At 38.2% G+C, this 144,179-nt stretch overlaps 1 protein-coding gene across 1 annotated transcript; it reads right to left on the bottom strand.

Moving 5' to 3' along the window:
- Nucleotides 1-35,041: 35,041 nt before the first annotated feature.
- Nucleotides 35,042-113,705, bottom strand: DEUP1 (deuterosome assembly protein 1). The gene is made up of 14 exons (XM_045817854.1): nt 113,677-113,705; nt 94,990-95,161; nt 93,558-93,653; nt 86,445-86,579; nt 80,848-80,961; nt 78,602-78,847; nt 71,061-71,206; nt 67,806-67,911; nt 61,930-62,127; nt 60,239-60,325; nt 52,660-52,683; nt 49,645-49,796; nt 41,082-41,196; nt 35,042-35,218 (listed from the first exon to the last, which is right to left on the bottom strand). The coding sequence occupies exons 1-14, from the start codon at nt 113,703-113,705 to the stop codon at nt 35,042-35,044; spliced, it is 1,797 nt and encodes a 598-aa protein (XP_045673810.1).
- Between the last annotated feature and the right edge of the window lie 30,474 nt (nt 113,706-144,179).

Genomic DNA, 144,179 nt, shown 5'->3' with positions numbered 1-144,179 from the left:
TGAACTCCTTTAACTTGACCTTATCTGAGAAGAACTTCATCTGCTTTTCCATTCTAGATGAAAGCTTTGCTGGATAAAGCAATCTTGGATGTAGGTCCTTGCCTCTCGACTTGAAATACTTCTTTCCAACCCCTTCTGGCCTGCAAGGTTTTGTTTGTTTGTTTGTTTGTTTGTTTTGATAAATCAGCTGACAGTCTTATGGGAAGTCCTTTGTAGGTAACTGTTTCCTTTTCTCTTGCTGCTTTTAAGATTCTCTCCTTATCTTTAGTCTTAGATAATGTAATTATGATGTGCCTTGGTGTGTGCTTCCTTGGGTCCAACTTCTTTGGGCCTCTCTGAGCTTCCTGGACTTTCTGGAATTCTGTTTCCTTTGCCAGATTGGGGAAGTTTTCCTTCATTATTTGCTCAAATCAGTTTTCAATTTCTTGCTCCTCCTCCTCTTCTTCTGGTACCCCTATGATTCAGATGTTGGAACATTTAAAGATGTCCTGGAGGTTCCTGAGCCTCTCCTCCTTTTTTTGAATTCTTGTTTCTTCATTCTGTTCTGGTTGAATGTTTCTTTCTTCTTTCTGGTCCACACGATTGATTTGAGTCCCAGTTTCCTTCCTGTCACTGTTGGTTCCCTGTGCATTTTCTTTACTTCACTTAACATAGCCTTCAATTTTTCATCTAATTTGTGACCATATCAACCATTTCTGTGAGCATCCTGATCTGAACTGTGTTTTGAACTGTGCATCTGATAGGTTGGCTATCTCTTCGTCACTTAGTTGTATTTTTTCTGGAGCTTTGATCTGTTCTTTCATTTAAGCCATTGTTTTCTTTTGTCTCAGCATGCCTGTTATGTAGTGAGAGGCAGAGCCTTAGGGGTTCACCAGGGCGGGGCAACCCAGTCGCTGGGTTGTGACACTGTATGTGGGAGAGGGGTCTGAGAGGGAAACAATGGCACTTGCTCCACTCTCTTGGTTTTCAGTCACTTCCCCTGCTTCCCAGAAGCAAATTGGGCCCTTCTGGTGCAGATTCCTGGGTGGGTGGGCTTGTGTACATTCTAGGACCCTGTGGGTCTCTCCAGTGAGCCTTCCTGTGAGGCTTGGAGTTTCTTCCTCTGCCACCTCAATCCCCACAGGTGTTTTCAATCAGAGGTTTCAGGCTTTATTTCCCTGCACTGGGGCCCTGGGTTGAGCGGTCTGTCTCACTCCCCAGTTGTTCCTCCCAGTTTATCTGCCCTCAAATGAGGGACTGCCCAGTCTGAAATCTGCTGCCTTACTGGGTCACCAGCTGCTGCCTTGCCACGAGTCCTTTCCACCTGGATGCCCAACTCCACCTCTCCTACGGGTCTGGATGAATGTTTCATCTTTAACTCCTTTGTTGTCATACTTCTATACAGTTAGATTTTCTGTCGGTTCTGGTTATTTTCTGTTTTTAAATTGTTGTCCTTTTGGTTGTGTGAGGAGGCACAGTGTGTCTACCTACACCTCCATCTTGTCCCAGGAATCTTTTATTTAATGGCAAGTTTCAGCCTAAAAAATCTGGATAACAAAAGTAAAGAGAAAGAAAAAGAGTGACATCAAAAATAACTATTTAAATAGTTGTCATCACAACTACTACATAGGTTCAAGAACTGAAAATAATACAAAAACAAAAATCTGTTCACAGTGCTGAGTATTATCACCAAGGTCTTTGGAAATAATGGCAAGTTTCTGCCTCAAAGCCTATTCCTTCTAAGGCACCCAGAGAAAAACTGCCCTGGCAAGTGGCTCAGTGGATTAAGCACCAGCCTTCGAATTGAAAGATTGCCAGTTCGATTCCCAGTGAGGGCACATTCCTGTGTTGCAGGCCAGGGCCCCCATATGGGGGCAAATGAAAGGCAACTGATTGACTTATCTCTTGCATATAGAGATTTCTCTCCCTTTTTCTCCCTCCCTTCCCCCTCTCTAAAAAGAAAGAAAATCTTAAAAATAAAAAAGAAAGAAAAGAAAAATCACCATGTCACCCTCTACCAGCTCAATTCAAGGTTGTTTCAGGGACCTCTTTTCCCACCCAGAAGTACTATAAATGTAGGTAGCTTAGCTGGTCTCTAGTCACTGTCCATTTTCAGGAGTCTGTCGGTGTCCGTGCCCTAGTCCTTGGCTCACAGGCCTGCACTGGTCACTGCTGGGGGAGGGGAAGGAGCCACATGCCTTTTAGCTTTCTGGGGTGTTCTGTTTCAAAAGTCCTCTCCCAGAATCCCCTGCATGCTGACAGCAGTGGGAGTGTCCAGCCTTCCAACCAATGTGTCAGCCACATTTGCCCTTGCCCCTCTTCTGGCAGCCATGTTTAGCAAGTGGGCAAAGTCTCCAGTCACACACATGCAGTTCAAACTCCTCCCCCGTTTCCAGGGGTGTGTTTTCTCCCACCGCTCCCCCCATTACAATTTGTCTTTATTTTCCTGCACCATATCCAACCCATACTCCTTCACTGTGTTTAGAAAACACTCCACCTACTATGGAAGTTGGAAGGCTGCGCTGTGGTCATCCTGGGCCTTGGCTTGGCTGGTCAGATGTACGGTGGATGGGGGTAAGGGAGGCTGATCAGATGCATTTGTGAGCTGGTGATGCAGAAAAGCCAGGGCGTGGGAGAATTCATCCTGCAGCTGGGGCAGTGGCCTCAGGCCCTCAGCTCCAGTGGCCCTTATCCAGGTGTTGGTACAACCTGGGCGTCCTGTGGCCTGGGGTGTGAGTTGGGCTCTGGTCTTGCTCATTTCCTGAGTCTGGTCCTTTGGCTTTTCTGGGGATCCTGTGACACGCCAGAGGCCTTTGAGAAAGCAACTCAATTTAAATCAGCCAAAGCATACTTCTGTTGATTTTATTATTTTTAACTTTTAATTTTTAAGAGACATTTAAAATCTTTATTACATTGTGTTTTGCCATTTTTAAAAACACATAATCTTCATTTTTTCCCCTCCCCAGGCTACAGAATTTACAACAACCCTGGGTTGAGAATCCTAGGTTGCGGGGGTGGCAGGACCACAGGCCTAGTCTTCTCCATTCATTGTGTGACCCGTATTCCACTGCTTGCTGCCCATCATGTACCCCTAGACTGGGTTTGTGAGGATACAGCCAGGCCTTGCACCTCTTCCTCAGCTCCTCCTGTAGTGCCCCGCACACAGTCGGTGTTCAGGAAGGTTGGCATGAAACCAAAGAAAAAAGTTGGCACCTGTGGGCCCTCTTCAGTCCCAGTGAGGCTGCCCCGGGCTGCGGTCAGGCATGCGGTAGGAGGTTGGTTAACCATGTGCCTGGAATCTACAGGCTGTCTGTGGTCGGGTAGTGGAGATTGAATGGGAGATTGTGGATTTAGAACAGCACAGTAAGTAGTTAGAGCCTTGGAAGGGAGAACTGTGCCCCCTTTCCTTGTGTGGAGGAACTGAAGTTAGTGCTGTTCTAGTCCTTTCATGTCAGGGCACACGCAGAAAGGGCTTATGTTTATATGGAACTCAGGGCCTTGCCCAGCTGCCACAGAGCTGAGAGGCTCTGTCTCAGCACGCCGATGACCCGCTCACAGGGCGCCTGTGCATGCTGCTGGGACACGCTGATGGAGGTGTTACCCTGGGGTATCCCCAGCCACCCACCACTCAGCAGGGCTGACCTCTGCTGTTCTTAATCCCTTATAAGTTGCAGATATTTTTCCTAGTTTAGCCTTTAACTTTACAGTTTCTTTTTCCTTTCACCCCATTCCTTCTTATTTTTCTCTTTACAGGAGGTTCTGCACCTTGACCAGAGGAGTGTGGCCCTTCCCTGAAAACCCTCTCTGGACACGCCCTCCCAGCATCCCCCAGGAAAGATGCGGCAGCTCAAAGGGAAGCCCAAGAAGGAGACGTCTAAGGACAAGAAGGAGCGGAAGCAGGCCATGCAGGAGGCCCGGCAGCAGATCACCACGGTGGTGCTGCCCACGCTGGCCGTGGTTGTGCTCCTGATCGTGGTGTTCGTGTACATGGCCACACGCCCCACCATCACTGAGTGAGAGCCGAAGGAGGGTGAAGACAGAAGAAAAATGTCTTTTGTTGTCAGAGATTTTCCTGATACTGAGCTCTAAGCAGGAGCACCTGTCTTCTCTGGTCTTTGACTTGATTAAAATTTTCCACTTTTCTTGGGAGGGAATAAGGGAGCGTTTTATCACTGAATGTGCCATACACTTCATGTGCCTTTCAAACTTCAAAGCCGTGTGTGTTTCTTTTTCTCTCCTAAAATCGATGTGTAGCTCTGCCTGGTGAGAGGAGGGGTCTCTGGGTCATGAATGCGCTGGAATCCGTGCTCACCCCATCCCCATTGTTTTGAACATGAATCTTTTCCTACATGTGTTCACAATTTCCAAAGGGACTGTATTTCTTCTCTGTGCTTAATGTGATTTTAAATATGTGAACTCAAAAGTGAAATATTTATTTTTTGAATAAAGGAGATAATAGCCTTAACTGCTACATGTTTATCTTGTTTTGCCAACAGGCAGCCTTGCTCTCCAGCATGGGAGGTGCTGTCTGTCCAGGGGGCTCCCTCTCAGGGTGGGGTCCCTCTCCCCTCCCCGCCTCCTGCAGGCTTTCTCCACCCCTTCACTTCCTGCTGTGAATCGCTTCCAGGAAGTCATGCTTTTTGACTGGATCGTTTTAAGATTGAGAGAATCTTGAGAGGGACAGCAAGGGTGTGTTAATTGGTCTGTCTAAGCAATATAAGAGTTCTAATTGGAATATGACTACAAGTGCTTTTTACACCACTTAGCAAACAGCAGCAAAGAAGTGGTCTTGGAGGGAAAGGTCAGGGTCCATTCTGCTCCTGCTGAAAGGATGCAAATTATTGGCTGCCCATCCGGGTTTCTGATGCAAATTGGCCTTTCTAGCAGGCTCCATTCAGTGTATTCTAAAGACGTTGTTAGCCCTGTCCTGGTTCCTGATGGAGCAGCCCCTTTTTGGAAGTCAGACTCCTGACTGTTCTGAGTGTCTGTTCTCCTGTCAGTGCAGATTATGGAGATCTGTGGGGGTGTGGGGTAGAGGAGGAAGAGGGCAGGGGAGAAGAACTGTTCTAATCTTTGAGGCCTTGTGATTTGCTCACGGATGACCAGGGTGATACCGAGGACTTGGGGCCTCTTGGAAAGTCAGGGAGACAAAGCAGTCTAGGAAGGAAGGACCCCAGCTGATGCTCGGAGATCCTGGGGCTGGCAGGGCCCTAGGGCTGTGTGGGCCTCTCCACAAGGGCTGGTGTCAGTGGGAGACACCGTGCCACCTTACTCAAGTCTCCGCAGCCCTGGAAAGAGATTTAGTAAAATATTTACCAAATGCAGAAGCTGTTCACATAAAGTACCTCTTAGGTTTCTAGTTTCCCCGCCCCTTTGTTTGGTTCTCTTAGGAGCCTCAGTGCTTGTTGGTCTCATTCAGGAATACCCACAGAAACAGAATAGTACAGTATACCGCATGTACTCACTGACCAGCTTCAGCAAAGCCCCCCGGGACACTCCTGTTCATCTCTACAGCCTCCCACACCCAGACACTCCTGTGCATGCCACATTGGATTACCTCATAGCAAAATGGGAGGTGGGATTTAAACCCAGGTAGTCTGGCTTCAGAGTTCACGCTCTTAATCCTGATCTCCATTTCACTCTCCCAGTCTCTAGAAACCTTGCCTTCCCAGATGTGACTGTGTAACCGGAAAAGACACTGAAGTTTGGGCTGCCTGTCACTAGCAAATCCAATAAGCAATGACAGCGATTGAATCTTTTATGGGAGTTTTATTCAGATGGTGGGCGATCCGAGAAGATGGCGGGTTCATACCCTAACAAACCATCTTCCTTTCTCTTTCCTGGCCAGATCTTTTATAAGGAGGTGGGGGAGGACAAAAACAAGGTGTGGTGAGGGCTTTGAGATTCAGAAGCTGCAACATTCCTGTCCTGGGCAGTTAGCTGTTCCCAAGGGGGTGGTGGTGATCAGAACACAAAAGGCCCAGATGCCTCCAACTTGTCCCCAGGCTGTAATCTGTAGCCAGTGCCCCAGGAGGCCAGCTGTTTTCCCAAGAGCCAGGATGGGCGTTATCTGTATTTTCTGAAACAAAAGCTTTAACATACACATTACTTGCTAGATTTACAGCTTTTTACCTTAAGCTAAAATTTTCCAAGTCTTGAGTTGCCTATTTACTGGATAGTCCTCTCTTGGTAACAGTTGATACAAACAACCTTAGATACCATCTTCAGACAAACAGGCGTGACTTCAGCTTTGCCCACTGGGTTATCTGATCCTGCTCAGTCCCACATCCATTGCTCAGTGGGAGAGGAGCCATACCCCCACAGCCATCAAGGAACAGTAGATAACATTTAGATATTCTTGCTTGGGGTATTTCGGGTATGATGTGAGAAGAGCATAAGCTTTGGGAAAGGTGAGTCCTAACTCAGCCACTTTCTAGCCAGGTGACCTCAGTCAGGCTCCAGACCCTGAGCAGCAGTTGCCCCACGTCTCTCAAGTCAGGTTCATTTTACTCTGTAGAGGACGTGGGGAGGGCGAACTGGAGTAGGAACAGCACACGACATCATGCCTAGTAATTTCAGGTGCTCGATAAAGGACCCTTCCCTTCCTGTCAGTGTGCTCACCTCACAGAGCGGCCTGCAGGCCCACCTCCAGGGCTTCACTTGCCAGCTGACCCCTCACCATGCACTGGACACTAGATCCTTTAGGAGCCTCCGGGGGGTTACTTTCCCCACTGTTTTCCTCTTCTGTCTGTCAGGGGGCCTAGTAGATTGTACTGGGTTTTCAGGAGAAGGCAGTTACTAGATGGGTTTGGTGAAAGAAGGCTGAAAGTGGACTTTTATAAGTGAATACACCTTGGATGTGAGCCACCTCCTGGCAGGGACGAAATCCCAATTTACTATGGACTTGCTGGGTGGAGCTTAACAATTCCCAGGGTAAATAGTACTCCCATGTGGGTGCCCTGGGTAATTTTTTTGAGACATCAGCTTCCAAATTATTCCCCTTTCTTCAGTAGCTTCAAGGCAAAACTGAATAATTAATTAGCAGTTTCACAGAAAATCATGCTGGGGCTCTGCAGTAGGACATGGGGCTCTGGCTTTCAGAGTCCTCATTACCGAGCCTAACAGTTCTTGAAGAGCAAATTCCAAGAGGACTTAGGTTAGAAACAGGAATAGAAACCATTGTCATTTGTTGCAAAGCTGTCACTTGATGTATTTTTAAAAAGTCATGATAACAGGATGTGTCTGTGTAACTGCTGGTTCTGAAGTCACCAGCCTAATTCCTTTCCTGTCAGTGCAGCAACAGAGCCGCTCACACCGGTCCTTCTGCATCCTCTGTGAGGCGATAGGGAGGACACCTGCAGCCAGACTCACCTGGACAGATGCTAACACCTGCCACAATTGTCCCTCCCTTTCCCCCAAAAGGACCTCATGTAATTATTTACTCACTAGAGGTAGAAAAAGAAGGAAATCTCTTCAAATTGTGACTTTTAGATGTTTTTGTGGAAGTCTGCCATTGTGTGTGTGTGTGTGTGTATCTACCTTTTATAGCTCTGTATTGAAAATGTCCCACTTGGTCTGCCACCCAAGGATGCCTGCCTTATTCTGAATGCAGTTTCATTTTCAGGAACCATGTCTACTTCCGTTCTCTACAATATTTACCACAGACTGCATAAGGGTTAAAAATGAGATACAGAATCTTCAGGTCAGGGAAATATGAGGAGCGTCCTCTCAGTCCTTCCAGAACATATGCACTAGACCTGAATAAGGTTTGCACACCGTCCAGATTCCTGTCCTCCTCTTCCCCACGCTTTAGAGGTCAGGAAGAGCAGTTGTGTGCAGACGTTTCCCCTCACCCACTCCACCAGGCCTCATTTTTTCTTATGGGTCTTTTTGTACTCCAGTAGCCAGTCTGTACTCCTCTATTTTCTCATTATTCTACAAGCTTGTGTCTCTGACTTTAGTGTATTTCAGTTGGGTCATATGTATTATCTTTCTGCCTGCCAGTTCTGTGGAAAGGAGCCAGTCTGTTCAAAAAGCTTTTAATCTCTTGAGCTGTTGGGTAATAACTTAAGGAATGGAGACCAGAGTGAGCATTTGGATGCTCAGTAATGCTGTGGTTAAGCATCTCTCTCCTTCCTTTGTTGTTCACTTCCGCGTTGTCACAGGAAGGTTGTCTGTCTTTGAACTCTCCTAGGACTGAAACTTTCCTCCAGCCTGGGACTATTCCTTTTCCATTTGATACAAGGCACAGCTGGCCACACGCTATTACCTCAGCTCTTTCAGAAAGCACATTAGGCCTTTTGGGATTAAGCCTAACTTCCAAGGCATAACTCGTTGGGATTGGAATAAATTAAAGCCCATTACAAACTTCTTTTGCAAGCCGCTTCGCCTTGAAATACCTCTCCCTGCAGCTGCATTACTGGCTCAGTGCAAGGTCGGCCAGTCTATTTCAGTCCAGATTCTCCAGAGACATTGACATTCCCTGCCTCCCATGGTCCTCATGGGTTGGGTTTTAAAAGATGTAGCAATATCTATAAAAAATATATTTAAAGTAAAAGTGTACTAAATGTTGAAAATGGAAAAGATGGAAAAGAGTATGTCAGGCAAATTGAATAAAAGCCATAGTAATTTTAACCTTAGCAAAACAATCATAAGTTGAACATGCCATCAGGGGCACAGGATGACAGGTGCTAGTAACATAATATCGAAATATTTGATTGTGTATATGTATGTTGCTAACAATATAGCCTCCAAATATACAAAACAGATGATTATGGACAGAGTAGAAAATGATCAACCGTGTTAGTTGGAGATTTTAAGATACACCTTTCACAGATGGATAGATCAAATAACCAACAAGAGCAAAGGTGTAGAAGATTTGAGTGATAAAATTAATTAACTTGATCTGGAAAATAAAAATTAGTATATTTACTCAACAGAGAATAAACTTTTTTTTTTAGGAATACGCATGGAACATTAGTAAAAATCAGCTTACAATTTTAAAAATTTGATTAAAAATATAAACCCTCAGATTCAAGGAGTTCAACAATTCCAAGCAAGATAAATGGAGCCCTGGCTGGTGTGGCTCAGTTGGGTGGGTACTGTCCCACAAACTAGAAGGTTGCAGGTTCGATTCCTGCTCAGGGCACATGCTGGGGTTGTGGGTTTGGTCTCCAGGTAGGGTATGTGTGAGAGGCAACTGATTGATGTTTTTCTCTCACATGGATGTTTCTCTCCCTCCCTTTCTCCTTTACTTCCCCTCTCTCTGGAATCAATAAAAGAAAAAAAAAATGTAAAGAGATAAATGGAAACCTACAGCAAAAGAATTTGCTGGAGGATAATGACAGGGTGAACGGTGGAAATTATGGTTTCAAAAATGCTTTAACATTGGAAGTTGGGAGTAAGAGGAGAAGGTGAGAGGTGACATAAGTGTTCTGATTTCTTACTCTTCTATTATTAGGAGTAAAAATTAGTTAAAGTTGCTATTAGGTTTTATAAGAGTAAGTACTGAAAGAATAAATAAAAATAATATAATGAGCTAATTTAGTGGAGGAGAGTATGAAGAAGTAAATGTGTACTATTATTTTGTCATTACTTAAATATGGTGCCTGTAGATAGAAGCTAAAGTACCACATTTAAAGAAAAATGCTCAAACTGGATTACGAAGGAAAACCCAAATACACACTATATAAAAGAGATACATCTTAAGTGATTCCAAACAGCTTCAAGTGAAAGGATGGAAAAAGTATACCAGTGACACATGGAGGAAATAACAATAGCACTAACGGAGTGCTGAGAGGAAAATTCATAGCTCTCATCAGTCAGTGCAAAAAATGAAATTGTTAGGGAAACATAAAGGAAGCAGTGCTCCTGGCCCTGCTATTAAAGCTGACGGGGAGCAAAAAGCATAAAAGACAGAAAGGACATCTGATGATGACAAGGTATATAATTCATGATGAAGATCTAAAAGGAGTGAATATGTACAAAATGATCAAATTTTAACAGAAATGATAGGAACTGCAAGGAGTGACACAAATGTGTTAGTAAGTAGAGACTTCAATTCACCATTTTCAGCCATGACAGAGCAAGTAGACAAAACATAAATGTTGAGAAGACCCAAAAATCTGACTCACATACATCAAATTAAGTCCCTAAAAACAGAGGCTGTGTTTTTTCAAGTTCCAGAAACACTCACAAAAAATTATGTTATATGTTTACTTATTTAATGTTTGTCTGCTTCCTCTGAATCATGAGCTTTATGAGATGGGAAGGGACCTAGTCTGTCTTGTTAACCCTATTTCCCCAAAACTAACAGAGGTGACCAATAAATATTTTTGAGTAAGTGGAGAACACATTCATAAAGGAAAAATACAAAGGGCCAGTAAGTACATGGGGAAAAAAAACAAAGCTTTATAAACCAAGGTTTTCTGCTCAGACAGTAGTACAATGCCATTTTACCTATCAACTTGGCAAAACTTAAAGTAACAAGCTCTAAATCCTTGGTTTATACATATAAATGCAAACCTAGGTATAGTGTCAACTCTGCAAAATGTCAAGCAGTACAGATAATACAAATAGCTCTTCCCAATTTGTGATCCCTTCATGCAAACATCCAAAGTGAGCCAGGACCTTCCAGAAATGTGCTGCCTGTGCGTGTGACAGCCTGACATTCTCTTTATTTCAGTGGGTGCATGGCTCCAGGCAGGATGGCATATCATCCCAGTGACTCACGGCAGGAGATGACTCATTCCTAAACAGCCCGCAGGAACTCTCTGTTAGCTGCTCTTGCCCTTCACTGAGAGTCTGCCCAACTCTGCAGCTCTCAGTAGAATATCTCCCCCCGCCTGGCAGCTAGCTTATTGCTGATATGAAAATTTGCTACCTGGGACGCAATGTACATTTTCACATAGCAATAAAAGTGTATGTTTTAAGGTAAGATTTCCAGACTATCCCACAATTTTAGAACATTGGACTCAGTCTATTGAGTTACTGGTTCAATTTCCTACCTTTCCTGGAGCACTGTGATAGATTCTGATTAACTGTCTAGGATTAGGAGAGCCTACAATTGCCGAAGATGAACCATAAATGCTGTTAGTAACAAAACAAAACAAAACAAAAAGCAGAAGATTTCACATCCAAATAGGGATATCTTACTATAATTCATCCTTCAAGTTAGGCTTGGGATTTGGCCCCCTGTCCTCTACTCTAAGGACCTGCATTAGTGGTAAGAACTAGTGTCAGCTACATCCAGAATGATAATTTGAGTCCCTGTGCATGAAGTAACCAGGGCTCAGGGGGATTTGCCATCTCAGCTCTTCACTGGATAAGAATGATGACAAACCCAGATGTCATGCTAAACCCTTGACATCAGTTGCTAATGTGTTGGCTCAGACTATGATTATTTGAATAAAAACCTCTGATTAATGATGGCAAAATGAACACGTGCTCCCCTTTGGTGATAAAACAATAGTAAAGGAAAAGGGCCTAAATTCCTAGGAAAAAGAGGAAGTGAGCATAGAAAAGAGCAATGGAAAAGGAGGAAAACAAATGGGTGAGTGGTAACTCACTGTATAAATACACTATACATACACTATACCTGAGTGTACCTGAGAATGCTGAAGTATAAGCTAGCAATGCAGCACCTAAAAATCAGCCCAAAACTTTAGTTGCAAATCCTCATAATGCTCTGGAATTGATACAACCATGTTCTCCTGGAAGTAATTGTGAAGATGGACTAGAAAAAGGGAAGGTTGAAAGTTAGTCTGTAAACAGAACCCAGGCTTTCTCCTCAACCCTGGCAGAAGGCAGTGATTCTTGGGAGAAGGTGTCTCGGCTGAGAGCACCAGGTATAGTTGGAGGAAGATGGTTTGTACTTAAAAATATGGGGCTTTGGTGATAGACACATACAATACTGAGATCCCAACCTTCCACACCCAGACCCTGATGGATTTTACCCTTCAGACAGAAAATAAAGCATCTTCTCCTGGTAATCTAATAGGCCCAGGAGAAAAGACCTAAGGATGCTAACACTGTGGGCTACCCAAAGAATGATCTATTTGGATGAGCCTTCAGGAAAGACCTGGGAGAGTAAAACTCCACCAGGCCTCACACATGGACACAGAGCGATCAATGCCCTGCTCATATTTCCATACAATCAGCAAAGGATCACAACACTGTTTATAAAAGAGGCCACAATGAAGAAACAGTTAAGAAGCAGTGCAAAAGAAACAAACTATACTGAATGACTGAATAATGATTATTGTACTGGATTGACATACATTTTCTAATATGAATGTGTTTTAAATAGGTGTTTTAACTATGGTTTAAAATAATTGTATGTGCTGCACAATGGACAAAACTGAAATTATAAAGGGAAATACTGAGAACGTTAAAACCAATCTATACAATTCACACAGAAACCCTGTTCAAGAAACAATCATGTTTACGTGGCCCACAACAAAGTTGATTAAAACAAATCCTGACTTCCAGGATGAGAACCCAGGATGTAGGAAATTAAGAGCAGCACACAGCTGGAGAAGATGAGTTCACAATGCTGACATGAAAGCAACAAGAGATAGAGGACTATGAAGATTCCAGATGTAGAGAGGTTACATCCTCATTGCTCTTACCGCTTCACATTAGGATTGGGAATAGACACATACCTCTAGAAAGCCACTGCAGTAATGATAAGAACTGTGACTGAAAACACATTTTAAGACCTCTGATTGTATTTAGATCTTGTAAATTTTTAGCTTCTAAAACACCATTGGATAAGCTTACAGTGTTTCTTGGTGTTTGCGTTAGACTATACAACTACTGCAGCCTGTGGGGCACATGCAGCCTGCCACCTGTTTTTGAACAGGTAGAGAGCTAAGAAAAGTTATTGCTTAAACTTTTTATTTTGAGATAACAGCATGTTCAGATGCAGTTGTAAGAAGTCCTAGAGAGCGATCCTGTGATCGCCTCCCTAGTTCCCCCAACATTAAGTTTCTCAGCCCTGTAGTACAGTAGCCTAGTGCACCCAGGAGATTGGCAAGGGCACAGTTGAGGGACAGAACAGACCGTGGGAACACCCCTATTTCCCCTTCACAGGCACACCCCCTTCCCTCTTGTTCCCGCTCTCTCATTGCCCATGGCAACCACTAACCTCGTCTCTATTCCTATAATTTTGTCATTTTAAGAATGTTATATGATGAAGTGTAATTGTTGAGCTTAACTTTGTTCACTCAGCGTACTTCTTTGGAGAGTCCTCTAAGTTTTGTATGAATTAATTGGTTTCTTTATTGCTGTATAATATTCCATCACATGATGTGCCACACTCTTTTTTTAACTGTTCACCTGTTGAGGGGGCGTATGTTTTGTTTCCAGTTTAAGGCTATTGTTTATAGGGAACTCTTCTGAGTGGCATGAGAATATAGCCCAGCCCCCACTCGGAAAGGCCAGTGGGGAGCAAGTCAGCACATGGGAGCCACACCCATGGATAGGTTCTCCCATGAGGAATCAGGCCTCCATTGTATCAAGCTACGAGACTTGCTTTTGCTAAAACTCCCTCACCCTGAATTGAGGCAGCAAGTGCTTACTGCAACTTCCTAAAATCTGAGCTAAACCTCCCAAGTATGGAGTGTAACCAGTTCAACCACTTTTCCCCTTGATCTGTAATATCCTTCTCTTTGAAGTAACTAGCAACATTCTTTCCTTTGTTATCTGTAAAAGGTAATCACCTACAGGGAACCTGTGCATAGTAAATGAGGACCATCCTCAGATGTAATGCACCCAGAAAAGCAACAAAAGCTTGTCCAGGCAGGGGCTGGGGCTTTCTCTCTCTCTCACTCAGAGAGTGGCCATGCCATCCCTTTTCTCCACAGTACTTTTGTAGTCCATGTGAATTTGTCTTTTGCAGCCACAGTGTATGGATCCTGCCGGCCAGGATCCACATCAATTGTTCATAAAGCCGCTATGAACATGCATGTGTATATTTGTGGGTGCCTGAACATGTCCTCACTTCTCTGGGATGAATGCTAATGAGTACAATTTCTAGGTCATATGGTAGCTGTCAGATTTTTGCAGAGCACTAGTGCCACTTTACATGCCTACCAGTAATGTCATCCAGTTTCTCGTGTTCTTGCCAGCAGTTTGTGTTGTCACTGTTTTTAATCTTTAGCTACTCAGGTATATGCATTGTGATATCTGTGGTTGTTTTAATTTGCATTTCCCTAATGGCTAATAATGTTGGACATACTTTTAAGTGCTTATTTGCAACCTGTATACTCTCTTCAGTGAAATGTGTTTGCATTTCTTTTATCTGTATTCTAATTGGATTATTTATTTTTTGCTGTTGTGTTTTGGGAGATTTCTGTACATTCTAGAGACTAGTTTCTTTTTGGATATGTAGTTCGCAAATGTTTTCATCCAGTATCTTTCATCATTTTGTTAATAGGGCTTTTAGCAGAATAAAAGTTTTTAATTTTGATGACTTCCAATTTACTAGATTTTTCTTTTACAAATTATGGTTTTCCTTTATGTCTAAGAACTCTTTGTCTTGCTTGCGGTTCCATAGCTTTTCTCCTATGTTTTTGTCCTAAAAAATGTATAGTTTTGCATTTAAGTGCATGATCCATTCTTGTATAATTGATTTTATAATTTGTTAATTACCAAAAAAAGTTAATTTTTATACAAAGTGTGTGTTTCATGAAGAGGCCACATATGCAGAGCAGTCCCCGAACAGTAAAGGAGCAGAGAGGTCAAAGAACAAAGCAGGCATGTCCAGCTCATTGGTTTAAGGAGATTTAATAGGAAGCTTACTTGGGCGAGCGAAGGATAAAAAGGATACTTGCACCATTCACACCCCCCACCTGAGACCACCTGTTTTATATCCCTCTAATAAATGGACCTGCCTACTCCTAAAGGAATGGAGGGGTGGTTGAGGGGAGCAAGATACTGGGGGTTTGCACTGAGGTGAGTTTAAACACAACAATGAAGGTGCCTTTCCCCCAGAGAAAGAACTAAAGGTGCAGGAAAGATTAATGGTGGTAGTTTGGATTAACTTCAAGTCTCTGTACACATTCTAGAGTCTACCTGTGGAAAATGGGAGGGCATCAAAGATTCAGGTGGATTAGTTTTAAAATGGAGTCAGCTTTTGATTATAGAGTCGGTCTGTCTGTACAGTATGATAGTTACCTGTCTTATGTCTTGCTTGCTTTCCCTCTATATTGGGTTGGCCAAAAATTTTGTTTGTTTTTTTTCCTTAAGATGGCTCTAGTAGTGCTTAGTTGTCTTTAACTTCATTAGAAATAATTTATTAGATTGTATTTTGACAGCTGTCATACCAGTGTGAGTTTTTAAAAAAACCATCAAAATTGGTAAATTTTCGTGTAGTCACTTTAATATTGAAGATGGAAGAAAATAAGCGACATTTTCCGCATATTATGCTTTATTAGTTCAAGAAAGGTAAAAATGCAACTGAAATGCAAAAAAAAGAGATTTGTGCAGTATAGGTGAAGGTGCTGTGACTGATCAAACAAGTCAAAAGTGGTTTGCGAAGTTTTGTGCTGGAGATATTTTGCTGGACAATCCTTCACAGTCGAGTAGACCAGTTGAAGTTGACAGCGACCAAATGGAGACATGAATTGAGAACAATCAATGCTATGCCATGTGAGAGATAGCTGACATACTCAAAATATCCAAATCAGTAAAGTGTTATTGGTGAAAATGAAAAATGTCTTTTAGTTGGCAGGAAAAAAACACACAAACTTTTTGGCCAACCCAATATTAAGTCTTAAAACTGGGTAGATTGAATCTTCTTTATTCCTTTTCGACATTGTTTTAGCTATTATAGTTCTTTTGCCTTTCCATATGAACTTTAGAATAATCTTGTTTATGCCTACCAAGAAACCTTGGTGAAATGTCTATAGGAATTGTGTTAAACCTATGAGGTCTGTCCAGAAAGTATCTAGCCATATAATATATTTAAAATAGAGATATTTACTGAGGAAGATACAAGATACAAGAAACATTATACATGGAATAGTGATACCTCAGTCCCCTTCAAAATTATGACCTTTTTGAGGAAATCCAGTTCACTGGTAGCAGTTTGAACAGCGTAATTAGTAACTGCAGCATGATGTTCCTTCTGCTCTGGTAGCAGAAGCCACAGAATGAATTTTTTCATGAGATGTTTCATGCCAAGATCCTGCATCAAAATCTCAGACACAGTAGTTTTGGAATCACCGATCAGCTTCTAGTTCTCTCACTGTGAGTCGCTGATCTTTGTTAATTGCAGCCTATACATGTTCAACATTCTCAGGTGTTCTGCTTGTTGCAGGTCTTCCAGAATGTGGATCATTTTCAACAGATTCTTGACCGTCCTCAAAGAATTTGTGCCATGCTTTTATTTGCACTCTACTCATTGCCTCATTCCTGAAATCCTTCTGAACCATCTAAATAATTTTCATGGAGGAATGTTCAAGCTTAATGCAAAATTTGATGCAGATTTGTTGCTCTAACTGGTCATTCATTTTGAATGTAATGGCCACACAGTATACATGCTCACTCAACTGTGTCTACCACCCCATTGACTGGTACAGTGAAGTCATCATTGTTCACACATATGCATTCCAGTCCACACTCTTTGGCTGCCAGGTTACACTGATGTCATGTGAATCATTCTTGTTATATTAACAGTGGTTGGACTTTTTCTGAATAGACCTTGTATATTGAGTTTGGAAGGACTGAGATCTATGCTATGTTGAGTCTTCCAATCCACGGTAATATCTTTATTTATTTAAATCTTCTTTGATTTCTTTTATCAGTGTTTTAACATAGAACTCTGTATGTGTTTTGTTAGATTTACATGCAGGTATTTGGTTTATTTGAATAATTGTAAATGGTATTGTTTTAACTTCAATGTTCATGTGTTCATCGCTGGTATGTATCAATAGAAATGCAAGTGATTTTTTCTTTTTTAAGTATATTTTATTGATTGTGCTATTACACTTGTCCCATTTTTTTCCTACCATTTATCCCCTTCCACCCTGCATTCCTCCACCCCCCAGCATTCCTCCTCCCTTAGTTCATGTCCCTGGGTCCTACATATAAGTTCTTCGACTTCTCCATTTCCTATACTATTCTTAACCTCCCCCTGTCTATTTTGTACTGACCATTTATGCTTCTGATTCCCTGTACCTTTCCCCAATTCTCCACCCTCCCTCTCCCCACTGATAACCCTCCTTGCGATTTTCATTTCTGTGATTCTGTTGCTGTCCTAGTTGTTTGCTTGGTTTGTTTTTGTTTTTTAAGTTCAGTTGTTGATAGTTATAAGTTTGTTGTCATTTTACTGTTCATAGTTTTGATCTTCTTAAATAAGTCCCTTTGACATTTCATATAATAAGGGCTTGGTGATGAACTCCTTTAACTTGACCTTATCAGGGAAGCACTTTCTGCCCTTCCATTCTAAATGAAATCTTTGCTGGATAGAACAATCTTGGAATAGGTCCTTGCCTTTCATGACTTGAAATACTTCTTTCCAGCCCCTTCATGTTTGTAAGATTTCTTTTGAGAAATCAGCTGAGTCTTATAGGCACTCCTTTGCAGGTAACTGTCTCTTTTTGTCTTGCTGCTTTTAAGATTCTCTCCTTATCTTTCATCTTGGATAATGTAATTATGATGTGTCTTGGTGTGTTCCTCCTTGGATCCAACTTCTTTGAGACTCTCTGAGCTTACTGGACTTCCTGGAATTCTGTTTCCTTTGCCAGATTGGGGAAGTTTTCCTTTACTATTTGTTCAAATAGGTTTTCAATTTCTTGCTCTTCCTCTTCTCCTTCTGGAACCCTTATGATGTCAGTGTTGGTACATTCAAAGTTATTCCAGAGGTTCCTAAGCCTCTCTTCATTTTTTTTTTTGAATTCATGTTTCTTCATTCTTTTCTGGTTGAATATTTATTTCTTCCTTCTCCAAATTGTTGATTTGAGTCCCAGCTTCCTTCCCTTCACTGTTGGTTCCCTGTACATTTTTATTTATTTCACTTTGCATAGCCTTCACTTCTTCCTCTATTTTGCATCCATATTCAACCAGTTCTGTGAGCATCCTGATTACCAGTGTTTTGAACTCTGCATCTGTTAGGTTGGCTATCTCCTCATTGCTTAGTTCTTTGTCTGGACCTCCCTGTTCTGATCTGTTCTTTCATTTGGGTCATATAGCTTTTCATCTCAGCTCACCTGTTACATTGTAAGGGGTGGAGCCTTAGGTATTCAGCAGGGTGGGGCAACCCACTTAATGCATTTGTTAATATTTTGTTAAGGATTTTTACATCTATATTCATGAGAGATATTGTTCTGCTTTTTGGTATTATCTTAGCCTAGTTTTGGTATCACGGTAATTTTGCTTTATGAAATGGATTGGGAAGTCTTTTGTTTTTTAGAAGACTGTAGAGAATTAATATGCTAATTCTTATTTAAACTTCTGTTAAAATTTTCTGGTAAAACCACCTGGGCCTGGAGATTTCTTTATTTTGGTAGTTTTTAATTTATGAGTTCAATTTCTCAAGGATTTTAGGGCTGATCAAGTGATCTATTTGATATTGAGTGGATTGTGGTAATTTGTGTTTTTCAAGGACTTGGTACATTTCAACTATTTTGTCAAATAAATATTTGTGTTCATAGTACTCATAATAGCGTTGTTCATAGAATTCCCCTATTATTATTTTGATTTTCTGATTTCTGCATGGTCTGCAGTAATTTCCCCCATTTCATTTCTGATATTGGTAATATGTATTTTCTTTTCTTTCTTTGTCAGTCTTGCTAGAGATTTGTCAATGTGATTAATTTTTTTTCAAAGAATCAGCTCTTTGTTTTATTTCCTTATTGTTTTTCTGCTTTCAATCTCATTGATTTATGTCTTTTAAACTTCTTTTTCTTACTTTGTAGTTATTTTGCTCTTGACTAGATTTTTGAGAGAGGAGCTTAGATTATTGACTTGAGACTTTTTCCCATTTTTAGTGAATGCATTTAGTGCCATAAAGTTCCCTCTTGTCATTGCTTTAGCTGTTTCATACAAACTTTTTCTTTTTTATTCTTTACCTGAGGATATGTTAAAAAAAATTTTTATCCTCACCCAAGGACATTTTACTTTGCTTTTTTAGAGATACAGAGGAAGGGGCAAAGAGAAACATCCATGAGAGAGAAGCATCAATTGATTGCCTTGGTTCACACTCAGACTGGAGATCATACGTGTCTGGAGCAGGGATGAACCCACACAACCTATGGAGAGAATACATTTTACTGATTTTAGAGAGTGAGAAAGGGAGGGATGAGGAGGACTGGGGTGGGGGGGGGGAGAGAGAGAGAGAGAGAGAGAGAGAGAGAGAGAGAGAGAGAGAGAGAGAGAGAGAGAGACATTAATGTTGGTCAGTTGCCTCCTGTACGTGCCCCAACTGGGGATCAAACACATAACCTAGGCATGTGCTCTGACTGGGAATTGAATCTGCAACCTTTTGGTGTATAGGACGAGGCTCCAAACAGCTGAGCCACCTGGCCAGGCCTCACAAACTTTTATGCTATATTTTTATTATCATTCAGTTTAGTATATTTTTAATTTTCCCTTGAGACTTCCTCTTCGACCCATTGATTATTTAGAATGTTGTTTAGTTTCCAAGTGTTTGGAGATTTTTCTGTTTTTGATTTCCAGTTCTTTCTTTTCCTATTTTTGATTTTCTAGTTTCTGTTATTATCTAGTTTGATTCCATTGTAGTGATAGAATTCACTCTATATTTTTTCACTTCTTTGACATTTTTTGAAGTTTGTTTGAATACCTAGGGATATATTTTGGCATATATTCTGAGGGCACTTGAAGAAAATGTATATACTGCTGTTGTTGAGTGGAGTAATCTATATGTGTTGATTAAATTTTGTTTGTTGGTGGTATTATTGAGTTTTTCTATATTCTTGCTGATTTCTTTCAAGTTCAATCAATTAATGAAAAAGGGTGTTGAAATCTTCCATTGTAATTGTGAATTTGTCTATTTTTAACTTTTTCCTGTTTGCTTTATATATTCTGCAGTTCTGTTTTTCAGTGTATACACATGTAGGATTGCTTTTTCTTGGTAGATTGACCCTTTTATTGTTATATAATGTTCTCCTGTTTCTGGTAATTTTCTTTGCTCTGAGTCTACTTTATGTGATATTAACATAGCCCTGCTGCTCTCCTTTGGTTAGTGCTTACACAGTATAACCTTCCTACCCTTTTACTTTCAACCTGCCTACATTATTATATTTGAAATGAGTTTTTTTGTAGACAGCATATAGTTGGGTGATGTTTTTTAATCCACTCTGCTCTGGCATCTGTTTTTTTAACTGATACATTTAAACTAATTTTTTAAATTTTATTTTAATCATTGTTCAAGTACAGTTTTCTCCCTTTTATTCCCAATCCAGCCCCCCCTCCCAACCCTCCGCACTTCCCTCCCATTACCACCCTCCCCCTAGTGTCTGTCCATGTGTCCTTTAAATTTGTTCCCGTGAACCCTTCCCATTGTTCCCTGAAATTCCCTCTTCTCTCCCCTGTGGTCACTGTCAGCCTGTCCTCTATTTCAGTGTCTTTGGTTATATTTTGCTTGTTTCTTTGTTTTGTTGTTTAGGTTCCTGTTAAAAGTGAGATCATATGGTATTTATCTTTCACTGCCTGGCTTATTTCGCTTAGCATAATGCTTTCCAGCTCCATCCATGCTGTTGCAAAGGGTAGGAGCTCCTTCTTTCTTTCTGCTGCATAGAATTCCATTGTGTAAATGGACCAGTTTTTTGATCCATTCATTTACTGATGGGCATCTTGGTTGCTTCCAGCATCTAGCTATTGTAAATTGTGCTGCTATGAACATTGGGATGCATAGGTTCTTTTGGATTGGTGTTTTACTGTTCTTAGGATATAATCCCAGCAGTGGAATTGCTGGGTCAAAAGGCAGATCCATTTTTAGTTTTTTGAGGAAGTTCCATACTGCTTTCCATAGCGGTTGTACCAGTCTGCAGTCCCACCAACAGTGCACTAGGGTCTCCTTTTCTCCACAACCTATCCAACACTTGTTGTTTGTTCCTTTGTTTATGATGGCCATTCTGACTGGTGTGAAGTGGTATCTCATTGTGGTTTTAATCTGCATCTCTCTAATAGCTAGAGATATTGAACATCGTTTCTTGTGTCTTTGGATTTTCTGTATGTCCTCCTTGGAGAAGTGTCTGTTCAAGTCCTTTGCCTATTTTTTAATTGGGTTGCTTGTCTTCTTAGAGTGGAGTCCTGTAAGTTCTTTATATATTTTGGTGGTTAAACCCTTGTCTGAGGTATCATTGACAAATATGTTTTGTCATACAGTTGGTTCTCTTTTTATTTTGTTACTGTTTTCTTTAGCTGCACAGCAGCTTTTATGTTTTATGTATGACAAATATGTTTTGTCATACAGTTGGTTCTCTTTTTATTTTGTTACTGTTTTCTTTAGCTGCACAGCAGCTTTTTATTTTGATGAGGTCCCATTTGTTTATTCTTTCCTTTATGTCCCTTGCTCTAGGGGACATGTCAGTAAAAAAGTTTCTGCATGAAATATCTGAGATTTTCCTACCTACGTTCTCCTCTAGGACTTTAATGATGTCATGTTTTATATTTAAGTCTTTTATCCGTCTTGAATTTATTTTTGTATAAGGTGTAAGTTGGTGCTCGAGTTTCATTTTTTTGCACGTAGCTGACCAGTTCTCCCTACACCATTTGTTGAAGAGGCTATTTTTACTCCATTTTATGTTGCTGCCTCCTTTGTTAAATATTAATTGACCATAGAAACTTGGGTTTATTTCTGGGCTCTTTGTTCTGTTCCATTGGTCCATGTGCCTGTTTTTATGCTAGTACCAGGCTGTTTTGATTACAGTGGCCTTGTAGTATAGTTTAGTCTCAGGTATTGTGATCCCTCCTATTTTACTCTTCTTTCTCAAAATTGCAGCAGCTTTTCAGGGTCGTTTAAAACTATTTTTATTTAATATATCAAGGCTTAAGTCTGACATTTTATTTATTTTTATTTTTATTCTGTATTTTTCTGTTTATTTTTTCCTAACTTCCTCTTGGTTACTTGGACATTTATGAAGAATTCAATTTGATTTATCTATAACATTTTTAAATTATTTTTTAATATATTTTATTGATTATGCTATTACAGTTGTCTCATTTCCTCTCCACCTTGCACACCCTCTCCCACCCACATTCCCCCACTTTAGTTCATGTCCATGGGTCATAAGTTCTTTACCTTCCACATTTCCCATACTATTCTTGCCCTCCCCCTGTCTATTTTCTACCTACCATCTATGCTACTTATTCTCCATACCTTTTCCCCCCTCTCCTCCTCCCACTCCCCTGTTGCTAAGCCTCCATGTGATCTGCATTTCCGTGTTTCTGTTTCTGTTCTAGTTGTTTGCTTAGTTTGTTTTTGTTTTTGTGTTAGTTGTGGTTGTTAATAATTGTGAGTTTGCTGTCATTTTACTATACATGTTTTTTATCTTCTCTTTCTTAGATAAGTCCCTTTAACATTTCATGTAATAAGGGCTTGGTGATGATAAACTCCTTTAACTTGACCTTATCTGAGAAGCACTTTATCTGCCCTTCCATTCTAAATGAAATCTTTGCGGGATAGAGCAATCTTGAGTGTAGGTCCTTGCCTTACATGACTTGGAATACTTCTTTCTGGCCACTTCTTGCCTACAAAATTTCCTTTGAGAAATCAGTGGAGTTTTATGGGCACTCCTTTGGAGGTGACTATCCCCTTATCTCTTGCTGCTTCTAGGATTCTCTCCTTCATTTTTATCTTGACTAAAGTAATTATGATGTGCCTTGGTGTGTTCCTCCTTGGGTCCAACTTCTTTGGGACTCTCTGAGCTTCCTGGACTTTTTGGAAGTCTATTTCCTTTGCCAGATTGGGGAAGTTCTTCTTTATTATTTGTTCAAATAAGTTTTCCACTTGTTGCTCTTCCTCTTCCCCTTCTGGTACCCCTATAATTCGGATGTTGGAACATTTAAAGATATCCTGGAGGTTCCTAAGCCTCTCCTCATATTTTTTGAATTCTTATTTCTTCACTCTTTTCTGTTTGATTGTTTCTTTCTTCCTTCTGGTCCACTCCATTGATATGAGTCCCACTTTTGTTCCCATCACTATTGGTTCCCTGTGCATTTTCCTTCATTTCACTTATCATAGCCTTCATTTTTTCATCTAATTTGCAACCAAATTCAACCAATTCTGTGAGCACCCTGATCACCAGTGCTTTGAACTGTGCATCTGATAGGTTGCCTATCTCTTGGTCGCTTAGTTGTATTCACTGTGGGGCTTTGATCTGTTCTTCCATTTGGGCCATTTTTTTTGGTCTCGTCTTGCCTATTACATATGAGGGGTGGAGCCTTAGGTGTTCACCAGGGCAGGGCAACCTATGCTGCTTGGTTGTGATGCTGTATGTGGAGGTGGGGTCCAAGAGGGAACAATGGTGCTTGCTCCACTCTCTGTTGGACTTCAGTCTCTTCAGCTGCTTCCCCCAAGCAAACTGGGCCCTTCTGGTGCTGCTTCCCAGGTGGGTGGGCTTGTGTACATTTTAGGACCCTGTGGGTCTTTCCAGCGAACTCTCCTGTAAGGCTCGGAGTCTCCCCCTGCACCTCAATCCCCATGGGTGTTTTCAATTGGTGCCTTGAGGCTCTATTTCCTGGCTCTGGGGCCCTGGGTTGCATGGTCTGTCTTGCTCCCCATTTTCACCTGGCTTATCTGCGTGCAAATGTGGGACCACCCAGTCAGTCAGCCGCCTACCATGCAGTGCCTTGCTTCACAACTGCTGCCTTCCTTGTTGGGTCTGCCTGTTGCCACCCCACGCCCAGGGTCCACCTGCTTCCGTCTTGCACGCCCAGTGCCACTGCTTTTTGTGCCTCGACCCCGCTCTGCCCGGCCACCCAACTCCGCCCTGCCTACCATTCTGGATGAATGTGTCTATTTTAACTCCTTGGTTGTCGGACTTCCATACAGTTCAATTTTTTATCAGCTTTGGTTGTTATTTTGTTTCTAAATTATTGTTGTCCTTACTTTGGCTGTGCAAGGAGGCACAGTGTGTCTACCTACACCTCCATCTTGGCAGGAAGTCTCTATAACATTTTTGACTGTATCTTTTTGTATAGTTTTTTTTTATTGGTTGTTCTAGGTTACATTTTATATACAGTGACTTACCACAATCTTCTAGTGTTATTTTGCCAGTTCTAATGAGGTGCAATAACCTTATCTCCTTCTGTCCCTTCAACCCTGCCCTGTTTATAACAATTATATATTAAAATTATAACATAATTATAAATTAAACATTAATTCTGCATACAAACATCAAACATAACTTTGAAAACAAGAGGAGAAAAACAGTTTACTGTATTTAACCATATTTTTACTCTTTCTTGTGTTTTTTATCTCTCCCGATATTCCAAGATTCCTACTTCTATTTATTTTATTTTTATTTTTATTTTTATTTTTTTTAGAGAACTTTAATAATTCCTTTAGGGTAAATGTAGTGATGGTAAATTCTCTTAATCTTCCTTCATCTGAGAATGTCTTGCCTTCTTCTTCATCCCTGACGGATATTTTCACTGTGTGTAAAGTCTGGATTGTGGCCCTTTTCTTTCAGCACTTGACCATATTGTGCCATATACTTCCAGCCTCTGTGGTTTCTGATAACAAATCTGCTTAAAAATAATTGTTGTCTCTGTATAGGTAAGGTATTGTTTCTCTCTTGCCATTTCCAAGATTTTTTAAAGTTTTTGGAAGTTTGACTGTAATATATCATATGTGAATTTCCTTAGGGTTAGACTGTTTTGAATTTGCTTAGCTTTTTGGAATTTTCAGGCCTTATTTCTTTGAGTACTGTTTAAAAAATATTTTATTCATTTATATTTACAGAGGGGTAGGGAGGGAAAGAAACATCAATGTGTGGTTGACTATTGTGTGCCCCCAACCGGGGACCTGGCCTGCCACCCAGGCATGTGACCTGCCTGGGAATCAAACCAGCAACCTTTCATTTGGCAGGCCGATGTCCAATTCACAGAGCCACACCAGCCAGGGCTCTTTGAATTCGATTTTACCTCTGCCCTTTCTTTCCTCTTCTTCCAAGACTCCAATGGCACAGTTTTTAGATCCTTTGTTATAGTTTTGTGCTTTCCTGAGATTCTGTTGATTTTTTTACATTCTATTGTCTCTTGGTTGTTCAGATTGGGCAGTTTCTGTTATTCACTGATCATTTTCTCTGTCCCCTTCAGCCAATTGTTGAGCCTATCCACTGAATATTTATTTGGTACTATAGCTTTTAGTCTGAGATTTCCATTTGGCTTTGTGTCTTCTATTACTTTGCTGAAACTTTTCTGTATTTTCACGTTTTCAGGCGTGTTTTGCTCATTGCTTGCTGAATCATTTTATGATGGCTACTTTTAATCTTTGTTAGATAATTCTAACATTGGTGTCATCTTACTGTTGTCCTCTGTTGATTTTCTTCCTCATTCAACCAGAGATCTTCTATGCTCCTGGCATGACATGTGAGTTTTGATTGAAGCCTGGATATTTTGGGCATTGTATTATGAGATGCTGGATCTTATTTAAATTTTGTGTTTTTACAGGCTTGGTCTGACAAAGTCCAAGCAGGGAAATGGGGTGCAGCATCATGATTACTAGATGGTAGTGGCAGCCCGTGTTCTGGACTCAGCTCCTGTTGAGACCTGAGCAGAGGGGCTTCTCATCACTGCTGGGTTGGGGTGGCAGCTCCAGCTGCCTGGCAGACTTTTGTTGATATCACGCTGGCTGGGAGGTCAGGGGTGTCTCATAACTGCTTCCTACATGGACTCCAGTTTCACTGTGACAAGAATGGGGACCTCATTTCCACTGTGGTGAATGTGCTGACTCTCTGCTAGGCCTCCACTAACACCACCCTAGTGGGGAGGGCGAGGGTTGACTTGATGTTGCCTTGTGAGGACTCCACACATAGTTTCCACCAATAGTGTGAGGGTGATGCCTCATTACCTGCTGGCAGGGATGCAGGTTCTGCTGCTCTGCTCAGCCTTCTCTGACACCACTTTGGTGGGGAGTTTGGGATGAGGGTGGAAATCCAGGCTGCTGTGGGTGGGGGCCACATTTGGATGAATTAGAGTGGTTATGGTCTAAAAGTTTTCTGCCTTTCTATGCTGCCTCCTTCCTTGTCTTTCATCTAAAGACAATAGCCTTTGTTGGGGGTCTTTCGGTTTGCACACACTGCCATTTCAAGTTGTCCCCCTTTTTTAGTCTGGAATATATGAGTGTATTCGTTCACTAGGGCTTCCATAAAAAAAAAAAACATTACAAACTGCTTGGCTTAAATGGCAGACCCAAAACTTGGGGGGTCTTACACATCTAGCATAGTCTCTTCAATGAAATAAATGCATTCCTCCAAAATGAAGCTGTATGTTTGGTCATGAAATCCTTTATTTTCTTAAGTGCATGTATTTTAATATTAAAAGTAGTGACTGAACTATGTGTTTATTTCCCAAGCTCTGAGAATGCTCTTGACTCATTTGTTTTTTTTAAACCACAGTATTATAATACGATTGACGTACAAAATGTGGTACATATTTATGTATACAGCTTGATAAATTTGGAGGCAAATATACATTCATGAAATTAGCACCATGATCTATGCCATAAATGTATCTATTACCTCCAAAAGTTTTCTTCCTCCCTCTTTATTGTTTTATTGATTGTTTCTAAGCTTCATGTGTGTATATATGTATATGTATGTGTGTATGTATACACACATATATGTGTACGTATATTTATTCTCTCAAATTCTTGGGTGCAACTCTTGTTAATAAAACTCTTTGGTTATAAACTGAGCTTTGTAGCAGACTTTATGTTTGAGGCTAAAGAGGTATTTTAGTTTGTTTACTCATAATTTTATCTATCAAAATCATTTGAGAATGACTCATCAAATAATTTATCTCAGCCAAGAGATGTGTTTGGAATTGAAAATCGTTTTAGCTCAAACAGTACCTACTTTTGGAAGATTTTCCTCAAGCTGATGAAAATGAGAAATTTCAAAGTTGCAATATTCTTGTCTTCAGAAACAGAAAAACAAAAGAAATTATACCAAATGGGAAGAATGTTAGCTTCTTTTCTGTTTTGTCATTTGTATGCAAGAAATTTTCTGATGAAGGGAGCTCTGGTGTTCACACCACAGGTACAGCAGGAAGTGCAGTTAGTGTGGGCCCTTTGGCCTCATCTCATGTAATAACTTTTTTAAAGCAGTTCTTTATACCTGATAATAGACATATTGACCAAATAAATTAAACGCCCAATTCTTTATTTTGTGGGAACACACATAAACCCAAATAAATTTTACCTCTGATGGGTTCTTCCTGCTTGGGGAGCAACCTTATCATTTCTGTGTAAGTCAGGTCCTCCTTATCCAGCAGAGGTCGGGATAGCCAGTTGTCTGCTGTCCACGTCAAAGCAAGTGTGGTTAGTGTGGTTCATCCCAACTGCATAGGTCCTTGGGCATTTTGTTTTTCTCCTCCTTGGCAGGCAAGGGAGCAAAAGGGTGTCTAAAGTGCAGCCTCTGTCATTAGGTGCCTTCCCTAGAGGGTTTATCTGTGAGCACCACACAGAGTGTTAAGGCAGAGATTCTTAATGGGGCTGTAAAGGAAGCAGAACCCTGGTTTGTGGGCAGCATCAGGCTTTCAAGGAAAAAAAAACTTGGATGGACTTGGATGTACAAAGGAGGACTGTGTTTAGTGGTGACTCTTGGAGAATGGGGGAGGGTCACTGTAAAAAGCCCTGTGTCTGTTTAGAGGCAATGTGGCCTAATGGAAGGAGCATGGACTTTGGAGCCCCACAGACTGGCCATTTTCCACATATCTGACCTTGAGATAGATCACTCAGTCTTTTAGGTCTCAAAATTAATTGGGTCTAATTCTTACTTCGAGGAGTTATTATAAATATTGAATTGAATTTGAAAGTCACAAATCATTGAAACTGACTAAAGAAGAAATAGAAAATCTGAATAGGCCTATAGCAAGGAGAGTTTTCCATGAAGAAAAGTCTAGGCCCAGGTAGTTTCACTGGTGAATTCCACCAGACATTTGAAGAAATAATGCTAGTTCTTTATAAACTCTCAGAAAATGGAGGAGTAGGGGAAAGTTTCTGGTTCATTCCATGAGGTGAGAATTAACCTTGAGATCAAAGCCAGACAAAAGCATGACAAGAAAATTACAGACCACTATCCCCCATGAATATAGACACAAAGACCTTCGACGAAATAATAGTAAACCTATTGCGTCAGTTGGGTACTAGCCTATCAGGGGTGATCACTTCATAAATTATGTAAATGTTTAACTACTGTGCTGTACAGCCAAAACTAATATAATATTGTATGTCAACTGTAACTGAAAAGAAACAAACTAATAAAAAATAAAAAATTCAGTGCATCTTTTATAAACTGCAAAAAAAAAAAAAAGAAAAAGAAAGTAGTGACCAAATCGAGCAACATATAAAAAGGAATATACATCATGATCAAGTAGGATTTATCCCAAGAATATAAAGTCAGTTTATACTAAAAAATAGATTAATGTACTATATATTAATACAGGACAAAAAACCCCCATGATCATCTTAGTAGATGCACAAAAAGCATTAGACAAAATCTAATATCCAATCATGAAAACTCTCAATGAACTAAGCAAAGCAGATGGGAACTTCCTCAATCTGATGAATAGCATCCACAAAAACCTACAGCTAAAATCTTACTCAGTGGTGAGAGACTGAAATCTTTCCCTTATGACCAGAAACATGCTTGCTGTCACTTCTTCAATTTAACATGGTATTAGAGTTAACTAGTGCAATCAGGAAAGAAAAAGAAATAAAATAAACTCAGAATGGAAAGGAAGAAGCAAAAGCTGTTTTTACTGAAAGACAGTATGATCCTATATGTAAACAATTTTTAAAAATAACCCTGGCTGGTGTAGCTCAGTGGATTGACTGTCAGCCTGTGAACCAAAGGATCACTGGTTCAATTTCTTGTCAGTCCACATGCCTGGGTTGTGGGCTGGGTCCCCAGTTGGGGGCATGGGAGAGGCAACCATATATCATTGTTTCTCTCCCTCTCATGCTCCCTAAAAATAAATAAATAAAATTTTTAAAAAAATTTGAGAAAGACACACAACTTATTAGAATAAATGAGCTCAACAAGGTCACAGAATACAGGAACAATATACAAACATCAATTAAATTTCTATTTATTAGCAATGAATAATATAATAATGAAATTAGGAAAACAATTTCATTCATAATAGTATCAGATAAAATAAAACCTAGGAATAAATTTATTAAAAGAACTGTAAGACTTACACATTGAAAACTGTACAGCATTTCTAAGAGAAACTTAAAAATATCCAAATAAATAGATATTTCATGTTCATTGATTAATTAGAAGACTCTGTATTATTAAGTGGTAATTTACTCTACTTTTGGGGAGAATTACCATTTTAATTCCTGTTGAATCCTAGCAGGTTTTTTGTTTGTTTGTCTGTTTGTTTTTTTTTTTGCAAAAATTGAGATGCTGACAAGCTAATCCTAAAACTTATATGGAAATACAAAGGGCCCAAAATAGCCAAAATGCTTTGAGGATTTACACTGTCCAGTATCAAAATTTCACTGTCCAGTAAACTGGAGGATTTACACTGTCCAGTATCAAAATTTCCTTCAAAGCTGCCGTGATTAAGACCCTGAGGTACTGGTACAAGGACAGACATACAAGTCAATGGAACAGAATTAAGAGTCCAGAAATAAACCCTTGCATCTGTGGTCAATTGACATTTTTTAACAAAAGCACCAAGACAATTCAATGGGGAAAGAATAGTCTTTTCAAGAAATGATTCTGTGACAATGAACTATCCACATGTAAAAAGATGAATCTAGGCTCGTATACCATACAAAAAGCTTAACTCAAAATCGGTTATTAACATGGTGTAAAACCTAAAATCATAAAACTTTCAGAAGAAAATTCAGGAGATAATATTTGTGACCTTGAGTCAGGAAAAAATTTCTTACATATTATGCCAAAAGTACCATCCATAAAAGAAAAAGATGATGAATTGTACTACAGCAAAATTAAAAATGTATGGCTTCAAAATGGACCATTTAGAAAATGAAAAGATAAGCCACAGACTGGGAGAAAATATATGCAGATCATATAACTGATAGAGGCCTTATTTCAAAATGTATAAAGAATCCTTATAACTCAATAAAGAAAATTATTATAAAATGCGCTAAAGATTTGAATAGACATTTCACTAAAAAAGATATGTGAACAGTCAAAAAGCAGATAAGAAGATGCACAACATGGTCAGTCATTAGGTAAATGCAAATTAAAACCAGGATGGAATACCACTCCACACACACTGAAAGGTTATTGTTGAAAGGGTAGACAATAATAAAAATGGGAGAGGATATGGAGAAATTAGAACCCTTATACATTGCCGGTGGGAATGTAAATGGTGCAGCTACTTAGGAACACAGTTTGACAGTTTCTTTTAAAAGTTAAACATACATTTACTATGTAACTCAGAAATTCTACTCCTAGAAGTCTACTAACAGAAACAAAAACATCCACATGCAGACTTGAATGTAAATGTTTGTAACAACTTTATTCATAATAGCTTCCAAACTAGAAACAAATGTCCATTAGCTGGTGAAATGTATAAATAAAATGTCATTTATTCATACAGCAGAATACTATTCAGCAATAAAAAGAACAAAATATTTATACATGCTACAATGTGAACCACAAAAACATACTAAATGAAAGAAGCCAGGTGCTAAACCCCATATATTATAGGGATCCATTTATGTGAAACATCCAGGTATATCATAGAGACAGAAAGTAGTTTAGCAGCTGCCTGGGGCTGAGTGTGGGAACAGGGAGTGACTGCAAATGGGGTCTTTCTGGGTGATGGAAACGTTCTAAAATTGAGGTGTGGCAGTGGTTGCACAGTGTTGTAAATTTGTTAAAAGTTATGGAATTATCCCCTTGAATGAGTGAATTTTATGGTGCATAAATATTTCTTAATAAAGTGTTAATGATTAAACAAGTTTAATTTATATTATAGTGGCTGGCACATGGTACTCGATAAGTGGTAGTATTATTTATTGAGGACTTATTTCATCTGAGCTCGGACCTGATGCCTCAGAGGCAAGGACAGTAAGGAGTGCTAATAGCCAGCACTTACTCTTCGCTAACCACTCTGTACACTTTACCACCTTTAGTCCTCCAAAGTCCTCTGACGCAGGCAGTATTATTATGCCTGTTCTGCAGATAAGGAGGTGGAAGCTTTGTTAAGGTCACAGGGCCAAGGCATGGAGAACCCCTTGCCTCCAACTGATTTAACTTGTTCTAATGTATTTTGAGCCTTTAAGACCTAAGAATTTCTCGTCAGGTCATGGGGCCTGCCAGGTGGCTATGAGCATCTCTTTGTTCTATGCTTGGCCCTGATGAATCTTTCCCTGTTTGAAATCTTGATACAAGAATTAGAGGTCATCTGGCAGTTCAGCTGTGTGATGAGACTGTTAGTTGCCATAACAGTAATTATCTGCCTGCTTGAGACTCATGTTCATCCTTGTTATAAGACTGTGACCTGTCTTGCCCCATGGTGGAGGGTGGTGACGTGAGCCACTTCTGAACATTGCCTGATTGGCTCCTGTGACTGGGACCAGAGTTTCCACCTTACTCCTGCCCTGGGAGGTCCCTGGAGGTCAGGAAAATTTTCCCCAGGGGTTTCCCTCAGCCAGAACTCAGTAGGCCCATGGTCTGTTCATTATTTTCCTTGGGCCACAGTGCAGCCTCGCTGTAGGACGAAAGAGTTTGGAATGTTTTATCTGCTTAGGATTTAGCTCCCAGCGATGCTGTGTTCTGTGGGGCTGAAGGTTTGGGCAGAGTTTCAGTTGCTAGATGGGCTTTAAGTCCTTGGGCCCAAATCTTGATTACACTTTTACCACCTTGCTTTAGTCCTAGAATTCTTATGGTTTCATTGGCTCTAACCATTAAACACATGGCTAATGTTCTGTACTAGATTCCTATTAGATATTAGCTGAGGTCAGGTGTGAGTGAAAAATCTCCCCCATACCCACAAGCATTCAGACAAATTCACAGTTTGTGTATTTTCTGCAGTTGACCATTTGATATATTTAGTATTTTGTCATTATTCCCTAAACTACCTTAAATTTCTCCTACTCTTTGTCTTTGCTAAAGGCATCCCCCATGTCTGGATTCAATCCACTCACTGATCACTAATCAATTAGCCCCCATGGCCAGGCCCTGGGCGAGGTGCACAGGGGAGGCAATGAAGCCTAAGAATACTCCTTTCCTCTAGGAGATTTTAGACTGGTTGGAGAGACAGGAAGCACACACAGAAAGAGGAAGTTCACATTAATTGAGTAAATGGAATGGGGAGGGAATAATTCCACATCTTTAAACTGCAATTGAGTCTAGATTACCTGGGTCAGATTAATCATGGGTGAGGTTTAGCAGGGACCTAGACAAACACATCTCCAGGGCAGGCCTCTCTAAGCCGATGCTGCACAGCTCTGATTGCTCTCCCAGAGTGGGAGCAGACAGTCAGGGGCCGGGTTGGGCTGAGTCTCAGAGCAGTTCTGTTGACAGATTCTCAAGACTTATCTCTCATTTTGTTTTAACTGAAATTTGGGGGTTATCTGTGATTTTTCAGCAGCTCTCCATCCCCCAAATTGCCTTAATTCCCACTCCAGTTCATATGCTCCTGGATCATTGAGAAGTGAACATATATATCTAAGCCTTTATGAGGCAAAAGTTAACTCAAAGCTCACTCCCTTTTGCACTGACTTCCAGTGTTCAAAGGTCTGGGCTTTCTCCTGCTTCCCTCCTTATACTCTTTCCATCACGTTTTAGCTAAATTATGTGCTAAACTGGCCTTTGTAGTATGGAGGTCAGAGCCATTGACATGGTTTCTGCAGGAAAATGTATTCTGTCCTAATAACAGAGCAACTCTGATTCTCCTTCCGTTCCTCCCATGACGACGTTGGGGCAACTGCTCTGTGGAATGAATCCCTTTGGTCTGTGGAGGGGAGGGAGGGGAGTGGAGTGTGGGTGGACAGAGAGTGGGCCTTACTCCTCCTCCCCTTCCAGCATTCAACCAGAGCTGCATCATTTTTGTCTTGCTTATTTGTTGGCCTTCAGCATATGAATTCTTCTGAACACCAAATCCTGTTGTTAAGCACAAAATTATTGAAAACCACTCTTATAAGGAAGCTGGTATTAAGTCATATCTAGTAATTTAAAGAGAAGTGTGCTTATGAACTTGAAATAACAATCCAGAGAGGCAAGTTTATTGTTAGTCCTGGACATCCCTGTGTGTGTGTGCCCTCTCTGCTGTAAGTTCTGAGAACACTGTAGTCTAGAGCTTTATTTCACCACCCGACTTTCAACCCTGTCTTAATCCTGAAGAGAATCAAGTGGTATTCAGATTTAGGGGATTAGAAAGTTATGTATCTTTAAACTTTTGTACAAAGGTTTTAAACTTTTTGAATTTTCCCTAAATGTACTTTTTCTTCCTATCTTCTTAAAGTAACACTGAAAATTATTTTATTTTCTTTGCATCCAGGTGAGAAATTATTAAATAATTTTAAAGGATTGTGGTTTCTATAATTTTTCTCTTGTGGGGCTTTTTTTGGGCACTAAAGGCAATGAACTACGCTAATGTTTTTGTCATGAAACACATTCTGTAGATCCAGCCCGGTTCACCATCTGGTTGCTTCTCATAGCTGGAGCCAGGAATCAGAAGCCAGGCCATTCTGCCTCCCTTGCTCACCATGATTCCAGGAAGTTTCTCAACAGCTTGATCTCCAGGAGTAAGAACATGAGCCTGGCTGGCTCCACAGGCTTGTTCTGAAGTGAAATGAATTACAATGCCATGTGAAGGCGTTTTGCAGACGGTAAGAGCTACACAAATCTACATGGTCAAGTCTCCCAAAGGGAGTCGGTTTCTGTGTTTTTCACGTGACAAGGACACTTGTTATTTAAAGACACCTTGACTTACTCTTTAGTAATTTGAGGTTGAATTTCTTTCAAGAGAAAAAGAAATGATAAAGACCGTGGGACTTACCTTGAGTAACTACATAGGGATTTTTTCACAATTTATTTATATAAACGTCATTTTAAGAGAAAGAATAATGGTCTATCATGTGTGTATATTTGTAACTTGATTTTATTATTTTCTCCCATGCTACTACTATTCCATACAGATTTGGCACTTAAGTTTTAAGTCCATAGAATTTTGCATTCTTTTATTAAAAACAGAGGTATCACAAAGGAGAAGGTAGCAACAGTGATGCTTTACATTTTACTTCTCTTGTTCATGTGCATGAAGTAGTTGGTCTTAACAGGAGAACATTCATATTTTGCACATATATTTTAAGTGTATAAACAGCACAGTCCATTGTATTAAAACAGAGAGACATTACAATAATGAATGCAGAAACAGTAAGGCTAGATTTTTTTTTTCCTAAAAGAGGTTGTAGAATGTTTACATAGCTCAAAATACTGAATATTTTTCATTTTTAAAAATCCTTGAGTTTTCAAATAGTACAACTGAACTGCACTTGATTCATTAATATTTGGAGTACAGTGCTTCCCTTCCCTCATTTTGTGTTGTGATAGAGGAAATGGGTTTCAGTATACATGATTCAAGTGAAAAAAAACCTGCATATTTAATTCCAAAATATTCACAGACTGAGAAAAAGCTCTTTTGGAGTAGTGATGTTTATTTTATAGTAATTCTATAGCCAAACAATTTATTATGTTAATGCAGATATATAAACAGCTTTTTCAAATAAAATACTTACTATTTTCTAGCTGCCTTACAGAAATTATTTACTCAAGAAAACAGAACAAATTTCTCAGTGTCATTAATCAGCTTTGTAAATATTTTGCCAGAACTTTTTTTTTCTTGGGATGGGGGAAACAAATAAAAAAAGTTTAAAAGTTCATATGTGCCTATTTTGTTTTAGCTTGGTGTATTTATTAAGAGTAAATTCTGTATGTCTTTGCAGTTCATCAATATGCGTGTTTAGAAGTTTCTCAAGTTCTTTTGCGCGCCTCTCTTCCTCCAGAAGGAAATGCTGTGCAGCCAAGGACGCTGGGAAGGACATATCTGGGGGAGACTGAGGAAAGAAAGAGAAGTTAGATGAGGAACAAAAAGCTTTTTAAAATCTTCATGTTCCCAGGCATTCCTCATCCCTGACATATGGTCAAGTACTGCAACCCGTAAGCAAAGAATATACCTCAAGCTGAATTCCCTCCACTAGTGCGATGCAGCCTCTGATGAAATTCTCAAGGAACTGAAGCAGCACAGCCCCGTTACATTAAAACGCTCTAGAACTGACTATTACAGTGGCCAACCTCATACGCAGGGACAACACAATTACCATGAAAGCTACCTAAAACATACTCCGCCAATTTGCAGAGCCAATGATTTTCACCTGAAAATAGGCAACTCTGAAATGCTAAAGTGAAGATTATAATAGAATAGGGCAAAGAATGTTTATATAGGAAAAATCAAGACTGGCTGCAAAAGGGGGCTAATTGCTGCTTGGAGTTAGTCAGGTGAGGAGGGCTGGTGGTATGATCTATCTCAGGGGGAAGAGTGGTTTCTAAGTGGGGGGCCCATATGCTGGGAGGGATCTTGTTTGTCCAGTTATCGCTGAGAGAGCCTCAGTGATGAGTGCCCAGTTCAACCCTTCACGTGATGAGGAAGGGCTCATTTAACTGACCTACTTTTCAGTGCTTACTTTTACACACACACACACACACACACACACACACACACACACACACACACACACAAAATCTGTGGCTGAGGAATAATGGGTAATATTAGATAATTTTATAGCACTTTATTCAAAATTATTTTTAAGTTAATTTAAAAATGTAAGTTGGGGAAAATTGTACTTAAATCTCCTAGTTCTGTGGTCCCTAGACCCTTCTTCAACTTTTGCTTTTTTTAGGAAGAATGGGACTTTATAAAGGGTTTGAAGAGTCAACAATTTGTATGCAGGTGAACTTTGTTACAGGGGGTCTAGTTCACAAGTCTGGCCTCTGCCAAAAGTATATGGATCGTGGCAGATGATGGCGAAGTGCTGCACACTTCCTGAAGCAGTAGCCCCAGCTGTCGCTGTGGTGCCAGGTACAGCACCTTTACTAAAGTGGAATATCACAGCTGTGGGTACATGGGATGCTGCTGTTGATCTGGCAAAGGTGCTTTTTTTAATACTGAGTAAGGAGTAGGGCCAGAAGCCTTTAGCATTCTCATGGGCAGACAAGAGTACGTGCCCATGTTTTTTGCCCCACATTGTGTTATGTTACTGATGCTGTCACAATAAATTCTGAAGGAGCCTGGGTCATCTGGATATGCCAAGGACTCCAGACTGTAAAACATCACATCATATATTAACATTAACATAACACTAAGACTTGATGAACAAGAAGTGGCAAGACTCCAGGGAGTCTTGTTCCAGGGAGTGAAAGACAACCCATCAACGATTCAGGGGCTTGACAAAGTGTGTTCAGGTGTCCAGTGATGTGGACCATGTCAACATTATCTCCTCTTAAACACAAATTAATGCATCTTGCATTTCTTATCACTATGAAAGAAGCATAAAGCTTGATAGGTCTCTTTAGGCTTCAGGTTTTGGAGGTAGCATGTTCTACTTTTGGGTGGAATAATCTGACTCATTTATCGGGGGACACAAACTGCTCTTTTTGTTGTTGTTGTTGTCATTATTTGTTTGTTTTTTAGCAGGGCCCAGAGAAAGAAAGGGCTCTGCCGTAGGTTGGGAAAGGCATACAAGCAGTCCTGCTACCCGGGCCAAATGACTTACTAGAATAATCTTTTGCAGAGAAAGATGTCACGTGGAGCTTCTAGCAAGTCTCATTTGGAAAGTGGCATTGCAGACCCTTAAACTTCTAGAGCAAGACCACACCATCTATGGCAGAAAACTGTATCCTGTTTGCAAAACAGTTCCTGTCATGTGACTGAGCCCCAGTTGGGACAGAGCATCTCAGAAAGTGGACAGGGTGACTTGATCTAGCCTCTGTCCTTGGCCACGTCAGCGGACATTATGCATGGGCCCAACAGGCAGTCTCCCTTTCACCAAAGTTACTCTAGCTACTATTGCCATTGAATGTCTGATCTGCTTGTGCTAAAGGCCAAGGCCATTCCTCAAGGAGACCCGCCAGTCTCATCTTTTGGTGGTAATTAGATTACATCAGGTCCCTTCCATCTTGGAAAGGGCAATGTTTTATCCCTATCAGAAGTGACATGTATTCTGCCTTTCCTGCCTTGGCCAACAGCACTATTGCTCTCTGAGTGACTGATATACTGACATGAGATATTAACTGATACTAAAGGAACCTACTTTCCAGCACAGGAGTAGGGGCATGACCATGGTATCCACGGGTCATACCACATACAGCACCATCCAGAGGATGCTATCCTGATAGGCTTCCTGAAAGCACAGCTGAGGCATCAGCTTGGAAATTATGTCCTGTGAGGAGAGGGTGCCATCCTTAAGGATGTGGTAGAGACTGTACACCAATTGCTGCTATTTGCCACTGTGTTTCTTATATGTGTAATAAATGGATTGTGGAATACATGGATCTGGGAACACAAGGGTGGATGGAGGAATGGCTCTACTCTCTACCACTTGTATTGACCAACTTAGAGAATTTGTGCCTTCTGTCTCTGTACTTTTGTGCTTTGTTAGTCTACAGGTCAAGGGTCTAGAGGGAGAATGCTTCCACCAGGAACCTATAAGAGTCTCAGTGAACTTAAAGCTCAGCCTGGCACCCAGTTGCTTTGGGCTTCTCATGCCGATAGATCAGAGGCACAGAAATGAGGTTCTATACTGGCAGAGGTCATCAACCATAATCATTCCTAAAAGGTGAGACTAATACTACATAATGGAGACAGTGAGAGATATGTTTGGTACTTATTTACTTACTTACTCAGGTAACCCACTGAGGTGGCCTTTTGTTACTCTCATGCCTAGTTTTAACTGTAAATGGCAAACCACATCCTGATAAGGGCATGGGAACAAAGGGCTCACCCCACAAGGCAAGCCACCTGGACCAACAGAAGTGCCAGCTGAGGGGGAAGGGAATCTAGAACAGGTGAAGAGATGGTGAATATCAGTTAAGCCCTTGAGACCAACTGCAGCATCAAGGGATGTGCCACTAACCCTCCTCTTATAAGTATTCCCAGAAATTGTGACCAGCCAGAATCTTGGAGAAGCTATGCCTGAAAGGAATGAACAAGATGAAAAGAATATAGATTTGAGTGATTCAAAAGGGGGACTGTAGTGGATGCTGCTGGATCCCCTTCACTGGGCTGGTGTGTCTATCCTGCAGCAGCTGTGTCAACTGCTAATAGCTCACAGCTGGCCACTTCTTTGGAGACCTGCCCTCGGCTGAACAGAACCTCCTGTTGCATCTGAGAAGTTGCAACCCCTCCTTCAGCCTGTTTCCTCTCAGAGGCAAGACTGACTGACACAGGGACACAAAACACCAGGCTTCTTGCCCCTCAGGGAACCAACTATATTGTGCAATCCATGCTCCAAGCTCCTGATGAGACCAGGCTGAACTAATCTCTAGCTCAGACCTCATCCTTATTCAGCTTTCCTTCCCTCCTCTCACCTACTTCCCTCACTCTTCTGCTGAGAATACCACCTCAATAAATCCTCTCATAAGAGTCTCCATCTCAGATCCTAGGGAACCTGATTGACCTCAGACAGATTCTGGCTTGAGTAACTGGGTGACATCAAGACCATTTATTGAGAAATAAAAACAGTAAAAGGAGCCCGGTAAGGGTAAGGTCTTATTTATTTTTGATTCCTTCCAGTTCTAGAACAGATTCTGAATATTTAATTAATTTGTGAACAAAAAATGCATTAGATTTTGGATAAAGCTGAGCTAGAGGTGACTTGGGACTCAGATTGTTAAGTAGAGAGTGGGATATGTCAGTCCAGAATTCAGAAGATAGATCTGGATCAGAGATACACATTTGGAAATTATAATGAGTAAAGCCATAAGTACCACTGAAAACATCCAAGATATGCAAATAAAAGAAGTTAAAAAATAGAATCCTGGGGGACATTTCATTTTAGGCACTCACTCCCATGGTCGTGTTCTTAACATTGTTGTCAATGATAACTGCATTGTTTACTAATCAATATTTTAAGCAAACTACCTGTTATCCTTCCGGCTTAGTTTAGTCTACAGCAAATGTCATACACAATGGTGAAATATTGGACACTGTCCTTTTGCAATTAAGAGAAGGATGATGGCAATACCAGTGTTACTGCTCAGCATTTACTGTAGGGTCTTTCTTGGTCAGTACAACAATGCAAGAATAAAAAAGGTAGAAAGATTTGAAAGTACAAATTGCCATTATTTTGATTCTGAATACAGAAAAATTCAAAAGAATCTTCAGGACTGGAACATATGTGCAAGTTCAAGTGAGTATTTCGATGGGGACAAGGATTGAGAATCCTACCTTGTACCATACATGAAAATTAATTCCAGATGTAGATCTAAATATGAAAAGTAAATAGCCAAAGCCATCAGAGGAAAACATAGGATAATATTTCTATAATTTTGGGATAGGTAAAAGTTTAAGTAGGGCACCTGAAATATTAACCATAAAGGAAAAGATTCATAAGTTTGAATATATTAAATTGAGAACTGTGGTCATCAAACGATATCATTAAGTGAAGAGGCAAGTGAGAGTGGAGGAAGGTATCTGCAACACATATAATCAACAACAGGTTTATATCCCAAATATATAAAGAACTTGTACAAATTAATAAGAATAAAGACAATCTGATAGAAACTTAGGCAAGAAAATTGAACAGACACTTTACAGTAGAGAATACTAAAGTAGCTGATAAACATATGAAAAGGTACTAAACCTTAGACACCAGAGAAATAAGAATTAAAACTGTAATTAAGATGTAACTAATCACTGACCATAAAAGTTAAAATTATAAGACCAATCACTACTAAGTGTTGAAAAATATATAGAACAAAGAAAACACACATTTCCTGTTGGGGTGTTAATTTTTTCAAATAGTTAGGAAAGCAGCTTGGCAGAGCCTCCTAATGTGGACTTTATGCATATCCTATTACAAAGCAAATCCACTCTTAGGTGTATACCTAATGGAAATTATACACATGTGCACCAAGAGAAACATACAGTGTTTTTAGCAATGTTATTCGTAACAGCCCCAAACAGGATATGAATGTCTGTCAACAGTAGAATGGTTAACTTGTAGTATCATTCCATGTAGTACTTTTATACCATGGAACACTATGGAGAAACAAAAATGGATAAACAAAAGCTGTGTGAAACAACATGGATGCATCTCATTGGCAGTTTTGAGCAAATGCAGCTGAAACAAAAGAACACAGAGAGTATAATACTATTTATACAAAATTTACAAATGGCCACAACTCATTTATGATGTTACAAGTCAGGATAGTGGTTACCTTGGGAGCCAGTTGAAGGAGTGATGGGAAGGGGATGTGAGGGGAGTTCTGGAGTGCTGCAGCTGTTCTATGTGTTACCTGGGTGATAGTTGCATTCACTTGTCCCTTCATGGCAATTCATCAAACTGCTGAGTTCTGATTTGTGTGCAAGGACTTGTATGCATGTCAGAGCAATAGAAAAGGTAGAAAACATCACCTATGGCTCTTTAAAATACAGAGATCCTTGAGGGCTTTCGGAATGTCCAGGAGAGAGTCCCAAGCACATGCACTTTTAAAAAGTCACTGGAATTCTGGCCTGCACTAGAGGTAAATAATATTGATTGCAAAACTTCGTGACACATTATGGATCTCTTTTCCTTCTGTAGATAGGCGTGGCCAAATGACTCAAGCACCAACATTTTTCTTTAACAGCTATGTATATATCAGTATATTGGTATCAATGTAAGAGAAATCACCTCTAAAGAAAAAAATCCAGCAACTCACCAGTGGGAATACTTCTTCATCACTAACCAGAGGGCTTGTCATTTCTTTCATTTGAAGTGACAAAGGTGGCAATGGAGATGTTGCGCTCCCACTTGGCTCACAGTCTTGGCTGAGTCTAAAAGACAAGGAGTTGTTGTCACTGTTGCTACCCAGGACATCTGTTTATGTGGCTAATTATTTTAATTTCTCTGATGTCTAACTGGGGAAAACACACCAAATGTTTGGGTTTCTTATCTAGATATCTCTTTGATAAAAAGGTGAAGGGATTAAGTAAAACAAAAAACAAACAAAAAAACCCCATCTCATAGATGCAGACAACATTATGGTGATTATCAGAGGGAAACAGGTTGGGGAGGAGTAGGAGAGGGTATAGGTGGGCATAAATGGTGACAGAAGGAGACTTGACTTGGTGTGGTGAACACACAATACAATATACAGATGATGTATTGCAGAATTGTACACCTGAAATCTGTATGATTTTATGAACCAATGTCACTCCAATAAATTAAAAAAACAACAACAACAAACCCCCAACCTGAAGGAGACAGGGGCAATGGGAGACATACAGGGCTACAGAAGGTGTGTGGAACTGGAGGGAGGGGAGATGGAGGTCGGGAGACAGACAGCAAGTGACAGCAGATGGGAGGAAAGGGGCTGCCACGATAGGGGGCCCAGTACAAATAAACAAGCAATTAAGGGCAATAAAAAAATAAAAAGAAATAAAAAGGTATTTGTTTAAGAATAATTTCTACTTTACTTAAAAGACTTAGAATGATTAACAATAAAGCAGAAAACTTTGTGCTATAATTGTTAAAAATGTTCTGCTATCCTTATGACTTACGTTGCTCTCCTCTCTTTTACTTTTGTATCTCTGCCACTTAAATAAATAACGTGAAACCAGTTTGAGAAAAATCTCAAAACAGTGAACAATGCTGCCTTCACAGTTCTGAATAGATACTTGTTTTCTCTTTTTCTATTTCACCTACCTCACTGTCTTTCTTAACAGCATTATACTTTTAAAAAATTCTAGAATAAGTCTTTGTATAATAATAATTCTCATTCCTATAGGAATTAATAATTTATAAGGTTTTCAATTTCTATTATATCTTAAGCTCCTCCACACTGTCTGTTGACCTTGAGCAGGTGACTTTATCTTTCTGTCACTCAAGTGTTTTCATGTGTAAAGAAGGCTGTGTGAGAATTGAACTCCACAACTCATATGAAAGGCATGGTGCAGAATTTGCTGTTTGCAATAAATATAGGGTAGAAATGAGACTGAATAAAATGCCAGTGAGGTTTTTAATTTTGGCATACTGACTAAACAAATGAGTGATAAAACCAAGAAACAAACCAATTTACCCTAAAATTTTACCCAGAAAGTCCCAACAGGATGGGCCATGTGGGTCTAAATATGTTTTTTAGCATTAAACCATGAAAGTGGTGTTTAAATTTAATAAAAATCATCAAAGACCACACAGAAACATAAAAATCTCTTTAATTTAAAATTATTTGTTTTTACTTCTCATTCAAACTCTGTGGGTATTGATTAACCATTTTCAAAGTCTTCATATTTTAATCTCACACAATTCAAAAACACTTACATTATTTCTCTATTTTTATCCAAAGACTATCTGCATATACTTGTTTCTCATTATGCAAAGATTTTCAAAGCTATGCATACAAACAGCAATAAAAGTTAAGTGAGGCATCTGTAAATTAGTTTGTAAAAACAAATGTGATATGTGTTCCATTTTTACTTATCTTGAAATATATCTTCTTTTGAATTCATTCTCCCAAACCATAATTACCATGGAAACAAAACAACAAATTAAGCTGAAATAACATGGTTTGTGATGTGCACAATCAGATGAAATATCCTTCAATCAAACAGAATTATAACAATTGCATAGTAAGTACATACATCTGCGTAGAATCTTCTGTTGAACCTTTTGAGTGAGCCTACCATCTATACTTCAAAGCACAGTGGCAAAAGTAAGATAATTATAGAAGTGATTCAAGAAATATATATATCTTTTTGTAATCTCAAGTATACAGAGATTTCGGGAAAAGTATTTTTTTTCTAAATTATCTAAATAATTATCTCAATTACCCATTTTCCTTTGGATGTAGAGATATTTTATGGTGTTATTTACTAAAATTTATATAAGAACATTCTTTTTATGGTAAGATCAATAAAATGTAGAGACTGAAAGGAAAGACTGCATTATGAAGTAAAGTACTTTTGCTTTAAATCATCTTTATATCTGACACATCCTTCTTCTAGGATACAGCTATTCACATACTTCATAAAACCACCTTGCATAAAATGCTAAGTATATCAATTTAAAAGCCACCTCAAAAATTATTTCAGAAGGCTTTTAATATCCTCTCATTAGCTAGTCTGTTCAGTTATCTTTTCCATGGGCACTATTCCAAGGCCTCTGTCTATTTTTGCCAGCAGGGCAGGATCTGATCACTCTGTTGGGAAGAACTGTACCCACTTCAGATCTGAGTCAACTCTTGGCACAGTTTTCAGAGTTGTCTGACTGTCCATCCGGCCCTGGTGCTCCATTAATTTTCCCCACATTGCAGGACAATGTCCTCAGCAAAGAACAGGATCCCTTCCCAACTATGCTAATTTACTTGCTTCTGGCCTCACCTTCTAGCACTCCACATAATGCTCCCAGTTCTATAGACTCCTTATTATCTCCCAGCCTAAGATTGTTCAGCCTGTTGTTTTGCTCCTCATGAGTAACACCATGGTACAAATTTTTTCAACTTACTTCACTTCTTAGTTGACTTCTTGATAAGGGATCCCATGAGAGTGATTATGACAAACTTTCTGACTTTGTGTTTTTTTAATATTTAAACTTTTATTAACTAGACTTGAAGCAATTTTAATGATAAATTTTGTGATTGCTAAAATTGTTCTAGTACATCATATAACTTTTAAAACCATAAATTCACTTTTAAGTATGTATCTTAAATAGAGACAAAACTTCATTTATTATAACGGATTTGTCATTAAAATTGGTTATATATTACTAGCTGTAGATACCATTACTCCAAATTAGTTTGTAAATTATCCTAAACTTCGAAACTCTTAACTATTAAAAACATTAAAAATATTCAATGCATCCTTATCCAATTCAATTACATTTCATTCATATTTTTGTTAAAATGCCAAATTACTGTGTTATTGGTAAACAAATCCTTTGGAATATCCTTAAATGCTTCACATTTTAAGTCAATGGGCATTAAAAAATTACTTCTAACAGGAGGAAAAACAACAAAAACTGAGTTGCATCTGAGAAAATCAAAGATTATTTTAATAATGTATTATACAAATCATGTTTATTTGTTTTTTGAATGCTTGATGCCTTCTTTTACTTTTTTAAATTACATTTTATTGATTATGCTATTACAGTTGCCCCAATTTTTCCCCTTTTGCCCCCCTCCACCTAGCATCCCCCACTCCCTCTGGCAATGCCCACACCATTGTTCATGTCCATGGATCATGCATAGGTTCTTTGGCTACTGCGTTCCCTGTACTGTACTTTACATCCCCATGGCTATTCTGTAACTACCTATTTGGACTTCTAAACCCCCTCACTTCTTCACCCATTTCCCCCACACCCCCTCCCTCCCATCTGGCAACCATCAAAACACTCTCCATATCCATGATTCTGTCTCTGTTCTTCTTGTTTGCTCAGTTTGTGGGTTTTTTTAGATTCAGTTGTTGATAGATATGTATTTATTGCTATTTTATTATTCCTACTATTGACCTTCCTCTTTTTCTTAAATAAGTCCTTTTAAAATTTCACATAATAATGATTTGGTGATGGTGAGCTCTTTTAGTTTTTTCTTGTCTGAGAAGCTCTTTATCTGCCCTTTGGTTCTAAATGATATCTTTGCTGTGTAGAGCAATCTTGGCTGTAGGCCCTCAATTTTCATGACCTCAAATATTTCTTGCCAGTCCCTTTTAGCCTGCAAAGTTTATTTTGAGAAATCAGCTGACAGTCTTATGGGAATTCCCCTGTAGGTAACTAACTCCTTTTTTCTTGTTGCTTTTAAGGTTCTTTATCTTTAACCTTTAAAATCTTTGGCATGTTAATTATTATGTGTCTTGGGGTGGGCCTCTTTGCATCCATCTTGTTTGGGACTCTCTGTGCTTCCTGGACTTGCATGACTATGTCCTTCACCAAATTAGGGAAAATTTCTTTCATTATTTTTTCAAATAGATTTCCAATTTCTTGCTCTTTCTCTTTTCCTTCTGGTAACCCTATTGTATGAATGTTGAACTTCTTGAAGTTGTCCCAGAGGCTGCTTATACTATCCTGTTTTTGAATTCTTTTTTCTTCTTGTTCTGGTTGGTTGTTTTTTGCTTCCTTATGTGCTAAATCATTTATTTGATTCTCAGCTTCAACCACTCAGCTATTTTTTTCCCTGTGAATTGTTCTTTATTTTAATTAGTGTATCCTTTGTTTCTGATTGGATCTTCTTTATGCTGTTGAGGTCCTCGCTACATTGAGCATCCTTATAACCAGTGTTTTGAACTCTGCATCTGACAGATTGCTTATCTCCATTTTGTTTAGCTCTTTTTCTGGAGTTTTTATCAGTTCTTTCATTGTCTCCTTGTTTTGGCAACCTCCCTGTGTTTATTTCTATGTAATAGGTAGAGCTGCTTTGACTCTGTGTCTTGGTAGTGTGGCCTAATGTAGTAGGTGTCCTGTAGGTTCCAGTGGCACATCCTCCCCTATCACCCAAGCTGGGTACTCAATGGGAGGGATTTACTCAGACCAGTCAGTTGCAAGGACTGGCTGTGACCACTGACCACCAACCTCTGTGCTCCATGGAGGATCAGCTGTGCAGGGGCAGGGTGATGGTGGTGCTCTGATGTGGTCTGTAGCTGTCCACTGGGTGCACAGGCTCTGGGGTTTCCTGGGTGGTACAAGCTATGTTCAGCCCCTGTGTGTTGCTTGGGGCCACCCTGAATGAGCTACAAAGCAATCTCCAGATGGCTGCTACCTGTGCTGGGCTTGTAGGTTCCCAGGTGAAGCCAAACTGTTATCCAAAGCTGGCTGCTGGAACCACTTAGCCAGATGAGCCAAGATCAGCCATTCATGTGGAAAAGCCACTGTTAACAGCTGAGTGGCAGTTAAGTTGGGTGGGGCAGAGCCTCAGGGGATCTCAAGAGCAGAACAAATAGTATTAGCCAGAGTGATGGAGTCTTAGATGTGGCACCCACCCGCCAGCCTGAAACTCTGTGAGGGGAGGGCTCAGAAAAAGTACAATGGCCTTTGCCCTCATTTCTGTCTGGTAGAAAGCTATCTCCCCGTGCTGCATTGATGCCAGAAACTTCAGTTCTTCCTTGTATGCCATTGGTAACTTTCAAGCTGCTATCCTGGTGCTAGAGCTCAGTGGGAATAAGTCTGAGTATATATACATGCGGGTTCTTTAGGAGGAACTGCTTGGGACACTAGAAGTTTCTTCCACTGACTCAATCCCCACCATTTTTTTTTTCAGCCAGAAGTTATGGGGACTTATCTTCCTAACTTGAAATCCTGGGCTCGGGGGCCTGGTGTGGTGCTGGGACTCTTCACTCCCAAGGTTTTCCTCCCAAATTTTTATCCACCACATGTGGTTGTGGGACCAGCCCATTCTGCATCTCCACATCTCCGCCCCTCCTACCAGTCTGGGTGGATGTGGTCTCTTTAATTTCTGTAGTTGCCATATTTCCATTCAACTTAATTTCTGATGGTTCTGAATGATGGTTGTTCTATAGTTTAGTTGTAATTTTGAAGTGGTTGTGTGAGGAGGCAAGCTTTGTTTATCTACACCTCCATCCTGACCAGAAGAGATACAAACTGTGTTTAATTAAAAGACATGGCTAAAGATTAGATTACAGGCTTTAACATTTTGTGGCATTTTATTTTCCTGTATTTTTACCTAAAATCTTTTTCCTTTCTCAAATAGTTTAATAAGACCTTTTTGTATTAGCCACTGATATGTAAATATAACATGCATTTTTGGATTTTTTTATGTCTAACAAATACATATGTAGCTTTCACTATTTGACTTTGCTGAGCTGTGCTGTGAGAAAAAAAGAATATTTTATTTTTCACTTGCTCAATTTAATGGCTATGTACTTTACAGTTCTCTGTGGTGAGTTCACAGTGCCCTTGCATCTCAACAACTCTTTCCCCATGGTGGCTTTTACACAGCAATAATTTATTCAGAGCACTTGAAATGCTGTTTCTCTTAAAAACCAGGTCACAGGAGAACAGTGAAATCAGACAAAGCATTAAAACAAATTTAATGAAACTTCCAACAAATGAGAGTGGCAGGACACAGGCTTTGCAGCAGGAGTACTAGTCCACACCGCTTGTTAAGCTGATCTCCTGCTAAGCGTTTTCCCTCTTATGCTGCTTTCTGTGTCCCTGGCTACCTTGTTTTTGTCAGGCACTTTTAACACATTCTTTACTTCTTGAAAAATGGAAAAAAGGGGGCAATCTGAACAATAAAATTCTTTTAAAAAAAGGCAGAATAACTGTTTTTTTGCTTAAATAACAATACCTGGTTGTCTTCATCTAAGGCTTTCAAAGTTATTTCCAACAAGCAGGGACAGAAAACAAGGTTCTGCACCTAATGGGTGCTCTGTACAGGCTGAAGACTAACTAACATTCCTAGGAAGACCCTTTGTAATATCTTTAGGGGCCTTCCTTTCTCTTACAATGAAAATACTATAGCCATGGGGTCATGATTTGACCCATGCAGAAATGAAATTACAGAGTAGGGAATCACTTTGTAAAGGGTTTATTCTATATTAGAAAATATATTCTTCCATCTAAATCAAGATTAGACCCCTTTAGACAGCTTTTCAGTTACAGTGGCCAGTTAACATGGGCACATTCACCAGAGAACTGGCCCATGGCTTTCTCAGTGATCTCTCCCATCCTCCCACACTGCTTCCTCCCACGCCCAGCCCACCACAGCACCCCACAATCAGGGGTTTCTGGGGGTAGCAACTAGTCTTCCCTCATCTCCTTCTTTAACCACTTGAAGAGGGATAATTAATTTAGCATTTTTGGGTGGTTGCCATTTCTTGCATCAAATTAAAGTATATCCTAATACATACAGGGCTGAAGTGGTGAAAATAGGAGAGCTATAACTACATCCACAAGAATGCTGAAAAGGCATATTTTTTTAAGTGTGTCCCTTGGATTTTTGGATTTACGTACCTGAAAACTGGGCATGCTTAGTTACAAGGATGAGCTTGGCATGGCCCCTCATCCTTGTCCTCACAGGACATCCTCACAGGACTATTGTTGAGGAAATGTCAGATTCAGCCATTTATATATCCACCAAAACATACTTTCTAGGTATGTGAGTTGTGGTGGAAGTATTAATACTATAACAAACACTAACGATTTTGTTAGTAATAATAATAATAATAATGGCTAAAAGCTATGGAACTGCTATAGTTGTTTCACATGAAACTATATTTTCTCCTATAATCCTTACAAAACCCATATAAGTATTATCCCTATGTGTCATATGGGAAACAGATTTACAAAGGTTAGGTGAATTTCCTAAGAATGTAAATATTATTTTGTACGAAAACAGCATTTTCATTCTAAGTATGCTAAACTTCTGAGCAAAAGTTGTATTGAAGTTGGGCCTGGACCTATTAATTCACCATTCCTCAGCACCATGGAATGTGAATAAAGCTGATATCAAATAAGTTTGGGAAATGTTACATACCATCCCCCTTCTTGAAAACTCACAATGTACATCAGCAAAGTAATGACAGAGAGATCCTGTAGAAAAGAAACTTGTTTATTTTACTGAGCATTTTCCAAGTTTAGCAAAACACTGAAAGCCTCTAGAGAAGGTTTTGACTCCTTAAGTGTTTTATTAAAGTTGAATAAATTAGTCTAATTTCATGGTTATGTTTACTTAAATTTTGAACTAAGACATTTTTAAAGAGCATGGGGATAATATAGATAGCAGATGATGATTTTCCATATGCTTCTCTTCACTCAGAGAAAACCTTTCTTAGAATCCATTCTTTCCCTATGAATAACCAGCGGTGTTCTACTAATGCCGGTGTCAATATAAAGTGTACTGCAGTTAAGTCAGAAGTGAGCATGGAGTTCCTATATTTTCTATTTTGTTTGAATAATATATGTAACACTAAAATCTAGTTTTTCTACTCCAATGACATAAAAAGTAATATTATATATTTGTATACTTTGTACACCATGTTAGCTACTAAGAAGAGTCTGAAGTGATTAAAATTTACTGTAACACTCTACCCATTTCACTAGTATATTTTGAAAGCTATTAACAGCACAGAATTTCATAGAAAACCATGTATCTATACTATTATATTGCCACTATAAAATAAAATTTAAACTGAAGAGAAAATGTGTAAAGTTATCATTTGAATTGTTTAAAAATTAATTTCAATTAAATGTTTATACATTTATATCCTTATATAATGTAGTCAACATACCTATGTTCATTTTTTTCCATTTTTATTTTGTTTTGATAGGCATACTGTCCCGGTTCCTCGTAGGTCTTGTGATTATCCCATGCTGATTTCCCATTGGCATGAAGTTTTGCAAGATCATTTCGGAGCCTTTCATTTTCATACTCCAATTTGTTAACAGATGTGTGCCTTGAGTGTTCCCTGTTAGTGCAGTCCATACTCTGCAGAATAAAATACACCATCACTGAAAATTTGTTCCTCGTGATGCATATTTTCTGTGACTTTGGACCCCTGTCTTAGAAGGCCCTTTCATTTGCATCAACTGATGTGGCTCTATCTTTGTGTACCTTCTAAATGCCATTTCACACCCTCACTTCCTTGGGACACCAATACTTGGTGACTGATACTTCAGCTGCCACTGAACACACTGCAGTACAAGCAATGCATACACTGTTGTTCATGTTCCAGTACAGAAAAAGGCTCATGCATACCCAGCATTCTCTGTGTAACCAACTTCTAGAGTTTATATTTAAGAGTTTTGGGGTTTATAGGGCATGCCTTCTAGAGTTGATTAATAATGGAACCAGAATTAACATAGGTTTCAATTTGAAATATTCTTTTCTGATTGAAATAATACGTGTCATTATGGAAAATCCTATATTGATTCTCCAGTCTTGGTGATGTGACAAATACCGAACCCATACATTCTGGACCATTCTAAAACAATGATCTAACAGCTGAGGTTGTGCTAGTACCACACAGTTTTCAGCAACATAGCATCATGATAAAATTTTACTAACTGGTATGTGCCACCCAATTTTAACATGTCTTCAGAAGAGAATAAGAAACACATTTAAAGCATAAAATGAGAGGTATAGAGCAAGAATGAAAGATTTCTGGTGCTTTTTGAGTTTAATGTTATAAGAAGTTTCCTAGGGAAAGTTTAAACTTCTCTTCTCACAAAGTTTTAAAAAACATATATTCTCACATGAAAATGCTTTAAGTGACTCCACATAGTCCTTTGTAGTCCTATGATTTGAATACATATGAATTGTGTAGTTGCTGAGGGAACAATAGTTCTCTACTGTCAGAAGGATAATACACGTAGTTTAGCACAAAAAAGCATACTGTGTATGAAATATCTTTTTTGAAGATCCAAATTTCTATGGTTAAAAGCCTGTAAGACCATAGATGAGTATGGCCTAGAACTTCCATTGTGAAGTTTCTAAATTTAAGGCTTTCAGTGTCATTTCAGGGCATTACATCTTAGGTGTTAAAATTCAATACACATTAGGTATTAAAAACACTTACTTATTTGTTTTACTTTTTGTTTCAAAGGATAACTCTTCATACTGCATTGTTTGTTCACTGCCCAATGTATTACAGAAGTTTATAAATCTTTAGAAGGATCTCACTTTTGAATGAAAGGAAAGAGTCCAGGAGGGCAAACTTCCTCAAAATAACACAGTAAGGGTTATATGCTTGTATGTCTCTTGACTACAGTGCCCTTTGGAAAAGGACCGTGGAAGGTATTTCTCCACTTGTTAAGTCCCTGGCTGCGTGCACTATGTCTCAACAGTTGCTCGTCCGAGATACACCAGTGTGGATAAGAGTAATCTGAGTCTGCTTTAAGAGAAAAAGGATCATTTATTCTAAAATTAGATTTGTGATATGTATAAAGGTGGCAGAGTCTTATAAAATTCTGCCCTTTTAGGAAAATACTCATATGGGCAGATCTGGTTGGAAAAGGTCATGGATTCAGAATTGTACTCTCCCAAAGATACCTACTATTCAAAATGTATAATTTCTTGATAGTTTGCTGTTCAATTATATTTCACTCAAGCTTTTTCTTAGATTTTATCTGTGACTCTTTTTGGCCCAGTGTTAAAGTAATTAAGAATAATAGTAATGATTTATTTAAAAGCCTACACTTTTCTAAATGTACCATAATAAAATAAGTGTTGTGAGCATGACCTGGAAGCATTACACAGCTAATGCACTTACATGATTTATATTTATAAGCATATTCCATTTTCCTCGACAACAATGTTTTTTGAGCTCTCTCATTTCATGTTTTTTAAAATACTTCTCAAGCAAAATCAGGAATATATATCCTCTGCTAGATAGTTATCATGTTGAAAATAGACATTGATTAAATTTTTCCTCTGTATTTTTGGTGGGTTATTTTATAGGCCTATTAGCTCATTTTTTTTTCTTTAAGATTTTAAGGTTCCATAGTTTTAATCCATTTTTTTGTTCTTGAAATGGCAAAACCTCTGGTGCCTATTTACCTGAACACACTAGCATTAGACCAGTTGAATTAATGAAGTGTCTGAATAATAGTATTTTGTATATGCACTTACTCTTTTAAATTCATGTATATTCAAACATAACATTTGGGCTAAGAAAGTATTTCTACAGGACTGGCTTTAATCATGCCTTATGGTTAGTATGCTGATTTTCAGGGTGTAAATGGATGTTTTAGATACTTGTGAGGACACTAATTTTTATGCTATTACTTTATTTAGCAAACTTTATGGATAGTAAAAGGCAAATTAGTCTTTAAAATCACCATAAATTCTGAGATCCAATTAAATCTCATTTTATGACACTTTCTTTCTATGAAAGAAAATTTAGTAAATATAAATACAGTTCAGAGTAAATATGAAATTACACAAATTATCATGATAGACTGGATTCTTTGTGAGCTCCCCAGGAGCAGAATAAAGATAAACCCCTCACTTTTCTCCATGCAGTTAAATTTTTGCACAAATCCAAGGAAAACATATTTTTTCAGAGCCAAGAACCTCTTTCTAGAACTATTACTAGTGTAAGACTCTCACTGAGACGTGAGGAACTCACATACAAGGCAGTCAGTCCCATCAGTGTGTGCCCTTTGGAGGACAATGGGAGCTGCCCCAGCGCCCCACACTGCATCACTGGATAATGCTGCGTGCAAGGCTGCTGTGGCTGCCACTGGCAGGTGCGTTTTAACACTGCTTTCCCTAGGTATCAGTCAGCAGGGGGCCTCAGTCAGGCAAGCAGAAAAGTTCTCAAAGCTTTAACTATTTAGAAATAACTTACCTTAATATCAGTGACTTCACTTATCTAGAAAGGAAAAAAACTATTATTTTAATGTTATATGAATACCACATATTTTAGAAGACTTAACAATAATGATGTTAATATTTTGTTTCTCCTTCTCTGAGGCACAATTTTAGCACCAGTGACTTAATTCCATATTTGCTCATCCAAATTCTTCAGAAGGAAGTAAGTAATTATCTAGCTATGTAATTAATTTAACACATAACAGATATGAGTTTTCTTCATAAAATCTTTAAACTGAGTCCTAAATAAGTGACATAATAGATTGTAAACTCTCAAAGAGCAAAGAATTATACTGAAGTCTTTTTAAATTTAATAGACGTGAGATTTTTCTCTCATATTTGGGGAGTGCTTTGACTGTTTCAATTATCAAAGTCAATTCTAAATCTTCATACAAAAAATAGAGCAGTTATAAACTTCAAATATGAATTATAATCATACATAAAATATATATAACTAAATCGTATTTCAGTAAGTATCACACTGAAGGCCATATCTCAATGGTATTCCATTTTATGATATCCAATTATCCAATCTCTAAACAAATGTACATTATATGTATATGTTTTAAGTGCTACAGAGGTAATCAAATATGAAAAATAGATTTTCCCTTCATGATAATACAATAAAAAATTGAGCAAATTAGAGCTTCTGATCAAGATGGAAGCATAGGTAGATATATATTGCTTCCTCACACAACAAAAAGAATGACAACAACCAATTTAAAAACAGACAAAAACCAGAACTGCCAGAAAATCAAACTGTTTGGAAGTCCAACAGCAAAGGAGTTAAAGAAAAAAACACTTATCCAGACTAGTAGGAAAGGTGGAGACAGGCAGCCAGGGCAGAGAGGATGTGTGGCAAGTCAGTGGCTGGTGGACCAGGAGGTCCCACATTCACATGCAAATAAACTGGAAGGCAACAACGGGAGCAGGGGGGGGGGGGGGGGGGGGGGGGGGGGGGGGGGGGGTTGGGGGGGGGGGGGTGGGTGAGACAGACCATGCAACCCAGGGCTCCAGTGTGAGGAAATAAAGCCTCAAAACCTTGTGGTGGTTGAAGTGGTGAGGGAAACTCTCAGCTTCACAGGAAAGTCTGTTGGAAGGACACATAGGATCCTAGAATGTACACAAGCCCACCCACCTAGGAATCTACACCAGAAGGGCCCAATTTGCTTATGGATAGTGGAGGAAGTGACTGAAAGTCAGCCAACAGCCAAGCAAGCAGCATTGTTCCCTCTCTGTCCCCTCCATCTCATACAGTGCCACAACCCAGTGAAGTGGGTTACACTGTCTGTCAGACACCTAGGGCTCTGCCCCTTACAATGTAACAGGTGCACCAAGACAAAGAAAATATGGCCCAAATGAAAGAACAGAACAAATTCCAGAAAAAGAACTAAGTGATGAGGAGATAGCCAGGCTATCAGATACAGAGAGTTCAAAACACTGTAAATCAGGATGCTCACAGAAATGATTGAGTAGAGATGCAAAATAGAGGAAGAAGTGAAGGCTATACAGAGTGAAATTAAAATATACAGGGAACCAACAGTGAAGGGAAGGAAACTGGGACTCAAATGAATGATTTATAACAGAAGGAAGAAATAAACATTCAACTAGAACAGAATAAAGAAATAAGAATTCAAAAAAATGAAGAGAGGCTTAAGAACCTCTGGGACAATTTTAAATGTACCAACATCTGAGCTAGAAGGGGAAGAGGAGGAACATGAAAATGAAAACTTTTTGAACAAATAATGAAGGAGAACTTCCTCAATCTGGCAAAGGAAATAGACTTCCAGGAAGTCCAGGAAGCTCAGAGAGTCCCAAAGAAGTTGGACCCAAGGAGGAACACACCAAGGCACATCATAATTACATTACCCAAGATTAAAGATAAGGAGAGAATCTTGAAATCAGCAAGAGAAAAGGAGACAGTTACCTACAAAGGACTTCCATAAGACTCTCAACTGATTTCTCAAAAAAAAAATCTTGCAGGCAAGAAGGGGCTGGAAAGAAGTATTCCAAGTCATGAAAGGAAAGGACCTACACCCAAGATTGCTCTATCCAGCAAAGCTTTCATTTAGAATGGAAGGGCAGATAAAGTGCTTCCCAGGTAAGATAAAATTGAAGGAGTTCATCATCACCAAGCCCTTATTATATGAAATGTTAAAGGGACATATCTAAGAATAAAAAGAAGATCAAAACTATGAACAGTAAAATGACAACAAACTCACAACTATCAACTACCAAACCTAAAAAAAAAAACAAAAAATAAGCAAACAACTAGAATGGGAACAGAACCACAGAAGTAGAGATCGCATGGAGGGTTATCAGTGGGGAGGGGGAGGCAGGAGACTGGGGGAAAGGTACAGGGAATAGGGAGCATAAATAGTAAGTACAAAATAGACAGGGGGAAGTTAAGAATAGTATAGGAAATGTAGAAGCCAAAGAACTTATATGTAGAACATATGGGCATGAACTAAGGGGTGTGGGGAATGCTGGAGGGAGCAGGGTACAGGGCAGAAGAGAATAAAGGGGAAGAAAAAAATGAGACAACTGTAATAGCATAAATCAATAAAATATACTTAAAAATATACCTACAATTGAGTTGATTAAACTAACATATATGAAAAAAATCTTGAATAATATAAAATGTAATTGTATGTTAAATTATGCTGCACCAAGTAGGAATTCTAATGATTTTTAATCAGTGAATAACAACAGCATTTGGACTGAGATCATGCAGGAAGTGAGATAAAATAGGCTTTGCTGATCTCTTTCATGATATTAGCAATGGTTTCCATGGTAATTTATTCATGTCTCTTAGACTACAGGTGAGATTCATAGATTCACAAGTATTTATTGAGCTGTACTCTATACCAAACCCTGCATGAAGAAAAAGTATGAAATATAATCATTTCTTTTCTATGGAATTTTATGACTGATGAGATAAAAATACATATACTTACATAAAAGTTAAAAAAAGAAGACAATTCAAAAGTTAGTGCTAAATTTTTATAACTAAGAGGGCTAAATAAAGTCAAAGAAAGGAGAAATAAATGGAGATGACTTCATGGAGGAAATAAAATTTAATCTAGGTTTATAAATCCAAAAGCCAGTACTTGCAAATACTATAAAATAAATAATCCCCTTGTAGGTCAGACTTAAAAAAAGGAGAGTGAGAACTAAATTGTACAAGTTTGGGATTGAGAGGAACATAAACACAGAATATAGAAGAGATGAAAAGAATTATAGGATATTACTACCTTTGATAATAAGGAAACAAATTGTTATCGGTAAAGATTTCCTAGAAAAATACAAATTACAAAAAAAACACACAAAACAACCTAAGAAGGGAAATTTGAATATGCTGAGGTAATGAAAAGGTAATTGAGATTTACTTTATTAAAACTTCAATGTCCAGATGGTTTGATAGCTAAGTTCTTTCTAACCTTTAAAGGACTGATATTTTCCATATTATTTAAACACTTTTAGCCCACTCATAAAGATAGAAAGCTCCCAGTTTATAGTCTAAAGCCAGCATAATGTTAAAACAAGTAGAAAAAAGAGAATTATATGCAAATCTCATTTATACATACAGGTATTAATTTCTAAATAAAATATTATCACATAGAATTCAGTAATATACCAAACTTGTTAGAGTATGGCTGTTAGGAGTTGACACCTTTGGACTCCTAACTTCCAGAACTGCACAGTAAGTTTCTGTTGTTTGAAGCCACCCACTTTGTGGTAGTTTGTTAGCCCTAGGTACTGAATGCAATGACCAAGAAGAATTATGCCAGGAATTCAAAGGTAGATCAATAGTAGAAAATATCTGCCAACCATAGTCTATTACATAGCAACAAATTAAAGAACAAAAACCACATGATGTCATATACACTAAAAAGACATTGACTAAAAACCAGCAGCACATCTTAACTCTAAGTAAATTAGGGATATAGAGATATAAGAGGGGTGGGAGAAGGGGACCACAGAAAAGAAAGTAAAGGGATTAGATAAAGAACATGTATGCATGACTCATGGACACAGACCACACACCATGGTGATGGCCTGAGGGAAGGCGAATGGTGCCTGGAATGGTGGCAAAGGAGAAAATGGAGACATTAATAATAGTGTCAACAATAAAAATAAGAAAGAAAGCTATAATAGAGACCATAAATCAAGAACAAAATATTATCCTAAACAGTAAAACACTCAAACAATTTCATCTAAAATCATGAATTAGACAGATTTGTCAGTAATCACTATTATTTAATATTTGGTTGGGCAATATTATTATTTAATATTCTCTTGCAATATGACAAAAATACCTGATATGAACAATAGAAAAGAGATAAAGCTTTTTGTTGATAAACAATTATATATCTCAAAAAACTTAAGGATCTCAAGTAAAATGCCTACTAAAACTAATAGATAATTTGGCTTTTTTCTATATTAGCAGTAAATTCTTACATATGAAAAAAAGAAAACATTCCACTTACAAAAAGGATAAAATTATAAAATACTTGGAATACATTAAAAATAAAGGTACAGAATCTATACAAAGAAAATAGCAAGATCTCATTGAAGAGCATAAAAAAGAAATGAAGAAATGGAAAGCCATGTCATGTTTTTGGATGGAAAGGCATATTAGCATAAAAATAACAGTTCTTTCAACTGTTATCTTTCAAAATTAATATATAAACTTAATTCCAAACAGAATCAACAGGAAATTACCAGGAGGAACTAGATAAATTGAACTTCACATTGATATAAAAATTTAAATTGGGTTCCTGTTTTCTATCACATGCAATATTACAATTCAAATGGATTAAAGACTTAGATGAAAAATGTAGAAATCTTAGAAGAAACACTAAACATTATATATACAGTGTAGGCACTGGAAAACCTTGTTATTCAAGGAAGGAAATCCAGAAGCTATAAACAAAAAGATATACATGTTTGACAAATACAAGTTGAAAACTTTTTATATGGCAAAATAATTTATAAATAAAATTACAAACAATAAATTTAGAAAAGTGCTAGTATAAATTGACAAGAAAAAGACAGCCCAACAGAAGAATGAGCAAAGAATACAACTAATTCATAGTACATTGCTAAATAAATATTAAAAAATGTACACAGTATAGTCACAGAAATGCATATTAAAGCACTATTGAGAAATCACTTTATACCCATCAGAATGACAAAAATTCCAAAGAGCTATAACATATACTGCTGGTAAGGATGAAAGAGAAAGGTAGAATTATAATTTGAAAACAAATGTTTTAAAATTGAAATGTAGATAGATATCCTTTGAATCAGCAGTTTCATTATTATGGTTATATGTGTAAGTACATTTTTTGACAATATTGTTTATTTGTGCAAACACCTGGAAACAAAATTGAATTAATTCTGAGTAAATTAATTCTGAAAAATAGTTAAATAAATTTTGATATGTTCACATCATGGGATATTACTAAGCCATTATACAGAAGGACATAGACCTAAACCAGCTGACTTTTAAGGATTTGCAAAGGATTTTGTTGAGTGAACAAAAACAGGACACAGAAAAGTGTGTTTGTATAATGTGATCCATTTTTTCAAAAAAGTTAAAACCCCTAGTTATATATGACCACATACATACGTATATATGTATGTATACATACGTATATATGTATGTATACATATGTATATATGTATGTATGTATATTCACATACACATATGAATTCATAAAAATGAAAAATTACAAATTGATACATACTGTATAATTAACATGTTATCTGGTAGATGTGGTGTGAGGTGGCAAAGAGAAATAGAAGAAAGGAGAAAGGGAGAAGCAAGAAAAGACCACTAAAATCACAAGTATGTAAGTTATGATTTACTTTATTAAAAATTATATATATTTTACATAAGGATGTATCTTTTCCTAAGAAATTCAAAGAAAATCAGATGTTTTTCTACTGACTTGTAGAGATATTTATGATATATAGTCAAAAGGCGGTTAATGTATAGTGTACATTTATTTCTGTAAAAGAACATTCGACTCATCCCCTGCATATGTGTGTGAGCAAAGAAAATATTCTAGAATGCTACACTGGGTATCTCAGGAATCCAAACTAGAACTGGGGATAGAAATAAAGATAATTAGTATTTTTTTACACATCTTTATTTGTTTTATTTCTTGAAAAAACAAATAAATGAGCAAAGCTAAATGCCTACATAGTGAAGCCAGAGTGAAGCAAGCTCAGTGGGGGCTGTGAAGATGCACAATACACCTAAAAATATTTTAAAAAGTAACAGAAAACCATTTTGTGAAAGAAAAAAAAAGACACTCATGAGGGCAGGATCCAATTTAACTCTTTGTGTTTCCAGTGTTCAGAAATGAAAGTCCTAGGTGTCATGAAGATTTTAAGTAACAGATGGGAAAACCACATATACTTTACTTCTTATCTGCCTCAAGTACTCCGATCATAGGACCCATGACAAGGCCCAGAGAAGAGGCTGAAATGCTTCCAGAATACCTCTACTCTTTGGTGCTAGAATGTGGACTACTATGAGAACAATGACATACTATTACAGAAATACAGGGAGGAGAGGAGGTAGGGTAGAGGTAGAACAGGGTATCGGGGGATAAATGGTGATGGAAAAAATAAAATTAAGTAAAAAAGAAATACAGTATTATGGCTTAAGAAGGGACCATGGAGAATGCCTAATTCAACTTCCTCATTTCACAGCTGAGGAAACTGAAGCCAGGTTAAGCAATGACCATACTCATCTTTTACCTTCTCCATTCCCCAAATAGTAGAAAGATTATTTTTCTTCAGAATTTTCTTTCAGAGCAAATAAATGGTAAACAAATAACAAGCCTATTTCATTAGTTCGATGAATAAGCATTATCCCATTTGCATATAAAAACCAGCCCTTAACTGTTACATTAAACAGTTGAGATGATAGGCACAGAACCAGTTTAAGATGCCTTGTGTAAACCTGAAGAGTCACTGGTTAAAGCCACAAGGCAAGTTCTCACTCCTTTATTTACTCCTCCTATCTTTTCAACCAACATTCACTAAACATTTATTACACCCCTGATGCAGTGAGGTGCTGGGGATGCAAACATCTATTAATGTTGCAGCACCTCACTGCAACAGGAGTTCACCATTCAGTGGGGAAGTGTGAAGCTGTGAAATAAATCAGGCCAAAATACAAACCAAGTGTGGATGGAACGATTCGTTCTGACTGGAGTTTCAGGGGTGGTTTCTTCAAGGGAAATGTGACACTTGAGTCAGGCCATGCAGGATGTAGGATTTCAGAGGCAACGGCAAGAGCAAAAGCAAGGAAGTAGCATGTTTGAGGAAATGATCAGAATTGAGCCCAACCCAAGAAAAAAACAAGGTAGAAAACCAAAATTCAAATCAAGTGTTTTAGCCTGAAGATAAAAGTAAATTCAATCCATGTGCAAGATATTTTGCCACCCCATAGGAAGTTCTCAGTAAATAATGTCTGGCTAAATCCTGACCAACTAAGTAATCTCTGTGTAATTTACTGAATAATTTCAGCATATTACCATGTACCGTCCAGGGTCTAAATCTCCCATCATTCCTTTTAGGTGTGCATTTTCAGCTCTGACAGCTTTATATCTTATATCTGAGACCTGAAAGGAGATGAGTAGGTGAAAATGAATATAAAATTCATAATAAAAGCTCATAATTCTTTTCTAATTAATTTTATTTTGTTAGTATAAATATTTTCTAAGGGTAGTGAAAGGAAATACTTCTTGGGCATGATTATCATAAATTATGTATTCTCATTAGGTTCTATTTTTGGTGGGCCCCACTTTACCCTCCTTTTCTGATCAGTGCTAAGATAAAAATAGTCAACCGAAGTAATGATTCATTTACATTTTTCTTCCCAATTCCTAAGTTCCTTTTCTCAGTTCCATTTTCTAGTGTATGCAAATTACCATCAGAAAAATCACAACTTTAAAAGGACATTTGAATAACACTATCCATTAAATTTCTCTATTACCTGATTAATTTTGACAATATGCAAATAGGACTTTCATGTTTAATTTTGTTCTTTCTGATTTTTCTGCCAAGTTTCCTTTTTTTAGTGACTATTTCATTTTTGTCTTCTAATTTATTTTCCCCTGATTTCCTCTACTTGACAGTACTTAGAGAACACGATATCTACCCTTTAATTTATCTAGGGCTCATTTCTACATAAAACACTTCCCTCAAAAACATTTACTTTTGTAAATTACAAAATATATTCATTCTCCTTGACAAAAACCTAAAAACACATAAGAATATAATGGTGAAAATAAAAATTCATAATTCAACTATCCAGATCACTGTTAATGTGTAAAATAACCTTTCCTATATAGGTGTACCCAATGCTACTGTCCCATTTATGCTGTTTTCCTGGGTATTGTACTAATTAATCAGTTTAAGGCTTATAATTGGGCAAAGGCTGAATCTTTTCTGTTTTTATAATACATAGATTTAAATGGCTGTGTTATTTCTGAAGTGACTCAAGTGCCTTTAAAGTTATTGAATGGTGCTTTCAAATCCCCTAGATTTGGATTAAAAAAGCAGATAAATCCTATGTCTCGTAGCAGGCCACCAGTTTGATGGTGGATAAGGGATTGAGGGAATTTCAAAATAAATAGGATGGAAAGGAGGGAGTTAGGAAGAAGAGAAGGAGGACTCAGGATTTCCTTGCAGTATTTTATCAGTAGAATGTTATAACTGCTGTTTTTCCCGCATGAGCCATGCTGTGCATTGAGTCAATGTTTAGTAAATATGAACTAATTTTCATGTTTCAATGTCCATTCTTTAAAACCTGAAAATAAACATATAAAATGGGGGTGGGAAGTATATAGGAAAGACTGGAATAGAGGCTTTTTAGAAAGATAAAAATATTCATGGAAGGAAACTATAGAAAACAAGTTCAGGAAGAAATCTTTGACTATGGTGTGCTGTGGGAGGTGATCAAAATGTATGGGTCACAAGAAAATTTTCAGATGAGAGTTAATGAAATTATCTTGCACTGTCACTTATTTCCCTGGCCCTTCTTTGGATGACACTTTGCATGATCTGACAAAGGTTTTATGTGACTCCACAAGACATTTCTGTTATGCTAGTCTCAGAGATGATACTGAAAAATGCAATGCTTGTATTAGTCAGTACCAAAGGCTACAGTCTGCATTGAGCAAGACAGTGACCTGGGCAGGTGCGGACCTGCCTGCTTCCATACCTGATGTTTTGCTAACATTTTTTCTTTTATTTCTAACTCCATTTTTAACTGTCTCTCCAAAAGGGCAGCTCTCCTCATGATTGTTGCTATAGTGATCTCCTTCTGATGAAGCTCCTCTGTGAGGTCAGAGATTTCATTCCTCATTCTTTCCTGTGCAGAGCTGTGGTCCTCTTCCTCCTCACAGAGGTGGCTTCTTATCTGCAGCAGATATGTTCCAGAAAATATTAACAAATCCTTTTATTTATAAAGCAACTTAAAGCTTTTATTGGCCATATTCAGTCTTCTTATCCTATCTTAAAACTTAGGCAGGCCCAATCTACCCCCCTTTTGTGATTAATGCTAAATTAAAAACAGATACTTACAATAATGATTCATTTACTTTTTCCTGCTGCAAAGATTTTATTTTAAATGTTTATTTTTATTGTAAATAATAATACAGATGTCCCCAATTTCCTCCCAATTTGCTTACCTCAGGCCCCACCCTCCTCTCCCTCTGGCCCAATTAATTTACTTTGTCCCCTCCAATTTCAAATTTTCATTTCTCACTTCTATAGTATTTTCTTTTTTTTTTAAAGATTTTATTTATTTATTTTTAGAGAGGGAAGGAAGGGAGACAGAGAGAGAGAGAGAAACATCAATGTGTGGTTGCTGGGGGTCATGGCCTGCAACCTAGGCATGTACCCTGACTGGGAATCAAACCTGCGACACGTTGGTTCACAGCCCGAGCTCAATCCACTGAGCTACGCCAGCCAGGGCTTGTATTTTCTACTGTACATAAATCATCACCTACTGCTGACACTACTTTAATTACTTTGACAGAAAGGTGAAAAAAAAAACTATTGTAACAGGGTGCAGAGTGTATTCCCCACAACTCTTGATGGGGGAAGTAGATGATACATTGCATAACAGTAGCAGGTTAATAGCCACGCCTTCCTGAAGGAAAGAGGGCTGCTCCCCAGGGCAAATTGTGCATGTGACTGGAAACGTTCAGGGCCTGGTGACACAGAGGTAGGGGGAGCTCATACAGCACACATAGCACTCATATAGCACCTGCACAACACACAGGGGGCAGATGCCCACCCTGGATATCCATGTGTCATTGGGAACTTTTGCCCTGACTAAAAATGGCAGCCAAAAAAGGTAAAAGATATGGGGGAACTGGTAAAAATGGTGGACACTAACACATTATAAGAGGGATCAGATATGAGGTCAATAGAAAGTTCCAGGCTGAGCATTTAAATGAGGGTGGGCTGAAAGAGGAAAAAACCAAAACCAAAACCCAGGAAGTCTGGAGTAAGAGAGAGAAACCACGTGTTCTGGAATGAGAGAGAAGAGATCTAAAAGCTGGAAATCCAGTGAGTTACCAGAGCTGGCAGCGAGATGGGGGACCTGCCCACCCACCCAGATTCGAGTCTGCCTGGAGAAGGCAGCAGCAGGGCTGATGGAGCTGCCGGGGCCCTGCCTAGCCACCACGATTCATGAGAGATGCTTGGAGATGAACTGTGACTGATCTGCAGACTTCTGCTTTTCTGAAAGATGGTATCTCTGACTGGCATATCCTGAAACTGGCCTGGTTTAGCAAAGTGAGACAGGACTTTGTGTTTTGGGGTGTTTTTAAAGGGAGGAGGGCTTAACAGCAGAAATCTGCCATTACTCTAAATCTTAAAACCTTTATACACAACCCTTGTCCTTTTTCACCAAACTCTTGCATCAGGAGTCACGCTTCTTGGCAGCGGGCCATTGAACCCCACAGCTGTTCAAGAACAGCAATGGCGGGGTCTGTAACAGTAACATCAAAGATTTTCCTCCAGCTTTATGGACGTATGTGTATAATTGGTATACAAAAAAACTGCACATAATTCATGTACACAGTTTTGTGAGTTTAGACCTACACCTGTGCTACTATCACCACAATCAAGATGATAATCATATCCATTACCTCCAAAAGCTTCCTTGTATCCCTTTGCTATTTAATGTATGTGTGTGTGTGTTTGTGGTTAGAACATTTAACATGAGATCTACCCTCTTAAATTTTTAAGTGTACATCCCCTTTCTGTTAATTATAGGCACTGCATTGTGCAGAAGATTCTGGAACTTACTCATGTTGCTTAACTTGATTCTATATCCATTGAATAAGCACCCTAGAGTGGTGTGGTAGAAGAACACTGAACCCACAACCCAGAGCAAGACTTTTTTAGGAGAGGGTAAGTGACTTACTCAGGTTCATAAAGCTACTAACTGTCAGAGCTAGGACTAGATCCTAGGACTCTCAGCTTTAAATTCAGTGCTTTTTTTTCTTTGACTAAATTGTGCTGTACTTTTTGTGCCTAAATGCTATGTTTTTCAGAATCATGTTATAATAAATTTCAAGCTTAATGTGTCCATGAAAACGTATAACCTCCTCTCCGTAGCCTGTGGAGTCTCATCTTCCTAACCTTCGCCCAGCCTTCCGTGTTAGGGACCTCTGGAGCAGCTCGGACCCCTCCCAGCCCTCATCCTCCCAAATCCAGTTAAGCAGCCAATTCTGTCTCTTCTGTTTCAATCTCCCTTAAATCTTACTCCTACTCTCTATTCCTACCACCACTATCTTAGTCCAGCCTCTTAACATCTTTTTAAGAATCATTTACTGTCCCTAATTTTTGAGGTTTGGAGGTAAAGTACACAATCACTGATCTAAAAAGAAAATCATAGTTCATTGGGGGAAACAGAAAATTAACAGTTATATGACAGTGTAGCAATCAGTGTCAGCATTATGCAGTGGAGGAGGTACCAAACCCAGCCTGAGGATTCAGGATAGGATTCCCAGAGGAGAGGACATCAGACCAAATATTGAGGAATAAATGGAAGCTGCATGGAAAATAGAGGGGAGAAGGGCTCCTAGGCAAATAATGCAGCCGAGGCACAGGGGTGAATGCACACTCAGTGAACCGAAGGGAGTATGGAGTGGCTGGGACTTAGCATGTTGTGAGAAATAGGGCTGGAGAGTTACTTAGGCGCCATCCACAAGAGACGTGTATGAATGTACCCAGGGCACTTACTTTGAAAATAGATTTGTTTTTCAGGATATATGTCTGAAAGAATAAGGGTATCTGCTTTCTTTCTTTTTTGAACATAGCCAGAATATTATATCATTATAGTGTCTTCAAAGTATTAACACCAATTCCTCACTGTCATCAAATATCCAGGAAGTATTCATATTTAAAATTGTATCAGAATGAAATTTTTAAAGTTTATTTGAATGGAGATCTAAATATGAGCCACGCATTGTGACTAGGTTGTATCTTTTTAAAGTCTCTCTTTTTGTATGTGATTGTGTGTGTTGTAAGTACTCTACATGTATCATCTCATTTAACCCCCATACATCGCTCCATTTTGCAGATGAGAAATTTGAGGTCACATAACTGCTCATAGTCACATTCCTGGTGACAGGCAGTCTGATTCCAGGACCTTACACATTGTGCTGTATAACCTCTGTGAGCAGAGCCCTAGAAGGTGAGTCACATGTTGGGATCACCTGACATGGAAATTATGCACATCCAGCAGGCAAACTCGATCCATCCCCAGGCGTTATACTACCTCATCTGATTATATTCTTATTACTAACACTTTCATAATTGCAGAGTTGGACATGACCTTACAAATCACATGGTCTAACCCCATCATTTAACAGAAAAAATAAAGACTCAGAGCAGAGAACTGACTGAGTTTAAGCTATCCATCTCCTACTAGCAAAAGAGGAGACTAGGAAAGTGAAGTACAACATCCTCACCCCGAGGACAATATTTTAAGTCCCTTTTCACTTCCAATCTTCTTCCAGTTTTTTTCTTATAATTTGATGAAACTACTGGGTTGTTCTCTAGCTGGTGCCAGTTTGAGTTTTGCTGTTTGCATCCCTGAGGTACAGTTTACATGTTTTTTGAAAGTGGAACTTATCTAATGCTAGAAAATGAATATGCTGTTGTGAAAATGGAGTAAACTCTTTTTGTTATTTTCACAACATTTACTTATTAAATTGGCATGCTATACACTGCAAAACTTCCTTCTAAATGAGATTAATTTGCCTAGCTGCAAATGACTTTTGGCTTTATTAAAAATGTCAATTTATAACAAACAAATGACTAAAAATAGTTCGATGTTGAAAAAATAAGATATATAATACATGGCTCTTGTTGCTTTTATTACAAGAGAATGAAAATGCTCTCCACAAATGCATCCTGGAAGCTATCACTGTTAGTGCACAATTCATTTGTTACCTTTTCCTGCACAGCAATACATTATCTAGAGGTCTCCAAGAGCCTATAAAGAGATTTGTGCCTTGTATTCTCTCCTTTCATGTCAAAACTGTGCAGAATCAGTATATTCCTGGTATTACTCAAAGGTTTATTATTCTTTGTAAGTCTCTGAGATTAAGAACAGTATAACTATACTTTAGGTGGCTTTAGTCAACATTTTATCATAATATATATATATATTCACTAGGGACACCAGTAAAGAACAGTGTTTTAAAGTTATATTTTTAACTATCAGTAAAATCAGTTTTATGGGATTATGTGAAAAATATAAGAAAAACAGTCATTAATTTACATCACCTCTTCTACACTTAATAGTTGCCTGACAGTGAACTCTGGGAGTCAGGATTTATCTTTCACATAATCATATTTCCTGCAGAAATAAGCAGAATAGCCAATAGTTCTACTAGATCCTCAATAAATGTTTGTTGAATTTCTACAAACAATAACTGAAGTTATGATCCTATATAATTATGGGGGACTTTGGCCTTAATATGAATTAATTCTCTAAATATTTACTTTCACTTATCATATGTCAAGCATTGTGCCAGGCACTAGATGGTAATTCAAAGTCATACCCTCCCATAGATTTTTCCTGCTTTTAACAGTTGTTCAGATTATATAGCACTGTATATTCTGTGAGATCATCAAACCTGAAGGACCAGAGAAGGGCATAGTAGACTGACAAACTCATGGAAAATAATACTGGATTTCCTAAAAAGAGAAGAGAATATACTTTTTGTTGGAGTTGAGAACCACAGTGACCAGGTCTTATTCTTCCTTGTATTTCTAGCTCCTGGAAGAGCACTTGGCACATGTTAGGTGCTCAGTGACAAAATGTGGATGTGACCAACAACAATAGCAGTCAATGTTGTAGGAGCTCCCTCTGAGCTGGGGAGGCCCTATTCTAAGCACTTCACATGCACTATTTTATGGATTTTAACTTATGGGAAGAGTATGACCTTTGGAGCCAGATTGCTTAGATTCAAATACAGCTTCTGCCAGATTAAATTTATAATACTGGAAAAAATTACCTAAATTTTCCATGCCTTAATTTCCTCAAATAATTAAAAGAGGATGATATTAGTACCTACCTTATGAGATGGTTGTGAGGAATAAATAAATTAGGATTTGTTAAGCCTTTAGAACAGCTCCTTGGCACATGGTAAGTGCTATTTGAGTAGCAGCTATTTACTTCTCATTAAACCCTCATCACAACTTTGTGAGGCAGATACTAATTATCACAGCCCCATCCTGGAAACAGGGACCCTGAGCAACTTGTATACACAACTTCCCCAAGCTTGTGCACCTAACATATGGTCGAGCCCAAGTCTGTGCTCTCATGTTTCTTACTCTAAGCTACCTTTCATGGAGCCACGGCCCTCCACCTTTCACACACTCTCCTCATAACAGAGCAATATCCTAAAGCTTGTGGTTTTTATAGCATCACGCAGAAGAATGTCAATTTTAGCAGCTTGGAGAAAATATAGAAGGAAAAAGAAGTGAGTGAGAAGAAAGATACTTTCCCCCTTTGTATTTAAAGACTTCAGATCTGCCTGGAAGAATGGAGCCTGTTATTTTCCATACCTTATTCAATTCTTTTTCATGATTTGGTTGATCTGGGGTCACTGAAAACAGCTCTTGCTTTTTCCTTTCTGGTTCTTTAACACAAGGCGAATAAGATGATTCAAATCTACAAATTCGAATGAGTAAAAATCAAGCTTAATTTGATAAATTGTTAGGATTATATTGTTAATTTGGACCATTGTAGAGAACAGAGATAGATTATTAGCGTGTTGGAAACATTTCTAGGTACAGAAATTGCAAGTTATAATACATTCGGATCCCTTAACTAATTACCTATTTAACTGAGTGCAAATGGCTTTAGAAAAAAAAAAACCCAGGTAGTAATTAATATGGAATTTTTATTATACATTAAAAATTGGCAGAATACTGGGTTTGCATATGAAGATAAGATTTTTTTAAAGAAGAGGAGACTGTCTCCTATAATAAAATAACTTGGGAACCCATTCGAAAAAGGAAACAGACCTGAGTTGCATCCACATCATGGAAAGAAACTACATCAGGAGAAGTCTGAGGAAGGAGAAACCACTCCATAAAAGTGTCCCAAACACAAGTGATTCTGAGAGTCTACCTGAGAGAGCTCAACTATACCTATTCTTTGACTGTTCAATTTATAAAATGGAATGGCAACCACATATAGATACTAAAGGGGAAAAACAGAGAATTAATATAAAAAGCATAGTTTCCATAGGAAGTGTGGAGAAGTATAAGCAGGTACTGTTTACACCAGGGAAGTTGGTAAAATAAAAATTAAAACAGAAGAAATAAGATAACTAGGCAAGGAAAGCAGCATGCTTCCTATTGCCTGACTAATAGGTAGAGTCCAGAGTTTTGATGAAGGTGCCCACTTGTAACTAAGTACAATTTTAGATTTCTGAAGAACTTTTTAAAAGGTTCCTTAAATCAAAATCTTAAATTATATAGACAAACAACCCCCCCATCTGAATAACAATAGAAAAATAACTAATGAAGAGATTAAAAATAAGGGGATCTTTTAAAAGGTGTACATTAATAGTGATATTAATATTAGTATTTGTTAACAAATATATTTGTTGTCAAATATATGTTAAGTGTAGAAAACAGAGTATATAAGAATATATACTCCTATAATGTCCTCCAAGGAAAATATTGTCAGCATTTTTGTGTATATTGTCTTTTTTCCCTATGCGTGTTTATAAATGCATACACATTTCTCATACAATTAGAATGTACTTACATACTATTTTTCAGTCTTTTTTTGTTTTCCACTCAGTAACACATTGTGAACATTTTACCCATTATTCTCCTAAAACATTTCAAGACCAACCTTGAAATGTTCTTATTTGCTATGATTTGGAAGAGGTGAAAATGAAATTTCCTGTTTTTAATTTTTCCTAAGCAACTTCAGGGAATGGAATGCTGAACTAAATGGTTAAGAACCTCAAGATGATCTTGTAAATTTAAGTTAGCGAACAGAAGGAATATTAAACTTCAATGTGGACAAGTTCATAGAAGAGAACAATAGTCATGCTAATGTAAGAGGGTAATATAAAATATCAGGAAACTATCATTTGTCATGTAGGAAAGGAGTGTTGGAATTATTTTTAATAACTCAGAACATATCATTCCAAGGAGCTGCTATAACTGGAAAAAAAAAAAAAAAAGCCTAGCATTATTGAGAAAAGTTCTGATAATGAATAAAAGCATTACAATGCTACTTCTATAAAACTATTGTATGTCAACATCCAGTAGTCTGGGTTGCTTCACCTTAACACAATTAGAAAGAGGACACAAAATCCAAACAAAAGAAACCAAAACAATATAAAGGGCAGAACCACATTCACATAAAAACAAATTAGGATTAGAAACTTGCAATGGGAAAGAGGAAGGTTGAGAAGACTATGCCCAGCATCTAAAATACAATGGAAGCTGTGAAAAGTAAAATACCTGCTCAACAAATCTCAGAATACTAGAACTAAGTAATACCCTTCAATTGAGAAAGATGTAGTCTGGAGACCAAAATAAACACCAACTTAAATAGAGGATGGCAACTAGGCATAACAAAAGAGTTGCATTGGCTGGATATGTGAATAATTATAAGACTTTAAGTTAAATCATGTATCAAAGGACAATTGGTAATGTTTGGAATTCAGCATTAGCCTTGTGAAATAGCTCCACAGAAAGCACCTACAACACTCTTCACAAAAATACAAAGAGATGTAGTTGAATGGTTGGCTCTTCTAGGAAATTTATGCTTTTAGGCATATACATTCTTTCTGTGAGGACATTTCTCAGCAACTCTCTACGCTGGAACAGTGCCTTGCACATAATATATTTCCAATAGGTTTATTAATGATTGGTGATGATGGTATATAGCTTGTATCCAGAGCTTTCATTAATGCTGACTGTCTCCTAGGCATTCTACCACCCTTGGTGAGACATACAATAGGTCATTTTTTCCAAAAAAATTCTTTTGTAATTGAGGCTTAATAATTTTTAAGAAACTTAATTTGCCACTTTTTGTAAAGGGTAAACCTCAAGGAAATGCTAGCAAATGCCACAACTTTGAAGAAATAATTATTACCTTTAAAACAATGTAATTGTCTTTCAATAAAATATCCCTCACAATTTGGCTATTCAATTTTAGAAACCCTGTCATTGGTCTGTCACTGGCCTTCAGATTTGAGAAGGATTCAAATTCTAATGAGAACTAGAAAACATCAGTGAATGGTTGGAATAGTCACACCATTCATTCACAAGCATAAACATTTAATAATGTTTATGTGGTTATGGAATATGTAATACCTATCTAATTTTAAAAGAGGAAAAAATATGTTCTAATGAAACCCTTAATGGAAACGACAAGGTGGTAAGTGGGGAGATCAAAATGAGTACAACATTTATAGGTGAAAAAGTTAACAGGTTTACAAGCAATCAAAATAAAAGCATTTAAAAAATATGGAATACATCTTATTTAATTAAATATCAGCTCTATAATATTATTTTAGCAATATCCTAAAGAATAAAAGTTCTAAGAAAAGTTCTGACTCAGTATAACACAGAAGTGTCCATAGATCAGAACAAGATATAATTTTCTAGGTAAGTGAAGGTATTAATTTTTCAAATGAAATAATCATAAATTTCATTTTAATATCTAATATCTAACAACAGCATATAAATATAAAACAAAAAGACTTTTAATTTTAGTTTCAAATATAAAACACTCAAAAGTCATGTTTTGAGCAGTTTCTCTCAAGCTGCTGAATATAAAGAATATACCTTTTTTTATTTTCTTGAGCATTTTGGTATTCTCCTATTTTTAATAATTCTCTGTGCAACTGCAATCGTTCCATTTCTATAATTCTCAAGAGATCATCACGTGACTGTAACTCACTTTTCACCTCTGAGAGTCCTGCTTCCATGGCCTAAATAAAAAAAAATTTCAGTGCTCATATTTGGGTATCATGATGTATAATAATACATTTAAAAATGTTTAACATCTATGAACCAGCCTAATTCAAATGAACCAATAGCCCTTTGCTGGCTCTGTCTTATAGAATTTCATTTCTTCATTAATTTATTCAACAAATATTTACTAAGCTCTTATTATATACTCAACACCAAGGACAGACATAGAATCTGTCCTCAATGAGCTGACAGTCTAGTGATAACAACAAAGAGTAATCAAATAATCATACAAAGATGGCCACATCATATGCAATTTTGAAGGAGGGAAATATCAAAGTATGACTAAAATATCAATGCATAAAATTTGGATTAATGCAAATAATTCCCAAATTAAACCTGATAATAGCCAAGAAAAATCTAATTTTAAAGCTGGCCAACAATGTAAATGATAAATCATGGTTCCACTATTGTCCGATAGCAGCCCAGCACTTCAGCTGATAACTAGGAACACCGGCAATCCTGTGAGTTTAGTGTTTTACTTTGTTAGTAGGAGAGACTTGGGCAAGTTTAATAGCTGTTAGGAGAGAGAAAGGGTAACATTGATGGTGTCAGGATCCTGAGAAGGTGGACGAGTGGGTCCCAAAGCACATGCTTTGGGAAGCATCGCCTAAAGCAAAAGGGAGGCCCTCCTCTTTTGCAACAGGAAAGAAGGGAGAAAGATGGAACCTAGCCAAGTTCATGCTTGTGGACATGGGTGATAAGACAGTGGCTACCAGCTGGTTTCTAGTTTCCTTGTGAACAAAAAGGCAGTGTCAGGTGTTGATGGTGGAAGGGAGGTGGAGGTGGGGTTTGGGAGTCATTTTGGAGTGAAAAGGGTTTGAAATGACCTGCACTGGGAATGGGAGAGTTAGCTGATTGGAGCAGCAAGGGATTCCTGGAAGAGATGAGCTGTCACTCGAGGTTTGTGACCATGATCTATTGAGTGATTTCCTCCAGCAGTACTTGACTGTTTTCTGGAAGAAAGGAAGGGCAGAGTCCTTCCATCTCACCAGGTCTCTGACACTCAATTACACAGGGAAACTAGCATTTAGTAAGTGTACCCCACCCTGTTCATTAAATCCAAAGCCATTTTTATAGATGAGGAAGTTGAGGGCCAGACTTGGTCTAAAGTTACAAGCTCAAAAGTGGCAGACTTTGGAATAGAAATCTAGGTCTTTTGCCTAGTAGTCCAGCTGGAACATTCAAGATGCAAAGGAACTTGTTTCATGCTAAGTAAGTGCAGTAGACCTGTAATTGGGAAAGACAGAGTGGGGTGCTCAGAGGGCAGGAGGTTTCTCTACTAATGAAGGCTTTAGAAAACCTTATAGATATTTTTAAAAGTCATTTGTTCAAGAATCTTAATATATATTCAATAACAGATTTATTCAAATATAATCTATGTATTTAAAATTAATCAATTTAAAGCATACAAATCAGTGAATTTTAGTATATTCACAAATTTGTGATTTATCACTACTATCTAATTCCACCACATTTTTATCATTCTCCAAATAAACCTAATACCCATTAGCAGTCACTCCACATTTTCCCTCCTCTGAGCCCCTGGCAACCACTAAGGTATGTTTTATCTCTGTGGTGCATATTCTGGACATTTCATTCAAATTAAGTCATACACTATGTGGCCCTTTACGACTTCTTTCACTAAGTATAATGTTTTCAAGTTTTATTTATATTGTAGCATGCACCAGTACTTCATTTCTTTTTATTTATTTATTTATTTATTTATAATTTTTTAATCCTCACCTGAAGACATGTTTATCAATTTTTAGAGAAAGAGAAGTGAGGGTAGGCTGGGAGAGAGAGAGAGAGAGAGAGAGAGAGAGAGAGAGAGAGAGAGAGAGAGACATCAATCAGTTGCCTCCGATATGTATCCTGACCAGGGATCAAGCCTGCAACCTAGGTATGCATCCTGACCAAGAGTTGAACCTGCAGACTTTTGGTGCACAGGACAATGCTCCAACCAACTGTGCCATGCGACCAGGGCCATTTCCTTTTATTGATAAATAATATTGATTTGTATGGATATACTAAATTTTTGCATTTATTAACCAGTTAATGGACATTTGGATGTATCTTGTTTTTAACTATTATGAAATAATACTGCTTTGAAAATACATATACAAGCTTATATATGTGGATATATGTTTCCTTATTCATTAATTCTTTCCCCAAATTCATGAAGCTTCAAAATTTAATGATGTAGACAATACAGAACATATGATTTCCCAGATAAACTTTTTTTTATGAAAGCCTTAAAATATACATTATTTTCCAGGAGACTTAGAGACCTGGGCTCATTGAAGGATCTAGTTGCAATATTTTAGCCCCAGAAGTTCCTGGCTGACTTGGAGATAACTCTAAGAGTATTTTCAAATAGGTGATTTAATAGATAAACATTCGTTTGGGTAAAGTGCCTGTTTTAAAGAGTGGGATTTTTTAGATGAGGTTAAAATTTCAAAATAAACAAAAGAAATATGAAACAATAGATTAGCAAGTACTAACACAAATTAATTTGATGTGAATGTCATCTGTTATTTTGGCCAATTAAAGAAGGCAGTATCAGGGTTCCTTGTTTGCAAATTCACCACCAGGGAGCCATCTACTGTGAAGCCACATGTAGAAGAGTGGTCCTGCCTTCACTCAGGGGAGTGGGGCTGAACAGACTCGAACTCCAGGCCAAAGAAATGTAGTGTCACTGTGGGCTAGTGCAAACTGAAACTCTGTAAACTGTAGTGATAATGGGGTCTTTTTGTTTACTGTTAGTGAAAATAATACCTATAAGAGTGACACCCCCATCATTAAGGGAAAAAAAACTTATTTGTGATCTAGTTATACAAGTAGGAGGATTTATCTTGAAATTGAAAATCTTCATAATACAAATCAATAGTAATGATTTGATACATTTTCTAACATGACTAGATATGCAAAGTTTTAATTATGACAGCAGTATATAAATAGAATATAAAAGAGGCTGTGTTGATATCAATAAAGTGAAAGTTGTTAATAATATTGAGTTGATCTAAAAATTGGCAAATTTAAGTTAGATGTAGTTTTAAAACTGGCATGCTTTTGCACAAAAGTTAAATCAATTATTTTCAATGTGGATGCAAATATTCAGGAAAATGATTCTTCAGTATGTATTTTAGCTACTGGGACACTTTCAGATTTATTTGAAACAACTTGGGTATGTAAATCTACTTTTTTCACTGTAAATTATATGAACTCTAAGCACAGATGAAGTGTTTCTGATGAATAGTTAGCATTTAAATTGAGATCTGTTTTAAGTGTAAAATACACACCAGATTTTGAAGATTTAGTATGAAATGTAAAATATCTGAATAATTTTTAAATGAACATGTTGAAATGATAATACTTTAGTTAGATGTTGTGTTGAACAAAATATATTACTACTATATATTGATTTCACCCATTTTTATTAATTTTTAACGTGGCCAATAGAAAAATTTAAATTATATTTGTGGTCTGCATTATATCTCTACTGCAGAGTGTTGCTTTAGTATTTAATGACATGTTGACAAACAAACAAAAAAAGGTCAAGATTTTTTTGAGCATAGATATTTGAAAAAATTCAGAGCAATTTATTTGTCATTAATCTCCAATGGGAAACACCACATATTTTATACATGTGAGTGTAGTGCAGCATAGTCATTAAATACATGCAACGAAATTTATGTGTATATTGACACATTTCAAAGTTATAAAAGGACGGGTGAGAAGATGTGACTCATGAAAATTCAGATGCATATGTCATTAAAGTGTGTTGTAAACTAAAGAGAATTTTATATACAATAACTGACAGTAATTTAGATGGAAATGGTTGCCCTTTTAAATTCATGTGCAACACTGTCACATGACAGTTTTGCAAAAAGAAAAGAGAAACTTCTTTCTAAATATACACACTGTTTATAGTGATTTTTACCTCTAATTATTCCCATTGTGTAAAATATAAATTTTATAAAACAAGTTTAGGAACCATCTGTTTAGTTACAAATTTGCCTAATGGTTTGAGAGAAGCTGTGATTTTAAACCGTCAAATCATCTACCAAATAGTAAATAGTTGATATCTTATCACTTAATATTTATTCTAAAGCAAAAGGATGAAGCACAAGTACAATTTGGAAATGAAACAGAGATGTCTAAATGAAAGCAGTATTTTTAGCATTTCTTCTAAATGCATCAAAAATAGTGCTTTTCTGGGAATTGAGACCTTATATTGAATTTTTTGAACCAAATTACTTCTCAAAAATCTTTTCATTAGAATTAAATCATGTGTGTGTGTGTGACATACTCCAGAATAATTTAATTTATTTTTTAACACATGCAGTTCTTCTGTAAAATATAAAATGAAAATTCTTAGTTTAATGTTCATAATGTTCCTAGATCCCAGGTTAACTAAATTCTTTTTGAAATGAACAAATATTTGTAAAAGGAACTTTGGTAACTTTCCCTTAGAAATTGGAGGACAATAGATCAGTAACAGTTACATTTATCTCTAAGTTTATCACTAACTATGGAAAACATCAAAAAGTAAAGTTAGAAAATTACTGGTGAAGAACATGAGAAAAGGAACATTTAAATATTTAAAGCAGAGTTTCTCAACCTAGCAGTATGTACATTTCAGTCTGGATCATTCTTTGCTAAGGGTTGTCTTGTGCATTGTAGGATGTGACACCCGGCCTCTACCCACTAGATGACATTCATACCACTTTCCCTTGTAGTAATAACCAAAAATTATCCAGGTGTTGCCAAATGAAACCTGGGAGCAAAATCACCCCAGCAGAGAACCACTGATTTAAAAGAAAATTATAGCAATTAGACAAGTAGTAGTTATTTTATAACCTTTAGTATAAATATCAATAAATATATACTTCATAATTATATTGACTTCTATAAATAGCTGGGTTTTTATTTTGTTAGAATATATTCAGGGGCATTTAATAAATTATTAAATTAATTAATATACATATGTATACATAAGGAAAAGTCAAAGTATGTAACATGGACTTTCCTCAGCCCAGACAACCCACAGAGCCTTCTCAGGTGTATGTGTAAGGCTCTGGAAGTTTGCATAAATCTTGGGTTGAGGGGTGAGTTATGTTTTTTGATCCTGGGTGAGGAGGGTAAGTCACCTACTTGGAGGATATTGCTAAAGGACAGGGTGGCCTTGGCCACACGGAGGTTTGAGTTCTGTAACTTCCTGCTACCTGTTAAGACTTTCAGGTTGCACTTTCTCTCTTCTTGGCAATAAAGGGATGTCAATGTGATAAGTGTGAGCAGCACAGGTTTAAGATATTTACTTGGAGACAGGGTAGAATTTATAATCTGAAGTGGGAATGTTAATTTATTAATGTTTCCAATGTACACTCTTCCTGTTTGTAACATTCTTTCTTTTAAAAAATTCTCCAAATTACTTCCTGGAGAAATAGAAATGATCCTGTTCTGAGAGTAAAAGTCAGTCATGCTTTCCAAAAAGGGCAACAGAGGCTCTTTCTAGAATATGGGGTAAGAGCAGAGATTTCTATTCTACATGTCAGCCAAGGCCCAAGAGCTGAAGCTCAGGCTATAGAAGAGAATATTCTTGGATGTTGTAACAGGTCCAAATGGAATTCTTTTAGGGGTGTTTAAGAGGAACTAAGTTATTGAAGAAGCTGAACCTCACTGAAGGGTAGAACCAGACTTATGAAATATGTTTCAGGCAAACTAAAGATTTCTAGGGGCCAGAGCCCAAAAATCTTTAAGAAGAGACACAGAGAACTCTTCTGTGTGTGCAGGATAACCTGAAACCTGGAGGAGAATATTCAGAAAGTACCCAGAAAAGTAATCTCTTTATTTATTGACTCTGATCCCACTGCAGGCTCCAGCAATACAAAGACAGCTGCATAATGAAAATTTAAGTTGTCTTTAAATCAGGGCCAGAGGCACGGCCGGCTGCCCCAGACCCAGGGAGAGGAATGGGAAGCAGCCTCTGAGCAGAAGAGAATCCTGTCAGGACACCAGCAATCATGAAAACCCGGCTTCCACAGGACTGGGTAGGCTGACTGGTGAGCTGAACAGTAGAAGCCACCTAGACAACTTGGAGAGCAGGAGTAAGAGCTAATCTCATTTGCGAGATTATCATAGAGAAGCCAGGGAAACATCATCAATACCTTTTCTATGTCTAGAAAATTTATGGCTTCCTCAGTGTTTAATATTTGTGGTTTAGTTTTGTTTGTTTACATCTAATTTGTATTAGAATAAAAGCCTTTCCCCAACAGAGCTGGAATTTGGGATGGGGGAGATGTACTTCTCTTAGAAATATCATGGAATAGTCTCAAGAGGCTGGGAACCTTGTGATCTGCCCCCTTGCAAACTTGGGGAAGGGGAATACAGAAGAGTAGATGGCGGTGGGGAGAGAATTTAAAAGGACAAATCCCCTTCTGTAATCCATGTCATGTAGCAGGATGGGGGGATGAGGAGTTGGCCCAAGACTAACGAAGGACCCTGGGAGTTTAAGTGGCAGAAGATCCTGTGGTGGAATATCTTAGAGAAGTGAGTGAAATTCTGCTCAGACAGTGAATGAAATGGGCCAATGGAGGAAAGAAGCTAAATGTTTGTAGGTGGGAGATGAGACCTAGAATGGGAAATAAAACCATAGAATGTCACGAGCAACTGGGATATCCATGAATAAGAAATACATATTTAGTAAAGAAATTATAATGAGCAATTTTGATGAATGCTATGTATCTTTAGAGGTTGCAAGTAGTAGAAAGAAAAGAGATGACATTTTCAAGTTAATAAATTAGTGCTTGGAACAACTATCAATCCCATCTACTAATGTGAAAGTTAACAAAACACTAGCAAAGCAACAAACAAAAACTCAAAGCTACTGTTTGGTAAGTGATTATGGTAAGGCTAACAGTGCCAAATCACAGGGAGTGCCCCTCACACTTCTCACTGAGGCCATTAGAGTGTTGAACCCTTAGTAATTTCATGGATCTCCAACCCAGGATTCCTGCAAGTCAAAGAGGCACAGGGTCAGAGAATGAACAGTAAGGACAGAGCGGAGTGTGTGGTTAAAGGGCCATGGTTTTTAGGTCTAAGGTCCTAAGTGACCTCTGTGATACTCCATGGGGAATACATTATTATCATGCCACTGTAGAGCCGCAGTGCACTTGAGTGGGTGAAGTACCTATGGGTTTAATATATGTACTCATCAAGTGAGAATTAGTCATTAAGAGGAAATATGAGCTGAATTTACACATGTAATATGAAATTAGCTTTCAAATCCATATAACTGTTATCATTTATACAAATTATGGGCAATATCAGTTGAAAAATAAATGTATATTTACCTGGCACTGTCTTTGGTACATTTTCAGTTCCTGTAAGAGCTTCTGATTTTCATCTTGTAACTTATTCCGGCTTAATGCCATTTCACTCACAGCTGATTTTAGTTTTTCAATAATGAACTCATCTCTCTCACTGGTTTCACAACTAGGATCTAATTCACATATCAGCTGAGGAATGGCAGAGCTGCTGTCTTCTTCCATGCACTGTTTTCTACCAATTAGCTGAGTTTGGTAATTCTGTGCCTGTTTCTGAGAAATATGAAAATTGTGTCAATTAAATGGAGAATATAATGTTTAAGCTTACATAAAGTTCAAGAATAATGGAAAACAATTAGAAAAACACCTTTAAATACATTATTAGGTAATGAAGCATTACCCTTTATTATTCAGCCTTGTGTTTATTCTAAAACCTTAATTTCTGATGGCATAAAAAGAAAGTATATTTGCATAACCTGAGAGCAAAGATGTAGAGTAGGGCAAAGCTCTTGGGGTAGGGAATTCTTATCCACAAGAAAGAAAATCTTGAATATATAAAAAAAGTAAAACTATAGATTTGATTACACAATAGTTGAAAATGCCTCCATAACCAAAAATAAACAAAATGACACAAAGCAATTGGATTGTAGAAAAAAGTTGTCAACACATAGAACAAGGGTTAATAATTCCTCTGTACAGAAACTACTACACATCCATATGAAAAAGATAAACAACAAGAAAGAAAAATGGGCAAAGTTATGAATAGGCAATTCACAGAAGAGGAAATGAAAAAGGCCAGGGAGAATACAGAAAGATGCTCAGTCTTATAAGCAGTAAGAATACAAAGCAAATCAAGCCAATATTACCATTAATCCATCAGTTGGTAGAAAAGACTGGTGATATTCCGTGCTGGGGAAGGTATGGGTAATTCCCACCACCCACTCATGAATTGTAAATTACTGTAACCTTTGAAGTAGTAATCTGCTGGTATATATTAAAACTTTGAATGGACATATCCTATGGCTCAAAATTCATTCTTATTTCTAGAGTTTTTATCTAACAATAAAAAGTACTGGTATTTAAATGTGCACATACAATGATATTTGTTATAATGTTGCAATAGCATAAAAATAGAAACAACCTGAATATACATCAACAAGGAAATGATTAAAAGAATTACAGTATATATACTACATACTATAGTACATCTGGTGTATCTACTATATACTATGAAATACTATGCAGAATTAAGTAGAATTTTATGTAGTACCTCAAAAAGATATCCATGGCTTATTATTAAGTAAAAACTTTTTTAAGAGAAAAAGTATGCAACTTCCACACAAATACATATTTTTGCATGTTTGTACAAATAAAAGAAAAGGTAGTAAAGAAAAACACCTGACTGTTAACAGTGTTTATATTAAATGGGTAAAAATGGAGTAAAGGGATAAGGCTATTAATTTTACATTAAATTATTTTATGTTGTTGAATTTAAGGAACAAGTATGACATATAACTCAAGTGACTTAAAGAGAGAATAAAAAGTGTATCAACCAAACAATAGTTTCTTAATGGCTTTAATAAAAATTCAAAATTCTTTAGCCCAAGTGTTAAAAGCTTATTATAATTTATATCCAATTCCCTAGGCTTACCACCTCCCCTTTCCCACCTGCTGCATGGACTACCAGCTAACTGACCCATTTTCCATTTCCAGAATTTGCCTTTTGCTCTCTTGCTCAGTGACTCTGCTGGTGTTCTTTCTACCACCTAGAACATACTTTCTCTTGTCTCACAACATATCCATTCTTCAATGTCAGGCCCTGTCCCACCCCTGCTGGAGGATGTTTCCTGGTTGAGCACATTTTTTTCTTACTCTTTGACTTCTAAAAGGATTTGGATCCCTTCCATTCACTTGTCATTATTACCTGTAAATCAGGACATGTATTATCTCAATGTCTAGGCTGTATAGGTCTTGAAGGCAGGGACCAAGCAACCCTCGACTTTCTAAGTGACTTGCCCACAGGAATGCAAAAACATGTACTACTAACAATGCACACTTTCAATAACACCATCATCCTTTGACACATGTAGGCTAAACTCACCATTATAGGTACCTCATGCGCTTATGACTTTAAAACCAAAGCTGGACCTACTCTGGTTATTTTCTATTAGTTGGCATTTCTATTTGTAAAAAGATTATATGCTGAATGGCAAAGATAATAATATTTAACCTCTAATTTATTCTAATTTTGAGGGTAGAATTAGATAATGTACCTGAAATTGATTACACTTCTCAGACAATACTTTTTGTTGAGCATCTAAAGAAACCAGATGAGTCTGATATAGTATCTCTTGCTTGTCCCATTCTCTGGACTTTGCTCTAAATTCCTTTAAAAAAAGTGGAAGGACAAAAATAAATTGGAGAAAATTATTCATTTTAAAGTACAATGAACAGGGCTTCTCTTATTTGTAAATCTTTATTCTGAGAAAAAATTAAGTGCATTTTTCCCCATTAGGAAAATAAAAAAGTATCAAATCTCTCATCTTGGGTTTATTGCTAGATATATCTTAATTTTTATTAGGAAAATATGGAATTTGTAGCCTAATCCTTGTATAAAAATTAAGCCTTTTTATTTGTTAAAAATGAAAAAAAAATCTCTTACAACAAATGCTGATTACTAATAAGGAAGTTCCAAATAACTTTCTGCATCCAGTACTTCCTTTCTGTTTCCTGAGCAAAGACCAGAAGTGTTTTGCCTTCTTTCATTCTCTATATTCTGTCACAAAACTGGCTCCCCTGCTTTCTTATGGGATGGGGCTTCGACTGATTACTGACTGTCCCTGTGGTTTCCAAAGTTGTCAGGCAAGGTGAAGCCAAGATCAACTCTTTCCTGGGAACAGAATCTCAGGCCTCACTTAGACAGTGCCAACTGAATTAACCTGGGGAAGAAGTGGTAGAAATAACTTGTTAAAGCATGCTCAATTCTACAAGATTTTGCTCAAGGAGTGTACTCAGGGAGGGTGATTACCTATTCACAACTTAACTTGAGGAAGGGATATGGCTTTGGGAATGCCAAAGAAAACTTCACTATTTCTCAGTTTTGCTTAGGGCTGGACATTTTTATCTTTTCTTCTTGTCCAGGCTATAAGCAACTTAAGAGTGAGTACAACACATTTCATTACTTTTGTATTCCTCCTAGTGCCCGACAAAGTGCCAGACACCACTTATATTCCATGAATGTGCAAACGAAAGCAAGATATTAATACTTCCTAGAATTTAAACATTTCTCACTAAATTTTGTCAAGAAAACAAAATGGTTGGAAACAAACTCTATAACTACTAAGTCTTTGATCAGCTATCATTGCATATAGATACATGGCATGAATGTATTGATGTGCTCAATCATCAATTCAGTCATTTTTATTAATCACCTAGTGTCCACCAGGTACTGTGGAGAGAAGAGAATTTGGAAATACTTCATGATTTAAAATTTTTTGAAGGATACAAATCAAGGAATATACAATAAAGTAGGGAAAATGTAAATGTAAACAAATAATTTTATAAATAATTTTACAGTACAAGTGCAATGTTAGTGTCACGTAAAAGCCATGCAGACAACATCAGGATTGCTTCAGCCCTCTCCGAGAAGGTGTCGAATTGGAACAGTTCGTCTGGCCAGAGTGATTGGTGTTGTTCTGGAAGATGGCTAAAATGACTGGATTGGATATGCTGGAAAATAAATATACTTATCCAGGGAATGATTGCTGTATTCTGCTTAAAATGAGAAAAATATAGAATTTTGTATTTTCTATAGTGATTTGATTTTAAAGGACATTTGAAAAAAGTTTTATTTTTTTAAATCCACAAGTTCCAAAACAATCAGTGAAGAAAGGCTGTAACATAGGAGACTTTTATAGTGACTAAAAGTGACCTGAAATTGAGTGGTGGTAATAAGATTAGAGAAATATGGATGGACCCCCTTTGAAATATATAATAATACTTTATGATAAATTGACTATAGTTAACCCTTGAACAACACAGGTTTGAACTGCATGGATCCACTCACACATGGATTTTTTTAAATAAATACTGTAAATGCATTTTCTCTTTCTGATGGTTTCCTTAATAACATTTTTTTCTAGCTTATATTGTAAGACTACAGTACATAATACACATAACATACAGAATATGTGTTAATCAATTATTTATGTTAATGGTAAAGCTTCTGGTTAATAGTAGGCTATTAGTTGTTATGTTTTCAGGAGAGTTAAAAGTAATACATGAATTTTTGTCTGCATGGGGTGGGGGGTTAGCACTTGTAGCCCCCTCGTTGTTCAAGGGTCAAATATATATTAGGATAAATGGAGATAGTTTATTTAAAATTATTGACTTTGATTCTGACATTCGACAATTTAAAATTTGGGTACATAAGAACAGTGTCTTTAGTAAGTGACCAATTTATAAGACTCAGTTCTAGTAAAACATAGGCAAAGTTTCAAGTCAATAGAAAGCACATGAAAATTGCTGTTTAGTTTTAATCTAGAAAGGAGTCATTGGAATCAGAAGTCAAAAGGTGGGCAAGGTTGACTTAGTTTATATCTTTCAGATAATACTAATATTTATCATCTCCCTCCCAACAACCTCAATTTGGAAAATAAGTATTTCCCAGGATGCTTTAGGAAGAGGCAGGAGTATTAACCTCAATCACAAATTCTTCAACAGGTAAAAATGAGGCCAAGCAAGGCTTAGAAATGTGTTTGGTTGGCTAAAAAATCCATTACATTTTTTCCATAAAAGACACATGTTTCATTTTCACCAATTACTTTATTGATTTGGATATTTTGAGTACACAGGCTATCTCTCGCTATTGGCTTCTAGTGAGTAGATGCCAGGGGTGCTGCTAAACATCTCCCAATGCATAAGACAGCCCCACAGCAAAGAATTATTTGGCCAGAATGTCAATAGTACCACAAAACTTTGCCAACCACTTTTGACATATTTAATCAGTCATAACACCTTCTCCATGCACTGCATAAATCTTTTTTTGCATTTCAGTTACATCTTTACCTTTCTGGAAATAATAAAGTATAATACACCAAAAATGTTGCATATTTTCTTCCATCTTCAATATTAAAATGGCTGCACAAAAATTCACCAATTTTGATGTTTTTTTAAATGCACACTGATATGACAGCTGTCACAATACAATCTAACAAAATTGTTTCAAATGAAGTTTAAGACAACTAAGCACTACTAGAGCCATCATATGGAAAAAAACCCCATAATGGACTTTTTGGCCAACCCAATATATATCAGCAAGTGCTTAATAGTCATGGATTGCTTGGTCTTACAGATGTATTAGTTTCAAGATTAGCAAGTGAGCACAAAATATCCATTACTTAGGGGCCCCAGAAGAGACCTGGAGGGTGTTATAAGAATTTTTGTAGAGACTGGAGGTGTCAGTCCAGGTCCCAGAGGGTCTGTAGACTTGCCTCAACCTCCAGGGTAAGTTCTCCACAGCTGAAAAGCCTTTTCCAGGTCTTTAAAGTTGAGAGTGGGTCAGGGTTATTAAAATTAAAGTTTCTAGTGGAAGCTACATTATTTTATTTATATATTACTTTACATATTTATATACATACATATGTATTTTTAATTCCTCTATTAAATATTGAAGAATAGAACAAACATTTCTTTAGTAATTATTGTATGTCAGGGACTTTACACACCTCAACCTATAAGATAGTTTTAACTTTTTATTATGAAAATTTTCATACATAAAAGTAGAGAGTAAAACAACCTTCCACATACCCTTCAACAGTTTAACCTCTGTTGACTTAGTCCAGTTTTATTTCCCCTCTCTCCCTCTCTTCACCCTTATTTGTTGGGAGTATTTTAAAGCAACTTCCACACCTCATGCATTTTTATTCCTAAATGTTTTAGCATGCACCTAAATTAATATATATGTATACTTATATATATTTTTCTTTCATAACCACAATGTCACCTATAAGATATTTTTAGCCCTATTTATTGGTGATAAAATGGAATCTCTGTGAGGTGAACACCTTGCCCAAAGGTCACAGTACAAATAAATGAGTCCGGCAGGGCCAGTCTTATGTTCCCCACTGTGGCATGCTGCCCGCCGTGGCCCTATTGCCATGGCAATGTGTGAAAGTTTGTCCCAAAGGGGAAAGAGCTTAGATACACACTAAAACTGGAACAGCCCATCTCTTACATATTAATTTTCAAATGGCTCTGAGTGAAAACAGGTACATGAAGTGATTTCATAATTATACAGATTAAACTATCTACAGAGTGTGCTTAATAATTTTTGATCAAAGACAAGCAGAGTCATCTTTTGTGACTAATTTCCACTACACTTTTATGATATATTTTATGCAAATACTTAGTTTCCTAAATGTAAGATGTGTCACACAAAGTAGTTAATGTAAAGCTTTTCTTTGTCTGAACAATCTATGTGAATGTGGTTTTCCCACTAAACCCCACGAGAGTAATCAAATGGATAATGAGTGGCTTGGCTGCTGAACTTTCAATGAAAGCAAATGTTCTAACAGTGTGCATCTTTAGCCGTCCTCTGTCAGATCAGGGTATTTCTAATGCCACACTAGTCACACCACTGCAAGAGCCAGGGGGTTATCCATGCTGCACTTAACTAGAGTGTCAACCTTACTAATTAATTTTGTATTAAAAAGTGTGTATATTCATTATTCAGTAGAATACAAAATTTGCAGGAATTTAAAAGCCCAATCCCTAAAGTTCTGCAAAGTTATTGCTATAGGCTGGTTATAGGGCTGTGGTCCAGATTCTTTTTTCTGCTCCTAAAAATATTTGGGAGGAAAAGTTTGAGAAGGACTATTAATTGAAGAGTAAGATGATAAAGTATAAAATCAGGCAATGAAAAGTAGATAGGAGGAAGAAGGAGGTAAGAGGCACTGGACCAGAAAAGAGGAGAAAACCTGGGCTGGAGTATGAGGAATAAGAGAAAGGAAGAGATCCGAGATTCCTAACAGGTTCCTACCTGGATGATTGGGAGGTAGAGAACAACATCAACAAAGCAGAAGAAACTGAAATCATTGGTGGAAGGAGCTGGGGCTCAGGGCTTGAGAACAGTGTAAGGAATTGAGTGAGATAACATGGTAAAGGTCAACTGGAGGTCAATTACAAAACAACTGAGCAGCACTGGGAACTCATCTGCTGTTAGAGAATAGGAATTTGTAGTAGAATCTGTGTCCACTGTTCCATGACCTATGGGAGGGATGCTCAAGCACACAGGGAAGAAAAACAGCTGGTTTGTTTTTTCCAAGCTTGGGAAGTTAAGGGAATAAGAATAAGTGCATCTGTGACGTAGCAAACCTTTTCAGGGACCAAGATTTTAGAAGTTCTAGGTGGCACAGGGTGGCTATATTGGAGTGGCACTGCCTCTTTAAAGAAAAAACCCTGACATTTCAAGCTCTGTTCTGAAAACTATTACGAGGCTTTACTGAGACTTAAGAACCTACTAGTTAAACAGGCATTCAAAAATTTATTAGATATTCACTCTCACAGACCCCAGGGATGTCCTTCAACATCACTCAACATCTGCAGTTTCTTTGAACTTTTTCTTTGGAACTCCAAATGTGCTGACATGTGTAAAAGATGTATAAATCAAAGTGATGTTTTAATTCACTAAGTGCCTGAAGTGAAGGTGCCCTATGAAAATATATTCAATGAGAAGTTGGTGTGTCGTTGTGTGTGTTATCACAACTGCACGCACCGTTGTGTGCACTAGAGACAGACAGCCCCTGCCCCCACCACAGCAACGCAAATCCACCTTCCACACACATGAAGGAACCAAGAGAACAGAGCTCACCTCTAGTTTCTGGTTCAGATTGCTCGGTTCAAAGGGTATTTCTTCTTTTAGGTGTGGTAACTCTTTTCGCTGAAATTTGTTTTGTTTCATCTGGTGTAATCTCAGTTTTTCAAAGCTATTAGTTAGTTTGGAAAACTGTAAATAATAGAGAGAATGCTAATGTTTTACTATTACTGGTAATTTTTAACTTGGTTTACTATCATTCTTTTCTTGTGTACCTCTTTGAAAATTTAAGTCATGATTAGAAAATGCAGTAAAGCTTAAATATTCCAATTAGTGAAGATAGAACCAGTTATTAGAACTAAATTATTAAAGCTGAACACAATTTAGCTTTCACATAAATTTGGGACTTCTTTAACTGCACAGTTAAACACTGGTTCACTTGATAAATGTTTTGTTCAGTTTTGTTTTAACCATATGTAGCCAAGCTTAAAATTTTTAAAAACTCAAGTTTTTTCTTTACTTTATTTAGTGCCATCTTGTGTTGACAATTTAAATTTCAGGATCTCAATCTATAAAATTAGCAGTTTATACTTTATTCAAGAAAATGGAATACTTAATTTAAAAGACAGAAACAACATAAGTGACTTACTCATGTTGATATAAGCTTAAATTTAAATATCAAAATTGAAACATTTTTCTTACCAATAATTCCTTTTACAATTTAGACCATTATTTTTTTATGTTTCTTTTTCTACTGTCAAATAATAGATTAAGAACAGCATGGTCTATCAACATCTGTGATGAAAGTTTTATGTAACTGTTTACAAAAGTTTTTATTTTTAGTTGCAAATATAGATTCACAGGAAGTTACAAAGATATCACAGAGAGGTTCTGAATCTGTAATATTGAATCTGTAATTCTCCCAATACTTACATCTTAATGAACAATATTGAACCCAGGAAATTGATGTCAGTATAATACATGTGTATAGTTCTATGCCATTTTTATCATGTGTAGATTTGTGTGACCACAACCACAATCAAGGTACAGAACCGTTCCATCACCACCAAGATCTCCCTGGTGACACTCAGCAGTCAATCCCACACCCCTAATGCCAGGCAACCATCAACTGTTTTCCATCTCTATATTTGGTCACTTTGAGAGTGTTATAAAATGGAATCACACAATATGACATTATGAGATTGGCTTGGTTTTACTCCGCCTAATGCCCTTGAGATGCACATGAGTACCCATAGTTCATTTCTCTTTATTGCTCAGCATGATTCCATGGCACAGGTGTAACCACAGCTTATTTAACCACTCACATATTGAGACATTTTGGGTATTTTCAGTTTTTGCCTATTACAGATAAAGCTATGGACACACAGTTGTCCATAGCTTTATCAGATATTAAATAGTCACTTCTGCTTTCTTTTTTCTTTCTCATGTAATTTAAAAATTGAGATATAATTTACCTGCCATAAAACTCACTCTTTAAATCACAAAGTTCATTGGTTTTTAATATATTCACCAAGTTGTGCAACCACTATCTCATACCAGAATATTTTCATCATCACAAAAAGAAATGCCATACCATTCATATTGACCGCACATTCTCCCCTTCCCCAAGCCCCTGGTCATTGCTAACATCCACTTTCTGTCTCTATTGATTTGCCCATTCTGATCATTTAATATTAATGGAGTCATCCAATATGTGGTCTTTTGTGTTTGGCTTCTTTCTTTTAGCATAATGTGTTCAAGCTTCATCCATGTTATAACATGGATCAATAAATACTTCCTTTTTATGGCTATTAGTCCATTTTTTGGATATATCACTTTTTATTCACCCATTCATCAATTTAGGGACATTTGGGTTATTTCCACTTTTTAGGCTATTATAAAAAATACTATAAACATTTGCACAAGTTTTTGTGTGGATATATATTTTTATTTCTCTTGGGTATATAGCCAAGAGTAGAATTGCAAGGTCATGGGAAACTTGAAGTTCAACATTTTAAGAAACTGCCCAACTGTTTGAAGAAAAGGCTGAATCATTTTCAATTCCCACTGGCAATGTATAGGGTTCCAATTTCTCTGTACCCTCATCGATACCAGCTCTTTGATTATAGCCATCCTAGTGAATATGAAGGGGTATCTCATGGTTTTGATTTACATTTTCCCAATGACTAATGATGTTGAGCATTTTCATATGCTTATTGGCCATTTGTATATCTCTTTTATAGCAATGCTTATTTATATCTTTGCTTGTTTTAAAATTTGGTCATTTGTCATTTATTGTTGACAAGTTATTTTTTAATTTGAGATACTCACCACTTATCATAGATATGATTTGCAAATATTTTCTTCCACTTTGTGTATTGTCTTTTGACTTTCTTGATGGTGTCCTTTGAAGCACAAAGATTTTTCAATTTTGATGAAGTCAAGTTTATTTAATTTTTCTTGTGCTTTTGGTGCCAAATCTAAGAAACCATTGCCTCATGCAAAGTTAGAAATATTTGCTCCTAATGTTTTCTTCTAAGAGGTTCAGTTTTTACAGTTAGGTCTTTGATCCATTTGAATTAATTTTTGTCTATGGTTTAGGTAAGGGTCCAACTGAATTCTTTTGTATGTGGATATTCAGTTGTCCTTTTAGTGTTTGTTGAACAGACAAGAGTCTTTTCCCAGTGAATTATCTAAGCATCACCTTTGCTTTTTTATTAATATTTGGGTTTATCATGTTTGACTTTCACTAAACTTCTTGAATCTGTAAGTTTATATCTTTTCAGCCTTACTTCAATGAGTACTTTTTCATTCCCACCATTTTTTTCCTCTCCTTCTGTGACTCTGATGACACAGATTTTCAATCCACATCCTTGAGGTTAATTTTCTTAGTCTATTTTCTTTTTTTAATATTCACCTGAAAATTTTTTAATTCATTTTAGAGGTGAAGGGATAGATAGATAGATAGATAGATAGACAGATAAAGAAAAACCGATGTGAGAGAGAAACATCAATTGGTTTCCTCCCATGCACTCTCAACTGGGTATGGAATCTGCAATCTAGGGGTGTGCACTGACTGGGAATTGAACCCACAACCTTTTGGTGTACAGGAAAACACTCTAACCAACTGAACCACTGGCCAGGAACTGTTAATCTATTTTCTTTCTGCTATTCAGATTGGGTAATTTCTATTTTGCTATCTTCAACTTCATTGATTGTTTTTTCTGTCCTCTCCCTTCTGCTTTTAAGCCCATCCATTGATTTTCTTTTTTTTTTAGTTTGGTTATTTTATTTTTCAGTTATAAAATTTCTAATAAATTTTGGTTGTTCCTTATAGTTCTATTTCTTTGCTAAAACTTTCTAATTTTTCCTTTGTTTTAATTATGTTTGTAAATTTTTCATTGAAGAATTATTATGCCAGCTGCTTTGAAATCCTTGTTGGATAATTCTAACATCTGTATCAACCTGCTGTTGGATTATCTTTTCATATTTGAGTTGAGATCTTTGTGGTTCTTAGTATAATGAGTGGTTTTTTATTGAAACTCACACATTTTGGAGTATTGTGTTATGACACTCTGGATTTTATTTAAATATTGTATTTTAGAAGTCCTCTTCTGATAACATTCCAACATGCAGAATGGCCTGCTACCTCATTACCTCCAGGTAGCAGTGTAAGTCCAGGTCTTGGCCTTAGCTGGTAACCCAGGAAAGGTATTACTTGCTACTTTTGAGTGGGAGTGGGACCTCAGGTTCCCTGCTGGTCTTTTACTGACACCACCTTGATTAGAGAGGCATCGGTGCCTTACTACTGTTTACACATGACCTTCAGTGATACTACAGTGAGAGTAGGTAGCCTTGTTACCACTGAGGGGTGAGGAATATCATGCTTCCTCATTATGCTTCCTGATACCATTCCAGAGAGGAGGAGGAGGCATGCCTCATCATCAGCAGATAGACATAGAAATCTAGGCTCTTCGTGATACAGATAAGCCTGGACAGACCTGGCCAGGGGCCCAACCTGGCCAGTGCCCAAGTGTGAGCTGTGCAAACAGGAGCAGAGGAGAAGGGCTGCAGGAGGCTAGTGTGGGTGCATAATGACAGATTCTCCACCTCCAGACAAAGATCTGTCAGGAAGAAGTCACTGTGTGCAAAGCTAAAAGCCTTCCTATTCCCTCCCAATTGATCCCTGGGTGGGGCTGGGACCAGAGAACATAGTTGCATATGACTGTACAGGTCAACATGAAGGCGAAGGAGATGCTGTCCTGTCAGTCTAGCCTTGGAAAATGATGGGATTGGCTGAAGCATGCCATACCCTCCTTGAGAGCACAGAAGTTTGGACCAGGAGATTTAAATTGAGGGAAGAGAGAAATGTGCTCTTCTTCTTGGACCCACCTGGCAGATGCGTTGGCTGGGGCTTGTGGGATTGGCTGGTTCTGGAAACCTCATGGTGAATGGCAACTCTGACAACACATGCAGACTCCAGGAGGGACCCTGAAGCTGGAGAGCTGCTGGCATAGCCACCTTTGGCTCCAAAGGACAGATAAGGATGAAGTGGAAACTCTGGGCATTGTTTTGGGCTTTGGTCTTTTTGGGAACATCTGGATTTTGCTTGTGTTTTATGGAAGAGATGAGCCTAGATGAGGATGGGGAATCCCCCATCCTCCCAAATTATACAACATTTTAATAAAGACCTCTTTCCTTCCTCACCAACCTCTGTCTCCAGAATTTTCCTGTGGGTGACGATGGGTAGCTGAACCCCACTTTTGTTTAATAACATTCACATGGTCTCCACTGATGCCATGGTTTGTGGGGGGTGCTTTGTTAGTGCCTAATAGTAATGAAATTCCTGCCTCTTCACTCAGTCTTCTCTGATACCTCCCAAATGGGGAAGGGACTACTGGTCTACCTCATTATAGCATGGTGAGGGTGGAAACTTAGGTTGTCCACCTTACTGGGGTGGGTTTTAGGTTGTAGAGTTTTTCTGGGGGTATTGGCTGGAATACTCATGTTTAATTTTGTTAGGTTGTCTTTTTTTCTGGTCTTTTTGCTGAGGAGGGAAGGCTTCCTGTGAGGCTTTTTTTGTTTGTGCCCACTGGAGTATCTGGGTTTCTTGCTTCTTTGTTATGCAGTCAGGGACATATGTGGCAAATAGAAATCTCAGGGAACTCACTATTATGTCATTCCTTGGGTCCCAAGTTCTAATTGGCCTTTCCCTTCTCTACACTTCTTAGAGTCTTCTTATCTGTTTTATAAATAATGTCCAGGGTTTCTAATTGCATTTAGCAGGAGGAATAGGGAAAATTAAACCTACTCCATCTTTCCAGGAGTGGAAATCTCAAATACATACATATTTTGTAGAATTCTATAATGGTTAGAAGGAAAAGAAAATACCCCCACCCTTCTTTAAAAAAACGCAATTTCTACATGAAAGCTTTGACAGAGTTGAATTATTCAAGGCAGAGTGCGATGAAGTGTATCCTTAAGATATTTTAGGAAAATGAAATTGTACATAAACTAGGAATTTCAAAGAAGGAAGCAGTTGAGTAAGCTGGCAGCAACAAAAGCATGTTTGCCACAAGACAGCATTTTTCTGATTAGAAAAATGACATATTACTAGCTATCATGCAAACCAAGTCAAGTTCATAGTACTTTTTTCTCTTTGTGTTTTTATCTCCTTCCCTCTTTCTTTTTCTTCTGCTTTCTCTAATTCTCTTCTTTCTTTTCTTGTAACCAGAGGGAAAAAGAGAGGCAGAAAATGGTAGTGGAAACAGATGGAGGTTCTTTCAACATTAATGTAGTGTTTCCAATGTGTGTCCTGTGAAATACCTATTTACAACATTTACATTGTAATACTGAACCACAATATTGGTAGGTTTTGGTTTAAAAATAAAAAGGTTTTATGGTAAAAATGTTTGGAAAATGATGGATTAAAATGGCTAAATGCATTTGTTTAAAGCAGATCTTCTCACAGCCTCTAATATGCTAATAATTACTCTGAATAACCAGGAGCAGAGGAGTAAGCATTTCCTAAACTCTCAGTATCAGCGATGCACAGAACAAATTTCTGTGAAATTGCCATAAAGATATTTCTTGGTTAGCCATTTACATTTCTATATATTTTCAAATTCATTCCAGATCATAATCTCTTTGTTTATACTGAAGAATTATAGTGATTAAATATTTATATTGCAACTTTAGACCTTTGTAGAAAATGCAAGGTTGATTGAATGAATTGTTAAATGCTTACATTCTTAGCAAGAAAAAAATCATATGATGTTTCATAATTAAAGCTACCAACTAGTGGCAGCTGTTACAATTGCAGACAAAATATCTTAAGAGCTAGTCTTAAAATATCATACCTATTATGTGGCATCAAATGTTTCATATTCCAATATTAATGGCTGGTAATCTCCCTAAAAAGGTACTTAAGGAGGATGTGTTAACTACTTTGGGCTCCTTTAATTATATTATCATTTATGAAATCTTTGTACTCCCAAGAAAGTTGGTTGTAAAGCACAATTTCATAGTCAAACCATATTTTACATTGATTCATTTACTAAGTTAAGCAAAGGATATAGCATCTACTATACCTCAGATGCTCAGATGATTACTGTCCTGTGTGTTATCTGTGTAAGGGAGAGAAGACTTTTTGCCTTCTAGCAGTGGGGAAATGTAGGGATAAATAAGAAAAAAATCAGTATCCCTCTCATCACATGTGCAGAGCCCTATCATCTCTGATAGGGCCTACCAGTAACAAAGTAATAAAGACCAGTTTTGTTCTTTCAGTTATCTATTCATAATAGCAAATGTGCATATTTTAAATTGCCATAGAAAAATGGACTTCCTTATTAGAGACTAATGAGCACAAAACACTAATTTTGTTTTTTCGTTGTTGTTCACACAGTTATGTAGTACAATTAATCAACAAGTCACTTGATAAACAGAAAGCTATTAGTCTAGCACTGTGCTAACAGTTCAAGAGATACAATCTAGTAAAAGACAAAAATCAATACATATAAAACAATGAAAGACAGGGTCAAACATATAGCCTGTAGTTAAAATGTAAGAACTTTTGTTTGTATTAAAAACAGCCATTTTAATAAAGTTAACACAAATTTATAGGTCAAAACATATATCATAATGTGATATTAAATAAATAAGCCCCCTTACTTGAATTTTTAGGGTTTGTAGTTGTCCTTCATAATTCTGAGTCATTGCTAAGTTACATTTTTCCAGACTGTCCAACTTCTGTCTAAGTAATCCCACCTGCATTGAGAATACAATTTAATTTTCATTTTACTAAATTTTGCCTGACCAAAAAAATGTGCAAAAGAGGGATACAATTTAAATAAAGCTGCTATACCAAACCAAGAAGAAAGATTACTGCAGTGCTTTAAATACCTATTAACAATTAAATTCACAAAAACAAACACTACTGGCACTGTTCCACTGGGCACACCTCGGGATTGGGACAGCATGGAACGGATGTTTGATGAAAGATCCATATCACCATCACATTTCACATAAAGGCTTAGACTTTACTTTGCATTACCTTTTTGGCAGGCTTATGTTACTGTTGGGCAGAACTTCTACCGACTCACTTCACATCTTATTTTAAGCCCCACTGTCTTCAATGGGAGCTCTGCTTTGGTGGGATGGTAGACAAAATGTTACATTTTTATAAGAATTAACTTATTAAAAAGAAAAAAAATGTCTAACATGAGTTCTTAGGGATTTGGCTTACAGAATTTGTCTGCTTAAAAACCAGGTGAGGCACCTGTTTACACATCTGTGTCACTCCAGGTACGAAAGGGAGAGAATAGTCCCTTGCATACAAACTGTGAAGAGAAACCAGAAGCCAGTAACACAGTTAACTACACCAAACAGTAACACAGTTAACTGAGCCAAAACTGAGCTCTAGTGAGAGGCCAATAAAGGCAAAAAAAAAAAAAAGGCTGTTGACCACATCAACTGATGATGCTTCAGGATATAGTTAGTAAACATTTCGGCCTCTCCCAGGAGAAAAATTCACAGGCACAAAAGTCCACTGCAGGTAAAGCATGTGGTGTTCCCCGAACTCCCCTGCAGGCCTGGGAGCTCTTGTACAGTCCATGGGGGCCTAGCCAGCCTCGCAGGGGCCAAGGGCTCACCTCTTGAGTGGGTGCCAGGTACACACACACATCCTTCACCAAACTCATGACATTTCACTTCTTTCAGTAGATTAGAAAGTGCAAATGTTCCTGAACTCTGCCTTGTCCAAGGACCCAGCTTTGACAACTACAGACTTGTTTCTATAGCAGCAAAAGCACTGACATCTTTCTTGACCACGATATTTATTACACATACATATTGAATGTTTGTTTACTTTTCTAGATGACATTGATACTATATTTCTGTCTGCATCAGCAAATTTTTATAGGTTTAGCCTCTGTCACTTATTTTCATAGAACACATTTAACACACTAGGACAGAATTTCAAGCAAAAATTGCTATTGCTGATGCCTCATAAAAACTATGTGTAATGAAAACATAGGCTGATAGACTAAATACTATTTAGAGAAGTCTGAAGAATTAATGGTTTATGAACACAAATGTTCAGTACCTCTTGACCCTTCTGATCCAGACAAGTTTGTGCATTTGCCAACTCCTGATCCCGTAGATCTAATCTTGTTTCCAAAGCCCGCATCTTCCTTTCCCAGTCCAGTTTTTTGTTGTTTACCATGATGTCAATCTGTTCCATTAATTCCTGAAGCTCGGCCTCACAAGGAGAAGTTCTGCCAATTGTAGAAAAGTAGAACACATTTTTAAAGAGTTAAATGTGAGGGCAAAAAAAATTATTACATTGCTCTGCATAAATCATTATTTCCTTAAACTGTTCAATTATGTAAATAGTAAGAAGCCTGAAAGCCAGAAGTTAATTTTTAAAATTAAAACTAAAAGCTAATTTCAGACCTAACAGTGTATTTAAATTAATTTTTTAAAATGACATTTGCTAAAATATAGCTGCTGTCATAATATAATAAAATACATTGATAAAGTCACTGTCTGCATTCTCTTCTTCACGTAGGTGATAGCACATGGGTCTCCCTGAACCAGAAGTTTTGACTTAGACAAGCGAGTTCTAGGATGAAAACACATTGTTTGGATTATGTCAGAAATAAGTTTGTACTACAAGTTAGCTAAATAAATAAATAAATAAATAAATAAATAAATAAAATTTTCAGAGTGTATGAATTCTAAGGGAAATTCTAATTATGAAAAATGGTTCAATATTCTTACATGTGAATATCCATGTACCTCTGTCTATCTTAACTTGAGGGGGCTTGAGGGCAGACAAACTGGGACTTGAGTTGTGCATGTCAGGGACAGAAGATCGAGCCCAGTCAAGGTAGGACCAGATTCAAAGGTACAACTTGGGCTATGGAACTGCAGGGGAACTTGGTGTGATATGACAGGTATCTGTTTGAAAGGAATCTGATCAGGCAGGTGTGGGCAAAGGAATGTAGTAAGTCTTTAGATAGTGGGGATACTGTCAGTCAGAGGTGGTAGCATCTTGGGCCTCTGAGGGTTTGTTGTGTTTGAATGGAAACTCTTGGTAATAATTAGAATTACAGAGACTCAGAGAGTGGTGAGAAGAGAGGTGCTGAATGCTTCCAGGGCAGGGTTCTCCTTCAGAAAAGCTGACTCGTTTCCCAGGCACCTAGCACAGTCCAGCCATTCAGACCAGATTAGCAGGTAGACATTGAAGCCTCGGACTTCAGCCTAAAGAACACACACATGTCCATATTAGAAAGTATGTTATTTCAACACCCATTCAATAGTGGTAATGGAGCTTCTGATATCTTTGTGTAGCTGGGAGGAAGGCAAGAGGAGAGGCAAATACAAAATGATAGTTCCTCCATTTAGTTTCACTGAGTCAGAATTTTAGGACTAATAAAGATCATTTAGCATTTTGAAAAAACTGAGGCCCAGTGAAGTCAAAGCCACACATTAATTAGTGGAAGAGCCAGAACTAGATTATAAGCAGCTGCTTCCCATCTTGAGCTCCTTCCTGTATACCACACAGGACATGTGGTGTTTTGAATACAAACTTGCTTGAAATACAGGGTCCGGTACAAATAACACCACTTTTTATTACATAAAATATTTTATTACAAAATCATAAGCATGTAACTGTTTAATATAACAATATCACACTCAAACATACCATATGACATTTTAGGTGAGATGTTCAAATTGCTGTCTACCTCGTGTGAGACATTCACACACTCTACTAACCACACTCAGTGATGTTACTTCTGTTGGACCTGTATATAATCCAAGTTAGCTCCATTGCAATAGGATTAGAAAGAGTGGTAAGAACCCAAAGACTCAGAATTCCAGAATAACTTACTAAAACAACCAGAGTCAACCCAAACCAAGGATTTCCCTTTGAATGGTTTATTCAACTGCAGAGAGGTTTAAAATACAAATGGCCATTCTGAAGTCTCCTAGCATTCCTAGGCTAAGGGCCAAAGGCTGTCAAGTTTTACTTAAACCAAAACAAATCTGAGCAAAGGAAGCACTAATTTCTCTCTATATAACTTGATTAAATTTTAATTGGAGTTATGATGTGGGGGAAAAATAACAGAATAAAAACAATGGTTTTCACACCATTTTTCTTTCCATAACAATATGTATCACCCTTTACTGTAAATATCTTTTATTTTCCTGCTATATTAAGCTCTAAAAAAAACTATATCAGCTTTGTTCCTCACTATCTCATTAGGGCTCAACACAGTGCCTTGGTACATAACAGATGCTCAATAAATCTTTGAAAAATGAACATATGAGTTTTAAAAATATTTTATTGATTATGCTATTACAGTTGTCCTGAATTTTCCCCCTTTTACCCCTTCCACCCAGTACCCCCATGCCCTCAAGCAATCCCCACACCATTTTTCAGGTCCATGCATCATGCATTTAAGTTCTTTGGCTACTGCATTTCCTTTACTGTGCTTTACATCCCCATGGCTATTCTGTAACCACCTATTTGTACTTCTTAATCCCCTCACCTCTTCACCCATTCCCCCATACCCTCCTCCCATCTGGCAGCCATAAAAATGCTCTCTGTATCCATGATTCCGTCTCTGTTCTTTTTCTTTGCTTCATTTGTTTTTTAGATTAAATTGATGATAGATAGGTATTTTTTGCTCTTTTATTGTTCCTACTTTTGATCTTCTTTTTCTTAAATAAGTCTCTTTAACATTTCATATAATAATGGTTTGGAGATGATGAACTCCTTTAGTTTTTCATTGTCTGGGAAGCTCTTTATCTGTCCTTTGATAAATGATATCTTTGCTGTATAGAGCAATCTTGGCTATAGGTCCCTGGTTTTCATGAGTTGGACTATTTCTTGTCAATCCTTCTAGCTTGCAAAATTTCTTTTGAGAAATCAGCTCATAGTCTTAAGGGAGTTCCCTTGCAGGTAACTAACTGCTTTTCACTTGCTGCTTTTAAGATTCTATCTTATCTTTAACCTTTGCCATTTTAATAATGACATGTCTTGCAGTGGGCCTCTTTGCAACCATCTTGTTTGGGACTCTGTGCTTCCTGGACTTGCATGTCTATTTCCTTCACCAAATTAGGGAAGCTTTCTTTCATTATGTTTTCAAATAGATTTCCAATTTCTTGCTCTTTTTCTTCACCTTCTGGCATACCATCATACAAATGCTGGGCCTCTTGAAGTTGTCCCAGAGACTGCTTATACTATCTTCATGTTCTTGGATTTTTTTTTTATTCTTGTTCTGGTTGGTTGTTTTTTTTGCTTCCTTATGTTCCAAATCATTGATTTGATTATTGGCTTCATCCATTTGACTGTCGTTTCCCTGTAAATTGTTCTTTTTGTGTATCCTTTGTTTCTGATAGGATCTTTTTTTATGCTGTTGAGGTCCTCACTAAGTTCTTTGAGCATCCTTATAACTAGTATTTTGAATTCTGCATCTGATAGATTGTTTATCTCCACTTTGTTTAGCTCTTCTTCTGGAGTTTTGATCTTTTCTTTCATTTGGGCCATGTTTCTTTGTCTCCTTGTTTTGGCAGCCTCCCTGTGTTTATCTCTATGTATTAGGTAGAGCTGCTTTGACTCTGTGTCTTGGTAGTGTGGCCTAATGTAGTAGGTATCTTGTAGGGTCCAGTGGCATATCCTCCCCTATTACCTAAGCTAGGTACTCAAGGTGCATCCTTTGGGTTGAGTACGCTCCTCTTGTAGCTGGGCCTTGGTTGCTGTTAGCAGATCAATGGGAGGGATTTACCCAGACCAGTCAGCTGCAAGGACTGGCTGTGACCACTGACCACCAGCCTCCCTCCTCTGTAGAGGATCAGCTATGGAAGGGCAGTGTGGCGGTGCTCCGATAGCTATCCACTGGATGCATTGGCCTAGAAGTTTCTTGGCTGGTGCAGGCCGAGGTCAGCCCCCACCTGTGTTTTGCCCTGCCATCCTGCCTGATATAAAGCAATCTGAGATAACTGCTACTTATGCTGGGCTTGGAGATTCCCAGGCAAAGCTAAGCTCTGAATCTGTTGGCTGCTGCTAGTTCTTTTCCTCATTATCTTATCTTCTTGGCATGTAGGAATGCACCATGCTAATGGAATTAAAATATAAGCCTAAAGTAAAGTGTGGCATAATGTAAGCTACTCAATCAATATTGTTAAATAAATGAATAAATGGTTTATTTCCCAGTTATATCTATGCTATGCTAAAGTTAGGCTATTGTACTCTTGGGGTGGAATGACTTTTGCAAGTCATCTAATCCAACTATCCATACAGTGTCTGCATATCTTCCACAAATGTTTCTTAAGAGAATCATCCATCATATCCCACTAATCAGATACAGGAGGTCTAGGATAGAGCCCAAGATTCTGTACTGGTGACAAAGATATCAAGTAATTCTGGTGCTTGTCAAGATTTGTGATTTGTTTTGCCATATCACTGCCAAAAGGTTATCCAGCCGATGTCTGAATTCCTCCTTTAGCAGATAACCACTGACTGAGATTGTATCTAGATAGTTTGAGTGTTTAAAAGTTCTTTCTTTTACCAAAGAGTTTTTTTATCCACTAGTCCTAATTTAATCCATTGGTACTATTAAAAACAAATGCTTTTTCAATACAGTTGATCTTAAAGTATTTGAATACAGTTATCAACATGATGAATAGTTATCAGTGTTCCTCCTTATTCTTCCAAGGCTTCTGTTCTTAATGTTCAATACTAGAAACTGAGCATACAAACAGACAATGACCAGAACACATGGTAATAGACTCTGACCCATAACCTCTACAGCAGTAATCCTTGAGTGGTCAATGACTGACAACTTCCTTAATTTTTGCCTCTACTTCCAAATCAGGGCATAGCCAAAGAGAAAGCCAAATATGCTTCCCAAATCAATCACATAAGATTCCCTGCTTCTAATATCCTGCCTCCAGCTTCTCTGTGCCAGTAGCCTCCAATTAGAGCACACCTGAAGCTTTTTGTTCACTATAGAGCTTTTCTACTCCCCTGCCTGCCATTGAATCTCTGTCAAATGCAAGTGATGGTTGCTGTCTTCCTTGCTGTAGCAAGCTCCGACTTAGATAGGCTTCATTTGTTCTCATTTGTATGGTCTTTGTTTATCTCTATAAGTATCTTTATTTCCTTCAATTGATCATAGAAAATTTTTTTCTCTACCACTCACTACTTAGCATACTGCCTGGAAAATACTAGATGCTTAATATACACATGTTAAATAAATGAAAGCATGAGTGACTAAGATTTTCAGACCCTTCATTATCCAGGTGGCCCTCCTCTGGACATTCTCCTGTTTGTTGATTTCCCCCATAAAATATACCACTCAGAACATTAACATAATAATACCCTAGGTATGATCTAATCATCTTGGAGAAATACTGTCACATTCTTTGTTTTAAGTGCTAGACACTTTTATTCAAGCAGATGAAGATCAACTTTGACTTGGGGAAGGGTAGGGCAAAGCAGTGCTATCATACCATCTCAAGGTGCCTTTATTCTCATCTAAACATCTCATTTCTTTTTCATAAGTGCTATAAGTAAAACCACCTAGCCACTATGTTGTGCTTGTTTAGTTTTCTGGGGGTGTACCAAGGGCAGGGCTTTATATTTCTCATTACATTTTACCTGGTTAGTCTCAGCCTTTGAACATGGCTCATCATGACTGGTTGTAAAATGAAGCAAACATTCATTAAGTGGCTGCTGTTCACTGTGTGAGGGACAGGCACAGTGAGCCACTGTGAGACACAAGAGCCACTGCCTGAGGACAGAGAGAGACTTACTAGGCAGGCAGGTTCAATAAGAGACTGATGAATACATGTCACTCTAATGGGAAGGAAGTCAGGGTACAGCATCCAGACTTGGACAGGGTGGCTGTCCCAGAAGTTACCCAAATGAAGTAACATCTGAATTATTTTTTGGAATCCTGTTTCCATCAGATTGAATTCACTATACTTTCCAGTTTTCTGTCAGCTGCAAATTTGATAAACATTCCTTGTTTTATATACATGTGTGTTTTCATACAAGTGGTTATAAAATGTTATGAAGGCCAAGATGCAGAGCAGAGCCTTATGGTATTCTAGCCCTTCAGGATGACAGTGATCTATTGATTATTTCTTGTCTTATACTGAGATACTAATGCACTTAAACAAACTTACACATTTTTCTTTATTTCCCCCACAAAAATGAAAAGCCCTGTAAAATATCACGTCAAAGCCCAAATACAACTCTTTCTGCATGGCCCTAGTGCACCAGCATATTAACCCTGTGAACCAAGACTGGCTGTGTGCTGTGGTCAGGTGCATCCAGGCTGCATCCCGGGGGCCACTGCTTCCTCTTCTGGGCACTCACAAACCACCGACTATCTGTTCCAGAGTCTTACCTAGGACTTAGTCAAATTCATATTCACATCAAACTTATTTTTGTCAAATTTAATATTCCCTTTAGAAAGTCAATTGTTTCATCTTCTTATACATTTTTTCTTCCTCAGTTTTTTAGAGGAAACTAATAGTAGCAGCTGTCTCTGTAGCATCAGTATTTGCTCCTAAATCTAATGCACTTTAAAATAAAATACAAAGGGCTTAGCTTAGTCCCTTTCTCAGATCTGGACACTAATATATATTCATTTCTTCCTTTAGTCAAATGCTAACTATGCTAATTATTTTCCTACATTTCCTCTAATGAATCCTCACAACATCCCATCAAGTAGGTTGTTATTCCAATTTTAGAAAAGTTGATTGAGGAGCTAAAGAAGAAAGGAAAATCCTCTGAGCCTTCCAGCTTTGGAGACTGGGTGGATTGTGTTTAAACACTACACTAAGACTTACAAACTATGGCCCTTACTATTTATTAGGCTTAACCTTGGGAGCAATTCAAGAGGGAAGGACTCTGGGGTCAGCCAAAGGTCTAAATGCCTTAAACTGGAGGGGAGGGGGCTCACTGAGACTTGCAGTGTGACATACCCATCTGGTTGGTGGGCCTGAGTCAAAATATTAGGATATGAAATTTGCAGAAAAAGAGGGAGCAAAATAGAAAGCTGATGAGAAAATGGAGCTAGTAGTAGTGTGTATGTTGGGGGGGGCAGGGGCATGGAATGTGGAGAGTCATTCAGAGTAAATAGGGGTTGGGTAAGATACACAGACCGGTGTGTGACTCCAGGTTTTTTTCTTAACACAATGGGCTTACATGTACATTCTGAAAAGGGCAAACCTTCATCAGGCAGGTAGCTACAGCAGACCATATTATCTGTTATTGAAACCAGGACAATTTTGAAACTGAAAAGGGCTCTAATAGTAATCATGCCAGGAAAATAGGTGTTAACAGTGATTTCTCTGGGAAAACCAGGATGTAGGGTCAACCCACCCATCACCAATCTGGAAAACAGAAGTGGATAATCAGGTCTACAAAAAGAAAAGTGATTCTGTTTGGGACCTGTGAGAAATAATTGAATAGAAATGGTTCTTCAGCTTGGGAAAGAGAAGAGGAGGTTTAAAAGACAAATATAGAAGTTGTCACGGAGAAAAGGGACAGAGAGAGGAAGGGAAGCACAGAGAATAGTAAGAGGAGACTATTTTATGCAACATGGGATAGTCTGAGGAAGTGAGTTTCCAAAAGGCTGATGAACAATCACATTGAGTCTTAACTTTTTCAAAAGAGTTTAATGTAATTCATTCTAAAATGTATGAATGTGTATTTGTCTGGGTTATATTACTATATATTTAGCTACACTAAATATAACTTAACTTTTCTGTGGTGGCTCACAGACCCTGCTCTGCACATCACATACAGTACATACAGTATCACACCAGAAACACAAAAGAAACCAAATGGGAGAGACTCCAGGAGAAATCCTAGAACCAGTATCCTAGAGGTGTCTGTGATGCCAGCCCACTCTTCAGTTAGTTGTCTTCTAGAACAGTAAAGTGAAGGGTTTATTACTTTATGACTTCTAGGTCATAGTGTCATGGTTGCCCTGATTCAAAATTATTGGTGCATTTATAGCTAAAAGTAGCTTTGCCTCAAGCACTTTTCTTGTCCAAAAAATGTTATTTACGTTATCCTTAATGTTTGCTGACTGGGCAACATTACCACTCCTATTTTTACTGCGTATTTGAGATGGTGGCTTATATTCAGTCCATTCTTCTCTCTTATTTGCAATAAGCTCAGTGTTGGGGTATGGAGGAGGTATAAATCCCCCTATCCAATAAAGGCATGCTTAAATGTATTGTACTTATAAAGGATTTCTTTCAAAGCCTTCATCATAATCATCAAAGGAAGACATTTATAGAAATAAAATGCAATGTGATAGCTTCCAAGTCTCTCAGTATTTTATCAGAATTCTAGGTACATACAAATTTAAAATTTCTTTTTTTATGTTCTAAAGAAAATAGATCTGTTAAAAATACCTACATTAGAGATAAACTTTTTCTACAGTAACGAACTATTCACATTCTAAGTAACATTTTGGCTTACAGATTAAATGAGGTAAGAAGACTGAAGATTAGCAGGCATTAACCTTTCTTCAGGGTAATTTTTATAATTATCTAGAAGAGTAAGTGACTTCACTATCCTCATAAACTTGTATATCTGAAATACTTCATATTAATACATATAAAGATATATAATTAATAATAAACAAATGTTTATCTAAACATGCACTAGCTTGGATTCTATAAGCCAGTTGCTAGGACAATTAAAATTTCCTCTTTCCAAAAGGTCTATTTGATGAGAGACTTCAATGTTAGTGTAAGTGAGGATACTAATTTTACCATTTTCTATTTAAAACTAGAGCCAGTTATTTCACTAAAACCTAACAGTGAAAAACTAGGCAAACATTGATAAAATCTGTTTTCCCAATGCTAGAAAACTAAGAAGCATACTGATTCCCGGATGTTGGAAATTTCTAATGAAACTTCTAATGCCAGCTTATCCTGATAACTTCCAAACTTGTATCTGATTCTTATGTGGCTAGTATCCCACACAACATTCATCCTTCCTTCCATACTAACAGAGCTCTGATGTCATTAAGAGTGGGAATGTGTCCAGCTTAAAACTCAACTATATTTCTCAGTCTCCCCTGGGGCTTGGCATGGCCCTGGAACAAAATCTGGCCTGTGGAATATAATGGAAGTTGCCATGAAGCTCTATAAAAGAGGGCCACAGTTATTGTTGTTGGTGTCCTACATATTCCTCACACTTACCACTTCAAGGCACTTGGCCTGATGTCTAGTGGACAGTTTAATTAGTCTCTCAAAGGAATCTGTGCCTTCCCTCCCTCCCTCCCTGCCTTCCTCTCTCTCCCCTTGTACCCTTTCCTCTCTCTACTACTCCCCCCTTCTTAGTTTCTTTCCTCCCTTTCAAAATCTCTCATTGAATTCCTACAATCACTCAGCACTGTGCTAACATTTCAGGATCTACCTTCAGTGTTTGATAGATTGGGATTTTACCCCAGATCTACCTCACTTTTCTTCTTCAGAGAAACAAGAAACTAGAACTTGTCAAATTTGATTACTACGGAGAAGAGTATGCGTGCGTTGGTGGGAACAAAATATGGTGGCAAGAGAAGAACAGAGTATAGTCTAGGCCAACTAGAAAGCAAGAGAATCACTGATCAAATTGAAAAGAATTTTTAGTGTGCAAAAATTACACATTATTAAATTTATTAAACTACCAATATAATGACTTATATTAGAATTCTTTTACAAACTATAATTAAAACTGTATGTAACTCATAAGAAACTGGGAAGTAAAGTTGTGATTATTAACTAATATATTTCAGAGTTGAAAAGGACATGTGAAGGGTTAGAGAAGATGCATACATAGAAAAATAGTGTTTTAAAGGATTTTTCTGAATCCAGATGTGAAAAGTCATGCTTTATTATTCATCTGCTTTGGTTCTTTGAAAATATGACTTTCACAGCAGATAAAAAATTTGGCAGATCATGTAGCAGTACTGAGATTTTTTTTTGAAGGATTTGACGATTCAAAGAACAAGATCAAAGGCTAAGATATAAGTTACAGAACAAAAAGTAAATCATTCAGTAGAGAAAAATGAGACTTCTGGTTGAAGATAGATAAATATACACATTTTGTTCCCTTCTAAAATCTCACTAAAATAATGCACAGATATTTCTAACTTATAAAGTTAAACCTACAAGGACAAAAATAATGGGAACTGGTAGTGGAGAAACCCCAGAAACAACCGCAGTAGGTATTTCTGGAAGTAGGGGGTAAATGCTGGCAGCCCAACTTATAACCTCTAGTTAGGAGACTGTGGAAGAGTGTTTTCTGGCTCTGGTCAGCCTGAGACAGATCACTGAAAGAGAATAGTCAGATGACCATCCAGTAAAAAGCACTGTCAATGAGCCCCACCAGGTACACTGGCACCTTCTGTCAGCTTTCGACTCTACCATTCTTAAATAGGAGCAAGCAGTCAGGAATCACAGACACTTGGAGAAAGAAGTTCACACACTAAGTCAAATGCAAACAGACATTTTTCCAAGAAAATTAGGCAGAAAGAAGAAAACTTCAAAACATTTATAATTAAGTTACTAGAGTTATTAACTCCCAGAAAAAAATGTTGTACAGGAAAGAAGAAGCAAACACAGTATATTATATAGCTCCAAGGTAAAGATCATTGATAAAGTCATTACAAGGCAAACAGAATATTGACCCAACCAAGATCCTGATGCACTGGGAGAGGGGAGGAATCGGAACTGTGACTGCGTATGTGTATGTGTAGCATGAAAAAATAATACTTGGGAACATCAATAGATGATGTCTAAAACTGAAAAATCAAGAAGTAGCAATATAAGTATGTTATTTAGAGACTGGAGGTAAAAACTAAAAGAATTAGCCAAAAGAAGGGGAGGCAACAGGGGATTGCTGTTTTTCAGTAGCTGATAAAGAACCACATGACTTTTTAAACTCTGTATATGTATAACTAAGTAAAGAAAGAACTGGATATATGTCCTTTTTTCAGTTAGAAATGAAGTAACCCATCATATGTACATCCACTTATATAAGGAAATGGACATTTTTGAAAAACAACACTCCAGAATTTGTATATTTTGAGACTCTATGTGTTTGTCTGATTGATCTTAGCATTACTCAATGCATTTATGGTATTGTCATTTGCAAATGACTTTCAGAGATAAATTTATTAAATATAAGCTTTAGTAATCTAAACATATTAGAATGCATAACATGTTGGCCAGTGGCTATGCCTGAGCCCTCAGAGAGTTGCAGCTGCACAGTAGTAAGCCAACAGATTTTTCTGGAAAACCTAACTGAATTCTTTTTTAGAGCAGTGAGGCTAGGAGAAAGGAGGGGCTGTGGAGAAATTGTTAGGGTTTAGGGAGAGGCACAAATTCAAGGATGTGGAGAAATATACCAGAGCTGTACCCACAGAATAACTTAGTATAAAGAAGTTGCTCTAGGAATCAAGAGATAATTTCAAACAATCTTATTCATAATTTCAAACAATTAATGAGTCAAGGGTATTTTGCATTGATTTAAAAAGCAATTTAGAATGTAAAGGAACAACAAAATAAACATACAAAAAAGTTCTTGGGAATAAAAGCATGGTTGTCAATACTAAAGACCTCAGTAGAAGCAGAGAAAAAAACCATGTAATTATTGCTGAAATAAAAATGAAAAAACTCCTCTATAACATAGAGGAAAAAATGAAAATTTCTCTATAACCTAGAGCAAAAAAGACAATGATGGAAATTATGAGAGAACAGATATAAGTGTCCTAGGAGATAAGAATGAAACAAGATAGTGGAGACTTATTAATCACATAAAAGAAAATTTCACTGAGTTGAAGAGATTTGAATCTTTAGAGTGAAAGTGTTTATGAAATGCTGTGAAAGATTATTAAAAAAAGATCTATAGCTAGAAAGTTATCCTGGTAAATTTTTAAATTCTAAGGATAAAAATAAATCAAATAAGCCTCTAGACATTAAAAAGAAAGAGGGAAAGAAAAAACTTGAAAGAAAAAGAGAGAGATTGTAATTAGTCTTTCCCTCTGCAACTCTCAATGCTTCAAGGCAATGGAAGCAATATTACAGAGTTTGTGTTTAAAAGTAAAAATAAGGCATTTGGATATACAAAAAGTTATAAAGTTTACAACTCATATTTGCTTTTATGAAAAGATTACCTAAGGATATACTTCAGTCCAATTAAAAAGGAATTCAAAAATTTCTAAAAATTAAGAACAGAAGATTTTGTATATAAGTAATAGTAATAAACAATGCAATCAAACTTAGAGCTGTTAAAGAACAATTCTTAAAATATGAGGAAAAAATAATAATTAACATTACCTATATGTAATAATTTATGTATAAATGAATAGCAACCAGACCTGGAAATCCAGGTTATTTCTTGGAGGTGGAATAAGGGAATGGGGAAGCAAAGGCATTACTAAAGCTTAATGTCATTGGGATTGAGTGAGGTCAAAGTTACTGATAAAATTCAGTATGCCAAAAGAGAAATCCAAATTTAAAATGTTTGAAAAAAATGTAAACTAACAACTTATGAAATAGTATATAGAACTTATAAAATAAAAAAGGAAAAAGAAAACTAGATCAGACTAGCAAATGCTGCAGAAGTAAAAAGGGTCAAGTATTAATATATCAATGGTTGTAAAGTTCTTTTTTTAATGTCAAAGACTCTCCAAATGAGGTATATATATGTTTAATCTAACCATAGGCTATTTACAAGAGACACAACATGATATGAAAAAAAGATTGAAAACAAGGGGATGCACAAGGATACTACAGACTAAAGTAAATTAAAAAGAGAGTGGAGTTGGCAATATCAGTACCAGGCAAAGTAGAACACAAACAAAAGAACATTAACATATACTTGTGAGATATCTTATAAAGCTAACTTATATAATATACTAGGGAGCTATAACATCCATGGATCTCAATACATTAAACAGAACATTGAAATATGCAGAACAAAAACTGCTTGAAATGCAAGAAAAATTGGACAAAACCATGATTATAGTAAAGATCTTAAGACTTTTCACAAGTCAAATAGACAAAAGTAATAATGGATTTTAAAAATATAATTTTAACATAATAACAATTAAAAGGTTTGATTATATATTTATAACCCTTTTTAACCTTTTAACTTAACCAACAGAGAATATACATTTGATTTTAAATGCCCAAAGAACATTTATAGAAGTCAATCATCCAATACATCACAGGAATAATCTTAATGAAACTGAAATATCACTTGGGCCATATTCTATAGCCATGGTGGTAGGGAGATTACAAAGTAATAACAAAAACATAATTATGCCTTCCCACCAGAAGTTACACCTCCTAAGCATCTCTTAAGCCAAATAGGAAATAAAAATTGAAATAGTGGCTGTTTAGGAGATATAAAAGCTACATAGAAAATGACAGTGGGAACACTAACCCTATGGTCCACAGTAAAGCTGTGCTAAGCAGGAACTTTAGCTTGATGCTTTTATTATTTAAAGAAATCATGAAATCCCGGAATCATGAAAATAACTGAATCATATTGTTCAACTCTAAAATTAGAAGAACAAGATAAGTAAAAAAGTAAAAAAAAACAAATTAATGAATAGAAATTTATGAATAATAAAAACAAAGCAAAATCTAGACATGGTTCTCTCTCTCCTCTTTCCCTTCGTCCCTGCCTCCCTCCCCTACCCCCTCTCTGCCTCTTATAAAAAATGTTTTGTTTATTGATTGAGAAGGCACAAACCAAGAAGATAGGAGACTTACAGGTAGCTCAAATCCATCTTAAGAAAGTACAAAATGCAGGCTTCTTTTATGTCAAGGGAAGGGGGAAACAAGAGTGGCAAGAGATAATTGACTACAGGAGACATCTGGGTGCCAGCAGAGGTCCAAGGAGGGTTGTGCTTAGTCTGTAGTCCCTAGATGATGTGAGTCTAATTACTAGGTTCCTGCAAACCTTTGTTAAACAATGTATACTTCCCTTATCTCCCAAGGAAGTATGGATTGTTTTGTAAAACTCAAGCCAAAAGCAGAATTCCTCTAATGATTAGCATGTCTAGATGCAAGACTGAGCAGAAGCTATTGAACAAAGGCCTGGAGTCATAAAGGTGGAGCGTTTCACAAAAGAGCGTTCCCTCCTTTTTGTTGTTCATTCCTCATTCTTGAGGAAAACAGGGCAACTGGGTCCAGGTTCAATTGAGAGGGAGGATTAGCTTTAAGATGGAGTCAGATCTGCCTGCTCGTTGTGCTGCTCTTACCTGGCTCTTACTATCTCACATGCCTACCTCTTCCACAGTGGTCCTTGCACCTTAGAGAGGGCATTTTGGGTGTTTAAGACAAAAAAAAAGAGTAACTTTCATTACTATGTTTTCCAGGACTCACACCATGATGAGCTGGCCACTGCACAAACACTTCCTTGTCCAGCTAACGAGTAACCTAAAGTGACCCTCTTGCCTAAGGACCCACGTGCCAAGAACCCTAAGGTATGTATGATTTGCTCAGTGAAGTGGGCACCCCAATCACACTAGAGATTGTGGAAGGTGTACCCCATGTGGGAAACACATTTTCTAAGTTTCTTTGCCATTGTGAGGACATCAGTCTTGTGGGAGGGAAAAGTTTCAACTTACCCAGAGAACATATGCACAAAAATAAGAACATATTGATAACCCACAACAAATGGCAGTTGAATGAAGTCCCATTTAAATGTACTATGGTGGATGAAGCTGGGTTAACCAAGCAGCTCTCTTGGGTTTCCCATAGTACCGACTATTCAATTTACAGTCAGTGTTTACCCATATAGTTCTCTCATTAGGAATAAACTGTTGCATGCTATAAGAACATCAGGCTGGAGAAAGTGTGGCAATGAGGGGTATTTGGGCGCAAAAACAGGATGGATTTCATCCACACGTGTCACACTCTGATACTCAGGTTCAATCATTTTAGTGTGTCACTCAATTTTGGTGAGAGACATATTTCCAGCAATTTCTGCAACACTGATAATACATACTATAAAACATAAAGAATGCTCAGTGTTATTTTTTATTTGACGATGCTTGCCATCTAATTTCAACACACCAAAATCAGCCTGATTAGTTTGATCTTTGTCATTTGTAAGGAGAGAAACCAAATCTTTTGAGGTGTTCCAGGGTCCTTCTGGAAAAACCTCAGCTATTCCCAGGTCAAGACTCTATATCTATTTAAATTTTACAAAGTTTTAAATTTTGAAAAGTTTTTCAAAATATATCAAAAGTGTGGAAATGGGTCTTTTTTAAATGCCAGTAAAATAGATCCTTTATTTATGCTACAATTAGTTATGTTCTGGGCAGGCACTCTAAAAACAAATAAAAAGGACCAACTCTGTAGGAGATCATTCTGCATGGTGTGGGCCCAGCTCCCACTCAGAGATGCACAGGACCCATACCCACAGATAGGTTCTCCCATGGGGAATCAGGCCTGCATTTTACCTAGACTGCTATGAGACTTGCTTTTGCTAAAACTCCCTCACCCTGAATTGAGGCAGCAAGTGCTTATTGTAACTTCCTAAAGTCTGTGCTATACCTCCCCAGTATGGAGTATAACCTTTTCAACCACTTTTGCCTTTGCATTTGCAAATATCCCTCTTCTGTGATGTGATTAGCGGCATTGACTCCTTTGTTTTCTGTAACAGGTAACCACCTAAAGCGAACCTATGCATAGTAAATGAGGATCATCATGTAATATGCCCAGAAAAGACATAAAGGCCTATCATGGCAAAGGCTGAGGCTTTTGCTCCCCTTGAGAGAAAAGCCATGCTCGTCCTTTTCCTTCACAGGACTCGGTAGTCCATGTGAATGTTTCATGTCTCATCCACAATGTGGTGGATTCCACGAGCCAGGGTCCGAATCACAACTCACTTAAGTATGACTAAGTGATACTTAGTTTCTATTATAAGGAGTTTAGATTGATTATTATGGCACAAATACAAACACCTACAGTTGGGAGAAATCATGGATAAATTAAAATCAAACCCTGTTAGTAACCCAGATGTCAGAGAATAATGATTCACCTGCATTATAAATGTCCTGTGTAAAAGCTACCAACTTCGGCCTTCACACTTTCTGTTCCTGCTGTCTGGAACTCTCTTTGCCCAGATATAATCTCTGCTCAAATGGCACCTTACCAGGAATCCTAGTCTGACCACCCCATTCACACTCTATTCCTCTCCTCCTTAGCTTACTTTATTTTGTTCATATCACTGTATGAAGCATATTTATTTCTCCCACCATCCCTCCCACTGATGTGTCAGCCCCTGGGAACAGTGGTCTCTGTTTTGTTCACTGCTATCTTCCTGGTGCTTTCGCCAATGACAGGGTCATAGCAGACTTTAGGTAAATGTATGTTAAATGAAAGTTGCTCCACAAAACATTATTGTATATGTAGGTGGCATGGTTTGATAAGCACGTAACAAATCCTGATGAATGATGTTAGACTGTCTTCATTATCTAGATTTTTACATATTTCTCAGTAGCATGTGAGACTGAGGCTAAGCCGGCCTGGCTCTATGCTTTGGAGAGCACGAAGGACAATGTCCGGTCCCACGTCTGCTGTGAGGGTGGAGCACTTCCTCATGGACACTTTCAGTAATTCTCATTCACTTCTGCTTTCTAATTATGTTGTACCCAAACAAACTCTATGGTTTCCTACCAAACTCTAAGTTCTCTAAGGTCTGTTTCTCAATGATCTTTGCATGATCCATAGTGATTAATGTTGTGCCTGGCATACATTCAGTACTCCATACTTTTTTTCCCAAAAGAATGAATGAAGAGGAAGAGCAGGGAGGTGATATCTGGTACCCAACCTTAGGTTCGAGACCTTCAACCTGCATCTTGGTTTTCTGTGCCTGTGCCAAGGACCTAATGCCTGCTCAATCCAGAATCTTATCAAGATACTAGGCAGGCTGCTCCCACATCTCACTGCCATCCATTACCAGTGTAGCAAAGGATGCCGGGATTGGAGCCAGACATGTCTGAATCCTACCTCCTCCACTAACCAGCTGTATATTAGGTGCAAGTTCCTGCCTTATTTCTCTTTTTTCCAACTTGCTGAGCTCAATGTGGCAGAGGCTGCTAATTGTCCACCAGTATCCATTCTTCTTCCTTTTGTTATAAGCTTTTAAGCTTTACCTGGCCATATGGCTGCCTATTTAGACCAGATTTCCCAGCCTTCCTCACAGTGCCCATAGCTCTGGAATTCAGTTCTGGCCAGTGGGAAGTGAACCAAAGTCAGGCCTGATACTTCAAGGTCATACTTCTAAAAGGAATGGTCCTACTCTTTCCTCTTGCCTTTCCCTCCTTTCCTCCAGCAGGGGAACGGCCCATGATGATGGAGCTGAAGAAATCACTTGGGGCCCAGAGAGGGAAATCCTGTAGTGAGGATGGCAGAGCTGCTCTACCAGCCTTGGTCTGCTTATATCTGGACTTGTACATGACACAGAAATGCACTTCAATCTTATTTCAACCACTGCATTTTGAGATCTTTTGGTAAAAAAGAGCTTAGACTATATTCTAACTAGTATGCCCAAGTTCTTAGTTATGCAAGGACAATAATGCCTAGTAGGACAGGGGAGTATGCAGTAGGACTTAAAAAAGTGATAGCTGGAGTTATCACTTGTGCAGCTTTCTTATGGCCTAATGTCAAAGTCGTGGTCTGAGCAGAAAAACTGAAAGTGAAATACCTGCAGTAGTCTGACTAGGACAAAATCAGTCACAGTCAAAATAGGCAAGTCCCCTCCCTGTGGTACTGCCCTTCCCACACCCCCATTTATCTCTGGGGTCAGCCAGTGGCCAGTTAGCTAATGAAGCAATAGGAAGACAAACCTTTGTGGTGCAGGTGGCAGGGAAGAGGGGAGGGGACAGATATTTGTGAAAAAGAATTTAATTTTTATGATGGCAAAAACTATACAAATTATATTTATTATCTCTCCATGAAACTTTTGGCAAAATTTCCAGTTCTTGTTGCTGTTTTGAGGAGCTAAATCTGTTCTGAGGCTATGTCTGTGTTGAGTTCAGTCTTAAGGATGAGTGTGGAGGTGATCGCACACTTGGTACAGCAAGAAAGGAGCTAGCTGGCCCTGGCTGCGTGGCTCAGTTGGTTGGAGCACCATCTGGTACACCTAAAAGGTCACACCTTCTATTCCTGTTCAGAGTACATACCTAGGTTGTGGGTTTGATCCCCAGTCGGGGTGCATGTGGGAGGTAAACTAATCAATATTTCTCTCTCTCTCTCTTTCTCAAATCAATAAACCAACATATCCTTGGGTGAGGATGAAAAGAAAAGAAAAGAAAAAAGAAAAGAAAGGAAATGAAAAGAAAAGAAAAGAAAGGAAAGGAAAGGGAAAGAAAAGAAAAAAGAAAAGAAGAGAAGAGAAAGGAGAGAAAAGAGAAGAGAAAAGAAAAAGGAGCAAGCTGGCCTGGAGTTGCGACACTATGGAAACCCAAGAGCACATGGGGCCTGTGTGTGCATCCTTCACCCTACAACACTAAAAAAACTTACTGAAAGTTGGAAAATGGTGATTTTTCAATTGTAAATCTATAGTCAAAATTGGACTTAAACTATATATTCTTAAAGTCCCTTGGAATTTCCCCCACCTTCCTCACCAGAAATAACGGGCATATCCTTCTATTAATACTAAGTTTCAAAATTCAGGCATCATCAGTGAGTTTTGAGCATAGTTAAGTGCCAACTTATTAAATAGAATTTTTTTATCACTTACCCCACTGTGTTATGGGCTTGGTTCTCCATGTCGAAAAACTGCTGCATCTGGTTTATATTTCTTGGTTTTTAACCTATAAGGGGGAAAAATGGTCTAGATTCCTAAAATGCCAACATTTATTAATCTATAAAACTAGAAAATTTTGCTTCTGTCAAACCATTTGGTAAGAGTTTTTCTGAGTGAAGTAGCTTTTGGTTCTACAAAAATGTAGAAACTTTGACATGTGTGCGCACACACGTGTGTCTCCCCATGCATTTACACATTGACTTAGTGATGGGTAGATATATGTGGTACTTACTCACTGGAGCATTCACTCACTGTATACAGAACAGCAACTTGTGCTAGGTACACGAGATAAGTAAAATAGAATTCTTATTCAAGAGAAGTTCCAGCTAAATGCTCTCAAACTTTTTTGTGGATTCTTGAAATGTTTGCTTTTATTTGAGTAAAGCATTTATTTGGCTCTATCTGGGTTTTGTTAGAGATTTAGGACAAAAAGACTAAGAATTTCCTAAAACTAGAAATCTTACAATTCCTCAAAGGCTCTGTGGGCACCTGCTCACCCTTTTGACAAAACAGGGGTATGAGTATTTGCCTAAGTAAAACAAACAAACAAACAAACAAACAAACAAACACAAAAAAAACCTTTTCCTAGCAACAAAGTTTTCATTGAAAAGCAGTTGTGAGAATAATTGGATAAAGTATTGAGAAGGTATTCAACTCCTCTGAATTAATGAATAAAAGTCAATTAAATAGCATTCAAGATGGTAGAAAGAGGAGGAAGGCGACCAACCCCTGCGCTCCTGTCCCTCTGAAATCAAAGGATCTAAAAGAGGCCGTGGAATAGTGTGTGTTGAAGAGGGGCAAGGAGCAGGGTTGCGGAAAAATGCACAAATGAATAAATTCATTTCGTAGGTTCTCAATTCCTCACTTAAACATCAGGGAAACTGAGGCACAGTGAACCTAGGTGATTTGTCCAAGGCTACACAGCTAGAACCTCTGCTGCGGATTCTGCAAGGACCATCCTGGCATCCCGGGCTCTCTCCACCCTCCTCCGCTCGCCCCAGCCTCCTGCCTTGATTTGTGCAGGGTTCAAGCCCAGCCACCAAGGGGCAGCCAGCTAGTTGGGGACCCCCGCCCCTCCGGCAAGTCTGGTCGGTGGGGCTAGGGTATGGGAGAGAGGCGGGTCGGGGAGGCCAGAGCGGGTTACCTGCGTGGCACAGCACTGCACTCCCTGGAGAGGTCTGCTGCCCGGAGAACAGTAACACCGGAGTCACGCCCAGCCCGCCCGCCCGCCCCAGGGGCCCCGCCGCTGACCGCCGTGCTCCCGCCGCCTGGGCCTCCCTGCCCGCGTAGCCTCGGTGCTTCCCGCCTCACTCTCAGTGCCTGCCGCCTGGCAGCCTTCGCCCATTGGTTGCCATGGGGACTCGGACGCCGGGTGCTCAGTAGGGTGGCGGGAGGCTGCGGCGGGAGCCACCAGCAGTTGCTCCGCTGCTGCGGGAGCTTCACCTACTCGAGCATGGTATCGCTGTCCAGATGTTCTACGTCTAGTGTCTGCTCCCTAGACTGGACGAGGGGCTCCCAGAGGCCGCGTTTTGAGTCCTTTTCTATTTGTGGCTCCCAAGCCTAACACGGTGTCCCGCACCCAGCAAGGGTCTCAGAAATATTTGTTGAATGAACGAACGAAATGACAAAATGTAAACATTGGGGGCGGGGGGGGGGCGTGTTCTAAAACACCCCTGACCCTCCTTCCTCTCACCCACATTTGAAATGGTATGAAAAAAACAGACTTGGAGTAGAGAGAGCTGCCTTTCTATTCACTAAAGTGCTTTCCAGTTCGGAAGAGCTGATTTCCTTTAACTGCTTCGTTCAGTGCACAGCTACCCAGGTCGCGAAAGCAGCAAAACTGTACTTTCCTTTCCCGCTCGACTGTACCTGTCTTTCCCATACAGCACACTGGGTCCTTAGAACAGGTCTGCGAGTCAGGCGCCTTAGGTGAGCAGTCTTGCCTCCCTTTTCGGGAGAGGGAAATAGCTCCTTAGTGGATGGAACCCAGAGTGACTGATTCTAAATTCTTTCCATTTTTTCATCAAATTCCAAGAATAATTGATGACAGAAGCTGTCTCACAGTCCTGATTTCAAAGAAGCGATAGGAAGAATATGTACATGTGCGTGTATTTGTGTGTATTAATATAGTGAGTGATATTTTTAAGCATTGGAATTTTGTATAATATTTGGAAAATAGTCTCACATCTATTTTAGGAACAGAATTCCTTCTCAATACATACAATCGATTAATTTCTAATTCCTAAAATCTTTCATTTGCACTCCACATTCATACCATTAACAGTTTGCTACTTCAATATGACATCAATTCAAAACCAGCGCCAATCCCCCCATTCAGGTTTCACTCAGGTTGCAAAAAAAATTTGCTATTTCTTGACAAATTAAGTTTTACAGATGAATTGTGTAAAAGCAACTCAAGTTATTAGTTCTAATAAGTGTTTCGCAGATCTCATATTATGATTGAAGAGAGTAATCATTTTACCTTAACTTGAAACTTTCAATTATTCTGAGACTTTAGTCTTATTCTTTATTCTTGTCTAAATTGAATGGGTCAATGTATTTATTCTGACCTAAAGTAGGGAAAATGGAACTAGGAACAAAGTTTAATGAAGTTTCAGAATGCCCAACATCATTCACACTGTGTAGCTCTTTACTGTTGGTAAGTACTTTCATGTCCATTAGTTCCTTAGATGCTTAGAAGTACCCCGTGACTCTAGAGGAACAGGTGTTATAGCTCCTTTTAGCAGATTAGGAAGTTATTGGTTAGAGAGAATAAAGGGTTTGTCAAAGATGACACATCTAGTTCAAGTGCAGCTAAGAACCTAGATCACCTTACTCCAAGTCTAGTGCTCTTCGAACTCTGGGGTCCCCAAAGTTTTTGCTGAGTAGGTTTCTTTGGCAGTCAGAATCTTGCATAGGTAACTATAGATGTATTTAAAGCTACATTTTCACAGCAAAGAATGGCTGTGGGCAGGGCTTTCAAAACCTAAGTATGTAAGAGAACATGGTGACAGATTTTAAGAAAATTAAAATATAGAGTAGACCCTCCCCACCTCCCCTTTGATTTAATAGGAATGAAGGCTTTTGCTTCAGGATGAAAATCAAGGTTTAAAATGCAAAGGCCTGCCTATATCCTCACCCCTACAGTAACGTCCAAGAGGACTTTACCCTGAAATGTGCCTATTATTAGATTCTTTGGGGTGAAGTTAATGAAGAGAGCAGAAATTCCTGCGTGGGAAGGAGGGCATGAGTGTGACCAGGGTGCTGGTGAGAGCTCAGTCCAGAACAGGAGCTGGAGGACTCAGCAAAGTCTGAATAAGATATAAGATAGAATCAGAAATGATTATTTCTGATATATAAACGATTATTCTGATTATTTCTGAAAAAAGTGTATTTTTTCTTTTTTTAAATATATTTTATTCATTATGCTATTACAGTTGTCCCATTCCCCCCTTCACTCCCCTCCACCCTGTACACCCTCTCCCACCCACATCCCCCCCTTTAGTTCATGTCCATGTGTCATGCTTTTAAGTTCTTTAGCTTCCACATTTCCCATACTATTCTTACCCTCCCCTGTCTATTTTCTACTTACCATCTATGCTACTTATTCTCTGTACTTTTTTTTCCCTCTGTCCTCCTCCCACTCCCCTGTTGCTAACCCTCCATGTGACCTCCATTTCTGTGGTTCTGTTCCTGTTCTAGTTGTTTGCTTAGTTTCTTTTGGTTTTGCTTTAGGTGTGGTTGTTAGTAATTGTGAGTTGCTGTCCTTTTACTATACATTTTTTATCTTCTTTTCTTAGATAAGTCCCTTTAACATTTCATAAAATAAGGGTTTGGTGATGATGAACTCCTTCAATTTTATCTTACCTGGGAAGCACTTTATCTGCCCTTCCATTCTAAATGAAAGCTTTGCTGGATAGAGCAATCTGGGATATAGGTCCTTGTCTTTCATGACTTGGAATACTTCTTTCCAGCCCCTTCTTGCCTGCAAGGTGTCTTTTGAGAAATCAGCTGACAGTCTGATGGGAACTCCTTTGTAGGTTACTGTCCCCTTATCTCTTGCTGCTTCTAGGATTCTCTCCTTCATTTTTACCTTGGCTAATGTAATTATGATGTGCCTTGGTGTGTTTCTTTTTGGGTCCAACTTCTTTGGGACTCTCTGAGCTTCCTGGACTTCCTGGAAATCTATTTCCTTTGCCAGAATGGGGAAGTTCTCCTTTATTATTTGTTCAAATGCGTTTTCAATCTGTTGCTCTTCCTCTTCCCCTCTGATTCCCCTATAATTCGGATGTTGGGATGTTTAAAGATGTCCTGGAGGTTCCTAAGCTTCTCCTCGTTTTTTTGAATTCTTATTTCTCCATTCTTTCCTATTTCTTTCTTCCTTCTGGTCCACTCTATTGTTTTGAGTCCCAGTTTTGTTCCCATCACTATTGGTTCCCTGTGCATTTTTCTTCATTTCTTTTATAGTAACCTGCATTTGTTCATCTAATTTGCTCCCAAAATCAACCAATTCTGTGAGCTTCCTGATCACCAGTGTTTTGAACTGTGCATCTGATAGATTGGCTATCTCTCAGTTGCTTAAAAGGATGGGTCCTGGAGCATTGATTTGTTCTTCTGTTTGAGCCATCTCTCTCTCTCTCTCTTTTTTTTTTTGGTCTGGTCACTCCTGTTATGGTGAGGGGTGGAGCCTTAGGTGTTCACCAGGGCTGGGCACCCCAGTGGCTAGATTGTGATGTTGTATGTGGGGGCAGGTTCGGGAGGGAACAATGGTGGTAGCTCCGTTCTCCATGGGACCTCAGTCCCTTCTCTGGGATCCTGAGATTGCGTGCTCTGCCCTGTTCCATGATCGCTGCCTCATTGGGTCTGCCAGCTGCCACTTGCATACTCAGGGTCTACCCGCTGCAATCTTGCACACCCCAGATGCCTTACACGCCCCCGGTTGCCTTATGCACCCAACTCCCTCTGCTCTCCATGCCGTGACCTGCGCCTGGCTGCTCGACTCCACCCCTGCTACTGGTCTGGATGAATGGGTCTACTTCAACATCTTGGCTGTCCGGCTTCCATTCAGATAAATTCTCTATCAGTTCTAGGTGTTATTCTGCCTCTAAATTGTTGTTGTTCCAATCTTGGTTGTGCGTGGAGATACGGTGCATCTGCCTATGCCTCCATCTTGGCTGGAAGTCCTGAAAAAAAGTGTATTTTTTATTATATGGAAGATATAACCAAAAAAAGTGTGTGAGGCACATATGACTGAGGAATGAGGAAAATCAGCAGGAACAAATCACAGAAGTTTCTGATATTGGATCAAAGATCATAAAAATATATGGCTAGTATGTTTAAAGCAATAAAACCCAAGATTGAAAAAATCTGCAAGGAGCACTAAATATAAAAAATAACCTAGCATATTTGGAAAAAAAGCAGTGGAAATTTTAAAACTAAGAGTTACTAAAACCCAAAATAAAGAACACAACAAATATGTGTAACAGTAGACTTGACACAGGTGTGGAGAGAATTTGTGACCTGGAAAACAGGTCAAAAGAAAATTTCCAGAGTGTAGGGAAAGACAAAAAAAATGAAATAATGAAAATATTTTATTCTGAAAATATTTTATAATGAAAATATTCTTGTGTCACAATCTGCCTGACATCCTCCAACCTCCTAAGTAATTTTTTAAAAATGTACATACCATAAGGCTCACTCTTTGTGCCTCACTTCCTCTTATAGTGAGGAGAGCCTCTGGGGGTCCCAGTTTTACACAGAAGTCTTATGTTGGAATCCTCCCCTGGTCTGGTCTTGGGCTTTCCACCCTGTTGCCCATTGGCAGGCAGCCATCATGGTCTAAACAGAAACATTCAGGGCAAAGCTACTTTTAGCATTCACCCCCTTGTTAGCATTCTTGCTTTCACTGGGTTTTGAAATCTATTGGTTCTATCCTTTTGTTCCAACTCAGAAAATATTTATATTTTGTATAATAATTTTTGTTTAATGAGTGTTGTTCAGGGTATCTAATCAAGCCATCAGAAATGGGATTCCTTTTTATATTATTTAAAAACATTTGTATTCCATTATATGTAAATGTTTTTTAAGTTCCTCAGCTCTATGCCTTTGGAAAGAGAAAGGGTGAAAATTATGAATGGGTTAAATAAATAATGCTTCCAGATCAGATTCCCATCTGCTATATATTGCGATGTTCCTGAAAAATTGACAGAACTGACACAATATCTCTCTGTATAAAATAAGAGAATGTGGCTTTAAAAATATGTTTATAACACAGAATTTTATATGAGGAAATTCTGTTATTGTTACTTTGTTGATGTTTAATTTTATTGAAATGATTTCTGTGATTTGAGAATTAGTTCCTGTGCATCTCTGAGTGTCATGTTTTCTGATTGTCCTATAAACAATGGTTAACGTGCAGGTGGGTGAATAAAAACTGAGTGAGAGACATATGAAAAAGTACTTTAAACAAATATTAATGAATAAACATCCTGTTATCACCACGAGAGACTTCAGCGCACCTGTTTTAGAGAGATACCCGTGTTTTATCCATTTTAACGTCACCCTTCAATGACCATGTGGAACAACATGCAGGGTGAGAAAAACGACTTGCAGGACCCTCATTACTGAGGTTTGTGTTGCAGGATCACTCATCGTGTTGCCACCATTATGCCTCTTTCTGTTCCTGGTAGAAAGCATTCTAACACTGATGTTGGTGCTACTGAATGAGTTGTTGTGCCCAAAAGAAAACGTTTGTTTTCTTTTTCTTTCCTTGGACTCAAATTATGAAAACTCTTAGATATGTCTCAGAAAAGGCAGCAGTGAAATGTGTACCACGAACTCAGGTTCACAGTGTCCTCATTATGGTGTGGTTAACGCCCTGATGGTTGCATTCTACAGTGTGATGATGTTGTATAAGTCTTGTTAGAAGACAACTTTTGACAATTTAAGGGAGTTATTGTCTCTCAAAATAAATTTACATTATCCTGATGGAACAATTTGGGATGTCACCTGAAAAATATACTCACTGTCAGTCTATGGTGACCTCAACATCCAGAAATCTACATTATCTCTGAAAGTTTTTAAATTGCTTTGTGAGGAAGGCATCAATCCCATTATGCTGGTGTTGCATTAAAATTCATTATGCACTCCTATTTCTGAACTGACTGGGAGAATTTTCTCAGCTTGACATAATTCCTTAGATGGTAGAGACTGATAATCATTGTGAGAGTGAGCCACATTTTCTTTTCTTTTTGTTTTCATAGTTAAACATTTTGGTTGCATTTTCCCACTTTAATTGGGTATAAGTCACTCACTTACTGATCACTGAGTTAAGACTGTAAATCATGAAGGAAAGGAAAATGTTCATTCTTATGAAAAAAAATCAATAGTACTATGCAATCCTTTCCAGGCAGGAAAAACATGTAACCTCAACGTTCATTATTTTAAACTGTGGAATTCTTTTCTTGAGCCCTCCTTTTCCTTTGGGAATACAATATGAGAAATCAGCTATATAAATGCTTTATATCCAAGAAAGTCAGCAGAGCACTATAGAAAGTATATGAGTTTTGAATAGAGTTTGAATCCCAACTCTACTGATTAGTAACTATATGACTGTAGCTAACTTATTTAATCCTATTAGATATTGATTTCCTCTTTTCTGTAGTGGGAAATAACAATACTTACAAGGCTATAGCAAATATTAAGTCAGTATATAATGCACTTATCATATAGTAGGTATCCAATAATAGTTGGAATTAACATTATATTATTGTTACTAGTATTATCACTGTAATTATTATTTGTTACCAAACTATCATGCTATGTTGACAATATCATATAGAAAAAATATATGGCCACTTTCAGAAACAGATTAGCCTGAAGAAGTTATAATATAAAGAGCTCAGACATAGAACACTTGAATGGTAATTAAGTAGTGATAAAGAGGGAGGGAGAAGATAACTGAATTCATTGGTTACTAAAGATTTTTTCCCCCAGTTAATAGTTAAGCCCACTTCTGGGAATATAGCCTAAGAATCCCGAAACACCAATTCAAAAGAATATAAGCACCTCTATGTTCAATACTAGTGTTATTTACAGTAGCCAAGATCTGGAAACAGCACAAATGCCCATCAGTAGATGAGTGGATAAAAAAAGCTGTGATACATTTACACAATGGAATACTATGCAGCAGTAAAACAGAAAGAATTCTTACCATTTGCAACAGCATAGATGGACCTGGAGATTATTATGCTAAGTGAAATAAGCCAGTCAGTGAAATACAAATACCATATGCTCTTGCTTATATCTGAAATCTAATCAACAAAATAAACTGACAAACAAAATAACAAAATAGAACAGAGGCATGGATACACAGAATAGACTGACAACTTGCAGAGGGGATGGGGGGAGGATAGGACTGTATTAAAGAAGGTGAAGGGATTCGCCAAAGAACAAGAATGCATAACCCCTGGACACAGACAACAGTGTGGTGATGGCCTGAGGGATGGGGGTTGGGGGTTGGGTGGAGGTGGGCAAAGGGGGGAAATGAGAACATTTGTAATAGTGTACACAATAAAAATAAAGAAAAAATATGTCACACATGGCAAAAAAGTCAGTCTCATGGGGTTAAATACAGACTTTCTATATATCTAAATTTCATTTATTTCATTATTCATTCATTCAAAAAACTCCACGTTTATGTTGTATGAACTATATGCTAAGCATTGTAGAGGAAAGACCAAGGCATAGAAGAATGCAAAGAAAAGTTTTTTTTTAAGAAATTATGTCTTTTGCCCTGGCTGGTGTAGCTCAGTGGATTGAGCTTGGGCTGTGAACCAAAGTGTCGCAGGTTCGATTCCCAGTCAAGGCACATGCCTGGGTTGCAGGCCACAGCTCCCAGCAACCGCACATTGTTGTTTCTCTCTCTCTCTTTTTCTCCCTCCCTTCCCTCTCTAAAAATAAATAAATAAAATCTTTAAGAAAAAGAAATTATGTCTTTATTTTCTTTTAGATTTCTTTTCTTTACTAGATTTTATTTATTTATTTTTAGAGAGGGAAGGGAGGGAGAAAGAGAGAGAGAGAAATATCAATGTGCGGTTGCTGGGGGTCATGGCCTGCAACCCAGGCATGTACCCTGACTGGGAATCGAATCTGTGACACTTTGGTTTGCAGCCTGCGCTCAATCCACTGAGCTACACCAGCCAGGGCAGAGAAAATTTTATCTGAAATAAACAAGGTGCTTTTTTGAAACCATAAACAAAAAGTAGGGATATCTCACCAAAAGATAAGGACTACAAATTAATAAAAATATCAGGTACTTTCATAGGATTGAGAAAAATTAGAGACATTTCAAATTGGTAAAAATACATAAAGACTCTTATCCACCATTTGGGAGAACATTAATTGTGGCATTATTTGGGAGAGGTAATTTGAAAATATCTAAGTTTAAAATGCACATAGCCAGAAATTCCAATTTTAAGAATTTATCCTATAGAAATAATATGTTCAGAACATAAAGATATACATGCAAAAAGGCTGGTTATAACTGCAAAAAAGGAATGGGGAGAACAACATAATACATTAGTCATGTACTGCTGTGTAATCAATTATCCCCAAAATTGGTTGTTCAAAAAAAACCCCAAACATTTATTATCTTAAAAGGTTTTGTGGATCATGAATTTTCTTGTGGCATACCTATGTGATTCTGTCTCTCAGGTGCTTACAGTCAACATATATTTGTCTTATTTGTTTAGTTTTTCTTTTGTTTCCCTTGCCAGATGTAACATATCAGAAAAAATATTGCTACAAGAAGGGTCTGAGATGTTCCTACCTATGTTTCCTTCTAGTATTTTTATGGTTTTGAGTCTAATATATAAGCTGTTAATCAATTTTGAGTTGGTTCTTGTGTATGGTATGAGAAGATGGTCTAGTTTCTTTCTTTTTCCTTTTTTTGGCATGTAACTGTCCAATTTTCCCAATGACATTTACTGAATATCTTTACCATGTTATATGTTCTTGGCTCCTTTGTCTATTATTAATTGACTATAAAGGCTTGGGTTTATTTTGGGGCCTCATTCTGTTTGATTGATCTATATGTCTATTTTTAATGCAGAATGTTTTGATTATAGTGGCCTTGTGATATAGTTTGATAATGGGTAGTGTGATTCTTTCCAACTTTGTTTTTATTTCTTAAGACTGCTGTGGCTATTCTGGGTCTTTTGTGGTTTCATGTAAATTTTTGGAATATTTGTTCTAGTTCTGTGAAATATGCCAAGTACCATATGATTTCATTTATATGTGGAATCTAATGAATAATATAAAGTAATAATCAAAATAGAAACAGACATAGGTACAGAGAACAGACTGACAGTTGTTAAGGGGAGAGGGCTGGGTGATAAAGGTGAAGGAATTAAGCAAAAACAAAACAAACAAACAAAAAAAACACAAACCCTAACAGGCACAGACAACAGTATGGTGATTACAGGGGGAAAGTAAGGTGCAGGATGTAGAAAAGGGTAAAGGGGGTTATAAATGATGATGAAAGGAGACTTGACTTGGCGAGGTGAATACACAATACAATATGCAGATGATGTACTGTAGAATTATACACCCGAAACCTATGTAATTAACTAATGTCACTTCAATAAAGTCAATAAAAAATGTAAATTGAAAAAAATACTAAAAAAAATTCAGGAATGGGAGAGGTTGATCAGGAGACTACTTTTTCATTATAAGTCTTTCTATTGGGCTTTAAAATATATATGTTTTATTGATTATGCTACTAGTTGTCCCATTTTCCTCCCTTTATTCCCCTCCACCCTCCCACCCTCATTCCCTCCCTTTCGTTCAAGTCCATGGCTCATACATAAAAGTTCTTCGGCTTCTACATTTCCTATACTATTCTTAACCTCCCCCTGTTTATTTTCTACCTACCATTTATGCTACTTATTCTCTGTACCTTTTCCCCCTCTCTTCCTGTCCCACTCCCCCACTGATAACTCTCCATGTGATCTCCATTTCTGTGATTCTGTTCCTGTTCTACTTGTTTGCTTAGCTTGTTTTTTTTTTGTTTTGTTTTGTTTTTTTTTAGGTTTGGTTGTTAATAGCTGTGAGTTTGTTGTCATTTTACTGTTCATATTTTTAATCTTCTTTTTCTTAGATAAGTCCCTTTAACATTTCATATAATAAGGGCTTGGTGATGATGAACTCCTTTAACTTGACCTTATCTGGGAAGCACTTTATCTGCCCTTCCATTCTAAATGAAAGCTTTGCTGGATAGAGCAACCTTGCATGTAGGTCCTTGCCTTTCTTGACTTGGAATATCTCTTTTCAGTCCCTTCTTGCCTGCAAGGTTTCTTTTGAGGAATCAGCTGATGGTCTTATGGGTACTCCTTTGTAGGTAACTGTCTCCTTTTCTCTTGCTGCTTTTAAGATTCTCTCCTTATCTTTAATCTCAGATAATGTAATTTTGATGTGCCTTGGTCTGTGCTTCCATGGGTCAACTTCTGTGGGATTCTCTGAGCTTCCTGGAATTCCTGAAAGTCTATTTCCTTTGCCAGATTGGGGAAGTTCTCCCTCATTCTTTTTTCAAATAAGTTTTCAATTTGTTGCTCTTCCTCTTCTTCTGGTACTCCTATGATTCAGATGTTGGAACATTTAAAGTTGTCCCAGAGGTTCCTAAACCTCTCCTCCTTTAAAAAAATGATTTTATTTATATTTTTAGAGAGAGGAGAAGGGAAGGTGAAAGAGAGGGAGAGAAACATCAATGTGTGGTTGCCTTTCATTGGGGCCCTGGCCTGCAACCTGGGCATGCGCCCTGTCTGGGAATCGAATCAGCAATCTTTTGGTTCGCAGCCCATGTTCAATCCACTGAGCTATACCAGACAGGCTCTCCTCATTTTTTTGAGTTCTTGTTTCTTCATTCTGTTCTGGTTGATTGTTTATTTCTTCCTTCTGCTCCAAATCATTTATTTGAGTCTTGATTTCCTTCCCTTCACTGTTAATGACCTGTACATTTTCCTTCCCTTCACTTTTCATAGCTTTCACTTTTTCCTCTAATTTATGACCATATTCAACCAATTCTGTGAGCTTCCTGATTACCTATGTTTTGAACTGTGCATCTGATAGGTTGGCTATCTCTTCACCGCTTAGTTCTATTTTTTTCTGGAGCTTCGATCTGTTCCTTCATTTGGGCCATTTTTTTTTTGTCTAGGTGTACCTGTTACATAGAAAGGGGAAGAGCCTTAGGTGTTCACCAGGGAAGGGCAACCCATGTGGCTCCATTGTGGTGCTGTATGTGGGGGAGGGACTGAGAGGGAACAGTGCCATTTGCTCCACTCTCTGCCAGTTTTCAGTAACTTCCCGCACTACCCACAATCAAATTGGGCCCTGCTGGTGCTGATTTCCAGGTGGGTGGGCTTGTGTACATTTTAGGACCCTGTGGGTCTCCCCACTGAACTCTCCTGTGAGGCTGGGAGTTTCTCCCACTACATTGAGCCTCATAGATATTTTTAGTCCGAGGTTTTGAGGCTTTATTTCCTCGCACTGGAGCCCTGGGTGGTGTGGTCTCTCTCACTCCCCAGCTGCTTGTCCTAGTTTATCTGCATGTGAATGTGGGACTGCCCTGTCCACGGGCTGCCGCCTTGCTGTGAGTCCTCTCTGCCTGGCTGCCCATCTCCGTCCCTCCTACTAGTCTGGATGAAAATTTCTTTAACTCCTAGGTTGTTGGACTTCCACACAGTTTGATTTTCTGTCAGTTCTGGTTGGTTTTTGTGTTTAAATTTGTTGTTGTCCTTCTTCTGGTTGTACGAGGACACACAGTGTGTCTACCTACACTTCCATCTTGGCTAGAAGTCTGACTGGGCTTTTTAATTATACAAACATATATGTATATATGTTTCATAAAAATTAGAATTGAAACTAAAAGAAAGCAAATAATGAAAACTGTATTTTGGAGAGTGTAAATGCATCCCACAACACTACCTCTTCCTTCTGTGTCCTTGGGAAACATTATTAACTATTAACAGCTCTTTTTCCCTCCAGATCCTGGAAACAGATTCACAATCCTTCCCAATATCTATTTCTAGGTTTATCAGAGTTGGGTCTTTAGATGAAAACAATTGGCTTAGGAGAAAATACTCAATCTCCTATAGGCCTGGCCCTGGATTTTTGAATTTAAGTGAAAGAAAGCCTGGAATCTGTTTTCTGGTATACCAAATTAGAATATTTACCTCAGTATACCTAATTCTGAGAAGTGACTTAATTAAAAGATATAGGTAAGTAAGTCATCACTGTAGAACTCTAATATTCCCGTGAAATTGCTACAGCTGAAAAATAACATTTAGGTTTCTCAACACTATGAAGATATAATTTCAAACTTTATTACTATGATTAGTAAAATTTAATTACTTGAGAGTTTTCTTTTTTAAATTATATATATTTTAAAAGATTTTATTTATTTATTTTTAGAGAGGGGGAAAGGAGAGAGGAAAAGAAGAGAAACATCAATGTGTGGTTGCCTCTCACACGCCCCCTACTGGGAACCTGGCATAACCCAGGCATGTACCCTAACTGGAAATTGAGCCAGTGACCCTTTGGTTCACAGGCTGGCGCTCAATCCACTGAGCCACACCAGCCAGGGCTAAATTACATTTTATTGATTATACTATTACAGCCCAAATTTCCCCCCTTTGCCCCCCTCCACCCAGCCCCCCCCCCCACAGCCTCAGGCAATCCCCCCACCATTGTTGGTGTCCATGGGACACACATATGTGTTCCTTGGCTATTCCATTTCCTACTGTATTTTACATCCCCATGGCTATTCTGTAACTACCTATTTGTACTTCCTAATCCCCTCACCTGTTCACCCATTCCCCCACACTCCCTGCCATTTGGCAACTGTAAAAATACTCTCCATATCCATGATCCTGCCTCTGTTGTTCTTGTTTGCTTAGTTTGTTTTTTAGATTCAATTGTTGATAGGTATTTTTTTGCCATTTTATTGTTCATAGTTTTGATCTTTTTCTTAAATGATTCTCTTTAACATTTCATATAATAATGGTTTGGTGATGATGAACTCCTTTAGTTTTTTTTCTGTCTGGGAAGGTCTTTATCTGCCTTTTGATTCTAAACAATATCTTTGCTGAGTAGAGCACTCTTGGCTGTAGGTCCCCACTTTTCATGACTTGGAATATTTCTTGCCAATCCCTTCTAGCCTGCAAAGTTTCTTTTGAGAATTTGGCTGATATTCTTATGGAAACTCCCCTGTAGGTAACTAACTTCTTTTCTCTTACTGCTTTTAAGATTCTCTCTTAGTATCGCAGGTTCGAGTCCCAGTCAGGGCACATGCCTGGGTTGTAGGCCAGGTCCCCAGTGGGGGCCATGTGAGAGGCAACCACACATTGATTCTCTCTCTCTTTCTCCCTCTCTTCCCCTCTCTAAAAAAATAAATAAAATATTTAAAAATATATTTCCCTTAAAAAAAGATTCTCTCTTTATCTTTAACCTATGACATTTTAATTATGATGTACCTTGGAGTGGGCCTCTTTGCATACATCTTGTTTGAGACTCTGTACTTCCTGCACTTGTGTGTCTATTTCCTTCACCAACTTAGAGAAGTTTTATTTCATTATTTTTTCAAGTAGATTTCCAATTTCTTGCTCTTTCTCTTCTCCATCTGGCACCTCTACCATGTGAATGTTGGACCTCTTGAGGTTGTCCCAGAGGCTGCTTATACTACCCTCATGTTTTTTAATTCTTTTTTCTTCTTGTTCTGGTTGGTTGTTTTTTGCTTCCTTATGTGCCAAATCATTTATTTGATTCTCAGTTTCATCCACTCGACTGTTTTTTCCCTGTGAATTGTTCTTTATTTAAATTAGTGTATCCTTCATTTCTGAATGGATCTTTTTTATGCTGTTGAGGTCCTAAGTTTCTTGAGCATCCTTATAACCAGTGTTTTAAACTCTGCATCTGATAGATTGCTTATCTCCATTTCATTTAGCTCTTTTTTCTGGAGTTTTGTTTTGTTCTTTCATTTGAGCCATGTTTCTTTGTCTCCTTGTTTTGGCAGTTTCCCTGTGTTTGTTTCTATGTATTAGTAGAGCTGCTTTGACTCTGTGTCTTGGTAGTGTGGCCTAATGTAGTAGGTGTCCTGTAGGTTCCAGTGGCACATCCTCTCTTATCACCCAAGCTGGGTACTCGAAGTGCAGCTTCCGTGGTGGTGAGTATACCTTCCTACAAAGTAGTCGACCATTGTTGGCTGGTCAATGGGAGGGATTTACTCAGACCAGTCAATTGCAAGGACTGGCTGTGACCACTGACCACCAACCTCTGTGCTCCATGGAGGATCAGCTGTGCAGAGGCAGGGTGATGGTGGTGCTCTGATGTGGTCTGTAGCTGTTCACTGGGTGCACAGGCTCTGGGGTTTCCTGGGTGGTGCAGGCAAAGGTCAGCCCTCACCTATGTTTGGCTCAGAGCCACCCTGCTTGAGCTATAAGGCAATCTGAGATAGCTGCTACTTGTGCTGGGCCTGGAGATTCCTAGGTAAAGCCAAGCTGTGAATCTAGACTGGCTGCTGCTGGTGCCAGGCCTGAGGCCACTTAGCAAGAGGTACAGGGATTGGAGGTTCACTGAGGCCAGCTGCTCCTTGTTTGAGAGGATTTAGGAAGTTGAGAAGACAAATCCAAGACCAGCCATTCATATGAAAAAGAGCTTGCGTGAACATGTAAGTTTGGTGTGATGGAGTCTCCTCTGGGAAATCTTCAAGGTAGGGCAGTATTAGCCAGTTTGATGGAGTTTCAGATTGGCACCAGCCTGCCTGCTCTGTGGCTCTGTGGGAGGAGGGTTGAGAAAAGGAACATTGGCTTCTGCTTGCATTTCTGTCTGGGAAAATGCTGTACCCCAACTCTTGCCTTGATGCCAGATACTCCCTGTGTGCCACTGGTGCCTTGCAAGCTGCTACCCTGATGCTAGAGCTCAGAAAGAGTGAGCTGAATATGTTTTTATGTGGGTTCTTTAAGAGGAACTGCTTGGGACTGTACGAGTTTTTTCTACCAACTCAATCCCCACTGGTTTTTGTAGCCAGAAGTTGTAGGGACTTATATTCCTGGCACTGGAACCAGGCTTGGGGCCTGGTGTGGGGCTGGGGCTCCTACTCCCAAGATACTCTCTGAGATTTTTATCCATTACACATGGATGTGGACCAGCCTGTCTACTCTTCTGCCTTCCTACCAATCTGAATGGATGTGGTTTCTTTAATTCCATAGTTGTCAGACTTCCATTCAACTTGATATCTGACAGTTTTGAGTGATGGTTGTTCTATACTTTAGTTGCAATTTTGATGTTATTGTGTGTGGAGGCAAACAGTGTTTACCTGTACCACCATCTTGACCTGAAGTCCTTGAGAATTTTCAAAGTAACATAAATAACTCCCCTAGTGATATTGGCATAACACTTTAATAAGAAAATTATGTTCCTTGAAGTCAGCATATAGTTAATTCACATTTGGAGATGAGGATACCATGACAACATGACAATTTAGTGAGGTTTGAATAGCTTCATAAAAGGGATTATTAAAAGGAAGAGAAAAGAAATGCTTTGTGATAGAAATAGAGTACTACATTTATCTGGACAACTTTTAACAGTCATTTGCAAGGACTTTTTGTCACTCTTTTATCATAGTTTACATTCTTTTTTCCATTTATATTACTACAGTGGTGGGATTATTTGTTCTATAATGAAAATGAGTTTCTATACAAATTCAAGGAGCATACTTAAATCTATCCAGCACAGCAGCTGCTAAAATCTCCTGGCATTTTTCAATGGCATTTTTATATTCCTTGGAATTTGATTGTCTCTGCCTCATCTTTATATTAACCACATGGCTAGTGTGCAAGGACAAAAGTTTATAGCTTAAATTTTCTGGCCCACAAAGTCTCAGAGGACGTTGTAACTCAGGTCCCTGGAGAGGAAGACCTAATGGTGCATGGTAAATGAGATATGGGCCAATGTGAGTAATGGTACAATGTTAAACAAAGCATCAGAAAATCTGTCAAGGGCCCCAAATTCTGTCAAGCCAGTGGAGTGACTTTGAGCAATTCACTTACCCTCTGAATCTTATCTCTCTCATCTGTAAAGTGAGATGATTGGGTTTAATGATCTCTAAGATTCTTTCTTGCATTCAGATCCCTTAATGTTGATGTGGCAAGCTTTACTCTTTCAGGATTTCTATGGATGAGTGTTTAAACATAGAAAGTATGTAGGTGGGGTAGTCTATATTCTCTCAGGGACACCAAAAAAAAAAAAAAGGCATAACCAGTGTTAAGACCAATGCCAAGACAAGTGCAGTGGACCTACAAATCCACTTGGGTAGTTTAAGGTTGCTATGATGATGTGTGGTCAGGCAAAGGTATTAAAAAGCTGAAGATCAGTTAGAAAATATCTCAGAAACTATCCATGCCAAAAATAAAGCTTCAAAAAAAGTGAAACAATAAAATCCCTAAAGACATGAAGTGACTCAGATGTTTCTATTTGTTTGCTTGTTTATGGACACAGTATGAAAAAGAATGTGTACTTTTTTGGTAAGGTGACATGACTTGGCGGCGTAGGATTTTGGGTGGCAGTGCAGATCACAGTGGTAGCCCTGACTAACAAATTTGGGCAAATTAATTATTTTTTTCTTTATTTCTGGTCATCATCAGTTAAATATTGAAGGTGCAGTGTTTACATTTTAGTACTTTATAAAGGAACATAATGGAGCAGAATGATTAGCAAACATAGACTCTAGGGATAAACAGAAGTGGATTTGAATCCTAGCTCCATGTCTTACCTCGTGTGTTCTTGGGAAAATGAAATAATCTCTCTCAGCTCAGTTTCATCATCTGTAAGGAGAGCATATCTGTGTTAGAAAATTTCCATTTTTGCCTGCCTGATATTTTTTCACCTTCTCTTAGAACCCCTTTCCTGTAGGGGCACTCCTTCCATGTGATTAGTTCAGGTAGGGGCTGAAAACAGTCTGCTCATACGCTGGTTGGGTATGACCTGGGCCTGGCCAACCACATCACCCTTCTCCCTAATCAATCTCAACTTCATGGGTAAGTGTATGACACAAGGCAGCCAGACAGCTTTTTGAGATTTTATTCCCAGAGCTATGGGGAAGATGCTTCCTTTCTGTTTGGGTTACTAAGGAGGTAGAATATAAGTTTGAGTCTAATGAGGAGTCTTTTGGAGGAATAGAGGTTATGATAGGATAGAGATAAAGATGGAGATTGAGATAGAAGTGAGGATAGAGATAGAGATGGAGAAAGGAATAGAGTTATGGAGAGGAATGGGAGTACAGTTAGAGACAGGGATGGGGATGGGATTGAGGTAGGACCAGGGACAAGGACAGAGTTAGAGGTATTCATAGAGCTAGAAACAAGGGCAGAGTTAGAGATAGGCATAGGGTCAAGGACAGAGTTAGAGGCAGAGTTAGGGATAGCACCCTAACAGCATTGTTTAAGCCCTACATCCAGCTGAACAACTACCCTCAAATATTTTGACTCATGAGCCAATGAATTTCTTTTGCTTAAACTATATTGACTTGAGGTCTTATCATTTACAACTGAAAGAGTCAGCACTTATCTCAGCACTTACCTCATGGGGTTAAGGCCAAAATTAAATAAAATGAAGCATGTAAAGCACTTAGCACAGTGCTTGGCAAGGCCAAGTTGCTACTGTAACATGGGATTAAATACACAATAGCCGTTGTTAAAACTAATTAAATATAGAATACTTATTTATACCTCTGCTATGTTTTACTCTAAAAAGATTTAAGATGAAAATAAAACAAAAATTAAAACAGTATGTTATAAAGTTCTAGTATGGTTTAAAGAATCATTGAGGTTTTTTGTCACCTAGGAGTTGAAGCTAATTGTTTAAAGTAAGGGGACTGCTTCCTAATAAAATGGGTCCCTAGCTCCACCATTCATTCATTCATTCATTCATTCATTTTTTCCACTTAGCATATATACATTGAAAGACTCTAATGTGCTTGTTAAAGATATACAAGGAAGAAAATCTGAGTTCTTGCTTTTCAGAAGCTGATAGTTTAATATGGAGACAGACATACAAAGTTTTTCAATGCAGTTAATTACCCCTGTGCAGGGGCATGTAAGAGAAAGGACACATGAGTTTTCTCTGTATGGGAGAGCCATGGGAGATTTTAAAGAGAGGGAGCGTATTTGAGTTGAGAGTTGAGTTTCTCAAGTTGCTAAACACAGGAAAGCTTTTAAACAGAGGAGTTATGAACCTGAAGTGTGAGGGAGCCTGGCAATACTGCTGAACATGGAGTTTGGAGGTCAGGAGGAAGGGCAGATGTGAGGCTGAACAGAAAGGCAGTCCTCAGATTTTAGCAGACCTCACGTGTGGAGGAAAGCAGACAATCAAGAAATGACTCTGGAGCACAACACATGCCTGGATGGCGGGGCTCAGAGCAGGGGACAGATGGCATCTTGGGCAGGTGTGAAAGAAATGGCCAGGGCACTTTTTTATCTGTTAGGCTTCAGTGTGCACACACAACATCAGGGAAAACAATGTCTTGAATGGAATAGAAGTTTATTTCTTCCTTACATAAAATAGTTGAGATAGGCAGCGTGGGACTGGTGAGGTCCCCCAGTGGTCAGACTACTAGGCTCTTTTCAGGTCACAGTGTGAACCTCACTCAATATTGCATGAGATGGCTGCTGGATACCAAGACATTGAACTGGTGTTCCAGGCAGCAGTTGGCAGAATTGGTCTGAGGAGGTTCTATTTATGCCTTATTATCTAAAATGAGGCTATTTCCCCACACCTAGCTTCAAGGAAGACTGGAATATGTGTATCTGGGTGGGCAGCAGTGTGTTCAGCTAACACCCAGCATTGTACTACTATAGAAGGGAAAAATGCGTATTAGGAAGAAATTAGCCATCCCTGGGAGGAAGCATCATGGCAGGGATGAGGCTAGGAGCCAAGCAGCCTGTCATTGCTCAAAGGGAGGAAGAACAACTTCACTTGCGCAGGCAATAGTGATCACAAAGACAGACCACATTCATGCATCCAATCATGTATTTGCTGAGTTCCAGAAAGATCTGTATGCGTGTGCACACGTACACAGTCTTATGTGCATACACTATACAATATTGTCCTACAGTTCTAAATAGTTCAGTTACAGAGATTAACAATAACTGTGAAGTAGATTTAATTCTAAAATGCAGATGATTCAGCTTTCTCTTTAATAATAATAGAACTAGAAACACTCCTACAAATATTTTAAAACATAAACTCTTTTGCTATACTTCTTATAGAAGTTTTCAAACTCAGGGGAACCAAATATTCTATGATGCCAAAGGATTTTGAAGATTTGGAAATTTTTAAGAGCTAAGATTTAAGTATTTGAGATGAGGGCCAAAATAAATATAGCCATTAAATTACCATTTTGGACATTGTGTATATCTGTCAGTCAGAGACTGGGTTTCAGATTACCGGGAGATCAGGCCATTAAAGTAAATGTTCTGGAGGGTTTTAGCATCATCAAAGGACAAACCTATGGCACTTGTGACACTTTTAGATTTTCATTTGTTCCAGGACCCCTTAACAATACATGTGGAGTTATGCAAGCACTATTTCAAGATGAGTTGTAGGGACTGTTAATTATCTGCGGGATCACTATGCAAGGAGGACATGTGCCCGCTGTGGAGCAGCAGATGGGGTCCCCAATTTACCAGAATCACATCACCATTCATTCACATTATGGCAGCCTGGTGTTTAAAATCTACTCAAAACCAGACAAACATATGCTGTATGGCTGTTAGATAAGCATGTTTCTCAGGGTAATATATTATCCCTAGCAGGTTGCTGGAAAGTTAATTTCTTCCTGATCTGCAAGAATCACTTGGAGTTGTCTCTGGGCATCCATGTCAAAACCTCCGAAGTGCTAGAGACTAGACTGAGATGGAACTCACAGGCTTGCCAGACTTGACAGAGCATCCAATATTGGGTGCTAACATATTGTAAAGTATGTGCTAATAAATTACAAATAGTGTCACACAGTCTTTTCACCTTGTGATATTAATTCAGGATTTCAGAATTCCAAAAATGCATTCTTCATATGGTTCAAGCATATAAATATTAAGGAGGCATTAACCTTTATCAAAATGATATTTTCTTGTGTTAAAAAGATCACAATTTGACATAACAGGGCACACAGTTTGACTTTGCTGTAAAGTGGTTCATGAGAAGAACAGTATTTGCCCCCCAAATTACTCACGTAAAAACTGTGAAACCTTTCACTTACATGTCTTTGGTAATGGCAGGAGTGGGGGTGGGCATTGCGGGAGAAAGAGGAATAATCCAAGTACTGAGAAAAGACCAAATTGAAAGATGTCAGTTTTTTAATTAACATGCAGCTTATCATCTGTGGGCATAGAGAATAACAAAACCCTGTAGGCACTAAATAGACTGAGTCTTCCAGAGGTTTCTCAGCCTAGACAACCTACAGGGTTTTTGTCAATTTGAAGTCACTGATGCAAATATTTTGTTCAAATACTTTATTTGTCTTCTAGCTGTATAGCACCAGGAAGAATGTTTTCAGGGTCAAATGGATATTTTGATAAGTCAGAATGTGGGATTCCATGAACGTGCCTCTTTGAGGCTGATCGGGAACCCTGGTGAAGCAAACTGGAGCCTAGCTCGGGCCCTCAGACCAGCGATATGCTTACACAGCTATTAATTCCCCTTAAAAAAGCACTTTTCTCTCCAGTAGGATTCGTAACTGAAGTTAATCAGTTTCAGCCTCAGAAAAGCCCAGACCAGCAGAAAATAAAAGTGTAAAACAACTTATTTTTGTCTTCCATTGTCAGAATCTTCACCTGGGGTGGGGGGGGGGCAGCTCCATGACACTGCATCAGCCCCCACACCATTAGGGCAGCAGTCACACTGAGCTTGTTCCCTGCCGTGTTCCCACTTCCCAGCCCAGTGCCAAGCTCATGGCAGGTACTCAACAATACTTGTTGAACAAAAACATAGATATCAGGGGTCACATGATTAAAACTACTGATTTGAATTACCTTAGGAAACAGCTTGGGGAGTATTAAGCAGTAATTAAAATCTTATATCATGACTCATTTCCCAGAAACTTCTTAAGGGATTTCTGAATTTGTAATATGCTGAGCTCTCACTTTGTAAAGAATTTCTGTGCTTTTGGATTTATGTATGAACAAGTAATTGAGGGATATTTATTAACTCTGGACTGTAGAAAATGAGTCCAAGCTGTAGGTGCTTCCTATATTAAAACAAAAGAGATGGGCTCTGAGGGGAACAATATAAATTGTGGGACACTTTAATTGTGATTACATAAACAATTCCAGGGGTACAGTGCCCCATGGAAGAATAACACATTTTAACCAAGATTTTCACCTCTTCCATTTGGGAGGGAAATACTTGCATGAGAACAACCTACACAGCAGCCACAAAAGGGCAGCATTCGCATAGTTGCAGCACTAGAGGCCTCTGTTCCCTGTCACCATGGCCAACGTTCAGCTTGGGCACTGATTAGTGTTCCCATGTATTTATTTGGGAGAAAAGGGGAAGGATGAGTGATGATTTTTCCCTCTAAATAAAAACACAGTAGAACAGGAAGGCTGACTTCATACATTGTTATTTGAGCCAACAAGTGCATCCCCACCCTCCATTCCCAAGTACTGCCGTCAGCAATCAAATTGGTTTTGTTCTTTCCTAGGTGGTAATTCTGAAGATTGTCTTGTTTGTTGCTGGAGTGTCTCCTATGTTGTGCATGTTTAATACTTAATGCAGTTTGTAAATGGCTGCTGTAGCACTGGCTGCTAGTTCCCACCCATTGTGTTATATAGATGAGCCAAAGATGGTTTCTGGTATTGACCCCTAGGTTCTTTATTACTTCGCTGAAGTTTGAGATCTATTAGTTCAAAATCCTACCAGCATCAACTCAAAATTTGACACATCCAATTATTTTAAAAATATCCTAAACAAGCATATTTTTTAGCCTTTTGGAGACTACCTGCTTTTCATGCCCTGTGAAACTTTACCCTATATCCACTGGTCATTGATAATAGAGAGTTTGTGGTTATAAGACCCCAAGCTATGATGGTCCTTTGTAGCTCTCTGACCCAGACACATATGACCTATCACTTAAGCCTCCTCTCCAACCTTTCTCTTCCTTTGGATTTTCCTTGTGATCTTCTCCTCCCGAGTGGGGACCCTCACACTGGACATTCTCATGCAGTCAGGGACTCCTCTGCTCATGCATCCCTGTCCAGGTGCTATCCATATGAGGACACTACAAGAAGACAGCCATCTATGAACCAGAAAGCAAGCCCTTGCCAGACACCAAATCTGCTGGAACCTTGATCTTGAATTTCTCAGACTCCAGAATTGTGAGAAGTAAATGTTGTTTAAGCCACTCAGTCTATGGTATTTTTGTTATAGCAGCCTGAACAGACAGCAGACAACAGTCATCATAGGAAAAACTTTGCAGCTGGGACTCAGAGAAGTGAGAGCATGAGGGGTATTTGGGGAATAGCAAACAAGCCAATTGATTGAGTTATGGAGCACACACAGGGAAAGACTGGGAGAAAAGTTTAAAAGGTGCATTTGTGTCATATTATAAGGCCCTTGAATACCATGGATCTGAACGCCATGGACTTTGGCCAGTAGTGGAGGGTCCTTGAAGGCTCTTGAGTGAGACAGTGATGTGATGAGAACTGCGTGCCTGCAAGATTTATCTGGAGACAGTGTAAAGTCTAGTCTGAAGAGGGGAAAGACATGCACTTAAAAAGATTTTACTTTAGCAGGTTTGCAGTAATCCAGCAAGATAATGAAAGCCTGAACGAAACTGGTAGAGGAGGAAGATGCAGGAGGTTATCGATCATTTCTCCACACATCACGCAGATGATGCCATTCTCAGTGTCTCATTTCTGTCTATTGTCATCATTGTTGTTGTAGGTACCTAGAAGCAAAGTGGTATTGCTATAGCATGATCACATTTCTTCACATTGAATACATTAAAATACTCACAAAGAGATAGAATTAAATTCTCTGATAGAATGAGATTCTCTAATAGAATAAGAACAAAGTGGTTAACTAGAGACTTGTTGGCTAGAAACAGCAACTACTCATAAAGACAGTTAATTTAAAATGAAAGTCATAAATTCATGTGTTGATCTGGTGGTATCTTTCTATAAAATACATTTGTAGTTGTTTTTCAAAATACCTACTAGCCTCATAAATTAATAAAATTTAAGTTAAGTATTTTACTGGGGAGGAAATAATCAAGCATAGTGGACTTCTATAATGTGTGTGAAGCAATTATCTAGAATAACATTAATTGCTCAGGTGCTGTTAACAGTGCCCAAGCCACTGGGATGTTAAAACTGCAGCTACTAAGGAGAATGGTTTCAAGACCTCCTTTAAAAAGCATTTGCTGCCCTGGCTGGTGTGGTTCAGTTGGTTGGAGCATCTTCCTGTAAACCAAAATGTCATGGGTTCCATTACGAGTCAGGGCTTATGGCTAGGTTTTGGGTTTGGTCCCCAGTTGGGGCTCATTCCAGAGGCAACAAATCCTTCCCTCCCTCCCTTCCTTCTCCTCTCTCTAAAATCAATAAGCATGTCCTTGGGTGAGGATAAAAAACAAACATTTGCCTATAGTCTTAATGAGGTGTTTGCCTCTTCTGTGTTCATTTTATCTTATTTCCCCCCAAGTATGGAGGAGTATTTGACTCCTGGAAAATCACCCCCATTCCATGGAAGAAACAAGTGATCCATGTTATGTCAATTAATACTCTTCATCACTCCATGTTTCCATTTGCTTTCCATCACCTAATGTTTCCATTTCCACAGTGAATGGTTCAGGACTCACGGCCTGACACAGGGAATCTATGGAAGATCACTAGCTTTTGCCTACTAACAATAGCAATTTTGACTTAACTCGGCTAAAATAATGAAATTTACTTTCTTTTACAGTAAGAAGTCTAAAGGTAGAGCCATCTTAGCCATAGCATCATAATGCCCCTAGTCCCAGCTTTTCCCTCTCCAGTGGCTTGGCATTGTCCTCAGGATGTCCTTCCTCATGACCATAAGAAGGCTGCCAGCAGCAACTAGGATGACGCACATTCTTGTCTCAGACCAAGAGGGTGAAATGGAGAGGAAGCCTCTCGCCCTTTAATGCAACTGGGCTCATTTAGGTCGTATGCTCAACCTGAGCCAATAACAGACTGTAAGAATATTTTTCTGATTAACTTAAGCTTGAGTCCTGATTCAATCATTGGTAAGAGTAATAAAAGTGCTATGATTGGGTTATATTAGTCAGGATCCATGTGAGGACCTAGAGATTAGATGGATACCCAAAAAAGAGCAATGTGCTCTTAGGAACATCTCTTAGAGGTGGAGAGAGACGAATGCTGGCGCAAAAAGATATGCATGTTATCAACGGGCAACAACATGATCAGTGAGTCGTGAAACAGATACTCTGCAGATATTTCAAAGCAGGTGGCAAAGGTATCAGGGAACTGATTAGGTGCACCTCTCCTATAAAGGACTGAAAATGGTAGAGGGTAGAAATGAAGAGAAGATTATGTGTGAAAGATTTAAAAGAAAGAGACATTGGTGCTCTGTGAGTCTCAAGCCTGCATCCTAAAGGGCAGGGTGTCTACTCTTAGTATAAGCTGAGTAAGAGGGGCTGCAAAGGAATCACCTGGGGAGCCTGCTGTTTCCCCTACAGTTAGGGAATCAGCATGGATGTAACTTGACTCTTGTCCCGGAAATCTAGAATCTAGAGGTGGACTGACAGGCTGTTTTGGTGGTTGAGTGAAGAGGGTTGCTGCTATACTATGATGGATCTGCATTCGCAGAGTTTTGGGGACAATAAATGTGTGAATGTTTCCTGGGGCCAGGGTGTGGGCTATATGGGTGAACTGGAGAGTCAGTAGGAGAACCATCTTAGATCTTTTCCATTAGGATCATGGGAAGAACAATGAGACCTCAACAGAAAGGAAGGTGAGGTGGATCACCCGCTCCGAAAAGCTTGTAGAAGAAGAAAGTACACAAATAACATGGATTTGCCCAGATCATAGAAACTGCAGATGCAAGACTGACTACTGGATACTGAGGTCTCTACAGAACCTTCCCAAAGTAAGTCAAACTTACTGTATTTTTGGACTATAAGACACTCCCTCCAAATTTGGGAGGGAAGGGGGGTGCATCTTATAGCCCGAATGTAGCTTACCTGGCTCGCTGTGGCGGGGGTGGGGAGGTCAGTGGTGAAGCGGGGTCACAGGAGGCAGGAGCAGGGTCAATGCTGCATTTCCCTCCCAAATTTGGAGGAAAAAAAGTGCATCCTAGAGTTCAAAAAATACAGTAAATATCTGCCAGACCCAGAAAGTGTGAAGTCATCTTACCACACTACTGGTCAAATGAAAGCTCTCCCCTTTCCTTTCCAGCCTCTCTGCTGTTCACTCCCACAGGAATCATAAATTGGGAAGCAAGCTACATACAGAACAGCAGGGACAGAAAGAAGGACCACATCCTTTACCCCCTGCAAGTAGTCAGTCTAGAGCAGGCCCTGTTTCATTGTGGGAAAGGAGAAGATTTTAAGTTGAAATGAAGTTTAAAAAGCATTTTCAGTAATAGAACTGACACTGTCTTTGCATTCTATAGTGACTTTTGAATTTTGTGTTAGTTAAAAGAGACCCCAAATCACAGGCTTTTCAGAAGCTTTCACCTGGAACCACTGTACTTTGGCCATGATCTGCAGGAGCAAAAGGGGTCCTCAGTGTCATACCTTTCTGTAACCGGGAAGACTGTGACTGGACTCTGGGGCCTCTCTGCCACAGCTGCCTCCAAACAAACAAACAAGCAAACACACAAACAGTACCTTAACGACTGTGCTCGCAAAAAGCAGCAACAAAAGTGTGGCCTCTTGCATACAATGTTCCCTTCCTCCTAAATCTGGCACAGAGGTATCTGCCCAATGGAATCTAAATAAGGTGCAGACCTCGCACTGAAGGGAGTCTGAGAATGCAGCCTTAGCTGTCTGGGCTCAGGCACGCAGCAAACACACCCTTGTCAGGGAGTGTCATGGAATCCAGGGAGCCAGCCTGCAGTATCTGCTACAGTGCCCGCACCACACACCTGGGAGCTCTATATCCTGAGTAGTTTCACTGCATGAGTGTGTTTACTCAGGAGATAGGATTATAAGGAAATTGCCTTACAGCCTTCCTGTACATTTGGGAGCCAACTACTCACTGACATACAAGAGTTGGCTATAGATCCAGGCGACACCCAGGTGTAACCACTCACTGTCTCCTGCTAAGTAGCTATCTTTCCCCTGACTCTGCTCTTTCCTTGAGCAATGAAGCTTCTCCCCACAGGTCTCATCAGAGCCTGTTCACACCTTACCCATCCTTTGCGCCCCCCCACCCCTTGAAGGGCTACCTCTTCTAGGAGCTTTCCTTTCCTTGGCTCTCCAGGCCCCTCTGAGTTCCCTCTTTTCTGTGATTTGCAGCCAGAACACCATTTTCACATGCAATTGTATAAGCCTTGGATTTGTTTGCAAATTTGTTCATTCATTCATCCATAATGTTTCAGGAACCCATAGAAGATGCTTTGCTGGGTGCTAGGTGGTAAGTAATAAAAGAGACAGACATGGTTTCTGTCTCCTTAAAGCTTACCAACTAGCATGGAGGAGACAGACATTAAGCAAGTAAACAAACACGTAAATATAGAATTACAAGATGTAATAAGAGCTATGAAAGTGAATTTTTAGATGTGTTCAGAGGGTAAATCCAGGGTCCACCTTAAGTTGGTGGTCAGAGAAAGTGTCTCTGAGGAAGTGAAATCTGAAGCAGAAAACATTAAGTAGGGCTTAGGCAGGTACACAGTGGGAGGAAAAACAATCCAGGTAGAAGGAATCATGTATTTAAAGGCTTTGAGTCAGGAAAAAGATCAAAGCATTTTAGATACTGAGAGGACAATATGTCTGAGGCATTGTGGCATGGGGCCGGCTGCAGGAATAAGAGAAAGTTAGAAATATAGGCAGATCATGTGGGGGCTTCCAGGTTAAGAACTTTGGATTTACAGGCGGGGGTAGGGACTGGAAGAGATTAGCCAAAGAACATCTATGCTTATATTATATGCATAGCTCGTGGACACAGACAGCAATATGGTGAAGGCCAGCAGGAGTGGGGGCTAAGGAAGGAGGGGAAAGGGGGGAAAACCTGTAATATTGTCAACAATAAAAAATATAAATAAATAAATAAATAAACAATTGTATTTAAAGTTAAAGATATTGGACAATTTTTGAAGGATGTATGGCAGAGCAGTAATATGCCTGCTGTTTTAAAAGAATGTTTTAAAAGAATACCCTGGTTCTTCAGTGCAAACTGAATTGCAGAAAAGCAAGATTCACAGAAAAGGAACTGTCTGGGGAGCAATTACAAAAGCATAGACGAGATGTCACAGCAGTTGGCTGCTAATGGGGGTTGCAGGGGAGATGGAAAGAAATGTTTGCAATTGAGATCATAAGCTTTGTCTCTTTTGTGCGTGCCAGGCACCTTGCTTGGTGGAAACCTACAGCTGTACTCAGCAAGTAAATATAATGAATCAATAAACTAATTAGTTAATTCATTACATGCTGTTTTAATCTTTTAGAAAGAGGGGCTGATCCATATTGTTAACTGGATCAAATATTTCACAACCGCTGAGGAAGCGATTACAAAGACACATAGTCAATCAGGTTTGTTTGCTAAAAAGATAGACTTGTTACAAGAGTTAGTCTTGTAACTTTGGTCATGTTAACAAATAAATAATACAAAGTTATACTTAGTGACTATGCTAGGTGACTTGCTAGCATCACCAACACTGCTGCTGGATGGCTCCACTGACACGTTGCCCTGGGAACCAGATACGGCCATTGCCATGGCCACCATTCATCCTCTCAATGGCTTCTGGGCAATCCTTGCGTCTTCTTAATGCTGCTTTCTGATTCATAGTCTAGGGTGAACTTCTGGTTAGTGGAGTGGGGCTTAGGGGCTCATATCCTTGAAAGGTGGGAAATTGAGCTTTCAGGGTTGGAGACAGGCTTGCTTCCCACCAAGATTTATCAAGTGCAGAATTTTCCAGATTTAGGAATTGGGTTAGATATCAGGATCCTAAAAGAGAGTGACAACTACCACCTATTATCTCCCTCAGTTCATAAGAGTAAACAACATTTAGCACCAAACTGTCAAAGAGGACAAATTATAGTATATAGGGCAGCCTACTAATGGAGTACAGTTTGTTTTAATAGAAAATTCACTATATTGTTTTTCTTTTTTTTTTCCTTTCCTTTATTTATGGTGAAGCTCTGCCCTGCAGCAGCTTGGCCCTCAGAGCTGCTCTGGGAGCACATGTCTGTAGTGGATGTGGGCTTCGGAGGAGAGGCCTCAGCCTTTGCCTTTCAGCTCTACCAGTTAGCAGCTGAGCCATCTCAGGTTAATTAAATTTGAGATTTAAAGTCATTTTTTTGTAAAGTGGGAATAATAGTTCCTAACTCTTAGAGCTGTTGAGGGAATTAAATGAGATAATGTGTGTAAATGATTCTCAGGAAGCCTAGAACATAGGAACCAAGGGTCGATGCTCTACTTCTGCTCCAACCCACTTGCTCTGTGACAGTGTCTGCACCCTGCACTAGAACCCTGGATGGTCTGCCCTTTGTAGGCATGGGCTGAGCTAATGTTTACTGTTGAAACTCTGGTACGGCATACAATGCCTGCATAATAAGTCCATAATAAGTGTTTAGTGACTGCTTGCCAAATAAGCAAGTAGGTAGTACTTAAATTATTACTAATTGTATGAAGTAATAATGTAAAACACACGACATCATCCTTGGCACAGTAGGTATTTTTAATATAAATGTGAGTTCCCAACTTCCATTTCTGGTAATAGTCTACTAGGCTATTAGGGTTGGCCCTCCCCCACTCACCCATAGATATTTAAAAATTGTGGTAAAATACATATAATATAAAATTTACCATCTTAAGTGTTTTTAAATGTACAGTTCAGTGGTATTAAGAATATTCATATTGTTGAATAATCATTGCCGACATCCATTCCCAGAACTCTTTTTTTTTCATTTTAAGATTTTATTTTTAGAGCACTTTTAAGTTTACAATAAAATTGTGAACTGGAAGGTACAGATATTTCTCATATGCCCCCTACTCCCATACATGCATAGCCTCCCCCATTATCAACACAACTTACCAGAATTGTGCTTTCTTTCTTTTTTAACAATGATGAACCTACATTTATACATCATAATCACTCAAAGTCCATAGTTTACCTTAGGGTTTACTCTTTATGTTGTATATTCGATGGGTTTGAACAAATATATAATGACATATACTTATCATTATAAT

This window comes from Phyllostomus hastatus, unplaced genomic scaffold (assembly GCF_019186645.2).
Source record: "Phyllostomus hastatus isolate PE091 unplaced genomic scaffold, TTU_PhHast_1.1 phas_scaffold_317, whole genome shotgun sequence".
Classification (NCBI taxonomy): Eukaryota; Metazoa; Chordata; class Mammalia; order Chiroptera; family Phyllostomidae; genus Phyllostomus; species Phyllostomus hastatus.
The sequence above is the reverse complement of the archived record's forward strand: the minus strand, read 5'-3'. Positions and strand labels throughout refer to the sequence as shown.

Coding starts and splice junctions, on each gene's coding strand:
- DEUP1 (XM_045817854.1), bottom strand. CDS start 113,705: ATGGAGAACCAAGCCCATAACACAGTGGG. Junction 80,962..86,444: donor ATCTGAACCAGAAACTAGAG/GTGAGCTCTGTT, acceptor CTTTTTTTAAAG/GAATTTAGAGCAAAGTCCAG. Junction 41,197..49,644: donor ACCTACGAGGAACCGGGACA/GTATGCCTATCA, acceptor CTTGTCTTTTAG/ACTCAGCCAAGACTGTGAGC.